The sequence below is a fragment of the Ambystoma mexicanum genome, chromosome 5q (genome assembly GCF_040938575.1).
Source record: "Ambystoma mexicanum isolate Mex_15411 chromosome 5q, UKY_AmexF1_1, whole genome shotgun sequence".
NCBI classification, from domain to species: domain Eukaryota; kingdom Metazoa; phylum Chordata; class Amphibia; order Caudata; family Ambystomatidae; genus Ambystoma; species Ambystoma mexicanum.
Window position 1 is genome coordinate 291,761,331 of NC_090933.1, and position 144,179 is coordinate 291,905,509.

The following is a 144,179-nucleotide window of genomic DNA, read 5'->3' on the forward strand; positions in this document are numbered from 1 at the left end:
AATGTGCGCCGAAAAGGGGAGCGCAAGCGTAAAAATCGCAGCGCACGCGTGCTAAAGCCACGCACGCAGCCTTTCGTCGATTCGTGGAATGCGCTGTGTGTGTAAATCCTGGGATGTGCGCCAAATCCGTGGGTGGCGCACACGGGCGCACACGTTACTAAACACTGTGCGCGATGCGCAGAGCGAAAGCGAAAGCGCACACAAGAAAAGTGGGCGGAACACGGGGCGGAAAACGCAGAATGGGGAACAACGCATGAAAATGTGGGCATTACGGGGGAAGTACCGGAGGTAAATGCTCTCAAAGCCCACACGCATGCAAACAACACATATTCATGGAATTGAAAAGGGGAAACCCCCGAACCAAAAAAGACGCGCTAATCCATAAACACGTATGCCAGCAGGAAGCAGGCGTAAGCGGGCCCGCGCAGCATAAAAGTGTGCACAAACAACAAACACGTATATACAACTATGATGAATGTCCTATTCTGTGTTCCCCTAGGAGAAATGAGGTGTCATGCAATGCTCAGGCACCCCAAAAAATCAAGAAAAAGAGATATGCGACCCCTGTAGCCCACGTGCGTGTGAAAATCCCTGAGCACCCCCGAAATACACATACCCAGGCCAATCGCGTGTGAAAATCTCCGTGAACCGCCAAAATACACGTACCCAGGCCAATTGCATGTGAAAATCCATGTGCATCCCCGAAATACAGGTACCCAGGCCAATCGCGTGTGAAAATTCACGCGCACCCCCGAAATACACGTACCCAGGCCAATTGCATGTGAAAATCCACACGCACCCCCAAAATACGCACAGGCACACCATCCACCCTCCCCGTGCCCCGCAGGTAGCACACACCACAGGGGGGAATTTTTCCACGCTATTTACCTGACGCAAGCGGGATACACGTGTTTGGAGGGGTGCGCCTGGTTTTTCACACGCGATTGTCCTGGGTATGTGTTTTCCACGCATTTTGGCAGCCACGAGTGGGGTACGCATATGGAAGGGGGCGCGCAGTGAGATTTCCATGCGTTTTGGCTCCCACGAGCGGGTTACCCGTATTCAAGAGGGTGCGCAACTACATTTTCATGTGTTTTGGCTGCAGTGAGTGGGGTACGCGTTATTTGTCACGCGATTACAGTGTAGCGGCCCTGTAAGCTGGTCCAGGGTTAGCGCTGCCCTTTGCGCCATATTTGGGATTTCGATGGCTTTTCCTTGGCAAGGGGCGTTCTTGGGGGCGTAACTGGCGGTGCGGGATGTTCGCTGCGCCACAGCTCCAAATGGCTTGGGAAATACATGAATAAGCGGTGCGTCAGACTGCTGTTTAGCGCACATGGCTGGCACACGCTGGCGCATGCTCCCTCTCTGCGCTGCTTGTGTGTGCAGCTTCTGCGCAGGATTCTATGAATTACCCTGTCTATCAAGCAGACATTTCTGAAAGCCAGGAAATTGAGCTTGTGTATAGAGGGTAAGACAAAGCTACGGATAAAATAAAATTATCCTTGTGACAAAGGCATAGTGGCAAAATTGCATCCTGCGCACTGTCCAACTGAGAATAGGACTGACAGGAACCATACACTCACCCCCAACACAATAAGTTAAGCATCCTGAATGTTATATGTCACAAGTTGAAGAATTAATGCCAAAGAGGAGGGATGCCCTTGCAGAGTAACCCCACAGGATTCTCCACAAAGATCCTACTAGCGCATCCCTCTAAACTAGACCCAGGATGATAGGTGGACCAGTCCTGAACATGTGTCAAACCGCACGAGAGCGCAACTAGTTAGGAACTAGCAGGTCTCAAGAACTAGGGTATTCAGAACTGCAGGTTTAGAAACCCATAGCCCGGGGAATCTCTTGGAATGTCATCTAGGAATTCAGGAAAAGAAGGGCTATGGGGATACATTAGCATATCAAGAGAAACCCCCTAGTTAACAGGTGCAGATTCTTGATGGGAGAAAACAGGCTTATCCCAACCCCCTCCCAGCAGCAGTGCTTGAGAAGGAGAACGCCTTTTCCCTCCCCCCCAGCGGCTTCATTTATGGAAAGAAATCCTTCCTTCCCCCTTCCCAAGGGAATAATTATGTTGCACCTTTGGGAACTTACTAGAGGTTTTCCTGTCACTTGCGATGGTCTTTTAAACACCAATATCCCACAAAACCATCTGCTGTGCAGGGGTACAGCCAGGAGGTAAGGCACAGGCAGGGCAGCAAACAAACGCTAGCTCTTTCACTAGAAATCAACTGAAATAAATACAAAATTGCAGCAAGCCATTTAAAGTCTTCCCTCCTCTGACTTGGAATAGGAAGCCAATTAACCAAACAATTCATAAGTTTGCATCAGCAAACCGGAGGACAGTGGGGGCTTTAACATATAGGCTAAAAATCACAGACAATGGGCCTCATTACACGGTTGGCGGTAAGGGTTTACCGGTACCAGTATTTTACCGGTAACGGTAAATCCTTACCGCCTTACTATGAGGTCCCTTTGCGGGTTGGAGACTTTAAACCTGCTTTTTGCAGGTGTTAAAAACCAACCCGCAAAGGGACCAGGGAGCTAATTACGGTACCGCAATTTGCGGTGCCGTAATTAGCACCTTTCCCATTCCCATTATGCCCTATGAGGCAAAAATGGGAATGGGGAAGAGCAATGGGGGAAGGGGGAATTACCGCCCCACCAACCTTGGAATAGGGCGGTAATTCCCCTTTCCACCAAGGCGGTGCCGGTATTTTACTGGGATGGACCAAGGTGCTAATAGCACCTTGGTCCATCGCCGTCCATGTAATGAGGCCCAATGTCGTGGGTATTAGAACGCTGAAGAGCACTAGAGAAGGGGAACTCCATGAATCCAGAAAAGGGGTAGGCTCCAGGTAGAAGGAGAATAACAGCTTGAGCCCTAGAAAAGGTGTATGCTCCAGTGAGGGGGAGAAGACCACCTTGAACTCCAGTAGAGGGGTTTGTTCCAGTTAGGGTGTGAAGGGCCCCCTGAAACTCAGAGAGCTGTGTGTTCCTATGAGGACGAGGTGAGCCCGGTGAGGTGGGAGGAGAGCCATGAGAGCCCTAAAGGGGGTGATCCAGTATGGGGTGCAGTGTCCCTTGACATCAGACGAAGGAGACCCCTGACCCAAGAGAATGTGAAAAGTTGTAAAAGGGAGCGATTCTGATTCCAAGAAGAGGGGATGTGTAACAGAAGAGAGCCCTTAGAAATGCAGAGGTAGGGTATTCTCCAGTGATGCAGAAGAGAGCCCAGTGATTCCAGAAGAGGGCTACAGTGTAGAGGAGGGATACATTACTTTAAACCCCAGAAGAGGGTATGTGCAACAGAGGGGGAGAGGCCCTTTCCCTGAAAGCGAGGAATAGGTAACAGGGAGATGGAGATCCCCAGTAAAGTCGAAGACATTTGGGACACTTGGTAAAGGGAAGAACCCCCAAATCCACTGCTGTGTGGTCAACAGAAGAAGGGATACAATATGAGATCTAAACTGCATTCCTTCCTTGCTACATGCCTCCACATATCCTGCTTTCAAGGACTACGTTTCCCACAATCATTTATGTTAAAGCCACACCGAAACAATTTCCATGCAATAGCCTCATGGTCTGCTATGTTTAACGAAACCTGTCAACTATATTGTGGTGTCAGTAGTTATGTGCTCCATTAGCCATGTGACACCCTTTATGCCGGTGTTACCAGGAATGGATACCTTCTTTAGCTATGCTTCCAATTGTCCAGACATGGAAACTGATAACTTGATTATGCTTTGATCGAATACGATTGGTAGCGAATTGTGCTGCATGCAATGTAACCAAGATACGTTTTGCAGATGTGATGGGATCTTAATGGAGATCAACCTGCATACGCTGTTTTCTTATGGATGGTATCATATTCACTGTTAAAATCTCTTAACGTAAACCAATGTCATCCTGCATCTACTTGTGTAATACTAGCCATATATCCAACAGTTTGCTGGTGCTTGTTTTTTGTGTTTATAATCCTGACTGAGAGAAAGTGAGAAGAATGTTCTTAATGAAAGCCAATCCAGGTATGTTATAAACGTATATCTCCTGGAATAAAAGTGTCTTAAGCCTGAGTTTGCTTAATGTTGCTTTTGATTCCTTTCTTTGATACTGTACTTGCTCTTTAAGGATTTTTAACACATGGTTTTCATATGAAATGAAGATGTATAATCAATACACTTTAACAAACATGTGTTACTAAAATTGGTTTTCGGAGTCTTAAGTACATGCAACATTTTGATTAGGTATGGCAGCTATTTTTGTGATTCACTCTGTATAATCTGTACAATCCTCTGAGAATGTATGAATGTAACATGTACACAATGGTGTAACTGAACAGATTTTGATTATGTTTGTATGAAGGTGTTTTGAATGAATCCAAAATAAACTTTTGCACTGGCTTTCGGTTGCCCGAAGGGTGACCTTCAAAAGGTCTCTCACCTATGCATCTCTCACCGAGCAATGCACAAAACCGGACCTCAATATCTTCAAGACAAACTAAAACCCTACCATCCTCCACTCACTCTAAGATCAAGCTCTGCCAGCCTCCTAGTCACACCAAAAACCAACTCAGTCAGGTTAGGTGGATCATCATTCTCAGCCCTGGCCCCCACTCTGTGGAATGCACTTCCACCCCACATCCGACTCACCGAGGACCTCATGTCTTTCCGCAAACTACTGAAAACATGGCTCACCCTAAAATCGACTCGTACCTCAAACTGGATAACAGCAATCAATTACCTTAACCAAAGCTGCTATATCATAAATAACAATCCAGCATCTTGATCCGAGCGAGAAATCAAAAACAAATAACCGCTAATGTAAATTAAAATGGATAAACTGAATATAACGAGTGAAGTGGATGAAAGTACTGAAGCGGATGAAAGGACTAAACTGTATGAAAGCACGGAAGTCGATGAAATTAAGAAAATGGATGCAATAAAATAAATGGATAACAGGAACAAAGTGGATGAGAGGAATAAAGTGGACGAGAGGATAGAAAGGATGAGTACATGATACAGATGGAGTGCACAGAATAGATTGATTGCATGGAACGGATAGATGGCATGGAATGACAGAGTGCATGGAATGAACAGAACAAATAGAATAAATGAATCAAGTGCATGGGACGGATGGAGTGCGTGGGACGGATGAAGTGCGTGGGATGGATGCAGTGCGTGGGCCGGATGGAGTGTGTGGGACAGACAAAGTGGGTGGGACGAACGAAGTGGATGGAGCGGACAAAGTGGGTGCGGAGCGGATGACGTGAGCGGAGCGGATGAAGCGGGGTAACAGATGAAGTGCATGGAACGGTTGGAGTGCATGGAATGGTTGGAGTGCTGTGGGATGTTTTTACCCATGCATCCGAGCCCTACCACAAAAACTGTGCAGTACTGGCATTGAAAACATCATGATGGCCAGAGCTTCCCAGAAAATGCCCAGGGAAATGCATGAAGAATAGGCTGCCACCCATTTTTGCCGATGTTATGGGCACTGCCTAAAACCACCATTGGACTACCCACACAGTAGCCTGAAACCATCGGGAATGGCAATAGTGATTGCCAAAAGCAACCTAGAACTGTGGGGAATTCATTTCTTAAATCCCAAAAATGGTTGCATTACCAGTACTCACCACTATCAGAAAGCCGGCGTTTTAAAACAACACCAGACATTTGTGTAAAACTGAATAAATGAACCCAAAGCAGGCCAAAGAAAGACTTACTAAGAGGTGGATACAATGTAAAGTTATATTCTGAAGTGACTTGAAGGTTTATAACAAGACTGGCTGAGCTCTACAGGTGTGCAGCGGCTTAAACTGAAACTGGATTTAAAATTACCAAAAATCGAAATGTGTAAATAAACTGATGGACAGACTTGTGACTGCCACATAGTTTGTCACTGTTAAAATGTCATAGTTTTGAACTTAGAATCAGCATTTTAGCTGCATATGTAAAAATTGTCTTGACTTAAACTGGGGAACAAAAAGTGACATTTTATCTGAAACCTGGCTTAATGAAACTGAATTCTGCCCACCAGCTACCCCCGACAGGAGTTGAGACTTGCACAACAGCTGTGTTCCCAGGCCTAGCTGCCTTTTGCTGTTCCCACCAAAAGGGATATGACACTTCTCTGATTGAATTACCTGGGCTCTGCAGGAAATTGAACAAAGCCCTGTCCTGACTCAGGCAAATGTTTTATTATGGGGGTCGTAAAAGTGGCTTCCTCCTGGAAGGAAAGGGGAGGAGCACTGCCTGTGAGAGCAAGCTGGCTTGGCAGAACTGGAAAAACCAGAAATTCAACCTTGTGCTGGGGGAAACCACACCCCTTTGGGGCCAGAACATAAATCTAAAAAGATGGATCATTCATAGAGCGGACTTGTGAAAATTGTATAAGTGATATCATTATTCTTGTTATTTTTCTGTGCACATTTGAAGACGTGGTAGGACCCGGTGATATGTTCAGGGGGGTTTTAGCAGAAAAGAGGATATTACTCTAAATGTAGGTATGTTAAAAATCTGACACTCCACCACCTAATGCCCACACACCATGGGCACATCTGTGTAAATGCGGGGAAAAATCCAATATTGGTAACCCGACTAAACCCAAGCTCCTAGGAAGAGCAGATTTGGGACAGAGACTACCTCATGTGATAGGTAATATGTACATGCAACGACAAACCACTATGTATTTGAGAAATGTGCATTTTGAATCAAATATAGATTTGTGGGCAAACTGACCAGGGGAGGATCCTCTGACCCATAAAACCTACAGCATCACTCTGACTCACAGTTCCTTCCCCAATCATGGGAGAGGGGAGAATTGGGCCAATGACAAGTTGAAAGAGGGGCTGGCTTGTGATGCTGCACACACACCCACTTTCAAAACACATAAAAGCAGACAGTCAGGACAGATAGAGACATTCAATTCCATTTGCTGCGGAGCATGCTGCCGGACCATACAACATCCAGAGATCCAGACTTCAAATCCATCAATCTCCAGAACCTGTAGCAGTACCTAGAAAGCAGAGCAGTATCCAGAATCCAGAGAGGCTAGACCAGCAGAGTAGAGCTGACCCAGACCGCTGTTAGCAGAACCAGAGAGCTGACCCAGATCACTGTGAAGAGACCCAGACCAGACCGGAGTCCAGTCCAAACCCTGACCAGATCCGTGGCGAGGCCTAATTCAAAAATATATTGTGAGTACCAAGCAGAACTGTGCAGAACCTATCTCTTAGTTAAAATAATATAATTCAATCTATTTTAATCTAACCAGAACTGCCTAAAAGCTGTAACCTGTCGCTTTGAACTTTTAAAATTTCAAATCCAAAAAACTACCTTTATTTAATCGTCCGTATCTCTGGAACCGTTTGGGCTAGGAACTTGGTTTAACTTTCCTCTGAAAGCTTAGAATCTCAACTTTTCAACAAGCACCGACTCCCTACTCCTCATACTTTTGCCGTAATCACGATGCTCGCACTCGCGAATTTTACCGCGATTTGTGATTTGGTTAAAAGTCCAGCCACGGGTGAAAACAGCAGCTTCCTTGCTTTCCTTGCTAAAAATTTGTTTGCCTCTTAAGAACCATCCCTGAATCATTGCTAGAGTGAGCCTGGACTAATATTAACTCGATACCACTCACCCTGAACCTCTAGAGGGAATTAAAATCATTTTAGCATATTTTTCACTTCATTGCCAGCACATATAAAAGCATTTTAGCATATTTTTCACTTCATTGCCAGCACATATAAAAGCATTTTGGGCCTGTGTTTCAAACTTCTGTAGTCTAAGCTTGCTGGATTTGAACTGAATTACATTTGATTGCATTTCTGAGAACTGTGTGCTTTCCTTCCATTTCCTTGCATTGCATAAAGGGTGGAGTGGATTGCCAGAGAAAAGTGATTACATTGTTTTGTTGAAATCATATTGAGTATTTCTGTACTGCAATTTCATTCCACCCTGCATCCATTTGAAACCATAAAAGTATTGTTGCTATCTTATCCATGCTATAACAACTCATCATTGATTATAAAGAAGTGTGCTAGTGCCGGACTATCCATTATTGATTACTGCTCAGATTAAGTGTTATATTAAATTATTAATTTATTATAAAGTGTGATATTCAATTATTAATTTATTATAAAGTGTGATATATATATCTATTGTTTAAATTATCAAATAAACCTTTTAAACTTGCAAAACAGAACTACTTCTTGGCTCAGTGGGGTCAGGGGGATTCCAAGAGAGGGGTGTTATATAGGGGTAGTCATCCAGAACGCATGAACTGGACGAAAAGATATATCAATAAGGGTTTCCATTCAGTATCCCAAACTAGGCATTGACTTAGCTGTAGTGTTGAATTGAATCCTCTTACAGTGCATAGAACAGTTGGAGTACTTGGAACAGTTGGAGTGCATGAACTCAATGGATGGAGTTGAACAGACGAAGCTGACTGAACAGACTGAGTGAATAAAACAGATAGAAGAAATGGTTCAGATGTGCGCTCGATCTCAAGCACCTACTGAATACCACCATAAACATCACCACGCTTACTCTCCTCTATACACCACTACTCAACTAAAACACAGCAATACTATGACACATTCGGTATAGATGTTCTCATACCAACACCTGCCACATACTCAACATCATCATAACTGATCACAGCTGGCTGCACACCCGCCAGCCTAGGTGTTCTCCTCAGGCCTAACGCAGCCAGAATCAGTCTGGTATTACCCTGCCAGAACGAACACATACTCCTGATCTCCCAACCACCACACCTACCGCTAAGAAGCAGCTATCATATGAGTGCCACACCTGCAGCACACATATCCGGTGCTCACACGTACCTTATGACTCTCTTTCTCTCTACTGACTTGAACTACGGTTCCCGATGGCGTTCAACCTACCAGCACCTTGAGATCATACCAATGGTGCACAAGACGCTATATAAATATAAATGCAAAGTCACATAACATCATGTCTTCAAATAACTTCCCCAGTGACTGCTCACCACGAAAAGGGTGCATTGTTTGTCGGCTGATGTTTCTAATGTTGATGATGACTATGGAAGGATCGGTTCTGCAGATGACTCCCCTCTAGCCCCCCCCCAACCCCTCCTCAGATCTGTGCCATCAGTACTACTAGCCCAGTTTTGCTTGTATGGTTTGTGGCACTTTCAAAAATGAATTTCAAATACAAGTTTAAAATCAGGGAATTGTTGCTATTTTTGTAACAAAAAATCCCTCTTAGTCTCTGGAATACACATATCATATAATGCTTACAGCACAGATATCTAGAAATATTGCAGGTGAGCTGGAAAAGTGGGCCCTGACTGACTGTCGTATTACCCAGTACAGTGGGCATCATTATATCTCAGTGAGTTAATAATACATCTCCAACACACATTCGTTTGCTGGCCCCATTTGTAAGCTTTTTTTTTTCATGACTTTGATTTTGATCAAATGAGTATTAATGAATTGCTTCATAAGTACACACCTTCATGTCAAGGGTATGAAGACACACTCTTGTGAAAGAAAGTGTGTGTGTTAGGATTAAGAACCGTTTTAGCCCATTTGTGTAATTTATATATTCGGATCTTTTTTTTAGCTTATAGATGTGTCGTCTTTCACTCACAGTGTTACTGGCGAAAGCCAATATGCCAAGATATGGTCAAATAATGAAAACTGCTACTACCTCAAAACAGTCCTCATTATTTCTAAAACATACTTCACTAACATACGTGACACAAATACAGGTCTTCGGGGGCATGCACAATGAATAAATGCATGTCATGTCAAATCCCATGCACATCTCTTGATTTGCGATCATCCATTGAAAGATGCTCGTTTAGGTTTTTTTCCCCTTCTCTTTTGTCTTATTCGAATTGTCATATACATCAGTGTGTGTGTTGTTGAGGACTCTGTGTGGTGAATTACTTCTTGAGGACCTTGGGTCTGACAAGGTAGCACTCATTGATGTTTCTCATCCGCCAGTTGTACAAAAAGACCGAAATGAGCAATGGGCTGCTGCGAGATGCAAATCCTGACAAGGCACAGAACATCACATCGCACCCCTTTCTGGAACTATCAGCACGATCAACACATGTAAAAGCAAAAAAACTCAGCAAATCTCTAGCCAGCGAAATTGCAGTGGGTGACAGGGTGTACAATCCCCTAACATAAGACTCCAGTCTCCAGGGTTAGTGTGATGTCTGCGAATAATAGATAGGGGCAAGGGCATGATTGCACATTGCTGTTGGCGCTTCCAATCTCCGTATTGATCGGCCTCTTCTTGGCCATCACATTTTCCTTAGAAAAGCCCTGTATTCCCAGAGAACAAATCATCCTTCTGGCGGTAGCCATGTGGTCACTCAAAATAATACAAACATCCTGCGAGCTGCAATAGGCGATGGCAACAATCCACAGATCTTGTTATTCTCTGAAATTGTGTTTTCTGCCATTGAACTCATAGAAATACGCTTTGTTACAAGTCATGCCAAATACCATAGTTTGGATTCCATGGTCACCGAAAATGTCACAGCATTCAACCATGATCACAGTTATGTGCGAGATGTGGCATGCAGGCCAGACGTCGGCAGGGCAATTCCACACATGCAAAGAGCAGGAGAGCTCCTGTTGTAGCCACTTGTGTGACTAATTACGATTTTATTTAGTCAGCGATAGTTTGAATACTCCTTTGAGAAACGCCTTTTGATTGTTGTTACTTGAATCCCCTCCACTACCTTTCCTCCTTCCACACCAATAATTTTACAAAAATATAAAAATAAAAATAGAAACCCTTTGGGTTAACTCTCTGTGAGATAGTTTGGGACGACTTTTCATATCCATTTCCCTTACCCTGCTTCCCTCCCTCACAAAGAAACCCTTTTTGTACTTTAAAATTAAAATGGTATTCCCCAAGGACACAATAATCAGTTTGGAAAGACTTTGTAGCCATGCTTGCGAATGCATTCCTTAAATACACCCATACATTTAACACAAAATAAAGGAAAGGAACACGGGGACCTCCTACGGAGCATAGCAGTTCTGCATGGTGAAGATCGGGGGGGGGGGTTGGGGGTGCGCATGGATGTAGACGCACAGCTTGTTTTTTTCCAGTATAACATTGATGCAGAACCCTTACAGAATGAATAAGGTGAGCCCCCAAGTAAGAGGAAGCAATGCATTGTTGTACTCTGAACGTAGACAACTCTTTGCCTTAAATCTGTAGGGTAGCAGATTTGTGGCAGACCTTCAGGGAATGAGGGGCAGGGTCAGTGGTTCTGTGAAATGAGATTGAGGTATATCATTTCAAGAGCATCACAATGTGCAGATCCGTTTCCACAGTCTTTGCTGGGATGGCTGGAGGCCGAATGTATAACTCTTAAGGTATTCACAGCCCTGTGTCAGATACTGGCAGTGAGTGAATGCCAGACCTGTACCCTAATCATCTGGGAGGTGTATCAGACACTTAAAAGATCAAAGTACCGTTCGTAAGGCTTCATAAACATGTTGCACCAAAACTAGGAGGAAAACATATCTAAGAAGGCTATGGTGCTGGTCTTCACACGTCCCACCGCCATCAATGTCACTAGGAAGAATCTATGATCCACTTCATACATAGATCAGGGACTTTCCATGGAGCATGCAAGCAAAAGCTGTTTCTAAGTTCAGACGGAAGGGAAGCAAAATATTGGAATACGCTCCCATTGTGTTTTCTTTGTAATTAAAACGTACACAAAATACTTATTTAACACGGAAATAAAAACCTTGGGCCTCATTACGACCCAGGCGGTAAGTTACCGCCTGGGTCGTACCTTTACCACCATGGCGTAAACTAAGTTTACGCCATGGTGGTTGGCGGACTTACCTCCCCATTCCGAGGTCGGCGGGGCGGTAAGTCCCCAAGCCCCATTTACCCTTCCCCATTCCCATTTTTGCCCCATAGGGCATAATGGGAGTGGGGAAGGCGTTAATTACGCCACCGTAAATTACGGTGGCGTAATTAACAACATGGTCCCTTAGCGCCATGGATTTTAACACCTGCTAAAAGCAGGTTTTAAATCCGCCATGGCGCTAAGGGACCTCGGAATCAGGCGGTAAGGGTCGGCGCTGTTTACGCCGCCGTAAACCCCTTACCGCCTGGGTCCTAATGAGGCCCCTTGTCTATTGTTTATCCTCCACAGGGGAAAAACACCATGAAGTAGAAAGAAGGGAAGGAGAATATTACAAATCAAGATGTCTCATTCTAATTCCTTCTAACTGCCTTGTTGTGTTTTCTTGTATGTTCGCACATGCTAGGATAACAAGAAAGTGGGATTTAGGGGGAACATTAGACCTCATTAGACCTCATTGGCATGCACCTACTACCATGGAGTTCAAAAAAGGCTGAAGACGTATCTCTTCAACTTAACTCCTGATTAATTTGATTCCGTTTCCAATGCTTCTTTGCCCCCCTGACACTCTATCCTTTGTTCCTATTTGTATTGTTTGTTTGTTTTGTATGTGTGCTCTGAGGCACGTGGCGCGGTTTATAAAATGAATAGTAAATGAATAATAAATAAATATTCTGTGAGGGAAGGACTGATGGTCCCAATTGGACCATAAACCATGTATGATTTGAGTTCAGACTTTAAATGCATATCTTGGATGGCTATGAGATTTTGTTCCCCAGTAATCAGCCTGTCCGCCATGGGTATGCTTCACACTTCTGATATGAAGGCTTCGACCACCAACCAGTTGGACGCAGAAACAGAATGATTAGGGCTTAGGTAATATTGTTTTTAATGGTGATTTTGCCCAAATATGAGACCAATGCTAAACAATTCTAGTGTGCATCAGTTGTGTTGTTATACCTTTACATAACATGTTAGATAAACATCAGGAACCATACACAACAACAATGTGCTAAAATTGCTGAAATGGCAAGTGCGGCAGAGGATTCCTTAGATGAATGTTGATGTGTCTTAGATGTGTATGGACAGGCACTACCAGGGGATAATGCCAGCCTGTTTTAGGTAAACCCAAACGTTCATGGTATGACGGGTCATTGTGAGTTCATTTTAGATGGCTGCTAGTGAACCAGTTAATTTATAAAGTTGTGTTTGCCTCATTGGGAGCTTGGAATGATTATGATAAATAATGAGAGTCATGAGCTGGACCATGACAGGCACAGATGTATTTATTGTCAGCACCAGGTGGAAGATGAGGAAAATGGGAAGAATACTGGTCCTAATTAAATTTTGCACAGCACTCTTATGAAATAATGAACTATGGCATAAACTGTAAAATCCTATCTCATTCTTACTCTTTCACCTCATCCTTGCTGGTTGTTGTAACTAATTAATCATATTATGTATTCAGCTGTTCCTGACCTTTCTCTCTCATTGCCATGTTTTCCTGCTAAGTGTGAGGGGTCAGAAATGTGAGGCGGACAACTTTGTGAAGGTTTTTCAAAATATGCCATTTTATTAACTCAAAAGTGTGGATAAACGCCTCAGTATCTGTACGAATTTCCCTGCCTAAAATAAACTAAGGAAAATATTGTAACAAACGTTTTCTTTCCCTCACACCGGTACATACACCAACTCAACAAGGTATACATATGGCAGTAGAAAGCAACAAATATAACAGTTAAATTCACAATATGATAACTGTCTATTCTTATAATATAGGTGAATATCCATTCCCCATTTTCAAGCAGGATTCTGTTGTACAGTTCCAAAAGAAAAAGGAAATCCTGTCTTCTAACAAATATTCAATGCAGTTCGAACACTTCAGGATCATTCAACAAGTTTTCTTTCTCTTCCACTTGTAACAGCACTCTTCTTTGCATAAACTCAGAACAATTCCTGAATTCACTAGAATGAATATAAATTGTCTTTGTCAGAAATATTCTTCAACTACCTATTTGTTTAGAAACAATTGTAAACTTCTGCAGCAGTTTATGCAGCACTTTCTTCAACAATCAAAGTTTGTCAGAATGATTTGTAAACACCACATCATTGCACTTCATGAACTTCCAACTGGTTTACTCCTATGCCATGCCTACTACTTCAAAGTTCTCTGTTTGGGTATACTCCCCTGCCCAGACAGGATAAACTGTTGCTGCAAACTCATCTTACACCTTTTCAAAGTCTCTTGCTTCACAACACCACATTTTGAGAATGTCTCCAGGGAAGACACGATTCACATTGGTGCTCGTTATTACACTTCTGTGATTTACAGAACCTCTACAATATATACTCCACTATTTCTGAATATCCTTAACCTGAAGGGCAGCCTTATTGCTACTAGTTTCCCCACTTCTTCATTAACCAAATACTGACCATCATATGGTGTCACCCTATCTCTTCTTAGGCTTTGGCAATGTGGGTTTTCTACCAGCTTTGTTTATGCACTTATTTAAACATGGGCAACAAGCTTTACACATGTTTGCATTCCTATTTGCCCCCTCTTGACTCTGGCAATCGGGCTTAGATTTGAATTGCCTTTTTTGAACTTTCCTTTGGCTTGGGCAATGGTAGTTTGCATTGAATTCTAGACCTATTGACATTGCTTGCTGTTGGCTTTCAAACAACCCTGCTTGCTTAAACACATAGGCCCTCATTACGACCCTGGCGGAGAACCATGGTGCAATTTGCACCATGGTCCATGGCGCAAAGCTGCCAACTCCGCCATGGGGGTTGGCGGACTTACCGCCCCATTCCGACCTTGGCGGGGCGGTAAGTCCCCAATCCCCATTTACCCTTCCCCATTCCCATTTTCGCCCCATAGGGTATAATGGGAGTGGGGAAGGCGTTAATTACGCCACCGTAAATTACGGTGGCGTAATTAACAACAAGTCCCGTAGCGCCATGGATTTTTCCGCCTGCAAAAAGCAGGCGTAAAAATCACCATGGCGCTACGGGAACTCGTAGTCAGGCGGAAAGGTACGCCATGCTTTACGCCGGCATAAACCCCTTTCCGCCAGGGTCGTAATGAGGGCCATAGTCAGTTTGATTTGCAAAATAATGCTTTCTCTGTGTTCTGTCAGTTCAGTATTCAAAATTGCCTTTTTCTGTGGTTTTACCTCTTTGCGTTTGCTTTCTGTTGTTAAAGTACCTGTTCTGAGCACGCAAGCTGTTACAGAGTGCTCCAGTGTCACAATAGCTTAGAGAACTAACTGTGTATGGTGTGGGCATCAGTTTCCCTTAATGCTCCCAGGTCCCCCGCCTCAGCTGCTTCTCGCACACTGGCAATCTGGCACTCCCAGTCTGCCCCTGCCCACAGACTGGAAGCTTCCTCTGTTCCAAAGGTCCTCAGGTGTTTTCCTGCCACCATAGACCGTATTGTTGTGGGGGAAGATTTTCAAATGTTTGTTTCCTGCTGCACAGTCTATGCAATTCAAGTCCCCAGGGGGCAAGCTTCCCTTTCCCATACTTCCTGCTGTGCAACCTCTGCAATTTAGGTGAAGACCCTCCCAGGTCAGAATACTGCTCAATGTTCAACAGTGGTCCTGACATCTTTATCCTCAAGTCTTTACTTTTGCTGCAAAATGGAGAGTTCACAACTCCACCTATAACTACTGCTCTGCTCCTTCTGCTTACTTATGGCCTAGCCCTCTCCACAAGCTACGGGTTAAAACGTTCAACAGGAAAGGCAACCCCATAAGGAGACATAATATTATAAGTAGATCAGTGATGGATTGTATGGAGCAAGAGGTTGTTAAGAACTGTCAGGCTTGAGCATAGAGGAAAACATTTAGAAAATCTAGATTAATGGATTGGGCACCATTGAAACGTGTGAGTGTGCCACTGTAAGTTTGGGAAAGAGTGGGGATATATATGATGGGCCCAATGGAGAGTGTGAGAGAGGAATGCCGATATCTAATTGTGCTGGTGGATTACACAACAGAATGGTGTGAGATTAAGTTTGCTAACTCTGTGATCACCAAGGTTGTGATACATTTCTTATTAGAAATCGGTGCCCTTGCAGGTTGTCCAAAATTCACATCAGTTGAGAATGAAGTACATGGAATGAAGAATATGAGACGATCCCTGCATCACTGACAAGGGAAGGGATTTGTAGAAAGGATACATCAGATAATTAAAGAGAATCTGCAGGAACAGGGTTACCCTGTGTGGAGGTGTTGTGGGAAATATTTGCCCAATACAGGGACACACCTTTTTTCATGATGAGGAGGAGAGAAATGAACTCTGATTCTAATCTTCCCTGGATGGGCTTGTGGGGAAATCAATTTGGATGAGGATGCAATAGTTGAGAGGATACACACATACCAAGTAGGGTACAAGAGAAGGTTGATGAAAACAGAGGTCACAGGACAGAGCAATGAGTGTGTGTTGGAGATTTGGTGATGATTAAGAAAGCTTTCAAACTGAGGAAAGGGGAGTCTGTGTATTTTGGTCCAAGAGGGCGGTGTGTGGTCAAACACATTTCGTGGTATTGGATGATGGCCAAAGGTGGAAGAGGCAGAGAGTGGTCAAATGCAGTGTGGGTACAGGCATGGCTGGTAATTGAAGAGAGTCAGGCAAAAGGAGAGAAAGAGAGTCAGACAATAAGAGAGAAGCAAGGCGGTAAAATGGGTGTAGTATCGATGAAATGAGCAGAAACCGATGGAGCAGGAGATTTTAGACTGTTCCCAGGGGACTGAGAGAGTATCGTATGGATGAGTGCAAGGAATGCTAAACTATCAAAATGGAAATCTTTGAAGCTTATAAATTGGCATAATGTCGTCATGTTTTCAATATTATATTGTATTAAAGTTGCAGCTTACAAGTGACATAGGTCATCAATTCTAAAATGTTAGAGTTTAGAAGAAGTTACTGAAGTTAACAAAAGTTTCATGATATTGAATTTCATCAATGTGTTAGAAAGTACATATATAGTAAAAGAGAACTTTGGCACTTACCAACGTTCCAAGAGAAGTGGAAGGTTTCCAGAAGCTGAGGAGGAAATAGTTGGGGAGAAACAAGTAGACAAGCCGATGTGGGCTTTTTGGAGCTTATCACAAATAAACTAATTAACTTTACTGAGCCTTCACTTCCATCTTCACACCAAGTCAGTTTATGGGTGGTTGGAGCTGGAGAAAGATAACATTTGGAGGGAGTTGGCAAGTAGAAAGAAGAGGGTAAGGAGGACAGAAAAGGAGACTGGAGAGGAAGAGTGTGATGGAGGAGGAAGTATGAGGAGCTAGAGGGAAAGGTGGTTTGAGAAGAGGTCAGGAGAGATCAGTGTGGGAGTTTTGCAGGACTATGGGTTTTTGTTGAATTTATAAGTTTGAATCCCTTTTTACTGCTTTTCTTTACTGATTTATTTTACCTCAAAATATGGGGGAAGATCCCTGACAGCTCTGCTTCTCCCGTCACCCCTGCCCCTCACTATATAGACTGAACCTAGCCCACCATCTACACACATAAACCCTTCCCCATTGAGTTACTGACGTCCTATCGGAGAGTTGATACAGGTAAATCCCAAAATGCAGCCGAAATTCCAGAAGTCGATTCTACTCTACTTCAAATTTAAAATGTTCATGTAGATGATAAAATAAAATGAATAATGTTATTTGGATTCCTTCTATGCACACATATGTGTTCAATTGCCCTCTGACAATCTAAATAAACACATTAGAGCTCAGTATACACTATCCCAATGTGAATGAAGGGCGTAAAAAGCCTTGAGCAAGACTTTTACACATTTAATTCATGTCATGCCACATGGTCAATAATTTGTATGGTCGAGAGGAGCGATAGTAGGCAACTTTTTTTTCTGCTGACCACCTTCCTCTTTGCTATACAAAGTCTCTATCATTTCGGACCCCATGGATTTTCATGCTGTAGCAAATGCTGGAGATCCCTATGGGGTCAGCCAGCTTTATGCACCAATATAAAGTGGGTGGTCCCCATAGGTATCTATTGCACACACTGCCTGCCATGCACATATGGCAAGCAGCATGTACAGTTACAATAACATGCAGACCAACATGACTGCATGTCGGGCAGCATTTAGTTTTAACTGTGAACGTTAACCATGCGCACATGGCAAGCAGCACTCACGTGTAAAATTAAACACTTCCCGACACGCAAGCATGTTGTGCAGTGTTAAATGATATTTGTCCATGCTGCCTGCCATGCTAGCATAGCAGTCATTGTTTACTCATTTTACATGGTAGAGTTCAAAATTACAGGGCAAAAGGAGACTTACACTCCACTGTGCCAATTGGCAAAATGTGGTGGAGGGGACATGGCTATGCCGGAGTGCAAACTTACCAGGTCCCGCCATCAAATTACAATTAGGAGCAACATGAGCTCCATGGAAAACAATGAGGCTTTCAGGAATACATACCTGAGTCCCACCATTCTTCAAATCATATCGAACCTGAAAGGCATTTGTTTACATTTTTTCACTTAGCTCATTGTTCTCATTGAATTTGACTGATATGTGTTTATTTCACCCAGCAGTATGGCTGCGCTGAGTTCTCGCTGCCTAAAATATTTCTGTGTCGCTCTAAAAAATGTGTGTTTTCATACAAATTCTGCAGCACTTTCTTTTGTAGGCTCCAGCCTGCAAGTTAAATTCTTTGTTATGCAGTTGAATTATTTACTTGAATGGTTTGACATTCATCTAAAATTGAAAGATGCCGGCTGAGAGTTTAGTTTGACAGAAGTGAACTTCAGTCTGAGTAGAAAATCCTCCAAAATATTTATTTCACATTTCTGATCGTATATGATGACGGTTTATAAAAGTAATCGTTGTGCTTTTTGGTGATAATACTTTTAAACAGATTAGAGTTCTTTCCATGCATATAAATTGATGAATTACTTTTTGACACATCCAATTTATTGCAGCTCAGGTATAAAGGCAAGAAATGCGAATGTCTCTTTCTCGCTGCTCCTGAATCTACATAAAGATTAGTCTCCCAGCCAAGTTATACGAAGTTATCAATCATTCATGCCTATGAATGTCAAATACAAAGCACACACAGTACAAAAGGATAAAAGACGTTTTTGTTGCAGAGAGCATATATTTTACCACTCCAAGGGAGACAAAAAACCTAAAGGCAACGCTACCGAAAATACTTCCTGTTCCAGATGCATGAAGTTGATTAGAGGAAGGTAAACTGTACTTATTCAGGTTGAAGATATCTAGAAATCTAAAGAAAAAAATATTTGTCACTGGTGTTCTTATTTCACTAAAAATGAAAAGTACTCTTAAATCGCCTTTTCTTGCCTCAGTTCTATCCAACCAGATGAACCCAGGGAGGATCAGCAGGGAATTGGCAAGAACTTAGAATGTGTGTTCTTAAAAATGTATTGGGTGTTAATCATAAAACAGGAAATGAGATTCAAGCCTCCATACAAATCTCTTCGAAATAACGAAGGTACTCCAAAGAGAATGAGTGAGAGATTGCGTGAGTGGAGGCGCTCGCATATCACCTCTGCGGACCTAAAGGCCTATAGGCACTGAACTGCTAGGTCTTGAATTGAGGCACAATATGGAATTCTAAAGAGAATGAACAACTGTGTGGGTGGTTAAATTGATACCAAATACATGTGCCAAAGTGGGAGACATAGAAGATCAATTGAACAGTCAGGATAAAGATTAGGTATAGGCTTTGAAATTGTCAGATTGTACTGATTTGGGTAGTTTTTATGTGCGGGGATATCACGCAAAAATGGACGCACCGGTGCACATGCAGTTTTGCAAAGTGTACGCACTAAGACCAAAATTATCATTGGCATGATATAATATGATGATATGATATGATATGGCATTTATAACGCGCCTATACACAAGTGTTTTGAGGCGCGACAACATGGGGATGATTTTGCTCAGTCGGTACGGACAATGAAAGCGTAAAAACATGGCATATTCTGCCCGATTCATGGAATTATTTGCATGAAAAACGCAGATTTGCGCACCTTTCTGCCCGAAAATCCCCATACTTCAAACAGGGATTTTCGGGCAGAAAGGCGCACAAATCTGCGTTTTTCACGCCAATAATTACATGAATCAGGGTGATTGAGTTTAGACCTCCATTTACCCCTGTTGGGGGGGGGCATGGAGCAGAGTTTTCAATCCTGCTGTGAACACTTCATTTTATGCCTGTATTACATTTTTATGCAGGAGAAAAAACAAGCGGATTCCTATGGAATCCACCACATATTAGCATCTGCTAATTAGCAGGTGGATTCCATAGGAATCCATTATTGAACTCCACCTTGAAAGCATAATTGCCAGGCGCTGTTTACAGTTTTGCAAAACAAATAGTAAAAGCAAAGAATGACGCCAATTTCACCTTGATGTACTCCCCCCTGCAAAAGTAGAAAATTGCACGCATGGGACCCAACTGCATGCATGTGCAAACGTTTTTGGTTCCCTGCATGCAATTTGCATTTTTTTCAAAATTACCTCCATTCCATCAATTCATTTTTTACACTGTGCCCCTTGCTAACATAGAACAGTATTAGCACCAGTATAAATGTGCATTCAATGAAGGAGCCGTATTACAGAAACATTGATGGCCTCATTACGAGTATGGTGATGCATGAAAAAAAAGCATTCGTAATGTGGTAGTAATTCCCTTACCGCTGTGTGACCACTGCATTACCGCACTGCCATGCTATGAGTTTGGGGAAAAGGTGGAGGAGTAAGTGGCAACAGACAAATGGCCCTACTTCCCCTCTGACTGTAGTGGCTGAGGGGGGTGCTACTATCTCTTGCACAGCAGATGCTACAGGATCTGCTATGGAAGCCTTCCACTTGCTGCACACATTGCTGACCTCCCCGGTGCATGTAGGAAGCGAAGTGGGGATACAAATGACGGTCCAACCACATGCCATTCCTTCCTGCTTGCACTTTTAGCTGATTGGTGATTGAGACATGTTGGTGTTAAGGGTACTATCATCGTCAGTTATAGCAAAACGTGTAACTGTAATGTGAGAGTCAAATAGGCAATTTCAACTAGAAAAAATACACTCAACGTGCCACCCTGCAGTCATCATTGAAATTTCATCTCCAAATCAGAGCCACACAGAAGTGTATTATGGCCTTTTTTCCATAGGATACTGTCCTTGTCACATAGCAATGCTATGTTTTACATAGCTTTATCAACTAATGACTGACCAATCGCAAGGATTCAACCAATATTTGCATACATATTTCACATTTACTGGGTATTGTCAGTGTGACATGTGTTAACATCAATCGAATTGGAGCATTGGGCATGCTTACTATTCACCACCGACATGGCAGTGGGATTATAATAAACACCTCCGGATTTATGTGAGGTTACAATAAGCCAATTCAGCAACAAATCCATACATGCACAACACCACCAAACAGCCATCATTGGAAATTCACTTCCGGATCAGAGCATCACAATGCTCTAGGGGAAAGCAAACTATCCTATGCGAATTATACTCATAATATAATCTCTCTCCAAATAATTCTAAGATTTTTTTTTATGCCAGTAGCAAATACGTGGTCTCCAAACTGAAACATGACACAATCAGTTACAACTCCTCAATATAATCTCCTCCTGGTCAAAATAAGTAAAAGAATGTCACCCACATGTATATGGACAAGTAATCAAAGTATGATGCATTGATTTCCAGTCACTGAAAACACTGTCTTGCACACCTACAAATATTGCTAAGACTATTAATCGTTTAAGAATTCTTAATGTTGTATTAATGGTTTCCAAAGCAACACATATTTACTCAAGACACAACATGATTGCTCACTTAGTTACCAACACTATGGCTCTCATTACAACCCAGGCGGTAAGTGTTTAACGGCGCCGTAAAGAGGGTCGGCGCCGTTAAACACTTACCGCCTGATTACAAGGTCCCTTAGCGGGATGGTGACTTTAACGCCTGCTTTTTGCAGGCGTTAAAAACCAACCCGCTAAGGGACCTTGGCGATAATTACGGCAACCGTAATGTACGGTGCCGTAATTATCGCCTTCCCCATTCCCATTATGCCCTATGGAGCAAAAATGGGAATGGGGAAGGGGCCATTGGTGAATGGGGAATTACCGCCCCACTCACCTTGTAATGGGGCGGTAATTCCGCCATCCACCATGTCGGAATCGTAACCTTAGCGGCATGGACCATGACGCTAATAGCACCATGGTCCTATGCCAAGGTTGTAATGAGGGCCTATATATATATATATATATATATATATATATATATATATATATATATATATATATATATATATATATATATATATATATATATATGTCATTTTCCAAGCAAACAAACAGGTATGCAGACTAGCCCCTAAAAGACCGCCTCATTATGGATTTGGCTGTAACTTCTGAGCAAGTGCTGCCAAACATTATTACTGTTATGATCACTTGTAATCTCCGGAGGATAGCTCAGAGACAACGTGCTCGTCTTGGAAGCAAGACAAAGTGATGCCACACGGTTTCCCTGTTTAGCTTTATAAATGACCAATTACAATTACAGAAAAGGACAGACCTCTTAGGTGGATTTCTATTAATGTGGCAAAGTCTGCCTGATTACAAATTATAGAATGGTGGTGTTAAAATCGATGTTATCACTTCATGGGTATTTTTGAGAAGTTACTGTGGGTGGTTTTTTTCATTTACATAATTCTTCCATATTTTGGAGGTAAAGTTAAGAAGATACCACCAGTTATATGCTGGAGGTAACTTCTCTGCTTTACTTCCAATTTCAGAATGCAATGCAGTTTTACATTTGGCTGTTAAACCACTACCCTCAAAAATATTGCATTTACCATTCATGTTGTATTGCACCAACCAACTGATAAAGATTACAAGGTTTCCAAGACTTGCATTTTTTTTTAAAAAAGTCTATTTTTTATTTACAACAATCATTTGGTCTGGCCAACAAAAGGTAGTGCACAGTTGAGGACTCCGAATGGAATAACCTGTCTACTGTTGTATCCAAACAATTCTATGATGCTCTTCTCTTCAATCTCACAAGCAAGGACATATATATTGGTGGCATGCCTTGGTGTCACTGGCAGTCTTTCTTCCCTAGTAATGAGAAGTTACTCTAAGGAACTGACATTGACTACATACTTCTGCTTGTTGCTGCCTCAAAACAATTCTTCAACGTCTCCAACCTCACCACTACACAATGCTCTCTTTCTTTCATTCTCCCTCTTTTCTCCTTTTTCCATTTCATCCCACCTCATCTACTACATATTCTCTTCCACTTGTTTTCCTCTAATCCCACTCTAACTACTTATCCCTCATCTGGGTACTTCTCGATCCTATCAAAATTACCATCTATTCCTCATATGCTGACCTTCTCTCTCCCTCCTCTTTCCCACATCCTCTTCACTTAGTTTCTCTACCATACCTATTTGGGTTTCTCTGAGCTGTTCTAATTCCTCCTTTTCCTCGCGACTTCTTTGTTTGTTTGTTTGTTTGTTTGTTTATGTATTTTGTGAGAAACCAGAAGGTGTCTCACCCACTAGTGCCCAGGGATCTGTCATCCAGGTGGCCAGGACAGAGTCATCGCTTTTGGATCCAGTTCCTGTTGGTGACCAGTGTGGGAGGATCACCTGGGTGAGGAGTCATTGGGGAGTGGGAATGGGACACCAAATGGTGGGATGCAGTATCCCCTTCCCTGTAACACCTTTACCCCATCCTACCAGGTAGGATACTTAGGAACTCAACCCACTGCCCCCTTTCACAACACAAACACTTTCTGACGGACGGAACACCCAAGCCGCACACCTGACATGTCCCAATACTATGGTCAGACAGGGTCAGGCAATTACTGACCCCCACACACACCTGACTTCCGTTACACTTCCCCACACAGATAAAAGGTGGAGCACAAGAGCACAAGAGCACACTCTGACCGAGGCAAAGCACACAAGGAAACAGCAGTTCCAAGATGGAAGTTTAACACAAGGAGAACGATGGCAAAACCAAAGGGGATCTCAAGGAGGGAAGTTCCCTTGACCCTTTCGACAGGGAACCGTTACTTTCATGAAGCTTCAAGAATAAAAAGTGTAAAACCAGGATACCAGTCTGTCAGATGTACCCAGGGCCCTCTCACATCGATAATCAAGGCATGGAGAATCATCCACTGCTGTGGTACTGTCCATGTCTCCAATAACAAAGCAGTGCCAGTGAAATCAACACAGCCGGTGAGTTGGGGAGACAGATACAAGAAGCCATGTTGAAGCCATGGTTGCAAGCGGCAACATTGTATGACGAGTGCTGGAATGAACATTGTATGAAACGCGTGTGATAACCAACATGAGTACATTTGAACTGGAGATGAGTGATTGAACTTTGAAACCAAGATATACGATACCTTTGACAGAGTGGTTGGGCACCGTGTGCATGCTCACTCAAAGGCTTCTCTAAGGTGTGCAGCTGAGAGTTGACAAAAGTGAAAGAGTGACAAAATATTGTAAATCAAAGTGGTCCTGCAATGGGTCAAGCCAAATCCTGTGCACAATCATAAGTCTTTGATGTTGATAGAGTAAAGAAAGTTGATGGCAAAGTGGATAAAGTTGGTCTGAGCCCGACAGAGGGAGATCAATTGAACACTTTGTGTTAAAGCCAGTTTGTGTTACAATAGATAAATTGGTCTGAGCCCGGCAGAGGGATACTGATTAAAGATTTTGTGTTAGAACGGATCTGAGCCCGGCAGAGGTGGATCAGGGATGAACCGTGAATCACTCGAGAAAATGGATACGTTGAAATCGTACAGAAATTGTGTATATGTCAAAATACGAACTTTGTGTGTTAAAGACTATCTGAGTGCGGCACAGGGGGTTCCAATGTGAACAGTAAATCACCCAAGAAGTTGAACATGAGAATCCTGAGGAGAAAGGAACTTTTGAATGTTTGTTTGTCGTATCAGGACCTCTGAAGTAAGAGACTTTGACTGGCAAAGAGACTTTGGTACAGAAGGCCCTGATACTGAGATTTGAACTGCATCCTCATATTAGACAAGCCAGAGACTGTGCTAAGCTTGAGTGTGCCACCCTATCCCGTGCTGAAAACATGGGGAAGGGAAGCCAACGGCTATAATATCCCAACATATCATTTCTTGAACACGTTGTCTTTGCATAACATTATTCCAAAACTATTTGTATTTAGAAGTAAGGATTGGCAATAGGTTTATTAGTATACTTCTTTTTATTTTCACAAGACACCACTAGGACTGCATTATTATTATTTGATGGTCGTAGCTTGCTCCCATCTTTAGGTTTAGGATTAGATAGGTGTTTTTAAACCCCAGTTGAAGTACAATAAACACCATTGAACTGTGTTCACTTGTGGCTGTCTAACTGTTGGTAACATGTGTGTGGGAGGGGGGGTCCCGGATCCCCCCATCCATTCCGAGGCAACACACACTTCCTGTGGAGTGCTAAAATAATTGTAGTAAATTACAGTATATCTTTTGTTGCATGAGACATGCATAATAGAGTATTGCCACCAAGGTCCATGTGAGTATGAAATGTAACAGAATAGCATAATGTATGTATATATATAGAAGTGTGAGAGAACTAGGTTAGAATAGTAGAAAGTATATGCACATATAACACTGCACATGTAAGCACAAGCTACCGCAGTTTAGTTTAAAGTAACCACATTCCGTGAACTGTGTTCACTTGTGGCTGTCTAACTGTTGGTACCATGTGTGTGGGAGGAGGGGGTCCCGGATTCCCCTCATCCATTCCGAGGCAACACACACTTCCTGTGGAGTGCTAAGAGAATTGTAGTAAATGACAGTATATCTTTTTGTTGCACGAGACATGTATAATGGAGTATTGCCACCAAGATCCATGTGAGTATGAAATGTAACAGAATATCATAATGTATGTATAAATATAGAAGTGTGATAGAACTAGGTTAAATAGTAGAATGTATATGCAAATATAACACTGCACATGTAAGCACAAGGCACCTCAGTTTAGTTTAAAGTAACCACATGCGTTGAAGCGTTTAGTAATAACTAAGTATTCATATGCCATGGATGAAATAATATTATTGTAATGAATGTGTGTCAAAGTTTATAAGTAAAGAATACTGTTTCTTCGTGCATCATGAGGTTGCATCTTAAATGGGTCCAACTCCCCTCCCCTCAGCCCACCAGGCTACGAAGACCCAAGGGGGCTATATTATGATGTTTGGATAAACTGACCTTTATCTCGTAGTAAAGCCTGCTACCATTATGATATACGCTGCTCATGACCTGGTTTCTATTTGTGATGTATACTCTATTCCTGTGTCCCCATTTGATGTGCCAGGCGAACATTCCAAGTGAATCTGTTATTCTAACCTATGGGCCTCAGAATAGCTATGTTTTAGAGCAAAATAACTTATTGCTGACCCGGTCACTAATAAGATCTAACACCACGCCCGTCAAGGTATCCTGAACCTCTAACCTGGTAGAAATAATTTAAGCAATACATCTTATTCTTATTTGATGATAGATTAATGGCTTTGTAGATTTGTAGAGCAAGATGATTTGTAGTTGATAGATGAATGAGAATAAGTGGTCACAAGGGCAAATGTTAGAAGCTATTAGAAAATTCGACATGTATTACTTTGAGAACTGTCTGGACCTGCATGCCAGCCCGATGAGCCCAGCTGACCGATTGACCCAAGCAGCGTCATCACAGCATCACACGAGCCTCCACCAATCACCAAGCCATGAGCCTATGGAGGCCATGGACGCCAATCCTTACCAACCAATCCCCATTTTTGATGTGCCTCCTAGGCCTCCCCTTCACTGATGACGAAATGATGCTTTAAAAACTGAATGCAACATGTTTTCTGCAGAGCGCTCTCAGCGTTGGCAAAGTAGCTTTTGCTTACCCTATTTTAGATAAACGCTTTTTGTTATCAAACACACTTGGTCTTGGTCTCATTCCCTTCGGGGATGTGTTCCATTTGACTCTTATTGGGAGTGTTTAAGTGCAATTTGGGCGGCCTTTCACTTTCACATGTCTTCCTTACAATTGTCTCTATTAGTCTTCCTTTCTAAACTGTCTATTTTTTTACCTTATCTATCACATGCAATTCTTGACTTCCTCTCTGTTCCACTATGCCCTCTCTCACTTCTCTTCCTTCTCTTATTATTGCCCCATGTTGGTACTCTCTTCTTGGGGTACTTCTGTTTTCTTGCCTCATTTCTCTCACATCTATTCACCATTGCTTCGTCTGTCCTCCTCATTGTCTCACCAGTGCTCTCTTATCCTTTTCTGTGTGTTCCCAACTCCCCTCCCTTTTATACCCACCTCTCCCCTAGTGTGCCTGTTTGAGGCATTGTTTAGGTCTTTTCCTTTCTGGAACACCCTCTCTCCTCACTCAGATATGTCACCAGCATCCCTGTGAGGCACAGGACTGGCCCTGACTGCACACAGGCTACACATATTTCTGAGCCTTTTCATTCTAAAAAATATGTGTAAGGTTTTTCACCCACAAAAAAACTCTTCTATAAAATTGTATTCACAAATTCACAAGCAACACAAAGTAGTTCTGTGCCCAAACATTCAGTTACAAAATAACATCTTCCTGCTGTGGCATCCAGTCGTTTCTATGATTCTCTTCTTCTCAAACTGACATGCAGTGGCACATCTGTTTGCGGAATGCTTGTTAGGAAGTAGTCCTAAACGATGTCCTATCATATTTTAATTTGTTCTAGCTCTCGCTGAACTAAGTCCTATTTTTATTTTCTACCTATGCCCCAACTGAAGACTTTTCCCTCTACCTTTGTTTTAAAAGTGCACTGTGAAATCTAATTGCACATGGCCTACTAAACAATTTAGCCTGAACCACCCGCATCACCTTGATTGATCTAGACACATATTTTGTTAATGTCAGTTTTGACAGCCTTTCGAGGACTGTGTATAGTCTTGGACCCTTAAAAGTTACTCACCATCATACCGTAGCACTGCTGTAGACATGGGCAATTGAAGTGTGCTTGAAGTGTAAAATTTGCCCTGCCAAAATGTTGTAAGGCCAACAATTTATTTGACCAAGAACATAGCTAATTTAATTTAAAAGTGTGCGCTAAAATAAAACAGTTACTGGTCCAGTTTATGGAAACAGCCCATCATTTCTGAACTAGAACATATATTATTGAACTGTCCATAGAAAATAACTTTGGAAATACAGCCTATTGAATAGCAAACATTGTAGGGTTACAATAAGAAAATCATAACGGAAACTTACTGGAGTTGAACTCAGCCCAGAACATTTCCAAGATTTAGACACACATTACGTTCTTAATCGATTGGGAAGATACGCTACCTTGTTCTTTATAATACATTTGGATAGGCTGCCTTTAACATTGTTTAGAACATCAGTGCATGTGTTGCTTCTTTTATTCTATACACCAATATAGAGGTTACTGATCCCATGCTCAAACTGAAAAATGTCCCCCACTGCCCTGAACTCCCAGTGAATGCTCCTTGAAATTGTCCTGGAGATCCACTGTGAGGCTACTTGAGAAGGGTGAGTGAGTCTGCCACCCTGGAAGGGCTGAGCAGGTGGCTGGGACATGCAGCCATGCGTTGAGTTGCTGGATTGAAAATGGCATCTGTACATTTGGTGGAGTGCTTAATACAGAAGTAGAGAGCTACCCCAGGTGTGATTGGCTGCAGCCTTTGACTACCTTGTCTGTGGGGGGCAGAGGGCAAAGACAGGGCAAATACCTGGCAGCATAGTACAATGATACTTCTCTGCCAATGGTGGGGCTCTGAAAAAATGTGGGAAGTCACAAAGCTGTGGGATCCCAGGGAGGGTGTCTGTTGCTCCTGGGAATGGAGGAGCTATGGAAGCCAGGTGATGTTTCCCAGTTGTGTGGAGTGAGTGATTCCTCGAAGCAGTGAGTGGTACAGGCCTTTACCAATACAATACCCTCCTGCAAGCTTGCCCTGTTAATGGGAACTTTGAGGGTTTGGCAGCCTTGACATCTGTGGCCCCCGCAAAGATTGCCCGAAGACAGCCAGAGTTGCAGACCATTGATGGCTTGGTGATTTTCAGGGCTGACTTATTTGCTGAACATTCGAGGGTGTATTTCATGCAGAGCAGTGATTGAGTACCTTAACAGAGCTTTGGACGGCAATCAAATTCTTCAATACTCTCCTCTGCCCTTACCTCCTCTCTGGGAGATTATGGGGGAGACACAGCCCAGGCCACTGAAGAAACCTAAGAAGAGAGAGGCTGAAGGAATTTGAAGCCTGTGGGATAACCATACTTAGTGGTAGCTAGAGGTCGCCACTGCAGAGATGGCCAAAACTGTCTCCCGGATTGCATTGGTAGGCACAAGTAACGTGGACAAGAATGAGCCTTCTTTCATGAGGCAGGTTTTCAAAGCTTCCATTGGGATATTGTGATTAGTGGACATATAATCTGAAGATGTTCTAATGGCAACTAAATCAGAAAACAGTAAGGAAATTGTGCACCTTGGCAATAGACTGACTAGTTGAAGACACACAGACATCAGTGCAGGATTTGGTGGCATCTACTCCGTCCACAGTTGCAACACTGGGAGTGGAGGTGGTGAAGGAATTACAGAACAAGTCTGACTTTCTCCAGGCATGTGAATATAAGTAGTTAGAGGAAGGCTCAGAGCTACAAGACATGGCACTTTTTTCACTCTTGATATTCAGGAGCAAGGCTTAGAATATATAATTAACAGAGCATACAGAGTAGGTGAGCTGTAACAGCACTCATGTGCATGCCCAACGATGGATGTTTGGGTAGAGTTGCATCATTTTTCATTCAAGGAGAATATTATTTCAGTCCCACAAAAGAAAAAACAATCTTATATCTGGAAAGCAAGGTCCAGTTGTTTGATTATATTGCCCCAATCACACTAGCAAAGAGTAGAAGCCTGAAGCCAGATATGGAGAAGCTGATAAAATGTGAGTTATGGTATAACTGGCTTTTCTGTCGATACTGCAATTTTAACTAGGCAATAAGGATGTTACTGTCCAGGAACCAGAGGTGTAGCTGAGGTTGTTGCAGCAAATAGAAATGAGTCCTGAGAAAAAGATCTTAGAGACACAATGGGGAATTATAATGAACTGACAGTGAGCTTTTTGGATGCTCCATCTAGGCTATTGTGCAGATGCTTCCTCTACTGCCAGATGGAGGACATTTCGTAAAGGACATTTAAATCTAGGTTAGTATTAGCTAGGATGTCGTAAATGATTGCAGCCCATGCACCTTTCTGATATTGAAATGTCCAAATTATTATTGAACAGGCGAGCGGCCCAACACCTTGGGTATCCCCTATAGTCCCAGTGCCGAAGAGGTCCGCAGAGGGATCCATTTGCCTGTGTGTTGACATGCAGAGGCCGAATGAAGCCATCCAGAGGGAGAATCATCAGCAGGCGCCCTAGATAACCAACATGATACACCTCCTGAACTGTGCCACCCTCTTCTCTAAGCTTAATAAGGGCTACCGCCAGCTGGAACTGGCGCCCGAATTGTGTTATCTCACAACGTTTGTAATTGTATTTTTAATTGTTTATTTGTAAAGCACTCATGCACAACTGAAGTGCTTCAGAGTGCTTCAAGGTGGGAAGGGAACAAGGGAATATAGGCATCAATTTTAGGCCTTGAATTTTACGAATGATGTAACAAAAAAAAATAACTAGCATACTCGGCCTGAGGCATTTTTATTAGTGCAAGTGCATGATAGGAGGGAATGAGAGAAGAGGGGGGCATACAATCATAACTACCGAACTATGCCTAACGGCTTGTCAGATAGTGCAAGTGCATGACAAAGAGTGGGGAGAGAAAGGTGGCGGGGGAAAGACATACAGAACAATAAACTACTGGATTAGGCCTGGCGACATTTCAGATTGACTGTGGTTGGTCATCACTAATGTGTCAATGCACAAAGGTTTCTGGAGCAATCAAGCTAGGGAGGGGAGACAGAGGGAGGACAGAACAAATGATCTTGCTAGGCCTAGTGCATTCAAGCTTGTACAAGTGTGCAGACAGGAAGTGCGAGGGAGGATGACACATGCACCCAGTCCAGCAAGGGCCGGGTTATGGGCAGAGAGGTAGCCTCTCTCTTGGAACATATTCCGAGTGCAGTAGTGCCAAGCAGAGCGCAGAGTCCCAGTGCAGGACTGGCGGGGTAGGCTGGGACCTGTGAAGCTCTGGAGGTGCGCCAGTCATCCAGTCAGCAAAACTGAGAAAGTTGGGAAGGAGAGAGGAGGAGGGAGGAAGGAGAGAAGAGAAAGGAGGTTAGCTGGGGAGAAGGAGAGAGAAAGAGGATGAGAAGAGGAACGTCTTGAGGAGTTTCCAGAACTTAAGGAGGTCCGGCTCAGGACAAAGAGGGGCAGGGCAGCTGTTCCAGAGGGAGGCACCTGCAGAGGATAAAGATCTACCCCCAAATCTCTGTTTGGAGAAGCAGCTCACCCGCAGAGTGTTGGAGGAGGCCGAGCAAAGAGCTCTAGAAGGAGAGCATTTAGAAAGAGAGTGTTGTAGATAGTACAGGCATCTGCCCCAGAAAGCCTTGTGGACTATGCAGGTGGACTTGATCCTTGCAGCCACGGGGAGCTAGTGGAGTGATTTCAGCACCGGAGAGATGTGGTCCCTGGGCTTGAGGCCAAGGATGAGTCTCGTGGTTCTGTTCTGGATAAATTGAAGAGGAGGTCGAGTAGAAGTAGTAAGATTGAGAAAGAAATTGTTGCAGTAGTCCAGTCTGGAGATAACCAGAGGTCTGGAGATGGTGAGCCTCTGGGGGAAAGTGTGAAAAGGTAAAATACCTCTGAGGAGGTGCAGTTGGAAGTGGGACCTTTTGGAGATGTCCAAGATGTGGGAGGAGAAGGGGAGAGTGGAGTTGAAGATGACCCCAGATTTTTTGCCTCACTGCTAGGTGAGAGCGCAGGACCAAGGGAGGCTGGCCAGAGAGGGAACGTTGGAGCAGGGGTCCCAAAGAGGATGATCTCTGTTTTACTGGCATTAAGGCAGAGATCATTGGCAGCACACCAGGACTGAATTGTGGACAGACAGTCAGGAATGAGAAAGGAGGGGAAAGAGAGCTGTGTCTATTCCGCATAACACTGAATTTTGGAGGTGAAGGCAGAGATCTTGTGGGCCAAAGGGGCCCTGCAGACATTGAAAAGCAAGGGGGATAGATTACATCCCTTGGGACACCACAAGTAGAGAGAGTGATATCAGAGATAAAGGACCCAAGTTCCACCTGGGAAGGACAGTCAGAGAGAAAGGACACTAGCCATGCCAGGGCCTGTTCTATGATACAGAGGGTATCACAGAGATGAGAGATCAGGATGCTGTGGTTTACGGTATCGAAAGCAGAGGAGAGGTCAGGAAGAATGAGGACAGGCAGAGAGTTAGAGTCAAGGTTTGAGAGCAGGTCTTCAGCGGTGTTCAGAAGAGCAGTTTCAGTGCCTCTGGATGCTCTAAAGCCAGATGGATGCTCATGGTGACAGATTCAGTGTTGAGGGTAAGCTGAGAGATATCCAACTTCTCCAAGAGTTTTCCCAGGAAAGGCATAACAGTTTTCCAGTATAGAAGGGTCAGCATAAGGTTTCTTGCGCAGAGGGTGCACAAGAGAGTGCTTGAAGGAAGAGGGAAAACTCCAGTGGTGATGGAGAGGTTGCAGAGGTCTGCCAAGGCTGAAGCTAGAGAGACAATGTTGTCCTTGATGGTTTTGGCAGGGCAACAGTCCACCTGTTTGGATGAGGCTTTCATAGACCAGACTTGTCTAGAACCTCCTCAGGCATTGCAGGGGAGTCGAAGGAGAGAAGAGGGGGAGTGTTGGAGGTGAACAAGGGGGGCCCAAGATATGATGGTGCACAAGTGGCTGCAGAGGAAAGAGAGGATGTCTTGTGTTTTAGCAGTGAAGTGTGCAGCCAGGGCCACACAAAGGGCCTGGGTGAGTGCAATAGAGGATAAGGCTGCAGTAAGGTTGGCCAGTTCCTTGCAGATTTTGAAACGTTTGGCCGTGTTGTTGGATGCCATGGAGATGCAACTTGAATATGGACTCTTTTCTTGGTCCATATGCAGTGTCTATATTGCCTTTGCAGAAGGTGGCAGGCCAACCTGTCAGAGTTTGCACTTGAAGATCCCCACTTTGTGAAGCATTTGGGCCTATTTCATACAAAAGACTGAATTTTGAAATCCACCAGATCATAAAACATATACCAAATTTTCTGAATTACAGCAACAACATTGTGTCTTTGCCAAATCCCTAAGTGAATATGATGACACCTTCCACCGGCTGTGTATGGCGTTGGAAGCAGCACAAGTTACACTCAATAAGGACAAGTCTGAGTTATAGAAGCACACATTACATTTTTTTTGGGCAAATTTTATTGGAGCAGGGGATGAAACCCGACCCAGAAAAGGAGACAGCCCTGACTGAGACATCCATGCCAACCATCGTCTCGGACCGCAGATCCTTCCTGGGGCTGGTAAATTACTGTGCTAGATACTTAGAAAATGATGCCACCATCAGCGCACAACTTCGGAAGATTAACGCAGAGAAGGTCATGAGTTCATCTGATCACCTGAGTGCAGGGCCAGCTTCAAGGATACCCGCTCAAAGATCACATCTGCAGCAGAAAATGGCTGACTTCAGTTGGGCGAAAGACACAGAAGTGACCATAGACATTAGTTCAGTGGGACTTGGAGCCATACAGTCACAATACAACCCCAAGAAACACCAAGTCAAACAAGTATTAACTTATGCAAGACACAGTCTCACTAATACTGAACAAAGATATTCCCAAGCCTAGAATGAGAGCCTACTGTTGGTCTGGGCATGTGAGTACTTCCATTTCCTCCTGTATGGCAAGACCGTTACCCTTATCACGGACCACCAGGCCCTTCTCATGATTTATGGCAGTTCAAAGGCACGTTGCCCCCTTGTATCGCCAGGTGAGGCCTCTGGCTGCAAGACTATAAATTCACAATTTAACACAGGCCTGGCAAGGACAAAAACCCAGCAGACTATCTGTCATGATATCCAGAAGGGGGCCACACAACAAGAACATTACATAGCGGAATAATAGCTGAACTACTTAATTCACCAAATGAAACCCTTGCCGAACGCCTGGATGAAGCTCCATTGAGAATCGGAGGCGGATCCGGCCCTCAAGATCATGGCCCAATGCCTTCGAGGAGGCCGGATGAGACACGCCAAAGACATGGTAAAACAAATAGATCAGCTCATCCAGGATGATGTACAAAGCCTGTGTTTGGTTCAGAAATAGCTCACTGTCACAGATGACAACATCATTCTCAAAGGATGCAAGATTGTGTTACCTAGATCCTTCTGTCAAATGGTCACCGATCTCGCACATGAGGGCCATAGGGGTACAGCCTCAAAAAAATAAAACTGCTCTGCCAGAAAGTATTGTTTTAGCAACTTGACAGCAGGGTAGAAAACATGCTGCAGAACTGTGCTATATGCAGGGTAGTTGACCCACCTCCAAAACCTCACCCACTCCAGATGTCAAGCCTGCCAGATGGATCTTGGGTAGAACTGTCAATCAAATTCTTGGGACCGTTGAGAGATGGCTCCCATGTATTCATACTAGTTGATGAATACTTGTGGTTTCCATAGGTCCAGATTATACCCTCCAATGCAGCGACAGTGGTCATCCCTACACTGGACTGAAACCTCACTGCCTATGGCATGCCAAAGGTTATTAGGTCAGATAATGGACCACCATTGACAAGCCATGACTTTGCAAACTTTGAAAACTATATGGAGTTCAAGCATCGCAAAATAACACCAGTTTGGCCTCAAACCAATGGCATGGCAGAACGATTCTTGTCCTGCATTAAGAGAACCCTGCATATCGCTCACATCATGGGGAAGCCATTTGAACAAGTCCTGTATTCTTAAACTCAAAAAGTTAATCACATAGCCGAATGATATGTACATTATGTTAGCCAGAAGCGAATCGCATCACGTGACAAGCTTCACAACTCGAGAAGCATGAATGTAACCAAAGGGAGTCCATTTTGTGAAATGCTGGCCATTTTCTTTCTTCTCATTGTTAACACTTTGCAAATATATTGTATGCTTTAGATCCGCACAAGGTGCAAGGCCATGGCTCGAACTCTGAAATGCTAACGCAGACAGGAATGTCAAACTGATCAGAAATACATTGTTTTTCCCTCTCACTAAGTCCTTGAAGTTGAGCAGAAGCCATGTCTAATCAGAAGTCCAGGTGCCAAATTTATCTTGCAAGCACTGTTGTAAAAGGCAGTTAAACATGAATTATATTCTCCTAGCAGTGCTCCTTCACGCAGGATAGTATTTTCTGCTTCAGAACTATCTGACCCTTAGCTCATGAGCCGTAACAAACAGATAACGTAGTATGGAATGTTTCTCTGCTAAGAACAAGATATCCTTACTGAGCCAGAGCCCCATGCTCCTCATAACAGAAAGCTGTCTCTGCTGCCTTTGCTAGAATAACCATGTTTAGATTGAATGAAGACTTGTCATAGCGTGTCATAATTGTCAATCATTGAACCCTAGCCTGTATGACATTTATGAGGGGGGGTCGAATTGCTTTAACAAAGAATGATGTATGATGTATATATATTGCTGCTTCAGCACTGTTCGCTCTCTTGCATCTCACATGGTCTGGGAACACATGTCGTGAGGTGTTGAGACCCAGTCGGCCGACTGAGAAACTCTGAATAAAACCAGACTTGTTTGGAAAACGAAGCTCACGACTGATGTGTCATTTGGGGTATATGGTTATTGTGCCTTAGTTTCCATATGCGGTCTTTATGGCCTAGCAAATATGGCGCCCAAACAGGGACCCTCCCTTTAATGCTCCATCCCATTCGTTGAAGTTGAAGGAAGGCAAAAGGAAAAAATGAACCGAGGATGTAGCCATTGGACCGAGATCCGAAGGTGTTCGGGGCGCCCCGGTAAAAGTGATGAGAGACTCCTCCTCAGATCTGTACACAGCCGATCCCTGTTCGATGAGCAATGCCCAGAAAGCATCAAGTCGAGGTTCCTGAAAACGAGGCAAATTGAGCCAGACACGCAGTCGCAACGATTCTTGGTTGTGTCTGTATATGGGCGAATTGGGTCCTGAGTGACAAATTGGTTGATCAGGTGAGTCGTGCCCCGATTCTTAAACGTCCTGATATTGGTTGAGTGTTGCACTTGCAAGTACAAATGCCCAGGGTAAGAAAAGGGTAAGATTTAACCATGCCTGGGAAATTGTCTTCCTGTTTAGTGAGTTTTTTTCACTGCGGTAGACAGTCTTTGGAAACTGGCCAGGTCGTGGCACCCGAAGGGTCGCCGGCAAATGAGATGTACATAAAATATGTAATACGGGCAATAGTGTTCAATGCGGTTTGGCAAAGGCAGACCAGACATGTATCAGACCTTCAGTGGCCTAATAATGGGAGCTTTGAATTAGCACATATAGAACACTTAGAATCAGTATTGCTACAAAAAAAAAGGCCAGACCTACAGCGTTTGACGTTGTGAGAGACTGAAGGAAGGAAGCTAATCTTTGTTTGAAAAGTAGGGAGAAACACGCACGTTGACATAAAACGAATGCAGAGAAAGCGCTAGAGCATGATCAGCAGACAGGAGCCATTAGGAACATGGATAGGGCCTTCCAATTAGATATACAGAAAATATATCCTTCGCAAAATGTCCATACATCAGATGAACTAATAAACAAAATATTAAATGAGAGAAGAAGTGAACATCAAAGTACTGACCCAGTTGCACATCCTCCTTATGTACATCCTATTCCCGTGATTCCATCCGCACCTGCAGTAAGCCTTTCCTCTCCCACTGTGACATCATTTCCTCCACCACCTTCAGAGCAAGAGTTATCCGCTTTAGCAGGCAGTTCTACAGCAATGGGGCCTGAACAAGGAAGTATTAGACAAACTTGTAGTATTATTAGCAAGAGAAGGAAAGAAGAACTGAAAGAGTGGGCCGAAACATATATTGATGATGACAATGCAGCGGCTGTGCAAAGTTCCATATCTGATCATAGAGGCCTTGGTGAACAACAGGTATTTTTAGAATGTATGGGGAATTATCTTGTTAAAATATGGAGTGATCTGAATGATACAGTGGTACCGCAAGATTTGCGAGTTTTGGTTGTTCTTTTGAATTTGCGGGTTAATGCGGCGAAAGTATGAGAACACGTAGGGCGAATATTTGTGTTTAAGCGAGAACTTGATCGATTGCATAAAGAAATAATGAACAAAGATGAATCGCATATGTTGTACGTTCAGAAATGGTTTTTACCACAGTCGAAACCTGTTAGTGAAGAGATGTGAATTTGTACGTGAGATGCGCTTAGATGGATTACGGATGCTGCCATTTACCCGATTGAAGTGCATGATACATTTAGTCAGTATACACCAGAAATGCAGAGAAAGGTGTTACGAGTTATGGTGGAGTATTTACAGGATGAATATATGAAGAATAAGTTGTGTTGTGCTGCTGATTTAATGACAATTTATAATTTAGCATTTTTGCCCAAAACTGGAACGACTGCTTTTTCTAGCTTTGTTGCTTAATAGACGAACGAATGTAGAACCCCCTAGTTTGCAATTACCCATGAGGGAGGTGCCTCCCACGTATGTTCCGAAAGTAGAGATTGCTGCTGATGGAGTGAGTCCAGCGTGAACCAAAAGAACTCATTATATCGCACAGTTTATAGATGTCCCTTTTTCTAGGCAAGAAGTAAATACTATAAAGCAGACGGTCCCTGACATTAGGAAAAATCCAGCAGGATTCTATAAGAAAATTGAATCTGTTTAAAATTCTTCTGTTTTTACCTTGAGTGACTGAAGCTGTGAAGAGATTGTTTGTTGATAAGTTTGCGCGAGGGTTGTTACACAAAATTCAGACTTTAATAATGACATCTTAAAGTGCATGGCAGGTGATATCACAAAGTGAAGTATTACCTATGGCCCAATATTATATGAACAGAGTAAATTCAGAAAAGGATAAGGAAATAAAAGATAAAGGAGATTTAAAAACAAGAGTGTTGTTACAGCAGGTAGCAAACAATCATAGAGGTGGTGGGAGCGCACCATCTAGAGTACAATTTGCATTAACGTCCAACATGCAAGGGGATCCAATAGGTATTAATCAATGTGCCTATTGTAGACAAGAAGGCCATTGGGGATCACAGTGCCCGCATACACAGAATAGAAATGGGACTATTCCAAGAAGACAGAATAGAGGTCATCCGGGAATACTAGGGCAGAATAGAAATCAAATGAAGCCACAATTTCAGGATAATCAGGGTAATCAGAATCAATAACGAAACAACACGAATGTTAGAAATGTTTTTGATAATCAGTCCAATGCATATTACTCTGGTGATTTTACATCTCACGATGTACTGTTCTACTAGGACATCCCAAAACAGGGGTTGGAACCAGTACTTATTCCCGTTGACCAGAAAGGGCCCTACGTAGAAATGAAGGTTGGGAATAGGGAGCACATTTTTTTAGTGGACTCAGATGCACAAAAATGTTCGATTGACCATAAGCGGGTTCTAGATATACCACTGTCAAGGCATAGAAATGTCTCAGTAGGGTTCTCAGGTACGGCAGTAATTAGTCCAGTTTCACAACCGGTAATAATCACACTAGGCCCATTTACAGAGTCTTGCCCATTTCTTTTGACGAAAAATTGCGGTGAAAATTTGTTGGGAATAAATTTGTCGAAAAAATTGAATGCAATCATTTATTGTTCTCCAGATGGAGTGTATTTGACAATCTCACCACAGAAGACTCCTGTATCACAATTTGTATCCATGCCATTACCGATTTAATTGAGTAAAGTACCGGCTTGTATATTGGCGGTGAACGATAATGATGTTGGTTGTTTGAAAGTAGAACCAGTAAAAAAAAATTGAAAGAAGGAATTACATTAACGCATATTCCGCAATACAAAATTTCGGCTGAGGGAGAAAGAGCGTTGAAGTGCATTGTATCAGATTTGATTGCTAGAAATGTAATTGAAGAAACTTATGGTAGTATTTGCAACAGTTGGAATCTTCCGGTTTACAAGAAAGGAGGTAATGATATACCTTATTGATTTATAATTGATTTACGTGGAGTGAATAAAGTGGTTGATCCGCAATTTCCATTAGTGCCGGATGTGACGACAATTTTGACTCTGTTTTCAGCCTCTGCATCATATTTTAGTGTAATTGATTTGAAAAATGCATTTTTTAGCATTCCAGTGCATCCAGATAGAAGATATTTGTTTGCTATTACACTAGGAGGACGTTCATTTACATTCACATGTATTCCACAAGGCTACACTGAAAGTCCAAGTATTTATACTAGAGCATTGAAAGAACACCTAGACATGCTTGAATTACCGTCAGGGTGTATGTTGTCAAAATATATTGATGACCTGCTTATAGCAGCGGACTCAGAAGACATTTGAAAAGGAAGCACTGTTGCATTGTTGACACATTTAGCGGCACATGGTCACAAGGCATCGTTAAAAAAATTCCAGTATTGTCGTAAGGAGGTGGCCTATTTGAGCTACCTCCTTTCCAACGAGGGAAGAAGATTGACACCAGAAAGAATGGAAAGCATCTCTGATATGCCTATTCCAAACAGGCAGAAAGAAGTCAGGGCTTTAATTGGCATGGCTTCATATTGTAGGCAGTGGATTGCTAACTTTTCAATGATTGTGAAACCAATAGTGGCATTGACAAGGGCCGTCAGTAAAACAAACAGAGGGAATGGTTTTAAGTCACTCTTTAACTGTAATGGTACGTCATTCAGTAGATGTTCTTTTAAATGGAACGCAGACACAACATTTCACAACAGCCAGATTAACAACGTATTAAATTGTCCTATTTGTACCACATATTCAAATTAAGAGATGTTGCGCTTTAAATCAGGATGAGTTAATGCCTCCTCCCAGTGAAAAAGGGGGTCAAAAACAATTCTCACATGATTGCTTAAGGGATACTGAACAAGAGACAAAAGGAAGAATTGATTTTACTGATACTCCACAGAAAAAGCCAGATGGAGAATTGTTTTTTGACAGTTCTTGTTTTAAATTACCGGATGATTGTACACGTATTTGTGAGAATGTGAAATTGTGTTCTTTGAGTCTTGCTGATAGGTCTCGTCAGATAAAGATTTTGAATAAAACATACTGGACACCTGAAAGAATGATGAAAAGAGGGATGAGTGACAGCTCTGAATGTTGGGCATGTTTACATGAGGTGGGCACATTGGAGCATATGCTGTGGGAATGCTCGAGGGTGAGAGGCTTGTGGTTTGAGTTTGACCAGATCTGTGAAAAGATTTTGGAGGAGAAGGTTCATATGGATTTTAAGACAATAGTGTTGGGTAGTGAGGATTTGTTGGATGACCTGAGTACTTCTCAGAAGAAATGGATCTTTCGAGGGGCAATGGTGGGGAAGAAACTAATTTTGAGACATAGGAAAACATCTAACCCTATTACTATTGAGGAATGGATTTCGGAGATGCACTCTTTAGTGGATATGGAGAAGGTGCTGTATTGGAGAGATAAGAAAAGTGCATTATTTAACAAGATTTGGGGTACATTTCTTTTACTATATTAGACCAGTTTATTGATTGTTTTGTAACTCCTGGGGGGAGGGGGGTTTTCAGGTTCATATAGTTGTGTTGGCTTTGTTATGATTATCACATGATGTTATATTATGTACAAACTGTTTCTCTGTTATGAACATTTTGAAAATAAATAAAAAAAATTTTAAAAAAAGATTACCGGATGGCACATCAACTGCTGATTATGCCATCACGACTCTGAAAACTATTATAGAGAGCAAACAAATCCCATATAACTCAGCACAAGCTACGGAAATAATAGCGTTAACCAGAGCATGTGAAATTTCTACAAACCAAAATGTAAACATACATACTGACAGTCAGTATGTCTTTGGGGTGCTATAGAATTTTGGTCGATTATGGGCTGAAAGGGGCTTCATGACGTCACATGGAACCAAAATCCAACATGGCACTTTTATAGTGAGACTTTTGTCAGCACTTGCGCTTCTCAAGCGATTAGTAATAATGAAATGTGAAGCACATTAAAAAAATAACGTGTAATGTAGGAAAAGGAAACTCATTTGCAGATAGAATTGCGAAACAAACTGCCACTGATTTGCACACAAAAATGTATGTCGAAACAACAGAAGGAGTGCCTTGCATGATAGAGAATGGAATTTAAACAGTTAAAGAGATACAAATAGAAGCTACTCTAGATGAAATAAAAACATGTTCTGAGAGTCCAGCAGAATTAGATTCTGAGGGTTGTTGGGTGGATAAAAAAAATAACCGATGGCTGTTGCCAAATGCCTATGTAATGGCAATGGTTACTATGGCTCGTAGTCCAACACACAATTGTGCAAAAAAAATGATTCATCACCTGGATTCTGTATGGCAAAATACGAACATCAAAAATACTGCTGAAAAATTGGTTCAGGATTGCATGACTTGTTTGCAACATAACATTGGGAAGGGGACAGTGAAACAAGTAGGAAGTTTTGGTCCACCATCTATGCCATTTGAAGTCATCCATTTTGACTTCATAGAAATGGAGAGGAGCCAAAACTATAAATATGTCCTCGTAGTGGTCTGTGCATTTAACAAATGGGGGAGGCCTATCCCCTGAAAGATTGTACAGCTATGTCCACAGCAAAATCTATGCTAAAAGCGTTTCTTCCCCAATTCGGCCTACCCCGTGTCATATGGTCAGATAATGGACAGTATTTCATTGCGGCAATGATATTTCAAATTTGCGCAGGTCTCCAAATTGATAAGCGATTTCATTCAGCCAGACACCCGATGAGTGCTGGTTTGGTAGAACGCCAAAACGGTATCTTGAAAAATAAATTGAGCAAAATATGCGCAGGGAGCAATTTGAAATGGCCCGATTCATTGCCACTAGCTTTAAAGTGCATGCAAACAGCTTTGCAGGCAAGGACTGGCCTCTCCCCATATGAAATTGTGATGGGGAGACCAGCCAATGTCTGGAATGTGCCACGTCCAAAATGACTAAGGGATGTTGAGTATCTACTGCTTATTGATTACTGTAAACAGTAGACTAAAATTTGTGTTTGATTAATCAACAGGTGCAGGATGCTCTTCCTGTCAGATATACAGGCCCAGGACATTGTCTGCAGCCATGTTACTGGACTCTCGTGAAGAATTTTGAAAGGAGATCTTCACTTGCACCGCACTGGACGGGACCTTTGCAGGTGCGAATGGCTCCACAGACTGCAGTCCGAGTGAATGGCGAAAAGCATTGGATCCATGCAACACACAAAAAAAGAGTTCTGTTTCCTTTGCCACATGAGAAAGAAATTGAGGGTCCTGACGTTGAAAGCAAGACAGCAGTACCTGATCACAAAGATATCACCGCCGAATCTCCGTCAGAAGTCCTTCCTGAGCCTGAGAAAGGGCCTGGGGAGATTGCAACGAGAATCGAAAAATATTATTCGAGTTCTGCCTCATCATCACTTATTGCATCAAGAATTGGCACTGATCCTGTATCTGGAGATTAAAGTGCATTGTTCACCGATCATATTGTACCTGGAGGTGTAAGGTACAATCTACGTTCACAAAATCGGAAGTGATCAGCTTTTGTTTCGCCTTTGTTTCTAGCTCATGTATGGAGCTAGGAACGGAGGCCTAGGGAAAAGGAGCGTATGAGCTGTATCGGTTGAAAGGTCTGACACACGGTTTTCCCGGTGCTACCATTGAAAGTGAAGGCCTTTGCAACCCGGCATGAACAAGCGGGGGAAAATGGTACTGACACTATAAAATTGATACTTCCTCCTTCCATTTTGGAGCTCTGTGAAGTTAAGCATCAGCTTGCTGTTATCTTAAGCAGGCTAACCTGAATTGGCCTGAACTTTTGTTTCTTACGTGTGTTGCTGTGGAGAACTTTTCCGTCGTACGCTAAAAAACTTTTCCTGAAATAAACATTATAGATGATGCCTGTAATCACTCCTGATCCCGCCTGCACCAATGCTGTTGATGATATAACGATTGACATTAAGTGTGCCTCAAGAAAGACTTTGTTTAGAAAGAATAACATGCTTTTTATTATGATACCGCTTTGCATTTTGATTGCACTGATCCCTATGTTTTGGTACTTGGAGATTATACATCCCTTAAACTCTCTATTGTCAGCTACCAATGCTCCTACCATGAGTACCCCAGCACATCTGCTCTCTTACACTCATCCGTCACAAGAAGTGAAACAGAGAAAAGGTTATGATAATAACACTTTATTGAATATGGCCCATGCTATCTTGAATAGGTCCAATTGTTGGGTTTGTTCACATTTACACCAGCACAGGGAAAGAGGAATGGGTTGGTATGTACATCCTTTGCTGCTTAATACTGCCTGTTATACATCATTAAGAGCGCCATTTTTCAGAAAATGGTATAATAGTGTCACTGGAAACTTTGATGGAACAAATATATATGAATTTGATAGATTGGTATTGGAACCGTTGGGTTGTCCGTGTTTGCAAGCAGAAGAAAAAATTAAAACTGTAACAACAAGTCCAGTAGATAGGCTCTCAAGGCCTTACCAGTCCTTAATCACTTTTAAAATGGCTTTGGTTGGAAACAAAGATGCTGTGCCTCCGTCCTATACTATTAATCATAGTCCACATACTGTCCCATTTTGCTTACGGAAAAAGGGTTCCTACCCAGTGGGAACATTTACTATATGTATGAATACTGCTGTGCTTGAACAAGAAGAGAAGCCATTATATATAGGAGATTCTGTCTATTTTGTATGTGGAGATCAGGCTTATCCATGGTTACCTAGAAACCGGGAAGGGACCTGTTATTTAGGGATACTTTTACCTGGTGTATTTCTTGCCAAAATTCTGAAATAGCAAAAATATCTAGATCTCGGCCATGATGAAATGATACTGCTGGGCAAATTGCTGGGGATATAGCAAAATCATTTATACCCTTTTGGGACAAGCAATACATTCATGGAATATAAGAAATCGGTCCAGGGTGTTAGAGAAAACAATAAATGGAACAACTGATATACTTTACAATATGACACTGGAACAAAAAGCAATTAGACTAGTTGCACTTCAAAATAGAATAGTTGTTGATATTATTTTAGCTGATTGTGGAGGTGTATGCAAATTAGTGGTATCAGCATGCTGTGTATTTGTAAGTGACTCCTCCCCTTATGATATTTGGAATCCTCATATTTTGCTGTTGTTGCATACAATGCCTGCCGGTAATTTGCTCCCAAATTACAAATGAGTGTGTACATGCAATCAGTACAAAGCCTCCTCCTCGTATGATAAATGATGGTACAAAACACGAAAACAAAATAATTAAAGAATTTATGGCAATTAATATTTCTGATGTTGATGATAGCGACATGGGTAGTTCAGAATCGGACACGTGGTCCGATGAAGATGCAATATTTGGCTGATGCTATTGGCTTGAGTCCAAAAGGAGGGTTTGCTAGACCAGAAAAGTCATCCCATAGTCGAATGATTTGTATAATATGTTGGCCAGAAGCGAATTGCATCATGTGACACACATCGCAACCCGAGAAACATGAATGTAACCAAAGGGAGTCCATTTTGTGAAATGCCGGCCATTTTCTTTTTTCTCATTGTTAACGCTTTGCAAATATATTCTATGCTTTAGATCTGCACACGGTGCTAGGCCACGGCTTGAAATCTGAAATGCTAAAGCAGACAGGAATGTCGAACTGTGCAGAAATACATCGTTTTTCCCTCTCACTAAGTCCCTGAAGTCGAGCAGAAGCTGCGTCTAATCCTTAGTCCAGGTGTCGGTTTGTCTTGCAAGCACCATTGTAAAAGGCAGTTAAATATTCTCCTAGCGGTGCTCCTTCTTGGAGAATCGTATTTTCTTCTTCAGAACTATCTGATCATTAGCTCATGAGCCGTAATAAACAGATAACATAGTATGGAATGTTTCTCTGCTAAGAGCAAGATATCCTTAGCGATCCAGAGCTCCATGTTCCTCATAACAGAAAAGTGTCTCTGCTGCCTTTGCTAGAACAACTATGTTTAGACTGAATGAAGACGTGTCATAATTTGTCATAATTTTCAATCACTGACCCTAGCCTGTATGACATGTATGAGGGTGGGTCAAATTGCTTTAACAAAGAATGATGTATGATGTATATATATTGTGGCTTGAGCGCTGTTCGCTCTCTCGCATCTCACGGGGTCTGGGAACACACGTCGTGAGTCATTGAGACACTGTCTACTGACTGAGAAACTCTGAATAAAACTAGACTTGTTTGGAAAACGAACCTCACTACTAACGTGTCATTTGGGGTATATGGTTATTGTGCCTTAGTTTCCATAAGCTGTCTTTATGGCCTAGCAGTATCAATTCTTGAGAGAATACAGACACACCCCACATTGTTTCATAGTTGAGTGCTTATCTGATCTCATGTTAGTGTGGTGGGTTAGGGCCCGGTTCCCAGAAAACCACAGTGAGGATGGACCGTCTGAGGATCGTGAGGTGAGGTCACGAGATGCAGCTGCCAAGCTAGTAATGAAAGAGGCAGCTGATGCCTAGAGAGACACCAAGACCCCATGTGGACATTGTCTTGGTCAAGCAGGTGAAGCAAAAAAAGGAAGACTCCACATTTGTCTTAATAACCTCACTGAGCCAATGTAGCCATGATCACAGCTGGTGATGGTGTGGGGTGGTCCATCACATGCAACGTGTTGCACTTCAAGAAAATGACAGACGACATGTTCAGAGACAATGATGCAGAGGAACAAAGAGAGGGAAAATCTGATGAGTCCCATCTGGGGGACAGTGAGGCATCGGAAGAGGTGTGGGCTGCAAGGGAAATGAGGGAAGACTCTAGACTACCCTCAACCAGACACACTCTGGTGGGCCAGCCTGCAGGACGCCTGGTGAGGGTCAAGATAACATCTGTAAGACTGATCAAACACATGGAGTAAGTCTCCAAGGGTTTAAGGAAAGGGGAGGTGTCATATTGTTAGGAGGCCTGTTAGTCACGTTATGTGGGAGGGACCGTTGGGGTGCGTGGTAGGACAAAGGGAAGGGACAGGGACCAAGGGTACGGGGAAGTCAGTATGTATGAATAAAGGGACGTGGCATGACGTGCCGCCTCCATCTCCTTTATTACATGCCCAACCTGATATACTGGTCGGCAGCCCCCACTCCAAGGTGGTACAGAGCCAGGCCAACAGTGCCCTGTTGGTCCATGGCAGCTAGTTCTGAGGGTGACGTGTTTGGTGATGTTACTGATATCTGCTGGTCCCTATGGTTCGACTCTGACCTGCTGGATTAAGCTTGAAGCACATTATCCCCCTAGGCAATTTCCTAGACAGTGTTGGGCATAGTGGGCGAGGGTCTGAGAACTTGTTGGACACCCCCTCTCAAGTTATTCTGACTATGGATGTGGAAACTACAGTTTTACCCATTTTCTGAGGAACTGTGTTGACTCCCTTTAGTGCTACAGGAGTGCATGTCTGTTCTGAATGCTCATAAGGAATCATTGTAGAATTTACCCACTGCCACCACACATTTCATAGCCTGTGGTCAAAATATTAATTTGTAGATTGGATGCATTAGTTGGATGGCAGGGAGAGTGCTTACTCTAAGGTATGTGGCTGATGGTTATAGCCATAATAAGTAATTGTGGTGGGATGGGGCGAGAGAGTGGATGTCGACATTCAAGAAATAAGTCCAGGGTAGGGTCATATGTCTTTCTTACAAGAGAGTTGTGCAACATGCTAGGTTCAGCTGCTGCCAGCTGACCTAATAAGTGATGGAAGTGTAGCCAAAAAAATGTAATAATGATTCAAATATAATCCAAATATAATCCAAAAAAGTAAAGGAGCTCAAATCCTGTGTCGAATTACATAGGCATTACTCTGTGTTGAGTAATGAGGCACCTGACTTAGCATGCTTGCAGGAGACTCATATAGCGATGTCAGATCAACACAAGCTCAAACATAAGGATTATCTACTTCACCTGCACACAGGAAAATTAGCCAAATGGAAGTTTCTTATAATCTTCATATGGGGTTTCCATTTAAGGTAACCAATTTCGTTAAGGACAGGAATTTGGTGTACCATACTGGAATAGGCAAAAGTCAGGCTAATACAGTCACTATATTCGATAGCTTTTGCATCAAATGAAGCAACAACATTTCCTCTGGGTGTTTTTTAAAGATTTTAGAGCAGAATGGTGTGCGAGTTATAACATGTGTGGGGGATTCCAACCTAGGGAAAAATAAAGGAATGATAGCTGCAAGCTTTTGAATACATCGTAACCTCTGACATTGCTCTGGGCAACCATACTGGCAATTTTTCTTCAGGTTGTTGAACCATTGCAGAAAGGACAAAGACTGTTTTCAAATCAGGCTTGGTCCCAACCCTCACAGGGCTGTGCAGCTCAAACTTGTTGGTCACGTCACTTTTAAACAAGACAACAAGCAACCCATACATGTTTCAGTCTCACTTGGTGTCACCACTGTGGTGTAGCTTGTGTCTTGAGCTCCACATGCTTGGGTCCCCTGTCTGGTATTATCCATCCCCCCATTCAGGGCCTAAGGCAAAACAAAAGCAGGGACGGCTGGAGGATTTCAATAAATCTTAACCTCTGACTTCCAACCAAGATGGATCATGAAAAGGGCATATCTACAAGATCCTTGTATGGTGGGGCTGTGGCAATGTCACATAAATTAAAGCAGCAGATGGGTAAATTGAGCCTCACTGACATCCTGTGATCAAGGGACTCTCTAGACAAGGGGTGCACATACTAATCTGCAATGACCTCTATCTATAGAATGTATCTAGATTTTTAACATTTTATAGATTTTTCTAACAAATATTCCTGATAAAATATCCCACACCAGGACAACCCCAATCCAAAATCTTGAAAAAGAAACATGTTGTTTTTAACATGAATATTCTATTTTCGGGTTTTGTAGACAGACATGATAACACTGATCCTGTAGGTCATTGTTCTGATTTGCTTATCGCTTGATGTGCTTTGCACCCTGAAGTAAACCTCACTGAGAATGGGCATGTGTGGCTGGCTGACATACTACAGAGCAGACATTGGGGGATGCGAACGTTAGTGTGCTGCTGTATACTGGGATCATCTGTGCTCTCTCTCCCCAGCTGTCACCTCACCCTGGTGTGGTGCAGTTCATTGTGGTGCATTGTGATGCAAATATCTTGGAAACCATACATCCTAGGACCTGGACCTCGAGTTTTGTTCCACATGTCGGGACTGGGCCTTCTACGACCACGTTGATGTTTTGTCGATTTCAGGCAACCGTCTCATGTTGCTGAAATCCAGGGAAAGGGTGGGGTGTCAAAAAGGTCATGTAGACAGTAATGTGCGGAGGGTCCTAACAGGCAACTATGCACAATCTGGTGCAGATTGGTGAAACAGTGTGGAATTGTATAAGGAACAACGCATCGCCAAGTCACAAACCCACAAACACATTTTTACCTTGTGCTGAAATCTGGAAAACGAGGTTGGGTTTTCCGAATGTCTTGTAGCCAGTAGTGTCCGGAAAGTCCAAGCCCCAAACCCACAAAGAAATGTTGACTTTTGCTGATATCCAGGGAACGGGGTGGGGTGTTCAAATGTAGTGCAGCCAGTAATGTTCAGAGGGTCATATTAGGTAATTTTGCAAAATTTGCAGCAGATTGGTGAAATGGTGTGGCATTGTTTAAGGGAAAACACGTCACCACAAATCCCACCATAAAACAAACAAACACATTTTTTCAGTAAAAAGTCTTTGTTAAAAGGACATTATGGTTAAGTTGCGCTACTAAAAACCTATGAAATTCAGTAAAAAAACATAGCTAAAGGGACGTTATGGTTCCAAGTAAAACCGAAAACCCCTTGAAATTCTCCAGTTATGGTAAGCTAAGCTACCATAGCTTGCGCCACCACCGTGCACTGCTAAGACTAACACCCAGGACATCAAAGATGACATTACAAATGTCATTGATGACATCACTGATGACATCACATGTCTGGCTCCCCCTTTTTTCCTTTACTGACATATCTAGGCCACATGGTTTTGTTCAGTAACAGTCAGGAACTAAAAACTGAAAAGGTACTATATTTGTAGATTTATCCTTCAAGTATGTTTTTACAGTAATTCCCTTATTGTCCAGTCACATCATATGAAACATATACATAGGGGAAGACACAGGCTTGAAAGACAGCAATCTGTGACTGAAGATAATCAGTAGGGTTATCAGCACTTTCTGATAGTTCTGTTGTTTTTTTATTACTCTACTTTTCCTATATATGCTCATATTTGTATACATTGTACTCACACTACTTTCCTTAGGGTCCGGTCACATCATTTTATTTGTATTTTGTATTTTATTTATTTATAGAGTGCACCAGGCCCGCGGGCATTGGGCGCGTATTTAGTTACAACATGTTAAGGCAGACATAGCAATAAAATGACAGTTTAAATTACAGTTTAAGATAACAGAAACTTTTATAAACATATATACATGATGCCATTACGGTGAGCAAGAGGACATAACCTATGTACAAGAGATGAGTGCCGATAACTAGCGCATGGGAGTTATTTGGGAAGTAGGTGATGGGTCTTGGGCGGTGAGCCAGGCTTTAGCCATGTTTTTGAAAGTGTGGAAGGACGGTTCAGATCTTAGCACATTAAGGAGCGAGTTCCAGAGTTTTGCCGCCTTAACTGGGAAACTGGCTCTAACAGATCTTTGAAGGTTGAAGCGTGGTATAGAGAGGAAGTTAGTTTGAGCAGTTCTGCGAGGTCTGTTAGTGTTGTGGAGGATTAGAAAGGTGCTTGGTTGGATAAGCATTCATGAGTGAGAGCAAGTGTTTTTAGTGTAATACTTTGCGGGACGGAGAGCCAGCGTAAGTTGCGTCTGGTGTCTGAGATGTGTTGGTTCCTAGGGATGTTGAGAGCGACTCTAATAGCATTGTTTTGGATGATTTGTAACTTGCTTAAGTTACATTTGTTAGTGCCCAGATAGAGGGCATTACAATAGTCAATTATTGACAGCACAAGAGTCCTGGCAAGAGTGACACAGTTGGCTGGTGACAGGAAAGGAGCGGCTTGCTGTGATAAGCTTACAAGTGTATGCCGCTGTAGAGGAAACGGCATTTGTTTGTCTGGCCAAGGATAAAGTAGAATCGAAGTAAATCCCTAACGTTTTAGTGTCCTTAGAGGCCTTGATGGTGTTACCATCAATGATGAAGGAGTTAAACTCGAGGGCCAGTTTGGAAAGTTTTTGAGGAAAGCCAAGAATGAGGAGCTCTGTCTTCTCGTCATTTAGACAGAATCTGTGTTGCACCATCCAGGCTTGGATGACTAGGTAGATGGCGTTCACAGAAAGAGAGTCAGCGACGTAAAGATACTCCAAAATATAGAATAGAGGTTTTGTGAACATGTTGTACAACGTGGGGGAGACACAGGAACCTTGAGGTACCCCGCAGGTGACTGGTGCTTGCGATGCTGCTGCAAGTGGAGAGAAGACACGTATCGATCTGTTGTCTAAGAATGAACTGATCCATGCTGTGGCTTTGTCAGAGAAATGGGCGGCTAATTTAAGGTGACGACACAGAATTTGATGATTAACGAGATCAAAATCTGCAGAGAGATCAAGAAGAAGTAGTAGAGCAAGTTTACCCTTGCCTCTTAGATGTTTGATCTGCGTTATGAGGTCGATAAGGGCAGTTTCAGTTCTGTGCCGATGCCGAAATCCAGATTGCCTTAGACCCAGGAGTTTATTGGATTCAAGATAGTCTTGGACCTGTAGGTATGCGGCTCGGTCAAGGATTTTTTGTAGAAACGGCACCATGGTGATGGGCCTGTAATTTGTGGGTATATTGGCATTTAGGGTTGTTTTTTTAAGAAGCGGGATAACCCAGGCATCCTTCAGATTGTCCGGTACCGTCCCTGAGCTAAAGGAGGAGTTAATGAAGGTAGTGATGAAAGGAGCTAGCTCGTGGGCCGCTTCCTTGATTACAGGTGCAGGGCAGATGTCCCCTTAGCAGTTAGAAGGTTTAAGGCTATTGATAATGTTTTCCACTTCGATGATAGATGGTGGTTTGAAGCTAAATGGAATCAATTAATCCGGGATAGAGTAGTTTAAAGTTGGAAGAGAGTTGGGCTGCACGTTGGATTGAAGACTAGCCTGTTTATCGTGATACATATACATACGGTAAGTAGCAGCCTTGAAACAGAGCAATCATTTTTCTGCATAAAGTTAGGTTATGAACACTTTCTGCTACTACTGCTGCTTTTTTGCTTCACTTTCCTTGTATATACTCATATTTGGATGTGTCTGTGGGTTTTATTAGCTACTTATTACATGTGTCACAGTACGCAAAACTAATAAGAACGCAGTTATCATTTCACTATTCAACATGGCAAGATTATGAATGTTGCACCTCCATCAAGTATGCTGCACACAATGCCTATGTTTCTACATGAGTCGCTTAGTATACTGGATAGAACTTTGTAATAGAATGCTATTTATATCAATGCATTCCTTAATGTACTAAGTAGCTCATGATATTTATTCCAATGATCCTTGAAATTGTTTTGGCAACATTATAATAAGAATCCCTTGTACAGACTTTTCATGAAAAGTAAATGCACATGTGATGTCATCAGTGATGTCATCAACGACATTTGTGATGTCATCTTTGTTGTCCTGGGTGTTAGTCTTAGCAGTGCAAAGTGGTGGTGCGAGTTATGGTTCCTTAGCTTACCATAACAGGGGAATTTCAGGGGTTTTTTGGTTTTACTTGGAACCATAACAAAACTTTAACAATGTTTTTTACTGAATTTAATAGGTTTATAGTAGCGCAACTTAACCATAACGTCCCTTTAACAAAGGTTTTTTACTGGATTTCATAGGTTTTTAGTAAAGCAAATTAACCATAATGTCCCTTTAACAAAGTTTTTTACTGAATTTCCTAGGTTTTTAATAGCGCAACTGGACCATAACCTCCCTTTATCCATTTTTATTTTATTGAATATACACATTCATATTGTGAATTTGATAGATGTTTACTAGGATTCCCTGACTTTATATACATGTAACATAGAACACACTGAACCCCCAGCTAGTGATTATGATGTCCGTGGACTCTACATATGTCTGCGGACGGATACAGACAACATCAACGCTACCCAAAAACTCAGGGGGTATCTTAAATTGTTCTATCAAGTCATATAAACACTGCACAAGTTCAAAAAGCGGCATATAAACACATTATATGTAATAATAAATAAGAAGTGGAACCTATATATGTCACACATCAACCATCCATTTAAATACCATATGTACTAAAATGGAATATACCAAAACCAAAAAGATATGCCTCCAACATAATTACCTCACAGAAACGCACAGCTAGGAGCAACAGCAGACCTACAGAACAGTAAGAACACAACTATATTAGACACTTCTCTTTATAAGCAAATTAATAATCATAACTTTATGTGTACTTAACATTTTTATTTTTTTAACAGACCGTACAAACATTGAGAATAATACACCTAAAGACACATTAGAAGATACTCTGCAGCGCATGCATGAAAAAATGGACATGCTAATGAAATATTTCAATCTTTTGAAACATTTTGTGGAGGACCACATAAAAGAAAAAAATGAATATCATTGTCCCACATGTACCTGTTCCCCCTCCCCATGCCCCAGTCAACTATCCCCAAACCTTCCATACCAAGAAAAACGTTTTGATGAGACTTCCATCCCTTCATCTCCTCCCATCTATCCTCTCCAAACCCCAAATTCCCCTATGTTTGTGTCAGTTTCTGCTTCCCCCTCTCTTGCATACATTTTATATCTGTATATAATTAAAAAAAATATTAGATATGTTTTAATTCAGTCCTTTGTGTCTTATATTTTTTTTAAAGGCAGTTAAGATGCCCGCGGACAGCGCGGGTGTCCGGAATGTCCATAATTAACCAAAATGGGGGTGCCCTAAGGACACTATGCCTGTCCGTAATGTCCGCAGGCAGGTTAAAACTGTTCTAAGAACATGCGCAGTGTCCGGGTTGTCCGTAATTAACCAAAATGGAGCTGATAGAGAAAGCCAAACCCGGGTTACTCATGCTGCTGGATCTCAGCTCTGCGTTTGAGCTGGTAGACCACCAGTTACTCCAATCAGCTCTGGATAAATTAGTAGGGTGCTCATCAACAGCATTGCCTTGGTTAGCATCCTTCCTGATGGACAGGAAGGTGAGAATACATTGGGGCAAACATTTCTCAGAATCAACCCGATACTGTTTGGAGTCCCCCAAGGAACCAGCTTGTCACCACTACTTTTTAACCTCTACATAAGAAGTCTCTGTAACCTGCTAGAAAACATTGGCATGTTTTTCACAAATTACGCCAATGACACGCAGCTGATTTTCGAACTGATAGGAGACTATGAAGTAGACAGGGAGAAAATAGAGGAAATATGTAACATCATTGATACCTGGATGCAGAGACACTGGATGTGTCTAAACAATACAAAAACCAAATTAATGTTTTTTGGATCTAATCAGGCTAGGTCCAAGCTGGACTCCCAATACAAGGCTTTCCATATTAAAGAAGCCATCATACCAGTAGTATCCAAGGTAAAAACTCTGGGCATGATGGTGGAAGCCTCATTAGGCTCCGGAGAACAGGTTAACCACCTGTACAAAACAACATGTACTACCTGCGTCTTCTGAGAGCAATCATACCCTTCATAAATGAGATAAACACTGCTACCATCACAAGAGCAATTTTGTTGTCTTGTTTAGATTATGGAAATGCATTGCTATTGGGAGCTTCTAAGAGAGAGTTAACAAAATGCCAAGTAATGCAAAACCATGTGGTTCGCATCATTAAAAAGAAAAAACATAGAGACCATATATCAGAAGGAAGAAAGGAATTGCATTGGCTCAGAATAGAGAACAGAGCCAAGTTTAAGGCGATGATGATAGTCCATAGATGTCTCTTTGGGGAGGCACCGGCCTACTTCAAAAAACAATTTTCCATGTACGCGCCCCAAAGACGCCTAAGATCAGCAAACACAGGTCTCGCAAACATACCAGAGGCCAAACGGGCAACTGGAAGGGGAAGATCTTTCCCTGTCAAGGCAGCAAAATATTGGGACGGGTTACCTGTGACCCTGAGACAAGAAGGAAATGATCTCAGTTTCAGGAAGGCTCTGAAAACTTTTCTATCCCAATAGCCTCGAAGTATCATTGTAACTCCACAGCTCCGTGGACACACTATGAATCCTGAAAGTCCTCAACCGTGAATGTAACATCTCTGCTTTCCCCGCGCCCTGATTCCCACAGGCTTACGGCGCGTTATAAGCACAAAGACATAGACACAAAATGGAGGTGTCCTAAGGACACTAAACCCATCCGTACTGTCCACAAGCAAGATGGAACTGTTCTCAGAACACACTCATTGTCCTGAATGTCCGCAATTAACCAAAATGGAGGTGTCCTAAGGACACTATGCCTGTCATGATGTCCGCAGGCAGGTTGAAACTGTTCTAAGAACATGCGCGGTGTCCAGTTGTCCGTAATTAACTAAAATGGAGGTGTCCTAAAGACACTATACCCATCGTATTGTCCGCAAGCAAGATGGAACTGTTCTCAGAACACACTCATTGTCCTGAATGTCCGCAATTAACCAAAATTGATGTATCCTAAGGACACTATGCATGTCCGTAATGTCCGCAGGCAAGTTGATACTGTTCTAAGAACATGTGCGGTGTCCGGGTTGTCTGTAATTAACCAAAATGTGGGTGTTCTGAGGACACTATGCCTGTCTGTACTGCCTGTAGAACATCTACGCACATGCGCGCCACACCCAAAAGTCCTACGAACATTGCGCCTGTCCGTAACTGTCCGTCTAACTTGTGTCACACTTTTAATTAATTTCAGGACCCGAACACTCTCCGGAGAACACCCGCGCGCATTCGCATAGCCGTTCCTGTACATTTGGTGTCCTGTGGACACCTGTTCCCTTTGCGGACGTGTTTGCAACGTCATCATGTGACCACACCCACGCTGAGCATGTGTCCTGAATTGCGGACACAGTCTGGGTCCCCGAACATTTTAAAAGTACTTTTTCGGGCAATCCAAAGTATTTTATAGTAAAAAGACACCATAGCACATGTCCCAGACAATGCCCCTGACTTTCTACATACTTTTTGGAACTTTTTGAGCCTTTTTGGGGTGTTCAATCTGTCCACGGACAGCACGGGTGTCAGCGAAGCGCGCACAAGCACCCCTATAAAAGGCCACACCCCAGAGCTCATCTTCATTCTGTCTTTCTGCTATTGAAGATTGACCTGCTTTTGCTGCCTTTTCTGTTGCATCTTGAAACCAGGTGGCATCCATGGCTGCTGTACTTCCACCTGGTGCTACATCTGCCTCAGCACCACCCCCAAATCCTCCACCACCACCACATCCCCAAGGCCCTGAAGAGGGAAACAGGCGTGAGGATGTAGACGAGGAAGATGAAGAGGATGAAGAGGATGAGGTAGTGGAAGTCCCTACTACCAGCACTCATCGTGAGTCTTGGGTGTGGCGGTTATTTATCATTCATGGTGACGTACCAAAAGCATGTGCGAACAAGGTCACGTGCAACCAGCGCAAAATGGTGCTGAGTCATGGGAGGCCTGGTTCGTACAGCTTTGGTACAACATCTATGAAGTGACACCTAAGGTCGTTCGACGGTGGGGACATTAGCAAGGTTGTACCTTATGATCAATGTAGTACGTTGAGTTCCTCTACCACATCCTCCGTTTCTGCTCCTGTCACCACAAGAGACACTCCTGTGGAACAGCGCATCCCTCCAGCTGCCTCACAGGCCATCCATGATGCTGATGACCCTTACCTTTCGATGGTCACAGTTTTGTGTATGTACTGCGACACAATACTCTGCAGGGGGGAGAGACTTTGAAGTGCTTTCGAGACTGTGGTCAAGGAGCACGAGAAGACCTTCCCACTACCTAAGTAAGGCCCACCCTACATCTTCCTCTCTCCACCTGCCGTTTCTTATCCCTGTGGTTGGTGTCCCCCCTTACCCTCGTTTCCCCTCCTCTCCTAGTGTGTCGTGTGTAAAAAAAACAAAAAAAATATAAAACAACAAAAATCCAAAAAAGGCTTTTTTCAGAGCCGCCTTTCACAGTCTAAAAATAGAAGTGACAAATAAATGGAGCAGGGTCCTGTGTATTTTTTAAAAGTCCCTGGACATTTCGCGGACATCTAAAATTGTGGGGTGCTGCCCTATCAAAACCATTGCACTTTTCTGTGGGAGGAGGTGGTGTCTCTGAAAGAGCCTTTTGGTGGTGTTTTTTTGTTTTTGAAAAAATTAAATAGTCAACACCTACTACAAAATGGATGGCAGTAATTCCACAAAAGGTCGCAATGTATTTTGTACATTTCTCAGAAAAATCTGATTACCAGCATAAGTAAAATGAACTCCATCTCTGCGAAAAAATGTATGTGCTACGAAACATAATATTTTCATTGTGGAAAGAGGACATGCCAACATCTCTTAGAAACGCACAAACAGCCTTATTAACATTCCACCTTGCTTTCTCCATTTGTGGACCAAATAAAGAAGAACGCAGCCAAATTTGTCTCTGCGCAATACGAGAAAAAATTACTTGGTAATTTGGAAACATGTCCATGACCTTCCCAAGTCCTTCTTTTATCGCAAATTGCAAAGAAATTCCTAACACATGTCCTAAACTGCTCCCTCCACAATTAATTATAATTATGTCTGGATGAAGCTCTGTCTCCAAACTAGCACAGAGAGGTACCAAGTCCAACCACTTCATTCCACGCACTCCATGCCAGTGCACTTCCACATGAGGGAATCCAAGATCTGCAGCTACTCCACAGTGTTCTGCATGCACCTCCAACCAATGTATCCATGAGTCTCCCAAAATCCAGATAATCTGTTTTCTGAAACACACACCCATAGCTAACTGTTCTTCACACAGGAAAAAGATTTTCTAACAAACTCTCTCCTTATACAACACACCCAGTGTACTTTACTGACCAATCCCTTGCTCTGCTCATTCTCATGTGCATGCCTCTCCACCGCAAAAACCCATAAGTAATACCCGGTGTCCACAGACTACCGCCATGTCCACGGACATATCGTAACTTGGACAGCCCTTCTACCATTTCCACTTCACTCTCTGTGCCATTCCCTCAATGGAAACAGCTAACCAGTCACACAAACATCCACCAATCACATCCACGACCTCTACATCTAACTCCATCATCAGAGTTCAGCACTTCAAATGTACTGTTGGTCACTCTGAGTCCAAGTCTCATATCATTGGAAAGCAACTACTACAAAAACTACTCTACAAGTCTCCAAGATTTCTACTTGCAGATCCACATGCATGCATACAAACTACAGGTATGCACATTTTCTGCACAGTACATGCACAACTCTTATAAATGCATATAAACAGAGTAACTGCCACTTAACCTGTATAACCTTTAAAATTAACTTACTGTCATTTTTCCCATCTGCTATAATCAACTGTCACTTCCAAACCTGTCTATCTGATATTCTTTTACACACACACCTATCTAAAAAATTATAATATTAGAAGATGGGAGAAATAACAATATCATTGTGAAAAAACACTTAGTAGTGTATTACAAAATGACACACAGCCAATAAAAGATCATGCATCTTCATACACTCACACACATAGACACTATCATTGAAAAGCTCCCAGCTGCAATAACACCACTACCTGTAAATCACATCCTTCTGTTTTATTACCCACACATTCACAAATGCATACATTCCATGCTTGTCTATAAAGTTTCTGCCATTTACCTTATAAAAATTGCAAAATAAATATATAATTATTTCTTCTATCTCCTAACATCCTATAACACACCTTTAAAAAAACAAGTGAGTTTCATACAGTTAATATTCTACACATTTGCAAAGCATGTTGAACTAAAATATTGTAAATAAAATATAAATGCTGCACATAGTCAAATGAAACTGCATGCATACACTATGTTCAGATATCAAACAAGAATACTACTACAAAAACATAAAAAATCAACGTCTCAATTAACATCAGTTCTATAAACACACAAAAGTACTAACTTATTTCTTTTACAATTGCAGTAAAGACAACTCTCCTGGAAAACAGCAGCATTTGGACTACCGACAACAACTCCAAAGAAACTTGCTCATTCCACAAAAAAAGAGTAAGTACAATACCACCTTAATTTTTCTGCCTAGTCTTTAAATCTCTCCACGGTCTTGCTCTCCCTTATCTTTCCTACCTCCTCTCTTTCTACACTCGCTCCCACTCCCTTCGCTCTGCTGACCACTTCCTTCTCACTGTTCCTCCTTCCCCTTGTGCCACATCCTGTTTCCGCTCCTTCCATCTCCTAGGCCCCCTGCACTGGAACTCCTTACCTCTCTCACTCCACTCTATTGCTACCGTTTCCTCATTCCACACTCACCTCACATCTCTCCTTCTCCATTCCCTGCCATGAAACCCCTGCCCCCTTCTTGCCCCCTCCCCCTTGCCTTATCTCCTTGATCATCTCCCTCCCCTCCTCCTACCCCCATTCTCAACCTTCACCCCAACCGTTTCCCTCCTCCTCCTCTTACCCACCCCTCCCTCTATCTCTCAGTTCTACTGCACTACTCTCCTTCTCCCCTTCAGTTTAATTGCTATACTTACTGTTTTGTTGTGCAGTTGATTCATGTAATTTGTGCACCAAAAAAACGAAGATTTGTGCACCATTCTGCCCACAAATCCCCATTTATTAAACAGGGATTAGCAGGCAGAATGACATACAAATCCCCGTTTTTCGGAACTCAAATAACATAATACCATTAGATTTACTATTAGTGCTTCTCCTCAAAACTAGCTCACTTTCTACTGTCATCTGAACCGCCGCAGTATAGTAACACACAAATAGAAGAATAGCCTTCCCACGCAACTGTAGCTGCCCAATTCACAATTACACACCACCACATACATCTTTACCATCATACTCAGACACTCATGCATACAGCACACATACATTGCACAACAGCCCAACCCATACCTTTTTTTTTTGTTTCAACAGACCCCACAGAATACCTACCAGAAAGCAAGTCTGTATAAAGCAACACAGAAATAGAGCAAATGAAAATAAAAGTGTCCAAAATAAGCATCCATCTCTAGCAGAATTTGAACAAAAAGTTCTAACAAAACAGCTAATACAGTCATTTGGCAAAACAAAACAATCTTCCAGTACAGAATCTTTGCGTTCTCTATCAAAATGTAAAAGAAAACAGAAAATTATTAACAAGAATGCAGCTACCACTACTGCTAAAACTGCTCCTATAAATCTTGATATAGTGGCAAGTAACCATACCAAAAAAAGTATTTTAGCAAAAATGTTCCGCCAAAGAGTCCTTCAGAATCTAATAAAAACAGGAGACAAATCATGCACAACCCAAACCTACCGTAGAAAATTAATCTTTGAAGCTTTGATAGATAGTGCAATCCTTCTCAAAAGACCGTTATTTATTTTAGCGTTAAACAGAATGAAACCACTAACAAAACTAACAACTAAATTACAAAAAAATGTATATGCTAAAAGTATATAGTATATAAACTGTACCATGCTAAAAGTCCTGCTTTAGCACTAGCCGATTTAAATAACAATGTTCTACATGGTACAGCCAAAGACCTACTGGAAGAAATAGAGCATATCCAGAAAAAATATTTTGGAAGTGAAAGCCACTTACAAAATACAGTAGCTGTACAACAGACTAGCAACAATTGTACAGATGGCAATCTTCTACTGCACACATACAAAAAGAAATATTAAAATTTAAATGTACATCCGCTGAAGTACCAAACCATGTGTGTGTGTTGCCGCAGAACTTTTTATAAAAGTAACACAAAAACTATTGACATAACATACAAAATAGAAGACAATGAAGATTCCAAATGGTTTGAATTAGCTAGCTACCTTATAGCAGAAAATAAATACACAATAACGGACCCCTTAATACTTTGAGTTATTGCACTACAAAACTTGACAACAATCAAATCCTTCACGTGCTATCACAAATAATTTGGAATTATTCCCACTACCAAAACCCTTGCAACAACTCAATTTATATTAGAGCATCATAATTCAAACAGTGCACCTATTTCAAGAAATAATACACCTTCAACCAAAAACAGCAAAATTACCTCCCTCTGAATTGGTGAAAGGCATTCGTGGCAAAGTAGTTTATTTGCCATCAGTTCTAAAAGAAAATGTGCACACTCTGGGAGTGCAACGTCCAATAGAGCAATCTTCAATTGTCTTAGTAAATGGTGTACCTACAAAAGACAAAACAAATTGGCAACAACTCGTGGATTTACATAAAGTTAGACAAGCCTTGCAATATCTGAAAGACAATAATGAATACTACAAAGAAATAAATATTGAAGAAAACTTAAGGGAAACAACTGAAATAATTCAAGAGTCACCATAAACTGGTCAATTTGAACTTCTAGATCCTGCTACAGTATCCAAAATTTTAGACCATTATACAATTCATCCATTACACTCTAATGACACCATAGATGATGTACTAGAAACGTACCAAATACGACGAACCAAAGGATCACCAATTAGCATATGGGAAAAAAGTATGGAAGCATGTGCTTTTCCTCTACTCTTTCCTACTGGCAAAGGAGGAAGGTACGATAACAGCATCAGAATACCGCTCATTACGAATGTATTCTGAAGATGCAAGATTTAGACAAAATGTGGAATACATATTCCATTTACTCTTCGAAGGTGAACTAGCAACTCTATGTTACGGAGTTGCACACACATTAAAATCAGGAACCCACTTTCAAAATATGTCAGCTACCCAATTACTACAAAAAGTGCAAGAAAAATATGAGTTTTTACAAACAAGCATTACAAATCTGTTAGCAAACATGCGTGGTACTAAAGAGTACTGGTTCTGACGTCACAGAGAAGTATGTTTTATGATAGGAAACCTTGGCCCACCCACTTGGTTTGTTACATTAAGTTGTGCAGAATATGCATGGGTAAATTTACATGATTTCCTACGCATATCCAACAAAAACAAAACAAACATAGATGTACTAACACCTGGAGAACTTTGCTCTCTAGATCCTGTTAATGTTTCAAGATATTTCCATCATCGCTTCATTGCTATGCTACACTTTATTTGTAATAAAACTGTTCTTCCCCTCGGAGAAGTGCAACACTTCTTTTGGATAAAATAATACCAAGCCAGAGGAGAACCACATATCCACAAGCTTTTATGGATTAAAAATGCCCCTAAATTTGGTCAAGACAGTCATGCCACTCTTACAGTTTATCGAAAAATATGTCACTTGTGAAATTCCATCAGAAGCAACAAATAGTGATCTTCATGCACAAATTGTACATTTTCAAAGACACAAATGTGGCAAATATTGTTGTCGCAAATACAAAAACAAAGGTAAATATTACACCAAATGCCAATTTGCTTTCCGTAGACCGGTTACAGAAACAGGTGAAGTGAACAACTGAATGTCTTCAGTTAGACATAGTGTTAAAGGTAAATCACCTAAAAACACATATTACATAACATTACAAAATAACAGAAGAAGCAAAATATATCAATGATTACAATGCAATCATTGCCATATTATGGAATGCAAACATAGATGTGCAGTAAATTGCAGACAATTCCATTGCAGTTGCACAATATGTTACAGCCTGCTTAGCCAAAACAGAAAAAACGGAGCTTCAAGACCTCTGGAATTACCTATCATCAAACAAAACACTGTCTCAGAAATTGTACAGCTTGGGCACAAAAATGCTCTCCCATAGAGAATGTGGCTTCTATGAAGCTGCTGATCGTTTAACAGGTACTGCTTTGTATGGAAATTCTGAAAATATAGTATGGCTAAGTCTTGGTCCTGCTAAATCTAGAAAAAGAGTTTTCAAATCATACGACGACATAGAAACAATAGCCAAAAATTATCCCAACAGCGAAGACATTTTGAAAAACAATTTACTGGGCACATACTACCCAAACCGAAGTACCACTTTGGAAACCATTTGTCTATACCACATAGCCAAAACCTTCACATACAATAATAATATAAACCCCTATGAAAAAAAAGGTAGATACAGAGTGACAAATTATGAAGGCAGCTTAGTAAAATTTACCAAACCAAGTTTAATTAATCATATCAGATTGTCGTTAAAAACTCCTCAACATAAAGAACTATATTACATGTCCCTGTTACAACTCTTTAAACCATGGAGAAAAGAAGAAGAGATACTAGATAACTATGACTCCTATGAAGACACTTTCAAAGCATATGAAAGCACTATAACCGATGTAAACTTTACACAGTACAAAACAATGTTGCACAATGAACAGCAACATGAAGAAGAACTCCAGGCCCAACTAGATAAGGACACTCCCGACAGTAGTCAACCTTCTGTAACAGGAAGCCAAGAACCACTGGGACAGCCACTAATAGCAAATGAGGCAGAATTAGCTATGACAGAAGTAGAAAACACCATGTGTCACTATGAAGATACAGAAGACTTAACTGTACTACAATCAAAACTGAAGAATGAGCAGCATAGCATTGTTCAAGAAGTAACAAAAGAAATTGCATACGGTGTACTACATGAAAATAAAGAATGTACCTGCCAAAATTACAAACCTATACTACTATACATCAGTGGTGAAGCTGGTTCAGGCAAAACATTCTTAATCAATATCATCAGCAAGTTCCTTCAACAATTGACAAACAACAAACTGTCAGCTATTGTAACTGCCCCCATAGGTTTAGCTGCCTACAACATAGGCGGTGTCCCTTTACTCCAATTACTACTCCTTCCAGTAGAACACCAAAACAAATTAGAATATTACAAACTTTCTACAGAAGCTGCAATGGAACTACACAGAGTGTTATAACAAATGAAAATGCTACTAATAGATGAAGCGAGCATGGTCTCCAACGTGATGTTGGCTTTGATTCACCTCATATTACAAGAAGTACTCAAAACAAACTACAAAGAGCTCTTCGGAGGAAAACACATTATTGTTTTCGGAGATCTTCTTCAATTGACACCAGTGAAAGGTGAACCTATTTTTAAAGCCTTAGGACCCAAACTCTGCCGTAAAACTGTTGGCAGCATAGGAAACGGCAAAATTTGGCAAAATTTCCAATACAGAGAATAAACAGAAAAAATGTGCCAGTCTGCAGTTCTCACCTACGCCAACAATTTAAAAAGTATTAGAGTTGGTGTACTATCTCAAGAAGCACAAGCAATATAAAAAACTCAGCACATCCATGGAACAATTAGCACACAAACATGTCAATTGTATGTCCTTGATGCCACTATTGCAAGCTCTTCCAAATTCAATAAAACAATGTTGAAAAAAGAAATGCAAACAATAATTGAAATTTCCTCCACAGACAAACTGGACGTTCATGGTATGTATGACACTACTCATGTGTCAACAAGCCACAACAAGACTAAATACCTTAGAACATTCTATCTCCAACACAGCTGGTTTGGAGAAAATATTAAAATGATCTTTAAACTGTAGAGTAATGCTTAAACATAACCTTGACGTGGAACAAGGACTAGTTAATGGAGCACTGGGTACAGTTGTTGGCTTTCAAACATACCCACGTGACAACAACATTCAGTTTGTCAATATTCTCTTTGACAAACTTTCAGAATTAAAAAGGATAGGGCGCTCCACAGCTCGATTACTTAACTTCAAAGACATGTATGTACGCAGAGAACAATTTTCTCTAACTCTAGCATATGCAGTCACCATTCACAAATCTCAAGGTCTTACCCTAGATAAAGCATTGATAGATATTGGGAACACAGTCTTTAAAGAAGGCATGAGTTATGTAGCATTATCACGCTTACGTAAACTTTTCGGTCTATTTCTAATCAACCTTGATGCAAGTAAAGTAAACACTGATATTCCTTGCATTTTAGAATACAATAGACTACATTCACTATACACCCCCCATCTAAAAACATATCCTGTTCCACAAAAAGGAAAACATTGTAAAAGAAAACTAATTCAAACAGATATGCAACAGGAGCACACTGCAAATCCTCCAAACAGAGTAAAAGAAGATAATATTTCATCAATTACCACAACCAAAGAAGAACCTATTACTCAAAGTAACTCAGGTACTTCTTCAAAGAAGCAACACACACTCAGAAGAAATGACTTGGACACAGAACTATCTGGTCCATTCAAATATTCAAATATAACTGGTGTAAGTTGCTACGCAAATGTAGCAATCAATATTCTATTTCAATCGCCACCAATTGTTGACAACATTTACTTACACAGTACAGAACAATTGTGTTTGAAAATGTTAGTCCTCATAGAAATGCAACCAACAAACAATCCTGACAACACATATAGTGTTCATGGAATAAGACAAGAATTGGACTACTGTGCTGGAATGGTGAAATTCACTTTAAACTCACAAGAAGATCCACAAGAATGTATAATGTACTTGCTACAAGAACTGGAAATCAAAAACATACCTATAAATTAAATCTTCCAGATTTCATACATGTGAAAACATACATGCACTCAGTGCAACAATATGCAATATGAACAAATCCCTAATGAACCTTTTGTGTATATATCCATACCTAACTGGGAATCCGTTCCATTTCAGCAACTTGTACAAAATGCAATCAATGGCAGATTATGTACTACCTGCAATTCAGATAATCACTCCACCTTACTAATACAAACACATAGTAAATATGTAATACTAATGCTTCTACGTTACAATGCAAATGGTACTAAAACAACTGCAAGCTGACTGGATTCACACATGGTCAAGTATCACTTGGTAAGAAAACCTTCACAACCATAGGTATAATCTACCATGCAGGAACCACAACCAATGGAGGTCACTGCACTGCATATATAAAAAAGAATTGTAGATGGTTCGAATGTAATGATAGTACCATTACTTTAAAGCAAAGATTACCAGCAATTCTTATAAACGCTTATTTAATATTCTTAAAACCAACATTTAATAACTAATCTGTGCATAAACATTGATAAAACTTCAATTAGAAAACTATAAACAGTTAGAATACACCAACAGGTATCTAACTACCCAAAGATTCTGCAACAACCAAACAGATGAATCAATACCACAGAATTATAACAAGAAATAAACGGTTGGAATATGCCAACAGGTATCTAACTGCCCCAAGATTTTGTAACAACCAAACAGATTAATCAATAGTACTTAATTAAAAGAAGAAATGAACAGTTAGAATACGGCAACAGGTATCTAACTGCCCCAAGATTTTGCAACAACCAAACAGATAAATCACTACCACTAAAAAGAACAAGAAATAAACAGTTAGAATACACCAACAGGTATCTGACTCCCCCGAGATTTTCCAACAACCAAAGAGATAGATTAACAATTTGAGAATATAAATAAAAAGTATAATCAGTTACAATTCAACAAAAAGTATCTAACAATCTGCAACAAGCCAACATTACCCAGAAACAAGTAAACACCGAAAACACAAAAATAAATGTACTGTATCAAAACAAAAAATGTTTTTTTTTTTTTTAATCCAAATTGGGTTTTTTTCCACAGACCCAATGATTTAACAACAAACACAGAAACCGAGAAAATTGCAAAGTACACTGGTTTGTAAACTACTAAATATGAGGGTTGAAAAAAGCTGAAATGTCTATTTTGCAATGTAACAAGTCCTTATAAACTACCAACACTAACATGATCTTTTCTTTTATCACAGAAATTGACAAAGAATATATGTGCTCCAGTTAGTAAAGCAAACAGTAAGTATATTATAATAAGTACAACTCATAAATACTGCTCCATAACACAACCATTGAAGCAAACATGTAACCGTACACCACAATGCAAAATGTTTACTTCCATGGATATGTTATACTGCAGTGCTTGTTACCAAACTCTACAATCTTAATGACATGACGTAGCCAAAACTTCACATACAAACTATACAAATCAAACAGTACTTAAACTGTAGATTTGCAAATATTTGATAGTCAATTCTATGGATGCGATCTATGGGTATGATATGCTGCAGTGGTTGTGGCCAGGTCCTACAATCTTGGGTGCATGTCCTACAGCCTACGACCTTCTGCCATGCACCCAAGACGCTAGGCCCTGGCCTCAACCAATGCAGCATATCACACCCATTGATCACACCCATAGAATCAAACATTTTAACTGTCTGTATGGGCCCACCCATATCACACTTTTTGCAAAGTTTGGTGAGAATTCATCCAGAGAGAGCGAAGTTATAAGCCACCGATGGTGGCTTATAACTTCGGTGCATATAACTTCGGTCTTGGGTGCATGGCCTGTGGACACTACGGACAGGAATAGTGTCCTTGGGACACCCCCATTTTGGTTAAATGCGGACATCCCGAACACGGAATATGTTCTTAGAACAGTTTCAACTTTGCCTGCGGCCAGTACGGACAAATATACTGTCCTTAGGACACCTCCATTTTGACTGCTTACGAACATCCTGGTCACCGCGCATGTTCGTAGAACAGTTTCAACTTGCCTGCGGACACTACGGACAGGAATAGTGTACCTAGGACACATCCATGTTGGATAATTACGGACATTCCGGACACCGCGCCTGTTCTTAGAACAGTTTTAACTTTGCCGGCTGTCCGAGGATAAGACGAACAAAACATGGGTGCCTGTCACCTAAATAAATACAGCATTTGACCCATCTCTTACTCCCCCAACCTCCCCAAATGCTCTTCGACACCAACACACTTGCCAAAGTTGTATTTCTCCACCATTTGTCACTGCGCTGTCCGTGGATGTCCACGGATCCAAGATGGCGGGCGTTTCCAAAAAATCTGACGCACTTCACGCTCTTCACCATCCAATCAACAAACACATTGCATGTCCGCAGACATGACGCAAGCCGATTAGCCAATCAGGACACTGTCCGTGGAGCGAACAGGGAAATGTGTCTGCGGACATAGATATCACTAATTTTTTGTGACCTAATTTTTGGTCATTTTAAAAAAAACTACTGGACAGATTTTCGCCAATTTGGTGAAAATCCGTCCAGCGGTTTGAGCTGTAGGCTTGAGCAAAGTTTATTTCCCCATTCAGTCTATGGCAAAAAAAGAAGTTTTGGGACCCCCCCAATAACTTTGCCCCCCCTGGATCAAACCTCACCAAACTTTGCAAAATAAATCAGAATGGGCCATATACTTGTTTCGTCAAGGGAGAGCAAAGTTATAAGCCACCCAAAAAGTGCTCTTCCTATGGGATTAGCAACTTAACCATAACTACACAGCCATTGCCGTGGCTGTGTAATAACTAGCTATTATACCCAGCGTTTTAATTTCCTCATAGGTAAGGGTGATTGTGCAAAATGTGGTGCAGATTGGTGAAACATTGTGCAATTGTATAAGGAACAAAGCTTTGCCAAGCCACAAACCGACAAACATATTTTGACTTTCGCTGAAATCTGAGGAAAGGGGTGGGATGTCCAAATGTCATGTTGCCAGTAATGTCTGTAGGGTCCTAACATGAGAATGTGCAAGATTGGGTACAGATTGGGGAAATGTTGTGGAATTGTATAGGGAACATACCAAAGACACAAACCGATTCACACATGTTCCGTTTTGCAAAAATCTGTGCAAACGTTTGGGGTGTCCAAATCTCATATAGCCAGTAATGTCTGGAGGGTCCTAACAGACAACTATGCAATAGGTGGTGCAGATTGGTGAAATGGTGTTGGATTGTATAAGGAACAATGCTTTGCCAAGCCACAAACCCACACATTTTGACTTGATAAGAGAACCGGGTAGAGTATCCAAATGTCATGTAGCCAGTAATTGTCTTAACAGGTAATCAGGCAATTATACAGAATTTGGTGCACACTGGTGAAACAGTGTGGAATTATATAAGGAACAGCACTTTTCCAAGCCACAAACACACATACATATTTACTTTTGTTGAAATCCGGGGAAAGGGGTGGGGTGTCCAAATGTCATGCAGCCAGTAATGTACAGAGGGTTCTAACAGGGTCTATGCATCATTTGGTGTTGATTGGTGAAATGGGTTAGAATTGTATAAGGAACACTGCTTCACCACAGATCCCTCCATAAACAAACACAATTTGACTTTTATATATATAGATAACTAGCTGATATATGATGGGGACATGGTTACGAGACCACGTAGGAAGACGTGCACCCGAAGAGCTGCCATTGATCCTGATGTGATACGACCTCAAACTACACAATATTGGTGCTAAAATTGAATAAGACTGCAAGGGCAAGCTCGTAAAATGGTGAGGCGCTGAGGGCATAGAACACAGAGCTGACAGTCATCTAATTCGGGGAATATCAGCCCGAGGAAGATTGCAGTGACCTGCAGAGGTGAGACTTAAGATGGCGCTTTATGGAGAACAAAGGACTAGGAGATGCATAGAAGAGTAAGCTTCCAGACAGACATGCACAGAAGCCTCAGAGATGGGAGAAAACAGAGGACAAGAGAGCCGGTTTGCTGCGTTGCATAGAGGCAATTCGGCATGAAGTAGTGCATAATAAGATCGTACCCCAGTAAGAGAATCCGACGAACTGCCGGGCCACGGAAACGCTCAGAAGCCAGCAGGAAGATGGGGTGTCTGTGACAAGAGGGACCTCGGCACTGGATGGCCAGATACACCAGGTGTGTCTGGCCATCCAGTGCCGAGGTCCTTCAAGCAGTGCAATCCCCCTGTCAGGGACCAATGCAGGGACATGGACTGGTGAAATGAGGAGCCACATGTCCCTGAGTACTAGCACACCCCATAACAGTAAATAATTGCGTAGCCTGAGAAAACGAACACGGCATCTGCACCTAAAATGGCTCCATGCAGGCTCGCCTTGAAACTGACACAGAGGGGATACATTTGTAGCACAATCCCAGATGTGCCGGATAAAGGAAGGTGAAGACACTGGGACAACGGCTCATTACAAACAATATTAGGAGAACGGAGTACAGCCGGAGCAGTGCATCATGTGGATAGCTAGCAGCAGTGGAGCAGATGTAAGTGGGACTAGCCTGGCACTTGTAGGACTGTGCAAAGGGCTGTAAAAGACACAAAGAGCTTGATTGACGGAGCTGCAGGCACTAGAGAAGTGCACTCCAGGGTAAACACGACCTCAGTGGTACAGAGGAGCAAGCCAACACTGGTTTCAATAGAGGCTGGATCTGTGGAGTCTGCCAAGCCAGAGCTTAGGTGACATGCCCCAGGCTGGGACACCCATCCTCAAGCATTCAGGTGGCCAGCCCAGACTATAGAGGAGCCCCAGACAAAAGGGGCCACCACCTGGTGGATTACAACAGCTGTGACGCATGCACCTCAACGCGTGGGCTTTGGAGAGGAGGTACAAGGCTTTGCACCTTTCTGGATGTATACATGTCTGGTGGACACTGTTGAAGACCACAAGGCGACAGTTGCTACCAGGTTGACGCTGAGCATTTTGGACACTCTTGTGGCCACACGTGGATCCCGGCAATGCCACATTGGGCCAAAGATCAGTTGTGTTTGCCCCCGGGAGGACACATTCTCAGCACTAGGACACAGCAAGTATGACAAGGACTGTTGGTGGGGCGGTTCCCCTGACTACAGGCCCCAGGCCTTCATAGCGGTTAGCTGAAACATAACCGCTCGCTCAGAAGGGAGGATCATTACCCTGGCCGGTGCATATGAGCGCTTGCCCCACCGGAGCACAATCACCCCGGTGCATAGGCAGTCAGCCGCACGGGTTGTGAGCAACAAGGACCAAAAACTAACTGCGGGGGGCTGAAGATACTAGACATAATGTTCTGGGGAGAATAAACTAAGTGCCCTAAATCTAGGTGCAAAAAAGTGGCGCTGAGAGCACGGAGTGCCTGATACAGAGACTAAATGTGGAACGAGACCGGAGGCTGCTGCCTGACCTAAAGGGAGTCGCAGTTGGAGACTGGTGTACATCGGCAGGGAGCTGCCAAATAGAGCATGGATGCACCGGGGAGCAGGCACCCTGCTCTGGAGAAGTGACCGATGAAAGGAGCGAAGTCCCTTGTTGCCACACAGCCCTCGTAGGGGGAGAATCTGAAAGCAGAGCGAGAGGAAAGGAAAGACCGGCAGAAGAAGGAACTAAACAAGTGAAAAATGGAATCCAAGATGCCCAAAGTCAAGGGGAAACAATCACCCCTGGAGGAGTTTGCCAAATCGCCACCAGCAGTAGAAGGGGCTAGACCCAAGGGACAGCACATACAACAGGATGAAACCACAGCCTGTAACGACAAACAGATACTAGATGCTATAGCGGCACTAAAAGTATCTTGGGAGAGTAAGAAGGTTGCTGCTATCCTCGAATTGAAGACGTCGCTGGATTTCAAAATTGACACAGTAAGTGTAGATGTTAATCTACTACAACAAGATGTCCATGCGCTAGCTGGCCAGGAAACCGCCACCGGGAGCCCCCTTCGGCCAATCATCGCTAAGATACTGAATTATAGAGACAGAGAGAAGATTTTGGAGCATTTTCGCAAAGGGGGGACGATAAGCAGAGCATCAGCTACCATCACGGCGTACCCGGGCTACACCCTCCTGGTGCAGAGACAGTGAATTAACTATGTGGCCGTCTAAAGGAGGCTGTGGGAGGCGAAATAAAAAAACATGTTACTGTATCTGGCGAAGATGTAAGTGCTCCAAAAAGGCCCTTTTTTTGACTCACCAGAAGATGTGACAGCATGGCTGCACTCAAGGAACATGCTCGACAGGGTCTGCAGCCCAGGCGGTGCGAGAGATGGAGAAGTGAAGCGAAACCTCTGCAGGGCCATTCGTGCTGACATATTGACTCCACAAAGATAAGTATGGCACATATACTGACCTTGGGACTAGATTATTGAGCATCAGAACTGAACCCTTGATCTATAATACATATGGACAATAGTTGGCCTTGTTTGTGGAAGGAATGCAGTGCTTATGTAGGGGAAAGTATCACAAACTGTAGCTAAATGCAGGAACGGAGGAGACACACCTTTGCCCCCAGTAGGTAGATTAGTTAGGATATTAGTAGTGAAGTATCCCCCTGCAGGGTCCTGAGTATAAGCTAAGCCGCAGAAAGGGACTAGATGCGGGGTAGCCTGAGATCCAGGGATGGAGCTGGGCAAATTTTGGGGAGTTGGGACAGTTGGGGATTGGAAGGATGGGAAGTGGGAGGGGAGCTGGGGGAGGGCAACAGTTGGGGCTGGGAAGGTTGGAGAGGGGGACCAGGAGGGAGGGGCGGGGGGAATGTTGGGGAGCTTGTAGTGAAAATAATGAGGGAGCAAGCTCATATCCACGCAAAAGCATACATGGGGTGCAGGACAAGGGAGGGTGGAGATGGGAAGGGATAGGGATGAAGATGGGCGACCTTAGAATAGTAACCTGGAACATCAGGGGACTCAGCAGCTATCTGAAGAGGAACAAGGTCATGATGTACCTGAGGAGGCAGAAGATAGACGTAGCCTTATTACAAGAAACCCACCTCACTAAAGAGAAACAGGAGGTGATTAAAAAAATGGAGGGGGACCACCGTTGGAGCAATGTATTTGGCATATGCCAGGGGAGTCATCACTTGGGTAGCGCCACATGTACCCTTTCAGCTGCTGCAGACCACGGTGGAGCCTGATGGGAGGATGGTGGTGATGCAGGGCATGTTAGAGAATAGATAGCTGAGCATAATCAACACATATGCCCCAAACCAAGACACAGTGGCATATTTCAAGACATAATACAGCAAAATCAGCCCCCATCTGGGAGGTGCGGTCATATGGGGAAGGGACTTTAACTGCACGCTAAATCTCAAAATGGACAGATCAGACACAAAACTAGACAGACCTACTCCCGTAGCTAAAACCCTGCAGGCCCTGCTGGGAGATTTGCAGCTGGAAGACGTATGGAGGCAGCAACACCCGAACGATAGGCACTATTCACACTGTGCAGCCCCACAAAAGCTATACACGAGACTGGACTGCATGATTGCCACTCTGGGACTAATCAGGAGATTGAGAGGTCAGAATATAAAGCAAGGATACTATCGGACCACTCCCCTTTAGTTCTGGCGTGGTGACACCAGCCCCCGAGAGCCAGGGTCCCAACATGGAGACTCAGAGCTGAAGCTCTGAGAGATAATGCATTCCGAAAGGACCTAAGGGAGGAGATAAGCAAATTCTTTCAAAATAACTCTGGTAGTGTAGAGTCAGAGGGCACTCTGTGGGAGGCTTTTAAGGTAGTAGTGAGGGGAGGGGCCATATCCAAATCCAAAGGGCTTCAAGGGTGCATAGCACAAATATTACAAGAGGTCGAAAAGAAAATAGAAGCAAGGAAGGAAAACTTACCAATCCTGCAGATAGCCTGGGAGACCAGAACGTTTAGATACCTGGGGATCAACATATATCATACGATAGCAGATGAACACAAGTATAACACTGAGAAAGCGGTAGAAAACATCAAAAACAGCATGGGGTTTTGGGTGAAGCTCCCCTTAGCCATGGTGGGGAGGGCAGCTTTGCTGAAGACGGTGGTCTTGCCCAGGCTACTACACTTTTTTGTAAACATACCACACATGCTGCCCAGACGCTTTTTTATCAAACTTCAGAGTCTATGCAGGGGCTTTCTTTGGCACAACACCAGAAACAGAATTGCCTTATGAAAATTACAGAAAACATATGACAGAGGGGGGATAAACTTGCCAAACTTTGAGATATACCACTTAGCCTGGCAACTACAATATGTTGCGAGGTGGATGTCGGAAGACACAACGGCAGAATCTAGACTGTTAAGGGATGAATGTGACCCGTATTTTTTGAAAGAACTGATTTGGCTACCCAAATCAGAGCTAAAAGGGCGAGCGAGATTGCTGGAACTAGGCTGGAAGACATGGCATCCCCATGCTCCCCGCAAGCACCACTTGTGATTCTACGCAGGGTGGATGAGCAACTAAGAAAGGGGATTCCTAAACGTTGGGAGCCGGTAGGCATAGCAACTCTGGGAGACATATGGCAAGAAGGGAAGGCATTGGATTTCCGAACGATAGTTGATGAAACTAGGTTACACCAGGAGCAATACATCACTTATGCCAGAGTGGTCAATCGGGTGAAGGGACATGGTCCTGAATAGTGCTAGCAGAGCAACCTGACATGGCTATAGAAACGATATACCATATCTCGGAAGGAGGGCATGAGGTATCCCGGATCTACGAGCTGGTGATGTCTAGAGTGGTAAGGAGGTGTCCCAGCTGAGACTGGATTGGGAGGAGGATGCAGGAATACCCATACAAGACGGGCTATGGGAAAGGGCACAAAAAGGTGTTCAGAAATGTGAAGCTGCAACAGATCCAGCTGTACATAACCCATGGGGCATACATGACCCCACAGAAGATCGCCAGATTTGGTGGCACAGAAATACAAACATGCCCCAAGTGTGGGGAGGTGGATGCAGGGATGATTCATATGTTCTAAGCATGCCTGGATGTGGAAATATTCTCGGGCGAAGTTAGCCTACATCTAACTGAGAAGGGAATTAAGCTAGATGTAGAATCTGTGTGGGCATGCATGTTAGGGGGATTCACCAGACGCAACTTGAAACACGTGAGCAAACTTAAGGACCTGGCCTACATTCTGGCTAAGCGGAGAATGCCATGAGCTGGAAACAAGCCACAGACCCAGAATAGAGGTATGGTGGCATGATCTCTTGAAATGGGCCGATGCCGAAAGAGTAGTATGGTATGAGGCAGCCAACAGAGGGGAGGAAACCGAAGTGGGACCTATGATAGCATGGAGACAACTGGTGACCACATTGTCCGGATCCACCCAAATCAGCCCAAGTGAACATGATACGCTTGAAATCAGTGAAGAGGAAGAGCCCCCTGAGACATGATATTGATATTTGGAGGGATTATGGAGGTAGCTCGAGTTAAGGAGGGAGGGGAGAGGGTGACATTAATAAAGCTTTGTAATTTGTATGCTAGGAAGTTTGAAACCGAAACTACCGGGAGGGGGGGTTGTTATTTGTGTGCTGTAAAAACTAATAAAAATTGTTAAAAAATAAATAAATAGCTGATATACACAGAATTGCCAGGGCATTCATTCCCTCGTGGGTAAAGGTGACTGTGCAAAATTTGGTGCAGATTGGTGAAACAGTGTGGAATTGTATAAGGAACAACTATTTGCCAAGTCACAAACCCACAAACATATTTTGACTTTGCATGAAATCCAGGGAAAGTGGTGAGGTGACACAATGTGATTCAGCCAGTAATTGTATTCAGAATTGTATAGGGAACATATGCAAAGTCACAAACCCACACCCACATTTGCACTTTTGCTGAAATCTGGGAAAAGGGGTGAGGTTTCCAGATGTCATGTAGCCAGTAATATTCTGAGGGTCCTAACAGGTGACTGCCCAGAATTTGGTGTAGTTTGGTGAAACAATGTGGAATTGTTTAGGGAACATACGTGAACCCACAACCCCACAAATCCAAAGATTTTCACTTGTATTTAAATATCAAATAAATCAATATAATATCCCATATTAAAATACAGGTAGCACATAGAGCTCAATAGGATAACATATGGGGAAAATGGATAGAGGACATGGGAACGGATATTTTTCTGGAGCAATGGAGCAGGCTAAATGAGGAGATTTATGACACAGAATTAGATTGTAACTTAACACGTATTCAACAAAAGATAATACAACATTTACATTGGACCCCTGTAAGGATGAAATCATTGGGGCTTTTAGAATATTATAACTGCAGGGGGTTCACGGGCAGGTATGGTTCCCTATACCACATGCTTTGGAGTTTTCCATGAGTTAGTGGGTTTTGGTCTGAAGTATTGGATAGAATACATATGACAATAAGGGACTCTTATATCAGACATGCCACCCAGGCTTTTCTTTATTTAGATATAAACAGGTCTGATCAGAGCAACGGTTGTAATAGTTGGACTAATAAAGATCTGGTTGCAGCAAAAAACTAATTCTGAAAGTCTTGCAACTGAGAAAGAAACAATAAGAGGAAGTCTAGATTGCAGATCTTCAAGTACAGTCCTTATTTGTGGTGTATAAGAGAATTAATGTGGAGGATTATATTTTGAACACATGAGGATCACTTACTCAATTAAATGGGTGATGTTTACATGTAAGTGCAGAGGGAATGTGTATATTGTCTAATTGTCCATATGTGACGTATAGTTCCTATTTGTTGGTGTGTTATGTGTTGTGTATTGTGTGCTTTCTTTTATTTTTAAAGTTTGAAAATTGTGGCTGATTTTTATGTAATTGGTATTTTTTGGTGGGCAAGATTGAGACTTTAAGACTTACAATGTTGAGTGATCATTCTTTATAAGATATGGTGTTTTTATTTCTTTAGATTCATGTAACTAAAGTTAATTATAGTTTGATATGTTTTCATCTGCTATGAGGATTGATCAAGGATAATATGTATATAATATTTACGTATAGTAAAATTATAAATACAAGTTTAAATAAAATACAGCATCACATCAGTTGTCAGATCCCAAAAAGTAAAAAAGAATGTTCTTAGAATACATGTTATAACAATACTGTTCACTAAGGTTCTCTGAAGCTTTCGATGAGTGTTGGCATCAGAGATAAATATTGCTTTTTCTTAAATAGGGTTGCTTCAACTCTAAGATGTTGGACCATTGGTTTGTACAATGGACATAGAGACAATAGTGGTGTGTAAGGTCGAATTTGGTGAAACTTATTCTAAAGGTTTGGGTTAAAGATATAAACTTTTCTTTTGGAGAGCAAAATATCTGGATGCATTAAAAGGCACACACACCTGCTATAAAATTGAAATTGAGTAGGAATGATCAAATTAACTTTAATTGCAATAGGAGTCTACCTAAGGCAGAATTCTTCTAATTCTTTGCAATGTTTGTTGGAAAAATGTTTTCTTAAATTGACATTACGTTCTTGGGAATGACGCAGTGAAACAAACCTCCTCCCTTTTTAACTTTGAGGGGTAGACACATCAATGCAGGATTCAGATTGTATGCAAAATATGTTTTTCACAGGTCAGGAAGTTCATCAATCCCTGTAAATATGTGAGTCATGTTGTAAACCATACTCAAAACCCAATGTGCAAGGTGAAAACCCAAGAAATTAATTAATAAGTGGTTATTATCAGAGACTAAAATGCACTGCACATTTTTGGGCTCTAGGACAATCTATTTCAAATATATGTCTTGCACAATTCTTGGTTCTAAGACAATCTACTTCAACAAAATTTCATTTACAAGCCTAGTCCCAATTTAGTGACCAAGTGTAAACAGAGTTTCTGAAAACACTTTTAATTGATATCTAGGATTTAATTGATTCTTGAGACATTTGCCTAAATGCTATGGGGTTATTGTACTCATGTTTTATTTGCCTTTTTTAAAAAGACCAGGACAGGCAGGGGCATCAACAATTGACAGCAACTCCAACAGGTAGGCACTTCATTTACATCTGTCACCCCCAGTTGCCAAATAACTCCCAGGAAAACTTTTTCTATCTTGGTGAAGGATTCTGCAGTCCGAACCCTCTGGAAAACGCCTTCTTAAGGAGGTTTCCATGAACTACATACAGATGGTACCGTAATGAACGTTTCTCCTATCAGACAAGCACTCTTGCTTGGCTGTTTTCCCCATTTCTATGAGTATAACTTTAAATATCAAGCAAACTCCACAAATGCAGCATCATTCAAGTATGAATGCATTGGACAGTGCCTGGGAGCAGTTCCCTTAGGCTCATCACAAACACTTGAATCCTCTATTTGCTTCAATCGGTAAATGTATTAGACTGAAATATTTGTTTTCCCTATGATTTCCAGTATGGAACTCTCACATTAATATGATCTGTATATTAAGAAGTGCAAGGCAATATTGAATTTGGAGAAATCCATCATGGTATGGTAGATGCAGGCTTAACAGAGTTATTAAATAAGTGAATTTATTAACAATGACTTGATTTTAATGTGTCCCTTACATGCATTTAACCATGGCTTCTCTGTTGAATAAAAATAAAGACTCTGTTTTATTATATTTAACAAATAGTCTATAAAGTAGAGCTGATAATCTATTTCATTATTTGTCCCTTTCAATTGATTTAATTTCCAATGGTACACATTACATGTTTTTTGGGATCTTGATATTATTGCAAAACATCTGCTGAATGAGCTATCCCTTAGTTTTAACATGCTCTTTAATGGACAAATAAACATTTTACAATGGACCTCATTCCTCTGCTAGGTCACGGTCCAGAGTTTGTGTAGACATCTATTCATCTGAAGTTGTTATATTCTGGCTCATCTGACTTGTGGACTTTTGGACCTTCCTATCCTCTTAATAATGTACACTAAATTGAGCTGAATATTGAGCTCATGCATAGCTCTGTCTTCTTCGTATTTTTTAAACATGGTAGTTTATTTTGTGTGCACATAGCTTTGTCTATTCATCTGTTTTAGTGGCCTTATTAATGATTAATGAAGTAGACTGTTTTACAGAAAGCGCAGACAGACATTCCTTCTCTGAAGAGAGATGAGTCCTGCATAAACACACATCTAAGATGTAACTAGAGTTAGAACTAACCGGGCCATTTCAAAGTTACAAGTTCATGGTCATGCTAAGACATATTAAAAAGACAAATGCATTTGATCACAAATGTTGGGGATCCTATATAGTGATTGACATTTGGGAAATCGTATGTATGCTATTGATGATTGGGATGATTGGGAAGGCCCATTTATTGTGTTTAAGCACATACATCAGCGAAAATGAGTTAAGTGAGCAATAGTGCAAACACATTATTACCTCCCTTCAATGCAAAGTTCCTCCAGGCTTTCATGTGCGCAGGCCTAATGAGAAGAAAAGTATGTACCCGACCTATGATGAAGCAAGCATCCACCAGGTGGGCCTTTAACCTTTTCAAGATGACACTGATAGAGCAGAATGACACTGGAAAGTTTTATCAACACAACCCATGTTATTTACTTTCTCTGAGTGTTGGGTGTGTGTGCTCCTCTCCAAACAAGCTCATCAGGTCAGTCCCTGGTAGGGGAACCACTGTCAGCAGAATATTGGAAAAATTGGAGTAGAATATGTGGTGTTACAGCAGGATCAGCCCTCAATAGATCTGGGTTTTACAGTAAAACTTTTACACCTTCTTATTCAACAGAGACCTTTCACGAGGGCTCCCTATTGTACATAGGTGCCTAAAATACAAACTAAAATGGCAAATTATAGTGATCAAATAATTGGGGTTTGCAGTAACTGCTCCGCAACAGATAAGAATAAGATAGGAAATGTGAGAGGCCTTGATTCACAAAGGAGTGTCTTAAACTGAAATACACCACATGGAGTGGAAAATCAGTGTCTGTCAACATATACAAAGTCCATCATTTGCTGTAAAGGTGTGGTACAGACTGATGATACGTGCTTTAAGGCATGGTTTGAGTCTCAAATGGTGAAGGGCACCACAACATCTGCATCCATGGCTCTGTATTGGGATATATTAGCAGTAGATTTTCTATGCAGCAGACATTTGTGCATGTATATACTATCCAGCGATATTCCGGCTCTGCATGCACAGGGCATAAAATAAGATTCCCTTGTAATTGGAGAGGGACATGCACTATCAGCTACACCCATCCAATAGTACAACTGGGAAAGATACAAAAGAAAAATAGCTGACAGAGAAGGGATGTCACGGCTTCAGTCTTCAGGCTCAGGAGTGACACGAACCAACCATCCCCTCCGCGGTCTGGGTGCTTGCAAGATGAATCTTATACAAGCCACTGAGACCCAAGCGTGGAAAGAGGGATAGGAACTTGATGGTTGGATGGGTTCAGGTAATTAGGGTAAGTGTTAAGAGGGTTAGGAGAGGGGAGGTGGACAGGCAAGGGGACATAGGATAACACAATAGAACATATTCATTACACCTCACTTGTAGCACATTCAAAAACAAAGCTAAAAGAGACTTATCTGTGGGGTGAGTGCTGGCCCCCTGCCTGCGCACTCTCTGGTTCGGTATCTGGAGCATATTACCGCTGCAAAGAGAGTAGGAGTTAGTAATCTGTGCGTTTCTTCACACACATAGAAATTAACAGCTGCTGAGCATGCAAATGGTTAATCACACCCCACTGTGCACCCTAAAGCAGTGTGGTACACTCCAGGTTAATGTGCATGCAATTGTCTGAGTTTGAGCCAAGCACACGCAGATTTGAGGCCGCACGTGGCTCTGTGCCGTGTCTGCTCTATTCACGAGTTTGGGGAACCTTGGGCTGTCTTGCTCCTCGTGGGCTTTGATTTGTGCTGTCTGTCGCATGTGACGGGTTGTGGCTGTCCAAGCCGCACTGTACTGAATGCGTCTGACATATAAGCCTCTCCACGTAGCTAATTTGTATGCAAAATCCATGAACCCCTTTCGCCCTCATGCCATGTCGAATGAGTTATGCACGCGGTTCGCCCTGGTGGATGCTCTGGTGGGGTATTAGCGGATAGACTTAGCTTCTTTGGAGCAGGGGGTCATTAGGACTCTGGGCGGTGCCCCCTCTGTGTGCCCCTAGCTGCCTTCTGTGGGTTCATTGGTCTTCTCTCGCTGCGTTGCAGCATTGTGCACTCTCCCCCCATTCTGCCTGTATTCACCCAATGCAGGCACTACTTAACTGTCTTGGGTGAGGTGTCTGGGTGGAAGATTTCAGGGGTGTGGCCCATTGTGCTGATCCCCGTTCACAGAGCTCTCCAGAACACGTCTTCTCCAGTGGAGCGTCCAAGCACAAGCCCCCTGCTGTGGATGTTCTTGAGCGCACGTGCGTTTGTGCCCTGTGCTGTGGATGTGCTTGCCCCGCTCCACGTGGGCTTATTCAAGTAGTCCTTGGCCCAGGGATGTCTAGCTCGTGTGGTCCACAGGGCTGCTTTCATGTAAGAAGGGACCAAAAGCCTCCTATAAGTCTGGATCTGGATCCTTTTGCTTCCTGAATGTCTTTTACTTGTTGCTACTAGGCCATGGTCCCCAAGGAGGGTCCATAACCCATAGTCTTAAGGCTTGCCCCATGACAGTCTCCCCCCCGCACAGAAGGATCTTGGATTGGGTTTGTTCGGGTAGTTCCGATGGAACGCCTTGACTAATCTGTAGGCGTGAACGTTGTGGGCGGTTTCCAAGAACGGTCTTCAGGGCCATACCCCACCCAATCTATGAGATAATAAAGCCCATCCTTTCATTGTTGTGAATTCAGGATTGCTTGTACCTCATACTCAGGATGGCCCTCAACCATATTGGGCGGTGGCCTTTCAGTACGAATGGAGGGTTTGGCTGGTTTTAACAAAAAAACATGAAAGGTGGGGTGGATTTTCATTTGACTGGGCAGACTCAGCCTCACTGCCACCGGATTGACCACTGCGGATACGTTGAATGGACCAAGGAATCGGGGTTTGAGCTTACGGGGACCTGTCATCTTGATATCATATGTTGAAAGCCAAACCCATTCTCCTTGTTTGTACTTGGGACCTTCTCAGCGCTTCTTATCAGCGTACAATTTGCAGGTATGTTTAGCTATTTCCAGGTCCTGTTGTATGTGGCACCAGACTTGTCGTGCATGAGCATGCTGTCCTATCAACGTGGGCAGGTTGTCCTGAGGTGAGCTAGCGGCTGTGGGCAAAACCCTCAGTATCATGAATCACAGAGTGCGCCCCTTTTGGGCTTCTTGGTCCCTGTCACAGCAGGCTTGCACTCATTAATACTCCCAACATGGCCGTCCAGCGTAATCCCTTCTCGCTCCATGCGTTGGACGTAGCCTTTTCTACTAATAGACCACGCCTTCCGTGGCTCCGCGCGTCTCAATGCTATTGCGAAGTAGCGACCAGACATGTGCTCCGTAGCTCGCGGTTCTTCTCCTTTTTCCAATCCTGCTATCCCTTCCTTGTCCTCCCCCTTCTACTTACCTCCTGGATTCGTGGCTAGCATGCTTCCACTGCCTTCTGGATTCCTGGATTCGGCGTCCCGGAAACTGAACGCATTCTGGATTCGGAAGAGAATCAGGCAGCCTTCTTCAAGACCCGGTCCATCCGCAAGAAGGCATCGACCAAGGACACCAGTAAAGAACGGACTCAGATGAAAAGGGGGGAAACTCCTTGACACTCAGATGATAACCATATACCCCGAAAAACAGTGTATACCTTGTGGAGCTATGTACAGTGTTGTTATAGGTGGCTTCCGCCAGCCAGATATATTGAACCCAAGATGCCTCAGCACCGGTAGTGTAGCAACGCAGGTATTGCTCTAATCCCTGGTTTACCTTTTCAGTCTGTCCGTTGGTCTCTGGATGATATCCAGAGGATAGACTCACTTCCATGCCTACCAACAGACAAAAGGCTTGCCAAAAGCGAGATGTAAACTGTGGGCCATGATCTGTGATGACACGTGTGGGTAGTCCATGCAGTCGTACTATGTTTTGCAGAAACAGTTTCACCAACTCCCCAGCGGTGGGAACCCCCTTGCAAGGAATGAATTGACTAATTTTGGTTAGTGAATCAAATACTGAATGGACATATAATTTTGGATAGGTGGCAGATCCACGATTAGATCCATGGCAACAGTGTGCCACAGAGTAGGTGGAGTGGGCAATGGTTGCAGCAAATCCACGGGCTTCTGATGACTAGCCTTCTGACTCCCACATATGTCACACTCAGACACATAAACTCACACATCACGGTGGAGAGTAGGCCACCAATAATGATGTGCTACGTTTTGTAGAGTTTTGGCTACACCTGGGTGGCCTGCTGTTGCAGCATCATGACACCATTGTAAGACTTCCTTTCTGAGCGCTGTTGTGGGTAGGTATAAAGCCTTGCCATAATACAGGAGATCATCTACCAGAGAGTGCTGTGAGCCCCTAGAGCACCAACCCTGTAACTCTTGAGACAACATAGCCTTTAGAACATCCACAAAAATGTTAGGTCTGCCTACCACCCCTATTATACGTGTGATTGGTACAATGGGACGTGTCTCAGTTGCTACTTTGGCGTCTGTTTCAGGGTATTGTGATAAAATATCTGCCTTTTTATTATCTGTCCCTGGGCGTTAGTTGATAAGGAAATCGAAATCGACAAAAAACAGCGCCGTGCGTAGCTGCCGGAGACTGAGGGTCTTTGCAGTTTTAATCAACTGCAAATTTCGATGGTCAGTTATCACTGTTATGGTGTGATGAGCCCCAGGAGGTAGTGCGGCCATTCATCGAAATCCGCTTTTACTGCCAACAGCTACCGATTGGCTATGGTGTAATGGGTTTCAGTCGGCAGTTGCTTCTGGGAATAGTAAGCTACTCGATGCAACAGTCCAGTCTGAGGATCTTGCTGTGAGAGTACCGCTCCAAGAGCATAACTAGAGGCATCTGTCTCTACTATGAATGGCTGAGCTAGGTCTGGGTGCTTTAAAACAGGTGCCGAAGTAAAGGCCTGTTTTAATTGCTGAAAATCCTGTTCTGCAGCCACGTCCCATTGATAGGTTAATCCTTTTCAGAGGAACTTTGTGATAGGTGTCACTAAATCAGAGAAGTTTTTGATGAAGCACCGATAAATGTTTGCGAACCCCAAAAAGGCTTGCACCTCTTTAACCAACGTGGAGGCTGTCCAGTCTAAAACTGCCTGCACTTTACGCTGGTCCATTTGCACTCCAGCGTGTGTCAAAAAAAATATCCTAGGAATTCCACAGTAGAGCTGTGAAACTCGCATTTCTCAATTTTGGCAAATAGGCGGTGTTCCCGGAATCGTTGAAGCACAGCCTTACTGTGTTTCACATGGTCATGCATATTCTGACAATAGATCAAGATGTTATCTATGTCTGCTATTGCAAACACGTCCAGGTATCCACGCAGTACCTCATCGAGGAAGTGCTTGAAGGCCACCGGAGCATTGCAAAGACCAAACGGCATCACCTGGTACTCATACAGGCCGAATTTGGTTCTGAATGCCGTTTTCCATTCATCACCGGCCTGTACTCGCACCAGGTGATATGCTCCTCGTAGGTCTAGCTTAGTATAAATCATCGCACTGCGCACCTAATCCAACAACACCAGGATTAATGGCAATGGATACTGATATTTTATTGTGATGCGATTAACACCACGATAAGCAGTACACGTCCTCAAGTTGCCAGTCTTCTTTGGTATAAAAAAGACAGGCGACAAGAGTGGGGAATTAGAGGGTCTAATAAAACCATTCTGTAGATTGGTGTCTATGTAGTTTTTCAAGTGTGTTGTCTCAGCTTCAGTAAGAGCATAAACCTGAATGTCTGGTAGCACTGCGCCTGGTTCTAGATCAATTTAACAATCGAATGGTCTGTGGGGTGGCAGTGTCTCTGCAGCTTGTTTGCTGAACACGTCCGTGTATTCATGGTATTCTGAAGGCAGGGTGCTTAGATCAGTACTCTCTGTAGCTGTCATACACAAAATAATCGCTGGATCATGCTTAGGCTGTTGCCTGTGTGCCGGAGACATGCAATGCGCTAGACAGTCTGGTGAATTTAGGGACACCGGCCCTGTAGACCAGACCACTTGAGGCCCAGAATGACAGCCAACTGAGGTGCTGCTATTACATCGAACAGAATATTTTACAAATGGGTTTGTTGACAATGCAACGTGACCACCTGCGTACTATTTGTAACAGGTCCGGAACATAATGCAGTACCATCGACTGCCCTCATTACTTCTGGGGTATCTTTTGGACACAAAGGTATACCAAGCTTACGAGCATAGGCAATATCGATGAAGTTACCCGTAGCTCCAGTATCCAAGAGGAGGGTACAGGAACCTCTCGGCCAATGAACCCTAAAGCCCCTGATAAGGTGACTTGTGGGGCAAAATTAACTAACCCAACAGCTGGGGTAACTCCCACCACCTGGCTTGAATGTCCTACCCCTACAACTGCCGAACCAAGGCATTTCCCTATGACTTCTGCTTGGTAGGGCACTCCTTCACAAAGTGCACAGTGGTACCACAATATAGGCAGAGCCCCTCCTTACTTCGGTGCTCCTTCTGATCCTTAACAAGTGTGCCCCTAGTTGAACCAATTTGAAAGGGCTCGTCCCTGGCTGCCTTATCAGATGAGCCAGCAAGGCAAAACATGCATGACTGATCAAGTCTCGCTATTGGCCGCGCATCCCAGCGTCTTTTGTCTCCACGGCACTCTGCTTGACGATGATCTAGACGTTATGCCAGATCAATCATTGCTGGACAGTTCTGTGGCTGAGGATCCACTTGGGCTATGAGAACTTTAAGATCATCCCTCAGGCCCTGGTAGAACAGTGACATTTGCTTTTCGTGGAGCCAGTCTGCTTCTGCCACCAACTGGTTAAACTGAGTGACGTATGTTACCAGTCCCCTGCACCCTTGACGCAAGCTTAGAAGCTTGCGATCCTTGCACATGGCCGCCACCCTACGGTTAAAGATCTTTCCAAACTCAGCCTGAAATTCCTCCCAATCGTACAAGACCCCATCATCCCTTTGCACCAAAGGGTTTGCCCAAGCCGCTGCATCCCCAGTTAAGCACGAGATAACAAAGGCTGTTCTAGCCTGGGTAGTTCTAAACACCTGTTGATTTGGTCAGGAAATGGAGTTTACACTGGGTTAGGAAGCTTTGGAATTTTTGAGGGTCCCCTGAGTACCTTTCAGGTGGGGCTAAGGGCACCACAGGTTCCGGGGCAACATTAACCTGGACTGGGGTGGGGGCAGAAGGACTACCAGGAAGAGGGGATGCTTGCACAGTCAAACTACGCACTTGAGTGGCCAACACTGCATAGTCCTGCCTAGTGACAGAGAGCTTGGCCTGCAGATCTTGCAGGACTTTTGTGAGTTCCTCCATGGCCTGGCCAGCCCTTACCACTTGGGGCCTGTTACACTTGGGCGTGTGCTTCTCTAATAGCTTCAGTCTTCAGGCTCAGGAGTGGCACCAACCAACCATCCCCTCGTGGTCTGGGTTCTTGCAAGATTAATCTTATACAAGCCACCGAAAACCCAGCGGGGAAAGAGGGTAAGGAACTCGATGGTTGGATGGGTTCAGGTAATTAGGGTAACTGGTAAGAGGGTTAGGAGAGGGGAGGTGAACAGGCAAGGGGACATAGGATAACACAATAGAACATATTCATTACACCTCACGTGTAGTACATTCCTCAACTCAGCTTAAGAGCCAGAAAGAGACTTATCTCTGGGGTGAGTGCTGGCCTCCTGCCTGCGCACTCTGTGGTACGTTATGTGGAGCGTATTACAGTTGTAAAGAGAGTAGGAGTTACTAATCTGTGTGTTTCTTCACAAACATAGAAATTGACAGCTGGTGAGCATGCAAATGGTTAATCACACCCCTCTGTGTGCCCTAAAGCAGTGCGGTACACCCCAGGTTAATGCGCATGCAATTGTCTGAGTTTGAGCCAACCACACGCAGATTTGAGGCCGCACGTGGCTCCGCGCCGTATCTGCTCTATTCGCGAGGTCGGGAACCCTTGGGTGGTCTTGCTCCTCGTGGGCTATGATTTTTCTGTCTGTCGCACGTGACACGTTGCGGCAGTCCAACCTCCACTGTACTGAATGCGTCTGCTGTGTAAGCCCCTCCACGTGGCTAATTAGTATGCAAAATACATGCACTGCTCTCGTGCTCATGCCATGCCGAACCGGTTATGTGTGTGGTTCGCCCTGGCGGGTGCTCTGGTGCTGGGGGATTAGCAGATAGACTTAGCTTCTTTGGAGCAGGGGGACATTAGGACTCTGGCCGGTGCCTCCTGCATGTGCCCTTGGCTGCCTTCTGTGGGTTTGTTGGTCTTCTCTCGCTGCGTTGCAGCATTGAACGCTCTCACCCGTGCTGCCTGTATTCCCCCAATGCAAGCGCTACCTATCTGTCTTAGGTGAGGGGCCTGGGTGGAAGATTTCAGGAGCGTGGCCCCTCGTGCTGATCCCCATTCATGGAGCTCTCCAGAACACGTCTTCTCCAGTCGAGTGTCCAAGCACAAGCCCCATGCTGTGGATGTTCTTGGGCGCACGGGCGTGCATTCCCTGCCCCACGTGAGCTTATTCAAGCAGTCCTTGGCCCAGGGATGTCTGGGTAGTGTAGTCCACAGGGCTGCTTTCATGCAAGAAGGGAACAGAAGCCTCCTATAATGCTGGATCCTGATCCTTTTGCTTCCTGCATGTTTTTTGCTTGTTGCTACAGGGCCATGGCCCTCAGCAGGGTCCATAACACATAGGGCCTCATTCCGAGTTGGGCAGTAAGGGATACCGGGCACCGTTAAGGATAACTGTGCCGGTAATCCCTTACCGCCCAATTCCAAGGTCCCTTAGTGGGAACCGTAAAGGACATGTGGTCTAATCACACGTTCTTTACGGAACCCGTTAAGGGACCTTGGAGCTAATAACGGGCCTGCAATTAGCAGGCCCATTATTAGAGCCTTCCCATTGTGCCCTATGGGGGCTCAAATGGGAATGGGGAATGGCATTTGGAATGGGGATTTACCGAGTCCACCTAGGGCGGAATGTCCTGGTAAGTCCCCTCTCCACCGGACCGGACCCGGGCACGATTTTGGAGGCAGCCATGGCGGTAACAGCACCATGGCTACCTCCAAAGTCGTAATGAGGTCCATAGTCCTAAGTCTTGACCCATGACAAGGGATGACAATTCCCTTGTTAGATATAACATCATTACCATACATTAGTAAGGGCAGTCATACCATTGTTGGGATGTATCAGAATGAGTGAGCTCTGGTAAATTTGTCTGCATTATTAGAGTTGTTTGCCAATGTGACAGCAAATACCCTAGATGCATTGCAAAGAGAGTTACACTCAGTAGGACAGGCAACCAATGTTAATAGGATGGTATTGGATCTTTTTAATGGCCAAATAAGGGCATTTATGTGCAGTAATCAAATCATCTTTCTGTGCGTATGCAGATGAAGGGGGCACACTGTCAACACATTGAAATAATAAAACAACACATATCTATACCACATTATAACTGAGGAGGAGAAAGGTGACTGATTGGCATGGCTCACATGAACCTTATCAGAGTTATGACGCCAATTAGTAATGTTTAATTTGTATGTTTTAGGCATTATTTTATTTCTTTATGCAGCAGTCACTGTTGCCAACATAGTGACTGAAATGGTGTTCAGAACAAAAAACTCCTCTGAAATGGGCCCTTTCTTCCACTAAGATTGATGGCTTGATAAATCTTTGAGAGAGAAACAAATTGGGGGAATGTATAAAATGTGTGAACCTACAGTCATCTATAGTTATCTTGCTCTGTGCTTTACCTCCAGACAACAGTTTGCAAGCAAACATGTCCCGTTTGGGTGCCCCTAAGAGGAATGCAACCTCCAACTCTGAAGCCAAGGTGCTTACGAGAAGTATGCTTAGCTGCCCCTTCCTGAAATACAAGCATGTTGACCCAATAAAATATGCAGCAATGCAAGCAACCGGGCTTGTGCTACCATGACATCCCTATACACAGTTTTCACTTACTGGACATGCATTAAGCACAAACATGACAATCTGATAAAGTCCACCCCAATACAAATCAGAAACTGTTGTTGTTACAACTGTCACTAACTGCACCTGCATGAAGCACACACATGATGACCTAATAAATTCCACAGACACACTGAGAAAACCCTTTGGTGGTTACATCTGTCAATGCCTGGACCTGTATGAAGCATAAAACATGATGACTTCATACAATACATAGCAATGCAAGCAAACAACCATGTGGTTGTCCAGACATTATGTAGATACAGCTGTCTTTGCCTGGAAACACTGCATATGCTTTGACAACTTGGAATTGGCGGGACCCTATCAGGCACTTTATGAGGGCTTGCTTTGAGAAAGGAATAAAGATCCCCTGCCAGCTTCTGTCTGCCAGCTGTGCCACAAATGCTTTCGCAAAATCCACAGTCTGCTCTGCTCTTGGTGTCCTGGTCATCTTTTGTGCTTGGTATGAGTGAGTGGTAAATCCTGGTCCCCAGGTTGAGTACTGAACCTAAGAAGCATTGGAAAATCCCACCTGACAAGTAGGGATGTCTAGGTTAGGGTGGAACCTTATTTGAAGTTGGATAGTTCCTTGATCCATCCATGACATGAAGTGTCATCTTTGGAATCCTTCAGACCCTGTTCTGTGCCAATTGTCTAATCTGTCAAAATACATCCCCAGACAATGTACCATGTCCCCAATAAAATCACTAGCAATTATAGATGGCCCTTTCTTCGGGATCATCGTGGACATAGTCAACCCCTTCGAAACTCTCAAAATATGGAAAATGGAACATCTTAGTAATTTTTTACTATGTGACCCGATATCCTGAAACTATTACCATGAAAAAGTTATTTAGCTAAAGCCATCCCCTTGCCCTCAGAACATATTTCACTCGAGTGAGATTTGCAGCTGACATACTAACTGACCACGGAAATTGTTTTATGTCAAAACTGATGGGTGACATAAAGATGTGATGTACATACAGACCCTTAAGACATTGACATACCATCACAAGACCAACACCATAGTGGAGCGATTCAGCCAAACTCTAAAGCACATCTTAAGAAAGCTGGTTGGTGAAGATGGATGGAATTGAGAGGGCCTTATCACTTGGGCCTTAGTCGTGATCTATAAAACATTGCAATTATCTACGGACCTCTCGCTGGTCGAGTTGGTTTATGGCCAAAGCCCTGAAGATATACTAGGCAACCAGTGGGAGGAATGGAAGGAATTGAACAGCTGACAGACCAGCATCCCTACAACTGTGAGAAACTCTTAAGAAGGTGAGGAGATTCATCCAAAGTCATCTGTAAAATGCCCAAACTCAGAAGGATAAGGTATACAACAAGGAAGCCAGATTATGCACTTTCCACATGAGGGACAAGGTGATGATCTTTCGCCCCCACCACACAAAATCAACTACTGACCAGGCAGCATACCATCAGTGAAGTGGTCTCCCATTGCATCTACAAAGTTTAATAAGCTGATCAGCATAGGCGTTCTAAGATATATTATGTAAAGCATCAAAAAGCATGAAAGTTAAGGGAAATCCTCAAATCCTTTAGCTTTATGCCAACACATCTATAGAGAGTCACCCTTGCCATATTGATGCTCATGAGGCACAATACCTGTCAGGCTCATTCAGCTCTGGATGTGTTTCCCTAAGAGTTGGACATGTGAAGGGAGTAGTGCAAAAAATGTAGACACCTCCGGAGTGGTTGATGAGCCGCAAACCCTACTGACTGCCTAACACCAGAAACAAATGATCAGAGTAGAGTTGAAGAAGATTCTTCAACTTGGGGTAATTTAGATGTCTTACAGTTGGTGGTCTTCACCAATAGATTTGGTCCCACATACAGAAAATGCTTGGTGATTTTGCATTGATTTCTGGCACCTCAATGAAATCTCTGGGTTCAATTCTTATCCAATGCCCTCAAAAGATGAATTGGGGAGAGAAAAATGTTTTTCCACCTTAGACCTTAAGAAGAGACACTGCCAGGTACCCCCGGAGGAAGAAGCAAATCCCAAGACCACCTACTCCATTCCAGAGGGCCGGTTCCAGATCAAATTGTTGCTGCTTAGTGTCCACGGGGCCTCAGCAAAATTCCAGAGAAAAATGGGCCAATTACTGGCTCCATGCAACTCCTTGTGAGAGGACTATCTGTCAAAAGTCTCTTCCCTTCTCACCTGTCTTTCCTGTTTGCTTGCAACCTTCTTTTGTGACTTCCTCTGCACGGTCTGGGATTTATATAAGCCTGCACGCGGGTCTTCGGATTCCAGCGTGCTTCGTTCAGATTGTACAGGATGGAATCAGGAAGGAACAATGTCCGCGCGTGGAGGCACGGGAACCGTGGCTCAATTGCGGGCAAAAATCCAGGAAAGTTCGGTAAGTTTGAGGGATGAAAGGAAAGAAGGAGGAATCAAGGATCTGGGAATAGAGAGATCAGAAAAATAACCCCGAGCGAACTCCGGCAGCACCCGTCCAGCTACGGCGAGCTTTAGCGTTGAGACGCGCAGAGCCGCATGGGTGTGTCTGTTTTGTGGAACGTAGAGCGTGTAACGCAGAGACTGGCAAGCAGCGTTCTGCATCAAGCGGCCATGTTGGAAGGACTACTTAGTTCAATCCCCTATGTGCCAGGGTCCACGAAGTCCAGAAGGGACGCAGATGGCGGTTCATGACACTATCTTAACCATTGAATGGCCGTCTGGGATCAGTCATTCTAACAGGCAAACCAGCAAAATGTCACCTGGCCCAATCCATTGTAAAGTGCCTGGGATTTTAAGCTGGAAATTCACTAGTTCAGCCGCACAGAAAGCTCCTGGGCCTGTTGCAAAACGGGATGTACTGTGTTTGTTCAGTTTCATTGTCTACTACAGGAGGTTGTTTTGCTTCAAAAGTGTCTGGAAATATTGCTCAGCCCCAGCATACACTTTGAAGAAACCTTACACACTGAAGGGCAATTATGCACACAAACACTCGGCTAGAATGCAAAATGGCTTTTTACGGCCTTTATTCTCAGATCAGGATACATAAATGAATACATGCAGTGAAAAACATGAATTAATACATTATTGCTATACATAGAAAGAATGTAAAAATTCTAATAATATTTCACCATTGAAGTCACAGCCAAAGAAATCCTCATCTCGCCAGAACTGCACTGAAAAGCTCTGAAAACAGGTGGGCAGAGAGATGTGCCCATCAACGGGCATAGAAGCAGTGTGTGAACTCTTCCCAGAAGTTTCTGCCTAACTGCTGTTGTGCTCTTCATTTTAAGCCTCCCACAAATGAGTGATGGCAATTTCCAGAACTGTCTGGCTTTCAAAGTATACTTGTTCCAAGTTCCCATGGTCCACCTCGCCAGAGTGACCCATGACAACCTCAAGAGGCAAACGTTTCCCTTTCTCATGGAAGCGCGAAAAACAGCATAACTTTCATACCGTTCTACAAAGTGTTCTGGCACCAGCTGGGACCTTCTACAAAATAGTCCTTGAAGCAATGCAGGAGGGAGAAAACATGTTTGCCAGTGGAATGCCGTCTGCAAAGAAATAATACGAACCATGCTACAGGTTCACATCAAATGTGCAGATTTCACTGAGCCCTCAAGAAAAATGTCTATTATGACTCTGGGAGCACCCAAAATGCACTCTGCACAGATGCCATGTGTTAATTAAAGGCATTACAATCCACCCTTGGACATTTGACTTACGTAACTCAGTGGCACTAAAGTTGGTTTCGGAAACCGACAAAACATCATAGCTGAACTAAAAATAAATTAAATACAACAAAAAATGTAAATCACAACAATCATACAAATAGCAGCAAAGGCATAACGTAAAGTTCCTCCAAAATCTGGAATCCAAAAAAAAAAAAAAACAGTCCCTCCAATTTCCAATGTGGTATTGGGTTACTTGTTTTGTCAAGTCCTTCACTTGGGATGTGGTTTTCCAAAGACTAGGAATGGTCACTCAAATTGAAACAACACATTCCTCCATATGCTTTGCACGCCAAATTATGTTTCAATAACAAACAATCAATAGCAGCTCTATTCTACAAAGCTACTTTTCTCATAGCTTTGCTATCTAGAAACTGTTCACCTAAGGCTTGAATGGTATGATTCAAACCTATCATTACTAAGCATGCTAACTAAATCAAAGATTTATAGCACGTAGCAGCTAATCCCCAAACTCGGACCAATGAATATGCAAGAGTTAAAACTTCTGATTTTAATAACAATTGTACATTTGAATCACAGTCTGGGGATATCACTATAGATTCAAAAGTTGTAAAAGCACATTGTCCCCCGGAAATGTTAGCTGGAACATAGGTAAACATAATGTTACATGGTTCAAATGACTAGCAGCTACAACTGTATGATTACAAATCATTGTATTATTAACATTCGTGTGTGTGCAAGGAGTGCGAGAAAACAATTGCTTCTCAAACACAGTTAGTTTTTTTCCTTGATAATGTTCAGCTGTGGACATTTGCGAACTTCCTTCAGTTCATGGGTAATCTTATAGCAGATATTGTATGTCACTATCTGGTTAAGGTTTTTCAACTTTTGGTTTGTTTCTTGATAGAGTTTACAATATTCGCAGATGGAAAACAATTGTCGCACATCAGAATCCTCCACTAAAGAGTCATTAGGCCTCATTATGACTGTGCTGGTCCGGTAACAACGATGCCGGTAAGCCTACCAGCACCGTTGTCAACGGATGGCACAGACTCTGCTGGCGGGTGCCATACTGCCCGCGAGGATCAGACCTGGCGGGTGGAACGGCACCCACCCGCAGAGTTACACGGAAGCACTGGCACCGTTGTCCTATGGGACTCAATGTGAATGGGGATTTACACTTTACCAGTGCCTGACTTTCCGGAACGACTGGGTTGTAATCCCCGGATGTTACCCACAAGCTAGGCACCAGTATATCTTGGAACCATGGCGGCAACACGCCGGTAGCACCGGCAGGGTTACCGCCAGACTTATAATGAAGCCCAATGGGCCTCACCATTGTTAACGGTGCCGGTGCTCATGTGTCCCCATTCTCATCCAGTCTTATGAGACTCCATGGGAATGGGGACTAACAAAATTACTGGCGCCAGACTTCCCTGTTGCCGACTTGGAATACCCCTGTGGCACCGGGAGGTCAAGCACCGGTAATTCATTACGGGTCTGGCGGCTACCTGCTGGTTTTACTGGCATGGTTACCGCCAGACCCGTAATGAGGCCCATTGTGTTTAACTCTTAAAATGTGTCTAAAAATTGAACCAGGCGTTGGCACAGCTATCAGGCATGTAGTTAGTAGGTCCATTGCATTCTGCACATCCATCAAACAGAAATATAAAATGTTCAGAACCTTCTGTGCAAGATATGCACACATGTTCTCCGTTTGGGCATTCATCTGTGAATATCATTGCCATGCTAAAGACATTTCTCCTATATCCAGCATAATTATCTCTTGAGCTGTATTCTCGACACGTTGTGAATTCTTTTCTTTGTGCCTGTTGTGGCTGGTGTGTTGGTGACAGCATCAGGCGACCCCCGAACATCATTCCTCAGCATCGTCAGACTCACATTGGTTGGTTGTGCATATATGTCATCTCCTGTTTGTTGGAGTTTGTCGCTTGACCCTTCCAAATGGAGTCCATTTAGTATTACAATTACACCAGCCATGCACAGTTTCTACAAGGTAAACCCAGGAAAAAAGACTTATCAGTGTTGATAATCATTCTCTTAAATAACATTTGTGTGCTGGTACATGGTCCCATCTTTTCTTGCCAGGCTCCATTACTAAAATGACTTGGTCCCTGCCGGACCATATGACATCTGCAGGTACAGGTGGGCCACTTGGTTTCTCTACCCACACCTTTGCAAACAGTATCATGGGGTCTGATGAGCCAAAACCACGGTCCCCATCAGTAGTTAGCACTGTAGGGCCCCCCCTTTCTGATAATTGACAATTTCACAGGTATGACAATCAGTTGGGCTCTCCTGTCTCCTACATGGATAGGTAGTATTTGCTCTCCACTGTACATTAAAAGTTCTGGTGGAATCTGTACTCCTCCAATCCCATGTTCAATTAGTATCACACCTCTGGTTTTTAATCTGATTTTGTGATAAGAATCTAAGTCTACCCCTGCAGATTCTGGAGTTGTGTGGTATGGGGCTAAAGCATCTGACGCTCTCCCAGTATAGTAAGGTCTCTTCAGCTGAATTAGGTTGCATCTGTAATGCAGGTGTCAACAGGTGCGTCAAAGGTGCCTCATTCTCAGCCATGGTCTATTATTCAAAATATGCACAGCATCAAACTGTCATGACCCTTGCCTCTGGCCCTCACTGGCAAGTCAGCCTTCCAGTTAGGGACAGGTCAAAGGCCTCGAAACCTCATCCAAATCTCTCTTGGAGTCAGTCCTGGTGCCTTTGGCACCAGGCTCATAACCATCATGAAGAGCAACATTAGAATGCGACTATTTACTTGGGACTATTTAACTTGGGGGAGCTCAGCCAACATGGAGGCACACACATAGCTCAGTTACAAGGAATTGAGTTATGCGGTCTAGTCTTTTGGGTGTGGCAGGCCAGGGACTACTTTACCTGGACTACTTTGGGTGTGGCAGGCCTTGGACTATTTCACCTGGACTTCTTTACCTGAGACTATTTAAACCGCACCCAAACAGCAGAACACGCTTTGCGTTATTCTGCTGTGGGCAGCGTAATGCTCACCGTGTCCAGTTCTTTGATGCCAGCTTACCTGAAACCAAGGATCTTCAGAGAGATAAAGAACACTAGGAACCTTGCCTGGAACAGTATCCTGTCTTCAATCCATCACCGACTTCAGTTCCACTCACCTGAAGGTACAAACTCCATCATCCGGCACCGCATGCATCCTGGAATACCATAACCTGGAAAGAGGAGTAAGAAAGACAGCATTCGTAAGCGTTTACTCACGTTTCCTCCCGAATGAAGAAAGTCACACAAGTCTTACAATTCTAACCCAATGCACAGCTGCAGTAACCCTACTGTGCCAGGATGGACAGCGATAATCTATTGCATTCGATCTCATCAAAGCTCCTCAGTTTCGATTAATCTTAGGGATGCCATGGTTGGTAGCTCACAACCCTCTAATAGATTGGTGTGCCAAAAAGTTGGCCCTTTCCGATGATTGTGCTTGCACCTGTTATTACCAAGAAACGGGGAAAACAGACTTATGTACATGTGCTAATCCCAGTTCGGCGGCGATTGTACTAGGTGTGACTAGTACACTACCAAATGAATACCAAGATTTTCAAGACGTGTTCCAGAAAGAACAAGCCAATACTCTAGCACCGCACAGGTCCTACGATTGTCAGATCGATCTCATACCTGGTGCGCAAATTCCTTGTGGTCGAATCTATGCACTTACTGAACCAGAAAACCTCCATTTGAAATCTTTTCTTGATCAGTACCTGGCAAATGGATTTATACGTGCAACGGGAGGCGGTCACCATGATTAAATAGAGTGAGAACCACCCGGGAGAGAAGAGAGGACTCAACACCTTCCTCCCCGAACAGAAAGTCGAAGACAGAGATCGGGACTAATACACGATCTAGTACCTCGACAGATATAGGACCAGGGATTTTTCCACTATACCTACTCTGGACAACGGAAGATACCCCTAAACTCTTCAAAAAATTGAAGACAATTTGAGAATACTAAAATCAGAAAAGTATTCGTCCTGATGAAAGCGGCAACCCAAGAATCCCGCTGAAACCAGTTGACTGTTGGTTTAAGAGTACTGGTTGATAACCCAGACACCAATACCCTTCTATATAGAGAAAGCGGTTGCACAAACAAGTTGTTGAAGTTATCACTATATACTCTATCTCCACTATAACTTAGTGGTGAGGAAATAGGGTTTTTTAATTCCTCTAGTGACTAACTGTCAGCGAGGACTTTTGTTATTTTAACGATAAGACACACGGTGTGGGGGCAGAAAGATTAAAAACAAAATACAGACCTCCACTTTTGTGTGCAATTGTAGATACTAGGAAAGTGTTTTAGAGAGGATAGGGTCAGGATCTCAACATCTTTTGTAGTCGGCTCAGCAGCACTTACTAGGGCCATCTTACATTTGATACGAGATTTTGTACATGTAGGGTCATTTAACTTTGTGCTAGGGACTCAGCGTCAGGAATAACTTTTGTAATTACCTAGCCTTCTGTTACACATGTGTTATAAAAATTGATTTATCAGCCCATCTACATCACTGGCAACCAGTCCCTTATTCTCCGTATCAAAGAAGGAAGGAGATTTGAGGACTTGCATCGACTATCGCGCATTAAACCAGATCACAGTAAAAAACCGTTATCCACTGCCCCTTATTCCCGAATGATTGGATCAAGTCAAAGATGCCCAAATCTATACCAAACTGGACCATAGGGGGGCGTACCATCTTGTTCGAGTGAAGAAAGGAGACGAATGGAAAACCGCCTTTCGTACCAAATACAGCTTGTATGAATACCAGGTAACGCCTTTTGGATTTTGCAATGCTCCTGCTGCATTCCAGTACTTTATGAATGATGTTTTGCGGGAGTTAATCAACGTTTGCGCCCTGGTTTACATTGATATCATCTTAGTGTATTCTGCTACAAAAGAAGACCATGGCCCTCATTACGACCCTGGCGGAATTCGAAAAACGATGGCGGAAATGTAATATCGCCATCGAATACCGCCCGTTGCGATTATGACCCGTCACCGTAAAGTACGATGCCATTAGCGACACCGTAGTGAACGCCAACGCTAACTGCACCAAGTACGCGCACGAGCGCCTTGCAAAACCGTAAATTCCGCCATGGCGCAATGGTACGCGAATTCTGACCCTAGCGGACATTTACTTAACGCCATCAAGCATGGCGGAAAGTACCATTCCGCCATGGTGAGAATTACGGCATCGCGAACCAACCGTAAATGGCCCTACTGAGTGCCTGTACTCCACTCCCTGCCCACATTGCACAACTCCCCGTAGGCGCAATGTAGTCACACTATGCAACCAGTGAAATGTACAAGTCACCCATGCATGCCAACGAACAAATGCATGCAGGGGCTCCAAGTGCCTTGTGAGTGGCCATCCATATATGGCATGTCACCATTGCCGTACTGATGCAGCACAGGCATTTGAAGGTCCAAGTACAACAAAATGAACTGAAATATTCCATGAGACAAAACAACAATAGTCCCCCATCGCTTGCCACCAGTGTAAATCAACATTCAAAGCAGTATCCAGAGGGAGACTGCACTAGCCCTGTACACTTGCCAGTACACAAACCAACCATCAGCATAAGCATGTACCACACAAGTTGGCAGAGTGACTGAGCAGCCAGGCTCATCTCAAGAGGGGCCAATGGGAGCTGTAGGGCACAGATGGCACAAATACAGAAGCAACACCAATGGACCTGACCTCAGTCACCCTCCAAGAAACGCACGCAAACACAGGCACCTGTGACCAGCCATTTACTGATAATCCCATCATTCCACCTGGCTGACCGGCATCTGTTGCACAAAAGCTAATCCCCCGCCCCTGAGCATGACAGCATAAAAACAGTCATAATGGCAGCCCCTATCCCTGACCTTACTGGGCTTCGTAGGCAAACGCGGCCAGTACAGTACCACACAACTCTACTCAGAAGCCGGAACCCAATGCAGATCATCTCACAATACATCACGCCACAAATCGGAATATGCTACATTACTAGCAAAGAATAACGCTACACGGTTAATATCTGAACATAAATTTAATGCACATCAAAATCACCAAGCCCATACAGCTATTTGCTCATAAACTCCCAAATAATTTTCATTACTGTGGGCTGCATCCGCAATAAATGACCAGCTTCTTCTTGTGTGACGCCCTGTTCCTTCATGGTACACAGGGGCTATATTTACGTTCAAAAAGGCAACATGGAAGCGCCTAGAACCGCAGGGCCGTCCCATGAAGTAGGCACTAGTCCAGCTGAAAGCTTGATATGTTGCTCCTAGCCACTAGTACTGCGTAAGGGCATGTGGCCCATTGGCGATCGTCCCATAAGATCGTAATGGTGCTCCACTGATTAACTCGAAGCTGCAGGTGTCGACTGTAAAACCCATATGCAGGAGTGGCGTACAGATGGCAGCGGCAAAAGGGGAGGAGATACCTGTCACCCAAATGAAAAAAAATATAATAGTATGGGCATCCAAACTTCATATGTATTACTCATTTCATTCAACACACTAAATCTACAACCATATGCATGCTAGCCCACTCAAAAGGATTAATTTCACCCAAAAATTTCTAGCGAATCATAACGATATAAATCAAGGTGAATGCACTATTACAAACGAGTGTTTTGTGTGCATGCGTCTGTTAAAACTGAATCCATCAGATGGGATTAGTTACGTGTATAGACACAAGTGTCTGAAGGTGCGTCGAGACGGGGAGGGTTCAACAAGGGCAGATAGACGATGGTCCCACTATGGCAGCTTTGCTTCACATAGCGCAGGGGAAGGGGATAGATTCCAAAAAGCCATGTACATGGCAAACTCTCAATTAAATCATCTGTCCATGCATCCATTCATCATTCCCTCATCCCGGTATAAAAACGGCTGAATATTCACTCACATGACATTTGAAATTTCCATTGAGTCTGTGCGTAACGCAGTCTGCAAAATCCACTGTGCTCCTGCCCGGATATCTAGTGTAGTGAAGTAACATGTATTTGGGAACGTCCTGCCTTATCGTCCACTACGCTATTGTGCATCCCATTCAATTCATATCAATCATTACATTCTCGTCATGGGCCCTGTCCCAAGGACATTCAACAATAGAACGTTATATTTCCAGTCAGACCTGTGGGTGTCTCCTCGCCGCCAGTTCAAAACCAAAAGCGCTGTCCTTCGAATTCCTCATTTGCAACATCACGTCGAAAAGGCATCTGTGAACGCTTGAATTCACTAATACATCTATGTAGTGCGGCTGTGTGTGAAAATGGTAACTGGCTTCAATCACTAATGGGACTCCCCGCCCGTCGGTGAACGTCGGCACAGTGCTGCATGAGGGTCCACCGTTGATCGAGTACTACATTCCACTGACCCTTCACAAGTTTGCTCGCGACTGCAAATATAGTATGTGAAACAATGGGACCATAGCAGAATTAACAGATAAACCAACATTTCACTGCCATCGGGATTAAATACATGATTGCAATTGCAAGATGCCATGCGTCAAATTGCAGCGTTGTGTGCAGGACGTGCTCGCACAAAAGTAATTGCAGCTGGCACAGGTGGAATGAATCACCACAGGTGGAGGCTATACAGCCTGAAAACACATAAATTGCACACCCAACCCCCTCCCACAACCACACCCACTCCAAAATGCTACCGGCAGGACTAGCGATGTTGGGCCTGGGGGACCTGATAGCACTGCAAGTACTCCAACTTCAAGAAGAAGACGAACACCAACAACTACAACAACCGGCTGCACAGAGGAGACGCAGGAGGAGGAGGAGGAGGCCAAGGCAGGGGCAGCAGGGCCCACCAGCACAGCCACTACCACCACGCAGGCAGCCCGCAATCCCACGCCTCCGAGCTAATCCGTTCAACCTCACTGCTGAGCAGATCCACACCCTCTACCGTTTGGACCGGGACACCATAACCGCCATTGTCAACATGACACACGCTGACCTTGTCAGCATGATAGATAGCCCAACCGCCATCCCACCCCTACTGAAGGTGGTGTCTGTACTCCACTTCCTGGCCACAGGCACCTACCAGCACACAGTCGGACAGTTGCATGGCATTTCACAGCCACTATTGTCACGGACACTATTCCAAGTGCTTGATGCCCTCCTGAAGCACACAGACGACTACATCTCTTTACCACGCTCGGAGCAGGAGATTACAAACACAAAAGTGGGATTCCATGCACTTGGCGGCATACCGGGTTGCATTGGTGCCATCGACTGCACCCATGTGGAATTGGTTGTGCCACATGCCATGGAGGTCCAGTACCGCAACCGGAAACAATATCATTCTATCAAGGTAAAAATGGTGTGTGACTACAACAGGATCTTTACACATTGTTGTGCCCAATTTCCAGTATCAACCCATGATTCTATGGTCTTGAGGAACTCTACAATACCACGCTACATGGAGCGACACGCAGGGCACCGATCCTGGCTACCCGGTGAGTCCCATTTAATGCATGAGAATGTGGGGTAGGTGATGCGTCAATGACCTGGCAGGGGGGGGGGGGGATGCGTACGTAGCAATGTCATTCCACAAACATCCTTTCTTGTCCACATACAGGTGATGCCGGGTATCCACTGAAGAGATGGCTCCTTACACCAATCCGGAACCCACAGAACCAGCAAGAGGAGGACTACAACCATGCCCACTCACGTACCCGTGTAGTCATAGAACAGGCATTCGGCCTACTGAAGGCTCGTTTCCGCTGCCTCAGCAGGTCTGGCGGGGCAATCCTGTACCACCATGAGAAGGTTGCAAAGATGGTCATGGCATGTGTCATGCTACACAACATGTGCGTACGTAGAAATGTGCCCATGCCCCCTGACGCAGAACTGCAAGCACCTGAAGATGGTCATTATGAGGGTGGGGATGTGGCAGCACCTCAAGGAGTCCGCGAGGCACAGGAGGCCCGTGAAATTCGTCAGCATATCATAGATGCATGCTTCTAGCACTCACACCTGGTGGCTGTTACATGGACACGGGACTTGTGGCACTGTGTGTGTCTGGAACATGCACAATGTGGACTGTACGCCAAGAATGGCCTCGTACACAAAGATCAATGTCCACACATCTCATTGGATGATTTTGAATAATTATATAGCAAATGTGAAATGATATTACACACCCAATCGACCCGCCACCCAAAAAAGCCCAACACACCCCCTCCACCCTCCTACCTCCCCCCCGAACACCAGTGTCCAAAGATGCTCATTGTCAGTGGGCAGACGCTATTGTAAGCCCCCTCTCCGGGTATCAGGGGCACCCCTGCCTGTGGAGCGCAGGTTCCTCCCAGATCTACGTTGGGGGCTGCCCTGGACGGAACTTGCAACGGATGATGTCTCTGCCTGCTCACGTCCATGCATGTCCCTAAGGGTTTGTGTGAGCTCAGTGAGCACACGGCGCACAGCGGCAAGTTCACCACATACGTCTTTGGACGTCGCATGCAGTTCCCCCCTCAGGCTCTCGGTGCTTCTCTCCATTTGTCCCCTCAGGCTCTCGGTGCTTCTCTCCATTTGTCCCCTCAGGCTCTCGGTGCTTCCCTCCATTTGTGCCCTTAGTGTCTCGGTACTTCGCTCCATTTCTGCCCTAAGTGTCTCAGTAGATGTTTCAATGGCTGCCTTAGAACCCCCACATTCAGCAGCATGCTCCTTGAGGAGCGTGGCCAGTTGCTGCTGTTGCACAATCATCTGCTCGAGGGACTGTTGCCTCTGCTGGGCCATGCCCATTTGCGGTGGTGTCACAGAGGGGCTGATCACCTCATGTTGCCTTGCCACAGGCCTTGTGGGGGTTCGCCAGTCGTCGTCTTGTGGGTGCCCCTGCGTGGTTTCCTCATGGTGTACAGGATGAAACAAACAGGGGGATTGAGACAGGTCATGGATGGGTCCTACGTCGACAGCACCGTTTTCTGTGTCGGAGCATGCTGGCCTGTAAGCAGTGTCACCTATGGTGCTGCTGCCACCAGAAGCAGTGCCTTCTGTGGCATCCATTGGGGGGACCTGTGGTGCTGCTGTTGTGGACATGCTGGCTGCTGGGGTGCCTGTTGAAGTCCCCTCCAGTGTGCTGCCACTTGATTTGTGCTGCTGCGGTGTCTTGATCCGTGCAGCTGAGGTGGAGGGTCTTTGGCCGTTGGTCTTGGCCCTCTTTGCAGGTGTGCTGGTAGGGGTGTCCTGAAGCTCGTCGTTTGAATCGGACCCTGTGGTGGAGTAAAGGAGGGCGAGCGTTATTTATGGGTCTGTGGAAATTGGAATGGCAATGTATCACATGCATTGGGGTGGTACATGAGGGTGATTTGGGTCAGGGCCTTGGAGGTGGTCTCATTTTTGTGTAGATTGAGGATGCAGTTGTTTTGCAGCCTGCAGTTAGGGTGTGCATGCTGCACATGTGGAGGGTGTTTTTAGGATTTCTACTTATTTATGTATTTAATCTGACTTTTAAAGGGCGCTATCATGGCAATGTATGTGGACGTTCTCCTGGACATGTGTTTCTATTGCACTATGGGGACACATGGTACTTCACATGATTGGACATTGTGGATTTAGCATTGTTTTATTTGGGCCACCTACCTGATTCTTCGGATGTCTGCACTCCTTTCTCCATCCCTCCGACTCCCTCTATGCTCTCCATTCCAATGGTGGAGGCACAGATTTCTTCCGAGGGGGTCAACTTGATGGGTGATTCCGATCCTCCCCCGGTAGCTGTGGCAATGTTTCGGTTGGCAGAAAGTATGCTCCGGACGCGTATCCGCAAGTCGTCCCATCGCTTTCTGCATTGCTGTGGGTTGCGGGGTGCGGTCCCCAACGCACTTACCCGCTGTGCCACCAGGGCCCATATGGCCTTCTTGTTCGCAAGTGCCGTCCTGGTCATTTGCGTCGAGAAGACGACGGCAGCATTGTCCTGGAGGGTCTTTGTGAGCACGGTGAGTTCCTCATGGGAGAAGTGGACCTGCCGCTTGCGATCGCACGCTTTTTTAGCAACTTTTCCCATATTTATTTTTTTGACTGCGGTGGCTGACGGGTTGGGATGTGTCTCAGGGTCGGATTTTTAATGGTTGTGTGGGGATTCTGTTTTATAGGTGTACGGCGTGCGGTTTCCCGTTCCGGCCCCATGTATTTACTTCCGTTTCCGTATATTTACGGTGACCGTAATTTGCGCTGACCGCTCATTACGGTGACCGCTGAGATGGGTGGCGGAATTGCACCTAGGGCGGCGTACGACGGCGGTAAGGGGCGTTTTGGGGTCATTTCCGCCATCGCGGACTTTGCACTTCCGCCATGGCGTAATGCTCGTGCCCGATGGGTCATAATTAGCCGCACTTTACTCCATCGTGCAATGGCGGAAACGCTATTTACGCTATGGCGGTCATGTCAGTTACTTTCCGCCAGGGTCGTAATGAGGGCCCATGTCAGGCATGTCCGCTCCGTCCTTACAAAACTCTGCCAACATAAACTGTATGCTAAACTTGAAAAATACACTTTTCATGTCACCGAAGTGGAGTTCCTCGGTTTTATCCTCACACCAAAAGGTATCAGAATGGATAGGCACAAGGTAGATGTCATTCTTAACTGGCCATCACCAACTTCATTTAAAGGAATCCAGAGTATGTTGGGCTTTGCAAACATTTACCCCCGATTCATCCCAGATTTTTCCCAAACAGTGCATCCAATTACATTACTATTGAGAAAAAAACAATAAAAAGTTCCATTGGACCGAAGAAGCAGAGAAAGCCTTTCAAGAAGTTAAGAAAAAATCCACTTATGCTCCAGCTCTGCAGCATCCTCGCCCAGACCTCCCTTATATAGTTGAAACAGATGCCTCTAGCATGGCTATGGAAGCTGTTCTCTCACAAAGGGCCCCAGGAACTGGCCAGTTACACCCTGTGGCCTTCTGGTCACGAAGATTCTCACCTCCCGAACTCAACTACGCTATCACAGACAAAGAACTCTTGGCTATAAAATCAGCTTTTAAGGCATGGTGACACTATCTCCTTGGTGCTAGACATACTGTCACGGTCATAACTGATCATCGAAACCTGCAATACCTAAAAACAGCAAAGGCTCAATCATCCCGTCAACTGCGGTGGGCTCTTTTCTTTGCTGAATAAGACTATGTGATCACCTACCGGCCAGGAGTCTGAAAAGGAAAGGCTGACGCCTTGTCCCTCATGGGTGTTGATGAAAAGGTATACATAACTCCAGATCCAGTAGCCATCATTCCAAAAGACAAACGCCTGGGTCTTATGACAACATTGACACAGGGTAAACTCCAAAACATGATTCAACTCTAAATGGATCCCACTTTCTCACAAGAGTGGTGTACTCAAGGAGAAAAATTGCACCATTAAAGACCAGTTACCATATTTTAGGAACCGTCTATACTTGCCAAGTAAAGGTTTACAAGAGCAGGTTATTTCGGGTTATCACAACTCCCTGATTGAAGGTCATCCTGGAATTGCCAAAACTCTAGCTAAAGTAAAACGAAACTATTGGTGGCCCACATGGCGTAAAGACATCATACAATTTATCCAGTCTTGCGGTGTGTGTGCACAAAACAAGTCCCAAAAGCAGAAACCAGCTGGTCTTCTCCAACCATTGGAAATTCCTCCCACACCATGGCACACACTGTCCCTTGATTTCATTACAGATCTACCTCCCAGTCAATCATTCAACAGCATCTTAGTAGTTGTAGACTTGTTCTCTAAAATGGCACACTTTATTCCTTTTAAGGGTCTTCCAAATGCATCCAATTTAGCAAAAGTATTCCTGGAGGAAATCGTACGGCTACATGGCTTTCCATCGGTCTTGATCTCGCATGGAGGTAGTCAGTTCGTATCCAACTTCTGGAGGAAATGCTGTTTAACGCCCAAATTGACATTCAACTATCCACAAGTCACCATCCTCAAACTGATGGTCAAACAGAAAGAACAAACCAAACCCTCGAGCAATACTTACGTTGCATGTTACATCAAGTGGAAAGAAATTTGAAGGACTTGTTATGGATAGCTGAATATGCCTATAATAATTCATTACACAGCAGCACTAGACAAACCCCGTTATACACTATATATGGTAGACATCCACATACTCAGAATTCGATCTCCCAACCCCTTTGGAAATGCCAGTGGTTAAAACCCTACATACGACTATTTCCCAGGCCTTCAAAGAAGCAACAGAATATGTACTCCAAGCCAAGAACAGACAAAAGAAATGTGCTGACCAACATCGTAGTAAAGCCCCCGACTATCAAATTGGAGACAAGTTCTGGTTAGCCTGAAAATATGTGCCCATAAAAGGGACTCAGACCTTTCGTCCCCGATATCTGGGACCTTATTCTATTGAATCCACAATAAATACAGTGGCAGTTAAATTAGCCCTACTACCCACTATGCAGATTCATCACGTGTTTCACGTATCACTACTGAAACCGTTACAACCCGGTACTCAGGTTACAACACCACCAAAACCAGTATTAGTTGACGGAGAATACACCAGATCCAAACTATACTACTTAGTTGATTGGAAGGGATAAGGCCCTCAAGACAGATCATGGGAACCTAGTGAATACATCCATGCACCTCGCTTAATTAAAAAGTTCCATCAGAATTACCCAGCCAAACCAGGACCAGGCAGAAGTGCCACCATGAGAGGGGCCTTCGGGGGGAGTGCTGTCATGACCCTTACCCCTGGACCTCACTGGCAAGTCAGCCTTCCAGTTAGGGCCAGGTCAAAGGCCTTAAAACCTCATCCAAGGCGCTCTTGGAGTCAGTCCAGGCGCCTTTGGCGCCAGGCTCATAACCTGCATGAAGACCAACATGAGAATGGGACTATTCACTTGGGACTATTTAACTTGGGGGGTTCAGCCAACATGGAACATGGAGACAAACACATAGCTCAGTTACAAGGAACTGAGCTATGCGGTCTAGTCTTTTGGGTGTGGCAGGCCTGGGACTATTTTACCTGGACTACTTTGGGTGTGGCAGGCCTGGGACTATTTTACCTGGACGTCTTTACCTGAGACTATTTAAATCGCACCCAAACAGCAGAACACGCTTTGCGTTATTCTGCTGTGGGCAGCGTATCACTCACTGTGTCCAGTTCTTTGATGTCAGTTTACCTGAAACCAAGGACTTGCAGAGAGAGAAAGAACAATACGAAACTTACCTGGAACAGTATCCTGTCTTCAATCCATTGCCGACTTCAGTTCCACTCACCTGAAGGTACGAACTCCATCATCCGGCCCGCATGCATCCTGGAATACCATAACCTGGAAAGAGGAGAAAGAAAGACAGCATTAGTAAGCGTTTACTCATGTTTCTTCCCAAATGAAGAAAGCCACACTATTCTTACCTGGGTAGTCATCTCCTGGTCTGTATCATTGCTGGAACATTACGGCGCTCGATGAGGAACATCGCAACCTGCAAGGAGAGAAAAGACACAGGTTAACAATATAAAAGGCAAAACAGTGCCGTGCATCGCGCGTTACTCACCAGACAACATCGCGCACACCGTGCTTTCACCTACCGGCCCATGCTCATCTTCAAACTGCACGACAACACCAAAATACATTTCCATAGCTAAAAGGAAAGAAGCAAGACATTATTATTCAGACTAAGAGGAACATAAGAACTGCATATAAATACTGTAAAGCAGCAAACCTACGGAGTTGCAGCAGGCCTGGATTCCCACAGGTGGGGCTTGCACCAGTGAAGTAACTTGGTTGCTGCTTGCCCCCCACATCTACGCGCCCCTGCCACAAGGAGCAGGATGGAAAATCCACCTTTCACAATATTAAGGTGAGGAGAGGGCCCAAGGGGGAGGAAGGAGTTGAGGCCAAGGGAGGTGGGAAAACATAAAGACAATCTGGTATTGCATCCAGCTGTCCTATATTGCAGACCCATCTTTAACCAGAGGCCTTACCAAGGCACCTGGAGAGGGTTCGAGAGTGCAAATCATCCAACCAGGGCTGTGTGGCGTCCCTGTGGATACCAGGTGAGCGTAACAGAATGCAAAGCCTCAATAATATTATGCTCCTGGGAGTCATGGAGACTTCAGAGACTGACCAGTTAGTTCAGTTGTTGAGACAATTACGTGCTGAAGTACATTCAGCCAGGCAAGAAACCAATGCTCTTAGGAGGGATTTGATTGTTACTAAGGATCGTACCGATGAACTAAGTACACAATTGCTCCAATCACAGGCAGGACAGAACCATTTGCCTGGTAACATTCCGCCAGCACCTATACCAAATTCCTCCACCAATCCAGTACAAATAACCTTTCCTGGGGCAGCTCCTTTAGCTCCACCTGAACCATTTACAGGGGACCCCAAGAAGTACGCGACGTTCATGAACCAGTGTCGTCTTCATTTCCTTTGCAAACCTGGGCCTTTTCCTAACGACCAAGCGCATGTTGCTTTTGTCTTGTCATATCTGAGTGGCAGTGCTGCAGATTGGTCGGTACCATTGGTAAGTCAGGATAACCCGTTGTTACATGAGTTTGGGGGTTTCCAGATGGAAATGGAAAAACTCTTTGCTCGTCATACCCAAGGCCAAGCATTAGACAATGAACTTTTGTCACTCCATCAAGAAAGTCAAGACTTACTTACATATATAGCAACATTTAACAGACTAGTTGTTGAAGCTGGGTGGCCTGAGGAAAAAAGGACCACACTACTTCATGGGCGTCTACGAGGGGAACTAAAGGATGTCCTTGCTCAAGTGGTTAACCCACCTAAAGAATATGAAGAATTCATCAACCTTGTGGTGCAATTAGATCAGAGACTACAAGACCGAAAAGCAGACCGGATAAGGTTAGATACTCGAGCTGTGCATGTCCGGTCAAAGGATACTGTTCCACGTACATTGGAAAACACGGTAGAACCCATGCAAATCGGAGGTATACGGCCCAAATTAACTAAATCTGAAAGAGACAAGAGAAGGCACCAGCTATTATTCTTATATTGCAGAAAATCAGGCCACTTCCTCAAAGAATGTCCAGTGAAACCACCAAGGAGAACTGTTGGAGCCACAGAGAAGGAAGATAATAACAAGAAGTCGGAAAACTACCAAAGCCGGCAAGCGTAGAGATCCGCTTGTCGAGCGAGAAGGATGAGCCACAGACCTCACACTTTGCATTACCAGTCATTTTGGTCAATCACAGATAACTGTCTCTGATGCATGCTGTCGAAGCATACATAGACAGTGGAGCAGTTGGGAATTATGTAGACCAAGATCTGGCAGCAGAGATGGGGCTACCCTTATGCTCTAAGTCGACTACTGAAAAAGTTACTACTGTTGATTGGACAGAAATAGCTTCCAGACCAGTAACCCAATGCACAGCTGCAGTAACCCTACTGTGCCAGGATGGACACCGAGAATCTATTGCATTCAATCTCATCAAAGCTCCTCAGTTTTGACTAATCTTAGGGATGCCATGGTTGGTAGCTCACAACCCTCTAATAGATTGGTGTGCCAAAAAGTTGGCCTTTTCCGATGATTGTGCTTGCACCTGTTATTACCAAGAAACGGGGAAAACAGACTTATGTACATGTGCTACTCCCAGTTCGGCGGCGATTGTACTAGGTGTGACTAGTACACTACCAAATGAATACCAAGATTTTCAAGACGTGTTCCAGAAAGAACACGCCAATACTCTAGCACCGCACAGGTCCTACGATTGTCAGATCGATCTCATACCTGGTGCGCAAATTCCTTGTGGTCGAATCTATGCACTTACTGAACCAGAAAACCTCCATTTGAAATCTTATCTTGATCAGTACCTGGCAAATGGATTTTTACGTGCAACGAGAGGCGGTCACCATGATTAAATAGAGTGAGAACCACCCGGGAGAGAAGAGAGGACTCAACACCTTCCTCCCCGAACAGAAAGTTGAAGACAGAGATCGGGACTAATACACGATCTAGTACCTCGACAGATATAGGACCAGGGATTTTTCCACTATACCTACTCTGGACAACGGAAGATACCCCTAAACTCTTCAAAAAATTGAAGACAATTTGAGAATACTAAAATCAGAAAAGTATTCGTCCTGATGAAAGCGGCAACCCAAGAATCCCGCTGAAACCGGTTGACTGTTGGTTTAATAGTACTGGTTGATAACCCAGACTCCAATACCCTTCTATATAGAGAAAGGGGTTGCACAAAGAAATTGTTGAAGTTATCAATATATACTCTATCTCCACTATAACTTAGTGGTGAGGAAATAGGGTTTTTTAATTCCTCTTGTGACTAACTGTCAGCGAGGACTTTTGTTATTTTAACGATAAGACACACGGTGTGGGGGCGGAAAGATTAAAAACAAAATACCGACCTCCACTTTTGTGTGCAATTGTAGATACTAGGAAAGTGTTTTAGAGAGGATAGGGTCAGGATCTCAACATCTTTTGTAGTCGACTAGGGCCATCTTACATTTGATACTAGATTTTGTACATGTAGGGTCATTTAACTTTGTGCTAGGGACTCGGCGTCAGGATTAACTTTTGTAATTACCTAGCCTTCTGTTACACATGTGTTATAAAAATGGATTTATCAGCTCATCTAAATCACTGGCAACCAGTCCCTTATTCTTCGTATTAAAGAAGGAAGGAGATTTGAGGACTTGCATCGACTATCGCGCATTAAACCAGATCACAGTAAAAAACCGTTATCCACTGCCCCTTATTCCCGAATGATTGGATCAAGTCAAAGATGCCCAAATCTATACCAAACTGGACCTTAGGGGGGCGTACCATCTTGTTCGAGTGAAGAAAGGAGACGAATGGAAAACCGCCTTTCGTACCAAATACAGCTTGTATGAATACCAGGTAATGCCTTTTGGATTTTGCAATGCTCCTGCTGCATTCCAGTACTTTATGAATGATGTTTTGCGGGAGTTAATCAACGTTTGCGCCCTGGTTTACATTGATGTCATCTTAGTGTATTCTGCTACAAAAGAAGACCATGTCAGGCATGTCGGCTCCGTCCTTACAAAACTCTGCCAACATAAACTGTATGCTAAACTTGAAAAATACTCTTTTCATGTCACCGAAGTGGAGTTCCTCGGTTTTATCCTCACACCAAAAGGTATCAGAATGGATAGGCACAAGGTAGATGCCATTCTTAACTGGCCATCACCAACTTCATTTAAAGGAATCCAGAGTATGTTGGGCTTTGCAAACATTTATCCCCCGATTCATCCCAGATTTTTCCCAAACAGTGCATCCAATTACATTACTATTGAGAAAAAAACAATAAAAAGTTCCATTGGACCGAAGAAGCAGAGAAAGCCTTTCAAGAAGTTAAGAAAAAATTCACTTTTGCTCCAGCTCTTCAGCATCCTCGCCCAGACCTCCCTTATATAGTTGAAACAGATGCCTCTAGCATGGCTATGGAAGCTGTTCTCTCACAAAGGGCCCCAGGAACTGGCCAGTTACACCCTGTGGCCTTCTGGTCACGAAGATTCTCACCTCCCGAACTCAACTACGCTATCACAGACAAAGAACTCTTGGCTATAAAATCAGCTTTTAAGGCATGGTGACACTATCTCCTTGGTGCTAGACATACTGTCACGGTCATAACTGATCATCGAAACCTGCAATACCTAAAAACAGCAAAGGCTCAATCATCCCGTCAACTGCGGTGGGCTCTTTTCTTTGCTGAATAAGACTATGTGATCACCTACCGGCCAGGAATCTGAAATGGAAAGGCTGACGCCTTGTCCCTCATGGGTGTTGATGAAAAGGTATACATAACTCCAGATCCAGTAGCCATCATTCCAAAAGACAAACGCCTGGGTCTTATGACAACATTGACACAGGGTAAACTCCAAAACATGATTCAACTCTAAATGGATCCCACTTTCTCACAAGAGTGGTGTACTTGGTATACTCAAGGAGAAAAATTGCACCATTAAAGACCAGTTACCATATTTTAGGAAGTAAAGGTTTACAAGAGCAGGTTATTTTTTCGGGTTATCACAACTCCCTGATTGAAGGTCATCCTGGAATTGCCAAAACTCTAGCTAAAGTAAAACGAAACTATTGGTGGCCCACATGGCGTAAAGACATCATACAATTTATCCAGTCTTGCGGTGTTTGTGCACAAAACAAGTCCGAAAAGCAGAAACCAGCTGGTCTTCTCCAACCATTGGAAATTCCTCCCACACCATGGCACACACTGTCCCTTGATTTCATTACAGATCTACCTCCCAGTCAAGGATTCAACAGCATCTTAGTAGTTGTAGACTTGTTCTCTAAAGTGGCACACTTTATTCCTTTTAAGGGTCTTCCAAATGCATCCAATTTAGCAAAAGTATTCCTGGAGGAAATCGTATGGCTACATGGCTTTCCATCGGTCTTGATCTCACATGGAGGTAGTCAGTTCGTATCCAACTTCTGGAGGAAATGCTGTTTAACGCCCAAATTGACATTCAACTATCCACAAGTCATCATCCTCAAACTGATGGTCAAACAGAAAGAACAAACCAAACCCTCAAGCAATACTTATGTTGCATGTTACATCAAGTGGAAAGAAATTTGAAGGACTTGTTATGGATAGCTGAATATGCCTATAATAATTCATTACACAGCAGCACTAGACAACCCCGTTATACACTATATATGGTAGACATCCACGTACTCAGAATCCGATCTCCCAACCCCTTTGGAAATGCCAGTGGTTAAAACCCTACATACGACTATTTCCCAGGCCTTCAAAGAAGCAACAGAATATGTACTCCAAGCCAAGAACAGACAAAAGAAATGTGCTGACCAACATCGTAGTAAAGCCCCCGACTATCAAATTGGAGACAAGTTCTGGTTAGCCTGAAAATATGTGCCCATAAAAGGGACTCAGACCTTTCGTTCCCGATATCTGGGACCTTATTCTATTGAATCCACAATAAATCCAGTGGCAGTTAAATTAGCCCTACCACCCACTATGCAGATTCATCACATGTTTCACGTATCACTCCTGAAACCGGTACAACCCGGTACTCAGGTTACAACACCACCAAAACCAGTATTAGTTGACGGAGAACCAGAGTTTGAAGTAAAGGATATCCTATACAAAAAATACACCAGATCCAAACTATACTACTTAGTTGATTGGAAGGGATAAGGCCCTCAAGACAGATCATGGGAACCTAGTGAATACATCCATGCACCTCGCTTAATTAAAAAGTTCCATCAGAATTACCCAGCCAAACCAGGACCAGGCAGAAGTGCCACCATGAGAGGGGCCTTGGGGGGAGTGCTGTCATAACCCTTGCCCCTGGCCCTCACTGGCAAGTGAGCCTTCCAGTTAGGGCCAGGTCAAAGGCCTTAAAACCTCATCCAAGGCGCTCTTGGAGTCAGTCCATAACCTGCATGAAGACCAACATGAGAATGCGACTATTCACTTGGGACTATTTAACTTGGGGGGTTCAGCCAACATGGAGACAAACACATAGCTCAGTTACAAGGAACTGAGCTATGCGGTCTAGTCTTTTGGGTGTGGCAGGCCTGGGACTATTTTACCTGGACTACTTTGGGTGTGGCAGGCCTGGGACTTTTTTACCTGGACGTCTTTACCTGAGACTATTTAAACCGCACCCAAACAGCAGAACACGCTTTGCGTTATTCTGCTGTGGGCAGCGTATCGCTCACCGTGTCCAGTTCTTTGATGCCAGTTTACCTGAAACCAAGGACCTGCAGAGAGAGAAAGAACAATACGAAACTTACCTGGAACAGTATCCTGTCTTCAGTCCATCGCTGACTTCAGTTCCACTCACCTGAAGGTACGAACTCCATCATCCGGCCCGCATGCATCCTGGAATACCATAACCTGGAAAGAGGAGAAAGAAAGACAGCATTAGAAAGCGTTTACTCACGTTTCTTCCCAAATGAAGAAAGCCACACTATTCTTACCTGGGTAGTCATCTCCTGGTCTGTATCATTGCTGGAACATTACGGTGCTCAACGAGGAACATCGCAACCTGCAAGGAGAGAAAAGACACAGGTTAGCAATATAAAAGGCAAAACAGTGCCGTGCATCGCGCATTACTCACCGGACAACATCGCGCACACCGTGCTTTCACCTACCGGCCCATGCTCATCTTCAAACTGCATGACAACACCAAAATACATTTCCATAGCTAAAAGGAAAGAAGCAAGACACTATTATTCAGACTAAGAGGAACATAAGAACTGCATATAAATACTGTAAAGCAGCAAACCTACGGAGTTGCAGCAGGCCTGGATTCCCACAGCGGGGGCTTGCACCAGTGAAGTAACTTGGTCGTTGCTCACCCCCCCACATCTACACGCCTCTGCCACGAGGAGGAGGACGGAGAATCCACCTTTCACAATATTAAGGTGAGGGGAGGGCCCAAGGGGGAGGAAAGAGTTGAGGCCAAGGGAGGAGGCAACACATAAAGACAATCTGGCATTGAATCCAGCTCTCCTAAATTGCAGACAAACCTTTAACCAGAGGCCTTACCAAGGGAAAGGGAGAGGGTTCGAGAGTTCAAATCACCCAACCAGGTCTGGGTGGCATCCCCATGGATACCAGGTGAGCATAACACAAACACACGATCATGCCAGCCTACCAAACTGCCATTGCCTAATTTGCGCAATTGTTATTTCAACAAACCATATATGTATTCAATCATTAAATGAAGACATTTAATATTTTTTTTCCTTCCTGACAATACTCTTGAATCAACTTGCCTTTAAAGTGTAAACCATTGTCACTCTAAATTGGCAAGGGCGCCTTGAAAACCATTATATTTGGAATAACAATTTAATAGTATTCAGTTGTGTGGCCGTCTTGCATGGCAGCACCATCAAATATCCTGAAATGGAATCCACAATCATAAATGCATATTGACAACTTTTACTTATTGGCATAGGACCGATATAATTGATCTGCCTGATTTGACCCGGCAATTAACCTCATGAGGGATGGGTCTATGCTGCTGATGCTGACATACAGGACATTGCAAAATTATTGTTTTCACTGCTTCTAAAGGGATACTAATCCCTCAAACTTGTGCCCACCTGCGAATAGCTTTCTCCCCCATGAGTCCACATTTCTGGTGTACCCACTTGGTCAAACCCTCAAAATCATCCTCCTGAGCCTCTGTGTTCACAATAAGGGCATGGCTGCCTCCAAACTCGGGTCTGGGTTCCCTGAATGGGGAAATACTGGGCCATTCCGACCTTGGAGAGCCCAGTATTTCCCCATTCAGGCAACCCGGCCTCGGACCATCCCCATTCTCATTTGAGCCCCATAGGGCTCAATGGGAATGGAGAGCATGCTAACAATGGGCCTGTTAATGACGGGCCCGTTGTTAGCATGCCGGCCTACTCGCGGGACCCGCTAAGGACACCTGGTAAAACCAGATGTCCAGAGTGGGTCCTGCAAGCGGACCTCGTAATAGGGCGGTAAGGGGTTAACGGCTCCGGTACCTTTACCGGCGCCGTTAACCCCTTACCGCCCACCTCATAATGAGGCCCTAAGGCTTTCAAACCCTGGCAGATGACATCCGATCACCATTTCTCCATTAACTATTGTTATATAATTTATGGAAGCCCCCAACAAATCATGTATCTAATGCAAAAACTTTTTGACAAATCAGAACTTTTCTGCACACTTTGTTGCCATAGTATGGGTCATTTTACGACAGTCCTGTGCATTGACCATATCTCAAACTGATGATCCCCTACCAGCCAAACAGAGTCAAAGTGCTTTATGTAAAGTAAGCAATTTATATAACGTGGAAGGTTCTTCCTGATGGAAAGGTATCCCACTGTACCCTTCACCTCGAGATTGGCTTCACGTTAGACTCCTGTGTACTACTTTATTTACTGCAGATTATTTCTTGACCATCCACCTTCCAGAATTCATTAGGCAGCATGATTGCTTTCAAAAAGAATAAATCACACACGGTAGCCAGTTATAATGTCGAAAATAAAATGTTGAAAAAAAAAAATGTCGAAAAAATAATTAGCATGTTTTTTTTATTTGTATGTTATTTTTGGGTTTAGCTAGTAAAAAAAAAAACGGGGGGCTGGAGGGAACCCCCCATTAAACATTTCTTTTTTAAAAACACTTTCTAATTTTTTTTTAGAGATTATTTTTTTCAACATTTTTAAATTCGACATATTCACTATAACCCATCACACGCATATGCACAAAACATCTAAAAGAGGAACAGGCCACGGAAGAGAAAAGGCATGTGGAAGGAATTACCAATCAGGATGCGAAAAAACCCAGAGAGGGGGAAGAGGCAAACGCAATAAATCAAAGCTATCAGAAGAGATCAAAACACTTTGGTGAAGGGGACAGAAAGTAGATATATGCTCCAATTCAGATAATTAATTGAACTGATTATACTCTGACTAAATATCAAATTGAACTATTGAAATTGCTTTTGAACTTTTGTCCTTCCATTGTGTTTAATTATACACAGACCAGATTTTAAGCAATTTATGTGTAATCTGTACTGGCAAAGCCGATTTGGTAATAACTGATTTACATTCTGAGATGAAAAATATCCATTTGCATATCAGTCTTAGTCCCGCCCACAAGGGCAGTCCTGCACCGAAATGCTAGACAATTTACCTCTTAAAAAGAGTACCATCAGCAACCCCAGACACGTGTTTCAGCCTTGTTGGTAATCCTCAGTTAGGTGAATCTGAGACTCTCTAAGGCACAGTGAGTAAGTGGTTCATGTCTGGTCCTCAGTCCATCATAAACCCATGGGATCTAACACTCCACTTGTGCTAGTAGTAGTTATCCAGCTGCATGCATTAATGGGTTTACCTATGGTTAATTTATCCGGATGAGGCGCAATTGTTCAACTTTGGCTAAATTTGATTTGGAGTGGTCTAATGCCCGTGGGTACTCGAAAAATATCATCGAAGGAAGCTTTATTTAAAGCTATCAATCTCAATAGGGATGCTCTTTTGAATAGATCCACACACAATTCATCTAAGAATGATTCTGAAACTAGGCTTATTTAGACCTTTGGTTCCGAGTCATCACATGTCTGTACCAGTATTAACAAGAACTGGCATGTACTTTGATGGGGAGTACAGTAATGTTGGCAAGCACATCCAATGCCCTAAACGTCCTTGAAAATACAAGCTGTGAAAGTCACTGTGAAAAAGGCACACAGTGTAGGAGCTAGCAGCACCACACAAGAAGACTTCCCTGCATATGTCCGACAAGGCACTACTAGCCAGCGAGTCATAATGCATACACCTTATATTCGAACATAACCATATGTCCTTAGTAGATGCAGCAGCATTTAACATTATGTAGAGAAACATAGAGGGGCACTCATAATGATAGTAAATGATAGCTACCCGCTACACTAGTTGAATACACAGTACATGTAGGCCTCAAGATCTAGTTAGCTATCCGTGAAGCATGAAAAACCCCACCAGCTCAGCAGAAAGCATCAGCTAGGCCCCTTGCAGAGAGATGCACACCTACCAAGTTGCAACTTCCCAAAGCAAGATTAAATGCTGCAAAGCGATTGGTTAAGGGGAGGGAGGCAAACACCTTACCAGGCCTCAGTTGCGATAGTGAGGTCATGAAAAAGCATCAACAAAAGATATTAGGACAAAACATTACACACTGATTGGACAATACACATCAGTTTAGTTGAGTTCCGAAGACTTTGTTCAAAAGAGATATAATAATTGATGTTCCTAGGCAGTACACCAGAACGTATCATAATGAAGAACATGGGGTGGTAAGAACCGAATAATGAGCAGTGAGTAATATGCCCGTTGAGACCAAATGGTCAAGGAACAAGACTGCCCTATTTAGGATTTTAATTTGCACCCCCCGGACGAATGCTCACAATACAGGTATATGGCCCTATCAGATTGATTCTGCAAAGACTGCAAAGACTGATGAGGTTTCGTGCAGGGGGGGCAAAGGTGTAGGGGGATCTCAAATTTGCAGCAGGGGCTGCAGCTTGGTCCTGAAAGTTTGCTTTTGTAAAGTTGGGGTAAATCCGTTCAGTAGTTTTTTTTAAAAACAATGGGCAAAAAGTTGGTATAAAAAGTGATATCTGGGTTCGGTCCGTGAACTCACTTCCCTGTTTGCTCTTCAGATGGGCCTCCAATTGGTCCAGAGGGTGGCTTGAGGTCCACAAACATCAGTCACAGTGGCTGATAGGTCAATTAAAAATGAGAGGTGCATCAGATTTTTGGAAACGCCTGCCATGTTGGATTTACGGACAGCGCCCGTTGTCCATGGACGCAGGGAAAAACATATTCAAAAGCACAACATTGCACTTGCCAAACTTATTAAACAATCTGTGAGTCAGTGAGGGGTGATGAGAATTGGATGGGATATGGCCTCAAAAAGCCCAAAAAATTGTTGGTTTTACAACTCCGACATCTGAAAACAGTCCAGATGTTCAGGCCGTCCTTTGATGTTCGCGAACATCTGAGATGTTTGTGGACATCCATGGCTATTTTTTAATTAAATGGTTGGCGAAAAGCAGTTTTTGGAACTGCATGCGATTCGGAAATTGCATTCTAGACCTGGAGCTGAATGGTTCTGTAAAGACTGATGCTGTTATGCCAAGAGGGAAGAAAATTAGAGGGGCAGGGGCATAATATTTTAAACGCCTATAAATGTGGTTGCATTTGACTAATCTGCACAAAGGTTTGCAAAATGATTTTAGAACTGGATATGAATGTTGTTGCAAAGTTTGGTGGGGTTTTGTCAAGAGGCAACAACATTAGCAGGGGGATCTCAACATTTTTAGATGGTATATAACTTTGTTGCCGTTTATCGAATGTGCATAAACATTTTAAAAAAGATTATAGACCCAACCTTGAATGTTTGAGCAAAGTCTGGATAGATTTTGTCAAATGGGGGCTAAGTTATTTGACCATTTTATTTATGACACTTTTCAAAAAATAAAACATGGGCGGATTTGCAGCAAACTCATCCAAGGAGCATTGGCAAGACCTGAAAATATGGTTTTGCAAATGTGTCCATGTTTATTTTTTAAAGAGTGTCATAATGTAGGTATAACAAATTGTGATATACCTTTGGTGACTGAGGTATAGCCTGTGGCCATCTGCAGTGGCCAGATTGTCTGGGTCATGGCCTTTGGCCAATCTGGCTACTGGCCATGACCACGAGGGACGAGCAATGGGGTTAAAGTGCTCATGGCCACCAGTGGGCTGCTATGTGGTAAAGCTTTTTGAAATCAGGATAGGTTTGTATGTGAAATAAAATTCTGCTTATGGGTTAGGGTTTAAGTGTTGGACTATATTACAACAAACTTGCGTGACAAGCATCAGCAAGGACATGAAAGCATATTTTTGTAAATATGTCTTGTGCTTTATTTTTCAAAAGTGTAAGAAAGTAAGTACAATTTGGATTCTGGATAGTTGGCCTGGCCCTCAGCAAATGCAAATGTGTACTCTGATTTTCTTAATGGGAAATGGGGAATGTGGCATGGCTGAAGCCCATGCCCCATGGATTTGGAGAGTGCCCATGTCTGCAAGCTACGACGACTGGATATGTGCAGTGAATAATATGGGTGGTTTTGTGGGACTGGGGTCATGGTCAAGCCTTGATGATTTGCATCCCCAGCATGCGCTGCTGACAATGAACGACATAAGTATACGTTGCAAAAAATATGTTTCTTAAAGGAGGTTTATTGTTCTTTGATATATATGAAAAGAGGAATTATTAATAACTTATAGACAGTGATGTAACATCATGAAACATTTTCACTTATAAAAACTATTACAATGACAGAAAGAAATTTGTTAAAGGGACATTATGGTTAAGATGCATCCCACCCTTGGGATTCCTCTGCTCCAGTAGTTAGACAGTGACGTCCCACCTTGGCATCCCTTGGCACTTCCCTCCTGGATTCTCATGAGCACTTACCCATCCGCGCTGCCCCTTCTATTTATGCACTTTTATCTCTGTACAATGCATATGTGCATCTATAGGAGCACTGTGTAAATTTGTTTTGTATAGGTAAGGGAAATGCAGATGCAAAAGATTTGTAGAAGATTGTTAAGTGGCAGTTGGTGTGTGGAAGCTTATATGTTCATATGGTTAAATACAAAATGTTTGGTAGTGATTGGTGGATGGATATGTGACTGTTAAAAAGCAGGCATTGAGGGAGTGTTACACATATAAAATTAAAAAGGGTAGAAGGGCTGTCCTGTGCGATGGTGTGAACATGTCATCCTAGTCTTTTAATGATGCATTGCCTGGAGAGGGGACTTTGTAGACTGCGGATAGTTATAAAGATCCATTGATTTTGGTCCGTATTGTATGCTAGAGAAAAGTATTTGGGACAGAAAATTGTTTATGTCCTTTTATAGTTTTATCTAGTATACAACTGTCCATTATTTTAATTAGCATAGCACAAAATGCTAATGGAAATGTTGGAGAATCATATTGAGTCTAACCACTATACAGAGAAATGTATTATAGATGGAGTCTATGAAATAACTTTTTAACTTATACTTATTAACTGTGAACGGTGGAGCCGAAAGAATCCTTTTTTCTTGCTTTTTTTATTTATTTTTTGCAGAAGAGATCAGAAAGTAAGGTGTGAATGGAAATGAGGGAAGATGCCCTAACCACAAATATGGAGAGATAGATGGATAGGGGAAGATGTTGTGTATGTGTCATATCTAAGGTAAGGGGCAATGTCTCTCATGCGCCTTGATTACAGCTTCAAAAGCACTTCAGAATTTTCCCCCCCACATATTGGTTTGTTACAGTATATACAGAGTACTGTTATCTTTGAAATCTATGGGGCAACAGCCTTTTATATCACTTGCAAGGCAGCTGGTGGGATTTTGTGTCCCACAGAAGTAGGCTGTATGGTTACAGCATTGGTTGAGGAAGATGAAGTAGAGGAAGACAGATGTGGTGTGGCGGCTCATGGAAGTGGTCCCATAGGAATACTGCCCAGGTAGTCTGCAACTGAGTACAACATTGCACTCACTGTATTTCACTTTGTTAGATTTAGTCTTTGGTACATTCTGTAAGAAACCTAAGGGTACCTCCCCAGGCAGAGCCCAGGAATCCCTTATGCAGGTGGCCAGGACACGGCCATCACTGTTGGACCCAGTTCCTGAGGGTGGACCAGTGGGGGAGAATCACCTGGGAAGGGGAGCCCGGGGTTATTCTTGAGGAAATACCCCAGGTGAGACAAAATACCATCACAGGGAGGATGGAGAGGGGAACGAAGTCCTTGAACCTTTTATAAGCTATTCCCTGTCATCATCCCTTCCTCCTTTTGAATCCCCCTTATCCAAAGGTAAAGCCAACAACCCATTCACATCTGGTAAATTTGCTAAGAACTACAACTCCCAGAACCCCTGTTCTCCTGGTTCCTATCCGAATACACCCGGACACTCTTCTCCTCATCCATTTAATTATTATTTTCCGAAATTCCAGTCCTCTTTGACCAAACCCTACCATTCCCACCATTCCTCCTGTTTATTTTATGATAAGAATCCTTGTCATTCCCGTTTGTTTCATAACCCCTATAAATCCTACCTTTCTGAGTTGTCTAATCACCTTCTTTCTTATGATTCCTTTCGCCCATCCTACCCAGTATCTATCCCCATATTTTTCCAATACAAATACTTTTTCTCACTGTGATAAAAAATTGACTAATGTTAAAACTGTTTACCTGACGTGTCCCAACTCAAGGGTCGGGCAGTGTCAGGCAATTAAACTGAATCACACCCATCTGACGGCCCTTACCTTTCCCCACAGGGATAAAAGGTGGAGCAAGAGAGCACACTACGAGGTAGGCAGTCCGCACGACATGAGAGCTAATTCAGCATGGCAGTTTAAGAGGAGGTGAAAGACAGCGAATACTGAGAGGATGACAAGGATAGAAGTGACCTTGCCCTTTCCGATCAAGGCCTGTGAAACCTCCCCAGAAGGAAACATAAGACTGCAAATGAAGGCCAGCGTGTGTTTCAGCAGATGTCAATGGCACACAATACCCTCCTGCACTGATAACCAAGACAGGGAGAGATGCTGGACTCCATGGTACCAACCTTGACTTGAAGGAGAAGAAAGCCAAGCAGCTTATTTTAGCAGGTGAGATCTCTCGAGGGGAGATTCGATAGAAAACCGAACTGTGTTCAATGAAAAGTAGAAAGCAGGTCATCTGAACCTGTAAAATTGTGTAGAGAAACTATTGACGAAAGTGGGGGAAAGCCTGAAACAGGCGTCCGGCACCACGTGGGTGCTCACGCAGGAAACGCTGGGCATTTATCCAAAGGTAGAGACTACTATAACCAGAAGGCCTTGGGAGGCAGCGAAGAGAGGTCAAAGTGGTCTTACATGGTTTTGTAAAATACACTGTACCGTCTAAAATGTTTGACCGACAGATGATTGTGAAGAAGGAAAATGAATCCCGCATGGTGAGATCAATATATGAACTCTGTTTTGCAAAGAGTGAACCCAGCAGAGGGATGCTAACGTTAAGGGGCAAAGTGTACTCCCATAATGTATTGTCTGTAAAGTTTGGCGAGATTGAACCCGGCAGAGGGAAGCCGACAACCAGAATAGTGTTGTAGAGGAGGAGCCAAATGCCTCTACCAGAAGTCCCGCCCCTTTTCTGGCTACATTTGGAAGCCGGAAATTGCGACATGCACAATGCCAGCAATTATACCTATACCCAGAAAGATCTTCGAAACAAGGTATGCATTGAGAAAGCCCTATAAGATGTACCCACAGAGAGATGACCGTCTACTGAGCGAGAGCTCAGAAGAATTGTAAAAATGTGAACAAAAGGGGCTGGTGACGTCACAAGAGAGGAGAGTGATGAACTGAGAAGGAAGGTCAAATAAGAGTATGTATAGACATTATGGAATCTGATGACAAAATAAAGAATGGAGTAACCTTTCATGTGCGAAATGAAGATTGCAGATGCGAAGAGCACTGAAGAAAATATAATTAATTTCATAACTGTACAGATACAGCAAAACAAGTAGACTAAGTAATCATGGAAGGCTGGCAGGCGCTGCCGCCAATATGTATATACATGTATAGAATCTGGATTTTCAATGTCGCAACTTTAGTAAACCAAGACCTGTGAAAGAGATGGGCTTTAAGTATGGTGCAGCAGAGAAAACAGCTGAGAATCAAGGAAGGATCCAGAAGGCTGTCTGGCCCAGTGTCAAGAGTTGGGGCAGCCAAGAACTGGTTATCTATTCAAGGAGATACAAAGAACATGAGAAGCAAGGCAAGCTCTTATTAAGGTGCAACCGAAAGACACTACGGGGGTCATTACGACCCAGGCGGTAACCATGGCGCTATTAGCGCTATGATTGCCGTCAGTATTTTACTGATTCCGCCATGGTGAATGGTGGAATTACCGCCCCATTCCAAGGTTGGCGGGGCGGTAATTCCCCATTCACCATTGCCCTTCCCCATTCCCATTTTTGCCCCATAGGGCTCAATGGAAAGGGGGAAGGTGGTAGTTACGGTACCGCAAATTACGGTACCGTAAATACCTCCAAGGTCCCTTAGAGGGTCCAATCCTTAACGGCTGGTAAAAACCAGCCATTAAGTTAGGGACCCGCAAAGGTACCTCGTAATTAGGCGGTAAGAGGTTAACGGCAGCGCAACCTTTTACGGCGCTGTTAACCCCTTACCGCCTGGGTCGTAATGAGGCCCTATTAGTGCCAAGTTTTATAAATTTTATATCATTAAATGAGAAGGAGCTAAAACATGGTCTCCTGTCACATGGGGGAGATGGAAATAAAACATAGCAAGCAACACTGAGACTTCAAGATAAGAACACGCTTGCACACCCTTCTATTCTCAGAAGCATTGATACTTTGCAAGGCCAAGTTCAAAGACAATTCAAATGCATGAGTGATGATGGCTGATGGGCTAATTGGGTGGGGAGGCATGGTCAAGTTCAAACACCAGCACCTGGAGTACCAGTTTATGTGCAGCTAGCGGGTCAAATATTCGAGAAGGGTACAAGAGTGCCAACCAACTATAGTGCGCCATATGTATTGAAGAGCCCTATAGTTTGAGATCCAATGGTGTGTCGTGTATCTAACAAATATTGAGGATGACTTGCACAAGGGGTGGGCATAAGTTGTCCACCCTATTATAGAGACCCAATCACAATCCTGTCCCCTAAAGAAAGTATACTTAGATGTTCCCTGAAGACAAATCACAATCCTAAATAAGTTTTCTTAGTCTGCCGCATAGTATGATGTCACATATGAAGATTTTTTACTATAAAAGTGTTATTTTGTATGTGATGCGTTCAGATTATGCTGTGAGATGTCCGTTGATGTTCGTTGTACTCCCTGTTTTAGACAATTGATAATAAAATAGATGACCTTTGCCAACCTCTTGAGTCTGACTTATTATTGGTGTAAGAGTTATTCTGCATCCCCATCCATCTATTGACACACTACCTCATTTAAAAGGGCCTAACGCTTCAGTGTGTTGAAGAAAGTGAGCCCGATCAAAGGGTGTGCAAAGTGAGCTGTCTGTAAAGGTTGACGAGAGTGAAGCGGCAGAGGGAATCCGATAATCAGGGGCAAAGCATGAAGAACTGTTTAAACAGACATTAAGATTTGTAAATGCAAGAAATATTGGGTAGACCAGGGGAAGTAAATTGTCCCACTTAGTCAGTTGGGTCCTAGCCCGGCTTCGGGAGATCCATGGGTGAAAAAGTGTCACACAAAGTTAATTGAGAAAAGGAACTGTTTAGTTGTTTTGTGCAATATGACTGGTGAGTGGTCTACGCCCAGAGGGGGATCGAGGGGTGAAGCCTTCCCCCAAATTACATGTGGAAGAGAACTTTGTGTTCGTTGGTTGAGAACATCAGGCCCCCAAAGGCAAGAACATTCTTATTGAAAAGAGACTTAACCATCAAAGAACTTGACAGCTCATACAGAGCTGTTGGCTTGTGCTGGGAAGGCTCAAGTGTGTGCTGTGTTCCATATCCCCACTGTGTCCTGGGCTAAAAACATGGGGATGGGAGACCTCAAGGCAATCACATCCTGACTTATTATTTGTGAACACCTTTTCCTTTATTTGAAAATCCTATCCCACATTCTTTCTGTAATTAGTTGTAAGGAATTGGCAACAGGTATCCTTTTTTAGTATAGGCCTTTTTACTTTGACAAGACTCCACGAGGACGGACTTATGTTTCATTTGATGGTCAACACTTACTCCTAACTTAGAGTTAGGTTTAGGATGCATGTTTTTCCAACCTGAATATTGTTTAAATAAGAACCCAAGAACGAAGCAAGTAATGTTTCCAGCAACAAGTTGCAAAGTTGAACTGGCGATGAACAGTTCACAGTGGTGAGAATGGTAAGATTGTGCCAACCGTTTAGGTCAATCGGAAAGGATGTACAAGTTATAATTTCAATGTCACACTGTCACATATCACACAGGGATTTCTTGAAATGTACTCACTCACTCACACCACGCATACTCCTCTTGGACCAAGGAATGAAATGTCAGATTCAGCTGATGCAAGTTTAAAAGAGCGCTATCCAATTAGCACCAGGAGAAAGGAGGTGATCTCAATGCTAATTATCTAAGAGCCTGATATGTTAATTTTGTTATGAGTTTAGAGTGAACCAATAGAGTTAGGAAATGTATGTAAGCACCTACAGTGCAAATGACGATGTCCAATCAAAGGCCTGGAGAATGTGGCCAATCTGTAACATTTGTTGGGCCTCATTACGAGTATGGAGGCAGCCATGCCCTTAATAAGGGCATGGCTGCCTCCATGCCGGGCTCCAGTACCAGGTTCCTCCAATGAGGACTTACCGGGCTATTCCAACCATGGAGGACCCGGTAAATCCTCATTGGAAAAACCCATCCCCATTGCCTTTTGAGCCCCCATAGGGCTCAATGGGAATGGGAATGGAGCTAATAACGGGCCCGTTATTAGCTCCTTGGTCCCCTCGCAGGACCCGGAAAGGACGTCTGGTTTTACCAGACGTCTGTTCCGGGTCCCACAAGGGAACCTCGTAATGGGCACTCCCGTAATGAAGGGTGCCAGTCCCGTACCGGCAGCCTTCATTACACGAGTGCCATGGTTATAATGAGGCCCGTTGTCTTTTCTCTTCTGTAATTTCCTACAGCATCGGCCATCTTATGTTTTACAGCTAAATGTCTTTTAGATAATCCCTGGCCATGGATGTGTTATAATCAATTTTTGTTTTCTCATATCTCGTGCATTCTTTTTGGCTCTTTTGGATCGATTTGTATTACTTGGATTGGGACTGGACTTACATAATTTGGTGGCCTGTACAGGGAATCCAAGTTTTTGCAGACATATGTGAGCTCCTCCGCCACACTTTGGGGCAAGCGAGATACACCTGGAGAGAGTGGAAGACTGTGCTGACCACAAGGAGGTAACCGGTGCCGAGGCTAAACAGAAGTCCTGTCTGATCGCTCTAGGCCCTTGTGCCCCTCAAGTGCAGGCCATTGTGGGCAGAGGCATTCCCCGGAAGAGTTTGGATGACCATAGCAAGCCTGTGAACCTGATCCTAGAACTACAATGGGGATGTGAGTATAAATGTGGAAGTGAAGTGAATGGGGATGTGAGCCAGGTGGTCTGTTTTAGCTTCTTGGTCCCCTTTTGGGACCCGCTAAGGACGTCTGGTCTGACCAGACGTTCTGAGTGGGTCCTGCAAGGGAACCTCGTAATAGGGAGAAATGGGTTTACCGTCACCAGCACCATTACCGGTGCCGGTACACCCATTCCTCCAACCTCGTAATGAGGCCCAATATATTGTACAACTTTTCTGAAAAAGTTCACACTGCAAATAGAACATCTTTAGATATTGATCAAACTAACACTTAAAGTAAACTTTTTTCATGTATTAATTTAATTGGAATACTTTTTCAAAATGTTCTGTGTGTTCTTATATTGACCACCTACACACATATTGAGGGACTGGAAATCTATGGTAGACTATTTTTAAAATAATGGTTTTATGGTTTTTAACTTTTGTTATCTGTTATGAATTGCTGTTTTAAGATTTAACAATGTTAATGGCTAACGCCGGATACACATTATTTCTCTCTTTTTTATAGGGAACACATGTACATAATAAAATATACACTGTTGTACACAATAAAACAGAAGTATAAGATTGCAGAATGCTATTTCTTCTGTAATAAATATAATCTACAGACTAGGTGCTCTACATTTATTTCATACTGATTTTAAAATTCATCCTAGTAACAATCCATCTTCTACTTTACATAAAATGTCTACTACCCTATTCTTCCATTTCAAACATGTATTGTGCATGTTTATATGGACAAAGAATAGAAAGGATATGTTTTACAACTTTGAGTCTAACAACATTAAATAATCATTGTTTAAACCTGTCGGCAATCTAGCTTGTTGTGCGACTATAGAGTTGTTGAAAACAAGACAATCTACTTCTGTACATACCCATGGTGTGAAATGTCCGCAGTGAATGGATGCCCCCTCATAAAAAATAATGACACACGTCTTAAATGTTTTCTTACTATTTACAAAATTCTTTACTGATGTGTTAATTTTCCTATCATCTATACTGTATCTTTTAAACATAATCAATACATAATCAAAACATAGATTGTGCAGTGTAGATTGTTAATTACAACCACTGTCACTGCAGTTAGAAGATGAGAAACATGTATACTTTTCTGATCATGAATGGGAACATATACAAATCTTTCAGAAATATCCTGAGTAGTGTAATCTTTCTCACATTGTAGACCCACATGATTCCACTCCTAACTAATTCCTACATACCTATCTACACTAACAGTTTCCTGCACTAACAAATCAAAGAAAGTCAATAAAGATTCTTGTCTATCTTCCAGTGTATTTAGAGTAAATTGTTGATTTCCACTTGCAAAAGCTACCACATTTCAGATTGATATTGCCAAATGTGTACTGTGCGTTTTTGTTTACCGATATTTTAAGAAATGAAAGTTGTACACATAGCTGCTTGTCTGCTGTGGAAGCTATTTCTTGCAGCAATGGTGTCATTCAAAACAACATACACCAGCTGCATTAGAATAGCATTCAACCCATGTTTCTTTACTAAATCTGCAATGAGAATGTCATATTTGAACAACTTTCCAACTCTGGTAGATTCTGTTGTTTTTTAGTCTTAAGAGGAAGTATTTGTTTCAATGTAGTTTTACTGACTCCTTATGTTTCCTGGCTAGGTGCTTTGCAGAAACAGGTATAAGGATTAGATGAGGAGCATACCGCGCACGTTACCTATTACATTCTTCAAAGCAAGAAATGACAGCTGTCACTTTTCTTTGATCAACGTTTATTAAAATTAATCTTCAATAATTTTCACACATGACATTGCTACATATGACATTCATTCATTAAACATTGTATGAGCAATGTCAATAAATGCTGCTTCTGAAGACAACCCTTGAGATGTATGAATAGTAATAAAAATATGGAGAGCATAATGGAAATTGTACTCTTTTCACAAAGGTATACTTAAAACGCATGAAATATGTAGAGGTCTAAGAAATCAGATGAGCTTCTTCTACAAGATCAAACTTTACATCAACATGTTCAATATTTGTACTGTGAAGAAAAGTGTTCAATCACTCTTCCCATTGCTACTTTGTCCAGACAAATTCCTACATTCAAGTTGCTCTTTAACATTACTCGTGCATTGATGCACAGTTTTAAAACTGCTTCTAGACCTGCTGTTTTAGAAACTGAATTCTCTTTTTGAAATAATCAAGCTTTTGCTCTCTTATCCAACTAAAATGGCATAACATGACCATCTAAAGCATCACACAATTTTATCTCCACAATATTTTTTTCTCTGACAGTAGCATTGTACAGTTAAACTTGTTTCACTCTGCAATTGTGCACATGGAAGCAACACAAGAAATGTTTCTTTCCTGAAGAGTCAGCATGACCTCAGACGGATTGCAATCTGCATGAAAAGTATTAGAAATCGGTATTCCCTTTAAGGCTGCTTTCATATTCTCCTGAAGAAAACCTATACGAGTCTTAGTAAGCATGTCTGCATGTCTGCATACTCTAAGTCTGCAACTTGCCACATATTAATGGCAAAATCCTAGAATTCAAAACAATTCCAAAACAATTCCTTTTCCAAAGGTTAAAAGGGCCAATACTTCCTATAGTTTTGTGAGTATCCTTGGACTGCAGCATTTTGAAAACCTTGCTGACCTTTCACAAGAGTTAATTGTAACAAGTCTCTAAAAACAAGTACATTTTTACCTCCAAACAAAACATTATAGTCAGTCTTCAAAACCTCTTGTATTCACAAGTGAATGAGAGCCAGCATCAAGTTAGACACCATGCTTATTTCATCTACAATCAAGGCATTTAATTTACTAAGAACTTTTTGTATTTATTGTGCTGCACTGGATACAAGTTTTTGATACTCGATTTTGTCGTCATGCTCCACTGGTAGAATCAACAGTCGATGTAAAGTAACACCTTCTTCAAAGAATGCTGCTGAACCTGTTGGAGCAGTTAGAATACATGACAAAAAGCAATCAGTTGCATTTTGGATCATAGCTCCAATTGCATGAATTAAAAAAAAGATGTATCTGTTCCTGCTTGTTCACTAACATACAACAATACAGGTTTGTATTGGACACACGAACATTCATGTTTGTCATGCTGTAAATCATGTAAGAAGTGGGATTTAATTGTATAATAAACTTCTTTTTTCTCTATATTACATTTACTAACTATTTTGTCATAATTAACATATGCAACTTTAATTTGTTTCATTGCACTTTCTACATCTTCCATGGCAAGCTCAAAATCAGTTTGAATAAGTGGCTAACCAAGCATATTTTGACTTCCTGCTGCAGAATCTTGACTTCCCTCAAGAGTATCTTTTGTCAATTCAGCTGCCAAACATTCTTATTGATGTAGTTCTTTCTCCAGTAACTACAGCTACTGCTCAAATTTTGAATATGTAATTAATAATTTATTAACAAAAAATGATTCTTCAAAAGTTTCAAAACTTACATGCAAATCACTCTCTGCACACCGTGGCAAGAACAACTGCAAAATACAAGAATTAAATCATTCCTTTTTCTCTGGAGTTTGGCAAGACAGTCTCATGTGGTTGATGAGACGTGCCTTCTAATGTCTCACTAGACAATTAGAATATCCAAGTACTTTAAACCATCCTCTGTCAATTTTGCTTCAATATTTAGAAATTAATAGCGTTCTGCTACTTCATATAAACACAGATCCTCCAATTCAACAGATCGATTTGGATAATATGCATTAATCAAAGTGGTATTCAGAATCTTTGTACTGTCAGGTACTGTTTCAGATAACTGCTAAATTTCACTCAAAGGCTTCAGTAGCCGATTTCTAGTACTAGCTGTACCAAGATTTAACCAAAGTACGTTAATGCTAAGTCCATACAGAGGCAAACTAGTTAGTGGATCCTCAGCTTCGTAGCTACCACACTTATTATGTGAGAGCTTCTTCAGATGAAAGAATAGAAGTTCCTGACTAAGAATTATATCTGCTGATAAATCTGCCCATACCTCAGCTGCCTTGCTTATTTCAATTTTTGTTATGGATGCTGTAACACAACAAGCAGCAGCTGTTGTATCATCAGCAATATACTTTACATCAGAATTTGCATTCCAAAGCAGAGCAATGAAAGGATTGTAATCATTAATGAATTGGCATTCCTTTTCTCTTTTTAAATAATAGGTATTTTTTGATGACTTACCAGTAACATGGTCTCTGGCAGATGACATCAAACTATTCACCAAACCAACTTGTGTCACCGTCTTTGGAAAGCCAAATATGCACTGAGTGTAGTACTTATCTCTACTCTTGTATTTTATCTGACAGTACTTTCCACATGAGCACCTTTATCTATTTCTTTATATAGTACACCAAACCCAGAGGTATCTAGGTGCTTATGCTTTACAGATTGGCTACAGTGCTTATGGTTTCAGAAAGAAAGTACAGGAAGTGATTACATCAAAGAGAGCAGTACTAAAGTAATTACATCACAAGCAAAAGTGCAACAAGAGTTCTGAAGTCAATCAGATGGGCACATTAATGGAGCCTAACCCCATGGTGCAGGGTGCTGCAACACAAAGAAGAGGTTAAGTCTATCAGGTGGGCACATTCATGGAGCCTGACCCCATGTTCCATTTTGGCTGTGACACAATGAAGCAGTTAAGTCAATCAGATGGGCACATTCATGGAACCTAACTCCATGTTGCAGGGTGGCTGCGAAACAGAGATGCAGTAAAGTCAATCAGATGGGTACATTCATGGACCCTAACCCCATGTTGCAGGGCTGCTGCAACACAGAGATGCTGTAAAGTCTATCAGATGGGCACATTCATGGAACCTAACCCCATGTTGCTGGGAGGCTGCGACACAGAAATGCATTCATCCTTTGAATACTGTCGAAATTGTTCCATAGATCAGCATTCACATGCTGAGTAGGAATGGAACAATTAACATATTTTTCTATGAACTCCATCACACAGCCATCACATTCTTTCGCAAATTTAGGAGCATCTTTAATCCAAAACAGCATATGTATGTCTGGAGCCCCACGTGCCTTGTACTGCTTCTTCCAAAATAAATGTTCCACAGGGCCTAATGGATCATTTTCTATATTACATATATAGTGTAACATGGCTAAAAATCTGTGATGAAAGAAACACAATACACGTATAGGGTCCATGGGACACAATTCTCCAGGTGTCATGTGTTCTATGTTTTTTTTCTGTGGATTAGGTTCATGAATCCACTCAGCAAGATCATACCAACCATATTCAGTGCAATTTAAAGTCACAAAGCATGTTGGAGAGGCCAGGTTTCTGATCATGCATCTAAACTCAGAGTGTCTCCTATACCACTACTCCTTATTTACTTTAATTGTAGCAAGAATATTGGTAAATGTACCTCTAAAACTTCATTTTTTCTTTCACCTTTTGCTGCATCTCATATTGCAGAAAGATTTTGAAAATATAATTCTGGTCTGAAGCGTATAAGCAAAAGCATAACATAATGTTGAAAATTCACTTTCATAAAATAAGTGAAAAATATATTCAACATTGGTACACAATCAGGAATCTTCAGAATACATTCTTGTACAACGATATTCTGAAGAAGAGATTAGAACCTCGTGATCATCCAATATGCCTCCTGTACCAATAGGAAAAAGAACAGGGAAACAACAAGTTTCCAACATCTTTTCACAGACAGTGATTGATGCTCTGGTTGTTACTTTCATTTGATACAATTCATGAGTTTTTCCCAGGACTTTGCGTGAGTGTAGAGGATGAAAAGTTTAATGTTCATACAAACTATTCTCTTCTGAAACCGATAGATGTTGGAACTGACCTTCACTGCGTTTGTTTGTTGACTTAACAGCAAGCTTAGATAAGTCTGTTAACGTCACACTACTTTTTTATAAATCTTTGTGCTCCCACAGAAATGCCAAAATGTTTTTTACCTTTCTAATATCTATAAACTGTTGTCAAATGTTCTTATTTGTGGTAACACCATTAACTAAAACATACAAAGAATCTGCAATGTCACGCTTCACTCCAAGAGTGTTGACATTTTCTTCAATTTGAGAGGTAAATACACAACTATGTCTCTCACAGCTTGCACTAATGATTTTTTAAGCAGGTTTGACATCTTTGTTTCAAATCTGACAATAACCTGAAAGGGATGAACTGTTTGTAATGCAATCACTTCAAACATCAGCAATTTATGAAGCACAACACAGATGTCAGGCACTACCATGTTGTTCAAGACACTCCTTGCAGGAATACTTGTTTGATTATAAAACCCAACGCCTCATTACACGGTATGCGGTAAGGGTTTACTGGTACCAGTAAGGGCACCGGTACCGGTAAACCCTTACCGCCTTACAACTTGGTCCCTTTCCCGGACCCGACCTCAAGGGCTGGTTCTACTAGCCGTTAAGGAACGGGCCCGCAAAGGGACCTTGGTGCTAATTACAGTGCCGCAATTTGCGGTACCGTAATTACCTCCTTCCCCATTCCCATTGAGCCCTATGGGGGCAAAAATGGGGATGGAAAAGTGCCTTGGTGAATGGGGAATTACCAGCCCCGCTCACCTTGGAGTAGGCCGGTAATTCCGCCATCCACCAAGGCGGACACGGTAAAATACTAGCGGCAACCATGGTGCTAATAGCGCCATGGTAACCGCATACCGTATAATGAGGCCCAGTGTCTACAAACATAAATTTGCTCACTTGTGTCAAATCACTCTTCTACAAACAAATATAAATAAAGTTCTGACAAACATCTTCTATACTCTGTTTAATCTTCTCCTCAATGTACACTAGTTGCACTTGAGACTTATAAAAAAAAGTGCATTGAAAAGATACACAAACAATATATGTATTTCAGTGGAAGACAACTCAAACATTGATGCTCTGGTAGTGTTACTCGAGAGTCTAGGGGCATGGCGTAGGGGCTGTGCGTGAGCCAGGGGCAGGTTGCTTCTTTTCGTGCATTGTTGTGAGTGTTGCATGCAGCGTAGGAAGGATCTAGAGCTGATTCTGTTGTTGCATGGTTGCGTAGATACAGGGCGACTGATGTTAGGGCTGTGGGCCGAGAGGCATTGTGATTGTTGTGTGTGGCGTGGGATGGGTCTAGAGCCGATTCTGTGGTTGCTTAGTTGCATAGATACAGGGCGGCTGATGTTGAGGCTGAAGGCCGAAAGACATAGATTACTGGAGGGAGGCAGGGTTTAGAGGGGTGGGTTTGGGTGTTTTGGGTGGGCTGTTTGAGGTGGTTAGGGTATGGAGGATAAAACATTTGGGCTAGGATGGAAGGCAGGAAGGCACTGGGAGGGATGGTGTAGTATGGGGCAATGTGATTGCCATGCAGAGAGAGAGGATGTGATTGCCACTATCCCCATGCAGCGAGTGAATGTACTGATGGGCGGATGTGTGGCGGCCACCTTAACCTGCTTTAATACTGCGATTGGTGTAAGCCTGGCCTTTCCCTTGGTCGATATGTTCTCTGGTGATGCAGAGGAGTGCAGGGGGGCTGTCAAGCTGCACTCGCCAAGCTGGATATGCTGAAAGGGTGTTGTAGGTGCTCTTTGATTGCCGGGTGTGACCTTTGGTCCATTTGGGGATTTACAATACTAGGCTGAAGAAGTTCAGTTTAGAGTGTGTAGTGACTCCATACGGCAGCACCTAACACATGTGGCACACAACACTGCACCCTTGGGCTGCACTCGCTTTGCCGCAGAGGGTTGAGTGCATGGGTTTTATCGTACATGTAGGTGGAGAGAAGTGTCAAACATTGCATTGAACGTAGTGTAGAATGAAGATCGGGCAGCATGCTCTGTGGACCTGTGGCACACAACACTGTGCCCTTGGCCTGCACAGACTTTGCTGCAGCAGGTCGGGTGCGTGGGTTTTATCGTACATGTAGGCGGAGAGAAGTGTCAAACGTGGCATCGAATCCAGTGTAGAATGAAGATCAGGCAGTGTGCTCAGCAGACCTGTGGCACACAACACTGCACTCTTGCCCTGTACTGGCTTTGCCGCAGCAGGTTGTGTACGTGGGTTTTATTGCATGTGTAGGCAGAAAGAAGCATTGAACGTGGCGTTGAACATAGTGTAGAACGAAGATCACACAGCGTGCTCTGCGGACCTGCGGCACACAACACTGTGCCCTTCGCCTGTGTGAGCTTTGACACAGATGGATGGTTGCGTGGGTAATATTGTACGTGTAGGCAGAGGGAAGTGTTGAATGTGGCGTTGAACGTAGTGTAGAGCAAAGATTGGGTAGCGAGCTGTGCGGACCTGCGGTGCAGTCTATAAATGTATTATATTTTTAATTTACAGTGTACAAGCTAAATTGTTCAAGTCAAAAGTGTTTGATTTAAATGTGCAAGAGACATACTTGGTGTTTTGCACTCATATAGTTTAACTACAAGGTATCTAATTTTGGTATGATGTGCAGTCAGCATCCATATATGATGAAAATTACTCTTATATTTACTTGTATTAAGACAAGCTAGAGAGTGACCCAGAAGTCCCTTTTCTTCATAAACTTCACAGTCATTTATTCTTTGTAGCATCTTGATCTGACTTTGTTGTGCCACACTTGCAAAATCTCTTTAAGACTTTACAAAAAAAACATATCAACATTGCACAAAAAATTGCAGGTCCATACCTGGCTTCACTTTTTAGGTTTTATTCTAGACTGACCTAAACTTTAAATTTCTGTATTATCAGACCTTAGCATTCCTTCTTTTTTCTATAAATCACACCATTTTGGACTTCAAAGCTATGCCCACTCTCAATAATAGCAAGCAGTGCATTCTTTCCTTGAATGCAACTCTCCTCATTTAACAATCATTCTGTATGAAAAGTGAGTTTCCACTCTCCACCAAACATGTCACAAAAGTTGTCACACGAGTACATGAACTGTTTCTAAATTTCTATGGAATGGTGTAGTCACCTTAAGTAATTGATTAACCTTTTAAGTGCTAAAGATGAGTGTGCTTGTCCTTTTTGCATAGACTTGGTGAACGCTCAGCAGTTGAGGGGTTGCGTTTATTCAATACAAAAAAAGAAAACTGTTTTTTTCATATGAAAAGCTTTTTAATTATTATTCCTGCTTTTTTCTTTTGCAAAAATACTTTACAACAAATGTAATGATAATGATAATGATGTGTAATTTATATAGTGACTTAACAGAGCACATATTTACATACAATATCCCCCAATCAAAATTGTTTCTCATTTGTTGACTTCAGAAGGATGAAAGGCTGAGTTGGCCTTGCCAGGATTTGAACCTGCAACCTGCAGATCCGCTCAGTTTGCAGCAGCGAGCGCTCAACCAAGATTTGTAAAACTCGAGAGGGGTACATTTTTCATATATATATATATATATATATATATATATATATATATATATATATATATATATATATATATATATATATATCTTTACTCCTCTGTTTCAAATTGATAGCACATTTGCTATAATTTCTTCTAAATATCTTAGTTTTTTACTTATTAATAACAGATTTGATACATGTTTTCTTTATTATAAAATTCTGGGCTCCATTAATTATTTCAGTTGGCACATCTCTTAATTGAAATTGCAGATTTTCAAAAGTATTATCAATAACAGGTATTGTTGTATTATCTACAGTATTTGTATTTACAGATTTGAGAACAATACTTTTTAAAATATCATATTGCAACACTTTGCTTCCATTCACACAATTCTTCCAGCTCGCACTTTGTTGAAGTTTGCTTGATGGCATCTTAGAAAAAAGTTGTAAAGAAAAAAATGTGGGATGGTGAAGGCCAGTGATTGTGTTTTTTTAAAAATATTTTCAGTATATATTATGAATAGTTGTTTATAACAAAATTATTTAGTATATTTAGGTTTGTAATTTAGTACAGTTCATATGTATTTCTTGGAAAGCAGGGTTTTCCATTTTTTATTTCAATGTTTTCTGAAGATGGATCAAGCAGTAGTACATGCTATTCACCCTTTTCTTAAGACACCCTCTGCCGACCCTTCCTGCCATGCTAACTATCGTCCTTTCTCCATCACTCCTTTCCAAGGCAAACTCCTGGAAAAGCTGGCCATCTCCCAGCTCAATTTTCACTCTGAATCTGTTGGTTGTCTCCATGACCACAGTCTGGCTTCAAAGCTGGCAGAAGCATGGAAACTGATCTCCTGAACATCGTGAAAACCTGCTCTCTAACCTTGATTCTAACACCCCATGTGTCCTCATCCTACTTGAACTCTTCTGCCTTTGACATGGTCAACCATGCCATCCTGCTCAAACGTCTCCATGAAAACCTGGGTATCACCGATCAGGCCCTGGCTTGGCTGACCTCCTTCCTCTCTGACCGACTCTCCCAGGTCCAACTTGGGTCCTTCCTCTCCTCTATCTCTATCTCCATCTGCCGTGTTCCCCAGGGGTCTAACCTCTCTCCCTGGCTGTTCAACCAATACCTGGCACTTCTTGCCCACCACATTGCTGCTTATGGCCCCAACTTTCAGTGCTATGCGGATGACACTCAGCTCATTTTCAGGATCCCTTCTGCCACTTCTTCTCCCTCTCTCATCTCTGACTGTCTGTCCGCCATCCAGGAGTGGTGTGCCACCAATGATCTCTGCCTTAATGCCAATAAGAGCAAGATTCTCCTCATTGGCACACCTGCGCCCTCCTTTCCTGTTACTCTCTGTCCAGCCTTTCTTGGCCCTCGTCCTGCTCCCACCTGTGAGGCTAAAAACCTCAGGGTCATCTTAGACTCTGCACTTCCCTTCTCTCCTCACATATCTGACATCTCTAAGAAGTCACATTATCAGCTGCACCTCCTCAGAGGTATTCTTCCTTCTCTCTCCTTCCCCCAGAAGCTCATTGTCTCCAGAGCTCTGGTTCTCTCTAGGCTGGACTATTGCAACAGCCTCTTTCTAAATCTGCCTGCCTCTACTCTCTGCCCTCTGAAACTCATCCAAAACAGGATTGCGAGACTTGTCCTTGGCCTCAAGCCCAGGGTTCCTACATCTCCAGGTCTGAAATCTCTGCACTGGCTCCCAGTGGCAGTGAGGATTAAGTTCATAACCCTCTGCATTGTGCACAAGGCCTTCTGGGGCCTGGGGCCTCAATACCTTCAACTCTCTCTTCCTAAATATCTTCCTTCTTGGGCTCTTTGCTCATCCGCCTCCAACTCCCACAGGGTAAGTCGCTTCTCCAAGCAGCAAGTTGATGGAAGATCTCTTTTGTCTGCTGGGGTCTCCCTCTAGAAGAGCCTCCCTGCCTCTCTGAAACTTGAGGAGAACCATCTCCGGTTCCCAAAACACCTCAAGACCTTCCTCTTTGCTTCTGCTTTCTCTCCTCCTCTCCCCTGCTGATCTCTTGACTGAATCTGAAACTGCACTGTTTTACTTGGCTACCCTCTGATCTCGGGCCCAGGTCTCCTCCCCACCAGCTACACACCTGCACTGCCCCCCTGGCATCCCTTGCACTTGGGGACTGTTTCTGTATCCCTACAGCCCCTACTAGCACTTTACACCTGACGTCTGCACTTACCCCTGCATTTGCCAACAGCTGGCCGCACATTATTTATTTATTATTCATTATCTTATTTATTTTATTGTTATCCCATGCACTGCACTACCCAGTTCTTCCCTTCCAACTTTTCACCTTCCCACTCCCCTCCAATTGTGCAATCTCAATGTCACCTGGCCTAGTAGGATTGCTATCTCTGTTTCCCCTCCCTTGCCTCGTCACACCTTAAAACACTTCTGAATTGGCGCATTATAAATGCTGTATCATATCATATAATATCATGCTAAGGTTCTGTGTGTGAAAAATACATTTCACATATCAAATGTCCTTGCTTCTTTTTCTATATGTATGACCTGGCACATCCCATAGTTCGTGCATATCTTTCCCTTCATATGTTTATCCCTTATCATGAATTCTAAGGCTGTAAAACAAATGGTCACTATGATCTATACAATTAGCTAAGGTTTCATAAAGGCTCAGCATCTTGAAAATGTACTGTACCAACCACGCATGCATCACAAACTGAGAAACTCAGTTACTCTCCATTCATCTATACTTTTTTCATCTTATTTACACTACATGCAATCCTTCACACACTTTCTACAATCACTTATGGCTAATCTATAAAAGGTATTCCAACATATTCAGCAAAAGTCATTCCTTCACCAGACATTTTAAGGAACTGCACATGGTCTTCTCGCTCTGCATTAATTTATCACTATAAACTGAACATGCAACTTGGGAATCTTGGTCCTGAGCACAACATGGCATAAATTAGCAGAATGTGTTAATTCACATACATAAAGGTGTTGCAAGATAATATGTTACATATCTTTGGTTTGATGTGGCAAACTGACATTCATTAATCTCTGGTGTGTCCTCAATTCATAAGGAAGGAGATGAGGGAGGAGAGCTGGAAAGTAATGCACTGCCACTGAGTTGCTCCACCTAGCTCCAGTTTTCACACCTTACAAGCTTCTATTTAAGGACTGCAGGTCAGCTCCAGGCAGACAGCATTGATTGTAGGCTGCTGGTCACATGACTGGACCCTATCACACACTTGCTTCTCCCACCACCTATTTAATCAGTCCTCCTTAGGTGTCCTCATCAAAACGACATGCAAAGACAAAGGTCTTGACTGTTTGTACATGTTCAGGCCTGATAAGGCTAATGGCCTGGGCGCTATCCTGCTTTTCACCTACAAACTAATCGCTACTACTGCAACTCAACAAAAGAAAAATGTGTGTCCTCCCTCCACTGCCCATTCTCACTTGGATTTGATATGATATGATATGATATGTTTATTTACATAGTGCCTACCTATACACAACGTGTTTCAAAGCGCTTCGAGGCAAAGGAGGGAACAAGGGAAAATACAATGACATTCTCACAGGCCATGAACAGTAAGGATGTGAAATTAACTATTGTACTCATCCTGACGACATTTCAGATAGTGCAAGAGCTAAGACATAGATAAGGAAGGGAGCGGGAGAGTGGGAAATAAATGGAAACGGACAGGTGAGTACTGTACTAGGCCTGACGAAATTTCTGGTAGAGGCGGAGAAAAACAAAAGATGAGGGAGAGGAGTGCAGAAAGTGAGGGGAGGAACAAAACAAGTGACTATCATACTATGCCTGACAACATTTCAGATAGTGCTGGAGGGGGGGGGCAGTAAGGAGAGGTGGGAGGAGACAGACGAGGTTGTTATCATACTAGGTCCAGGGACAATTTTGATAGAGTAAGTGCATATAAGAAAGTAAAGGGAGGAGATAGGAAAAGGGAGAAGGGATAGGAGGAAAGAACAGAGAATAAGCAGTCAAAAAGAGTGGAATAGCAAGAGGGGAGAGCGAATACAATTGCAGAAGTCAGTAGTAACACATAATGTTGCAAGCCAGGATACAAGATGAAGATGGGAACAGCATGATTCAGGGCCACCATGAGTACAAGATGCAAAGGCAGTCCAGCATGAGAGTTGAGAAAGGGTGGTGCACTGTGAATCAATGAAGTTCATAAAAGTCCAATCCAGCATTGGCCCCAAGACGCTGATGGTGAAATCAGAATGTGTCAGGAAATACTCCTGCAGAAGTAGGCTGGAGGGAAGCAGGGTAGAAGAATCAAGCAAAACAAGCAACACCTGTGTGCGAGAAGGCGGGTTAAGAGGGAACATCACGGGGGGGATCACAGAGGGTCGGGAAGGCCTGTTGGGACAGAGGGTGTAAACGCATGTTGGTGCATGCTTACCTGCTATCTGAGCAGGGGGTCGGGCCCTGGGTCCTCCTGGTCCGAACAGGTCCAAAAAGAAATGTCCTTTTTCTGTGTCTGCCCTTCGCTTTGATCTAAGAGTTAAGAGCATGAAGGAAGAGGCAGGGCTAATTAGGTGGGCAGTGATTAGGCCAGGTGACCTAGATTCACTTGCACCTGTTCACCAGCTGCAAAGGAAAAGAGGCAGGAGGGCTCCTTATGTAGGGAAAAGAGCAGCAAGCAGCAAGGCACCAGATGGGTGGGGCTTGCCAAATGGTGAAATAGAGCAGCAACCAGGAAGACACCAGGTGTGTGGGGCTTAGGCCAGGTGACCTAGATCCACTTGCACCTGCTCCCCAGCTGCAAAGGAAAAGAGGCAGGAGGGCTCCTTAAGTAGGGAAAAGAGCAGCAAGGCACCATGTGGGCGTGGCTTGCTAAGTAGTGAAAAAGAGCAGCAACCAGGAAGGCACCAGTTGGGCGGGGTTTAGGCCAGGTGACCTAGATCCACTTGCACCTGCTTCCCAGCTGGCCAAGTGCCCTGAGCAGTCCCAGAAAGCTACCCTAGCAAACCTCATCGATATTGACCTTGCCCCAATCCCAGTGAAGATTTCCTTAGTAATACCTTGCATACTTTAGCCATAACTTCAGAGTACAATTCCCAAACTACTTCTCAAAAGAAGAAATGTTCACTGGCATCTTACCAGTTGAACTTAACTTTCCCTGTACGGTGGCAGAATCCATGAATTACCACAAATAAAACAAATAAAAAAACATTTGCCAGCATCATAACCAAGCTAGCATTGATCAGCTGGATTCCAACCTAAGACTTGTCATATTTAAAGCTACATTCAAACACTTACACAAATGTGACAGAAAGGGAGTAACTAATATGTACTTGCTTATTTTTCTATAGGTATGACCTGGAAAATCCCATAGTTAGTGCTATATTTCACTTTACATGTGCATCCCTTATCATGAATTCTTAGCCTGGGAAACAAATTGTCACTATGATCTACACAATTAGCTCATGTTTCATTCAGGCCTAACATCTTGAAAATGTACTATGCAAAACAAAAATACATCACAAAGTGAGAAACTCAGTTGCCACTCATTGAAACTATAATTTGCTCATCTTATTTACAGTACATGCAATCCTTCACACACTTTCTCCAATAATAGGAGGCTAATATCAAGACTTTCTTAAAAAAATGTATTCAGCATAAAAACCGTTAGCAACACTAAAAAACAGTTTTACAAAAATACTTTTAGCACTCTGGTTTACAAACAAGGTAAAAGAAAGGAAATACAGGTTAAAAATTAATCAATACCTTCATATACATTGGGCCTCATACGGGTCCGTGGTTACCCTGTCGGTGCTACGAGCAGGTTGCCGCAAGACCCGTAATAAGTTACCAGTGAATGACTTCCTGGTGCCACTGGCTCATTACGAGTCCAGCAGGTGGGAAGTCAAGTGCCAGTACATTTGTAAATCCCCCCATTTCCAAAGAGTCACAGAGTACGCTAATGGAGTGGGGACATGGTAGCACTGGCACTGTTGCTAAGAGTGCTGGTATTTCCGTGATGGGTTTGCCTACCATGTGGTTGCGCCCGGCAGGGTCTGACCTGTAGGGAACAGCAGCCCTGGCAGGCAAACATGTAGTTTGCTGGTCTGGAAACAAGGGGGCCAGTGAGCTAACCGGCACCCTTGTTTCCGGACCAGCAAACTTGTCATGAGGCCCATTTTCATTAAATACCAAATTTAGAGGAGATCGCACTCGCAGCCTATTTCTTAAAACACGTTCCCCATGAGTCCTCGCCTCAATAGCTAGCCTCTGGATATCAAGACAACGCTCCTTTCTGTGGAGCATTTTAGCAGTTGCATGGCTTCTGTGGTAGTTCAGACATTTTGTTTTTTGAATAGTGGTTTCAGGTACAAACGCCTTAGGTTGAGAAGTGGTGCAAGTTAACATGAAATGAATTAGGGTTACATCAGCAGTACCGCAAAGTGGGTAGAGCCCAGATCTCATAGTTGACCATAATCGAGTTAACCAAGCAATATGCAGAAACCCCACTCTCATGCGAACAAACAGAGAACACTTATAGGCAGGATGGATTTCGCCCACAATGCTCATTGAATTCCCTGTTATTACGCTGGAGAAACATTCTGGTGCATTTTCCAAAGAAGCCCGTTTCAGTTGCAGCAGAGCCAAATATTTCCTTTTTGCATTTGGTTTAAGGTAAGCTTTGGAAAACTTCCAACAGTGCATTAGATTATCTACAAGGGTTCTCATGTCGCACATGTACAGCATCCTCTTTTTTACGTGGGCTAGCCAGCCATAGACCTCTGCCCCCTCAAAAAGTAAAACATTTGTTTGAGACTCCTGGTATGTGGATTGCCCACGAGAAGTCCACAGTCTCACACAATAAAGCACAAGTTTCAATGTGATCTCATCATCTATGGGAAAAATGCCAAAATGCATTAGCTCCAATGCGGTTGGGGCACTCATCAGTAGCAAGAGGAGTCTTTTCAAAAACTTGTTCTCAATACAAGACAGAGCAGACGATTTAATGGGGCCCCATAGTCCGACCCATATAAAGCTACAGGCAGGGCTTGCTTAGCATAGAGCTCCAGGGCTGGCGCAATTGCCCCACTTCCATTGCATTTTCCTAAACTCGTCTTAGCTTTAGCCAGGTGATCAGACTACCCCCCACCCCCGATTCGTGGAACCTGAGACCCATGTAGTCGAAGAATTTCCCTTGTTCCAACTGTGTATTGTCTACCACAATACTCAGGAGGGTGCATTTCACAAAGGTAGGGTTTGGCGTTCAGTTCAAGGCCAAGCTTGTTACATTTACTCATCCAAATAACCAATGCTGTCTTTAAAACCTTTGGAGAAGTAGCCGGAAAAACCGCATTGTTAGCATAGAACAGGGTAGGTCATCTCCTGGTTGTGATTCTTGGGGGATCAAGGCGCCACTTTCTAGTGCTTCATTTAAACCCTGAATAAAAAATAGGAAAAGCTGTGGCGCCACAGCGCAGGCCTGGTGCACCCCTCTGTTCACATCAAACAGCCTCGATCTCTCCCCCCTCCATAACGTACAGATGCCATGGTTTCTAAATACAATAATTTAATGGAGTCAACAAGCGGCTTAGGCATGTTCCGTTTGCTTAATACCCACCAGAGTATGTTCCTAGAGACAAAGTCAAACGCTGACTTCAAATCCAAAAAGATTACATATAGCTTAGGTTTTGCTAGAAATACAAATTTTTGGATTAATAAAGTCAGGAGGAAGCAGTGGTCCACAGTGCCTCTGTCGGCGCAGAAACCGGCTTGTGCTTTGGTTATAATCAATCTGGTCAGGATGATCTTACCAAATATATTCCCGACACTGACACAGTCTAGTAATGAGATTGGGTGATAGTTCTCTGGGAAGCTCCTCCCCCCATTTTTGTAAATGGGGGCTATGAATGCCTCCCTCCCGGTTTTAAGGATTACTCCTGAACAGATGAAAGCGTTAAAGACTTTACATAAAATAAGGGCCCAGATCGTCGGGTCATCTTTATAAAAATCAACTGGAATCAAGTCAGGTCCAGCCGATATATCCCGACTTGTGTGAGCGCCTGGCATTTCCAACCTTATCAGTCGTGATAACGGGAGTTATGAAGGTAGTGCTTGTCAGAGGTTAATCCACATCTTTTGCATAAGATAATGGCTTGCTTTGCTTTCCCGCAGTCACAGTCGTACCACGGATTTTTCCCTATGTACTTTTTGTTTGAACGGCCTACAATGTGTGATAAAAATGGGATTGATTTCCTGCCCATTATTTGAAATTACGCAATAACCATGCACTCTGGCAGGCTATTGCTATAGATCTTGCTCATATTATCTTTGATGGCATTTTACACTTTAATTTCGCAGCCTCATCCAGCCAGTTAGCCCATTTTGTTGTTTTCCTCATTTAGGCCAAATTCCTAGCCAAACCATTTGAGCACGAAGATAGGCCCCTCATGGAAAGTTTAAGTGTAAGGGGATAGTGGTCACTCTTGCTTCTTTTGGCTACCCTGAACTCTATAACCTTGGCCCAGCTACTGGCAGTAATAAATATGTAGTCGATACGTGATGTACCATTACAGCCATTAAACATTATCTTTGCTGGTTGGTCAGATGGCAATCTGCCATTACAGACCCTAAGGTTCAGGTTGGAAATAGCACAGGCTGATTCAACCCCTCGAGTGTGAACCCTTTCTGGGGGATGGGCCAGAAGAATAGGGATAGACCAGGCTATATCCTTGTCATCCAATAGTCAAGAGGTTTCTTTTTGGGGTGCTAGGTAGAGCAGCTCAGCTCCTGCACTCTTGTCAGTATATCAGTGCGAGTGACCCATTAGGTATGTTAAAAAAATTAATTAGTAAGAATCGATCTGCCCTGTTTGTCAACATCGAAAGAAGCTGGAGGTCCGCCAGATGAGTTTCCAAATTAACCACCTTCCATTAAAGTCTGGCATCAATCCATATCTGCAGGTCCCCTGATGGTCTAACACTTTTGCCCCTGGGGCTGGAATCATATAGTTCACATATCCCTGGAGGTTTGCAGGGCTTACAGCCCACATTTCCTGGAACAACAATTCCTGGTAATCGCTGACAAAATTTCACCAGTCCGGGTCAAATAATACTCTTTTTATACCTGCTATGTTCCACGAAAGAATCTTTAGTGAGTGTGCTGGTGCTCACTCATCGGGCAGGGCATGTGGTCAGGCAGCCAGCCCCAGGTTGTCCCACACATGGCTTCAAACTTACTTTGTTCATGCTCCCCTCCCGTTCCCATCATAACACATTGTTAGCTTAAACCCCAACTCCAGCAATGCTGGGCAACAAGTTTCAAGTAAAGATGCAGTGGCTGATGAGGCCAGTTTGATCAATGCCCAGTTTGTACATCTACAAAACGTATGTCAGCCTATTAGACAAAAGACATTCCTTAACCAGACATGTGAAAGAAGGCAGATGGTATTATGTCTCTTCATTCATTGATCACTATAAATGGAAGGTGCAAAGTGGCCATTTTAGTACTGAGCATAGTAAACATGGCCTAAATTAGCATAACATGTTAATTCACATTCATAAAGCTGTTGCAAGATATTCTGATACATGTCTTTGTTTTAATGTACCAACTTACCATTCATGCATCTCTGGTGTATCCTCAATTTATGGGGAAGGTGAAAGGAGGAAAGCTGTAAGGTAATGCACCGACACTTAGTTGCACTCAGTTGCTCCACCCAGCACCAGTTTTCACACCTTACAAGCCTCTAGTTAAACTTTGAGTAAACTGCAGGTCATGGGACTTGACCATGCCACACACT